The sequence below is a fragment of the Canis lupus genome, chromosome 7, assembly GCF_003254725.2.
Source record: "Canis lupus dingo isolate Sandy chromosome 7, ASM325472v2, whole genome shotgun sequence".
In the NCBI taxonomy this organism is placed as follows: domain Eukaryota; kingdom Metazoa; phylum Chordata; class Mammalia; order Carnivora; family Canidae; genus Canis; species Canis lupus.
The window spans coordinates 14,077,381-14,195,646 of record NC_064249.1 but is presented as its reverse complement, the minus strand read 5'-3'; the positions used below and the strand labels follow the sequence as shown (position 1 = coordinate 14,195,646).

Sequence of the window (118,266 nt, the reverse complement as noted above, 5' to 3'; positions counted from 1 at the left end):
ATCTGAACCAATTTTGAAACTGTTCCATTTCTCCACATCTGGAAAGGGTTTGTAGCTATTCTGCAGATGCCCAGCTGTTTAGAGAGGGAGGCTAAAGGAAGAGCAAGTCACGAACACTAGTTCTCCCACCTTCTTGGTATCTGTCTGTGTTTTCAACAAATGTATGAGTGCTTCCTCTGTGCCAGGCACTGTTCTAGGTCCCCCAAGCACACAGCAGAAAAAACAGATACAGTTGTCTGACACTGTGGAGCCTACACCCTAATAGGTGGAGAGGAGAAAGACAGACAACACAAAATATGTGAAATACGTCTTTTGAAAAGCGCAATGGAGAAAACTAAAACTGCAAAGGGACTGAGCAATGCGATTTAAACCAGCAATGCTTAAGAGAGGCCTCCCCAAGAAGGTGCCTTCAGAGCAAGTGCCTGCTGGAAACGCAGAAGCCAGGCACAGGGACAATGGTCCAGGCAGAGAGACCGTACAAAGACCTGGAGGGAAGGACAGGCCTGGCACATTCTAGGAGCACCAAGAAGGCCTGCGACTGGAGCTGAGGGAATGAGGGGGAAAGGAATAGGTAGGAATTGCTTCCATGCTTATTCATAGGAAAGAAAAGAAATAGATGGTGATATTTTTAGTTATAAGGATCTTTGGATGCTTCTCAAACCATGCAGTCATGTGGATGCTTCTACCACCAATAAGAACTGCTGGTCTTTCTCCTAACCACTCACCTAACTACAGGAACTTATTGTGCTGTGTGCTGAATGTTACTATTTGACTTTTTTAGCTACTTTTTTGAGGCTACCTTTTTTTGGAGGTTATAAATGTCTTATTTCATATAAATTTTATTCTTTTCTGAATGTCCAGTAGGCACAGTCCTAGCTACTAGGGTTACAGCAATGAATAAATCAAAGTCCCTTTGACTTAAAGTAGGACCTAAAGTCCCTACTTTACATTCTAAATTTTCTGAGCTAATCTCTATGAAGACAACTGGCAATAGATAAATATATAATATAAGATTAAGTGGTGACAAAGTGTGTAAAGAAAAGTAACACAGAGAAAGGAGACAGTGTGACGAGAGCTGATCTTTTAGAGGGACCAGGAAAGGCCTGGTTTTTGGCTAGGTGAGTGTCACTGGCATCATCTCCACACATAATATTTACAAGGCCTGTAATTTCACTTTCTTACCAAAATATGACCTCATAAAAGCCTGCATTACCCAGAGTTTATAAGAGGGAAATAGAAACGTGGTCTGTTGACAATACTGTCTGAGTACAGAGTAATGTCCTTTTCGCCAACCACGATCAGTCCAGTTCCTGATTTCAGAGCAGTTTGTCTCCACCAGCCAGCCTTGACTTCAAAGGCTGCTCTGGCCCTGAAGGCTGGCCTCCATCTGCCGGTCATCTGCTCGACGCCCCTCGTGCAGCTGCGGCGTGGCTCTGCTCCAGGGGCATCACGGTCCTGTCCCCATGGTTTGCCATGGGCCACTTACCCATCTGCTGCATCCCCAAGTACAAGTGACGCTTGCTCCTTGGTGGGGCTTCCAAAATGCTACCTCAGCCGTGATGGGAAGTTGGTTGACAGATGTTAAGTCAGTAACTCAGAGCAGAAAAGAGAGGGGGAAAATCCATGGTACCCTTTCATGGTAACTTAGACCTTACCTTTATATGTGATAGGTATGTAGCCCAGATAATCAAATTTCTAGGATAATTATGCAGGTTGAATCATTCAAAAAAAAACCTATTTAAGACTATTTTTTATTTCACACAAACTCAATTTTAGCTTTTGATTCTCTCTTCTTGCTCCAACAATTACAAAATTAGATTTTTCTCTCCCTTTTCATGGACAGATTATCAGCATCAACTCACTTACTGAACTGAAATATGCAATTTAGAATTTAGTTCTCTGTCCAGGCCAGTCCAACTGCCTCTGAAAGGACATTTGCTTCCCTGTCCCAGCAGCCTCTGATAGACATTGCTGGAAAGACTGAATGACACAACCAAACAGCCTTTAGACCAGAGGCAGTAGTTACTTTACATTCTAAATTATGTTCCCTTTAACTTGTAGATAAGCTGGTTGGGCCATTTTTACAAAAGACTGTGAAAATCACCAGATCATATAATAATTGATCAACTATTTACAGATATTCATCCATGGGACAATTTATATTTACTGGGTATCTGTGATGTACAGGAATTGTGAGGCAATGTCAGAAACGGTAAAATAAATCAGATACCAATTCTGTCCTCCAGGAAATTATAGTATTATTGGAGAACTAAAGCATATAACATAAGTAAATACAATGCATAAATAAATACATGGCAGCAAGCATCAAGTGCTATGAAGGAAGTACCAATGGAGTGTTGGAGCTCAGCAGAGAGAGACCCTGTACTCATTTGAGGGAATCCAGAAGTGCTCCAAGAAGAAGGTGGGAAACTTCCCAAGAAGCTGGGCCTTCAAAGAGCCATGAAGGGCAGCAGCATCTGAAACATAACCACCAGAACCACAATTTATTTATTGAGTACATGCTGTGTGTGTGATAGATACCATGCTAAAAGTCCTTGATAAACAGGAGTTTCATTTATTCCTCACTGCAACCCTTTGAGGTAGGTCTTATAATTCCCATCTCACAGACAGAAAGTAGGTGTAGAGAGGTAAGAAAAATTGCCTAAGATCATCCCTAGAATCCATACGTGGAGAAGCTAGAAATCACACTCCATCTCTTGCAGGTGAAGTCTCTCCACGTTAGATTACCCAACTGCCCTAAGGTAGGGGCACTTCCCCAGCCCAGATTCTGTTCCAGTCTTCTCCACTCCTGGTCATCCCTGCTCTCTCTCGCCCCCTTGTGTCACAGCGATTCATTGTCCCTGATTTCCCAGTCCCTGGCGGCCAGACCTCCACATCTTCCTACAAGTGGCTATGCGTCCTGATTGGATAACCAGGTCAACAAAATCCTAACTATTATTCGTTGGTTCTCCCAAGTGGCCCAATACCTTAATACAATAAAAATGATTATGATAACTACTCCTTGGAATTTCAAACATGATGTGAATGAGGAGGAGAAGTAGATGGTGTTATTTTGGAGAACTAAACAGTGATATTTTTAGTTATAAGGATCTTTGGACACGTCTCAAACCAGGCAGTCATGTGGATGCTTCTACCACCAACAAGAATTGTTAGTCTTTCTCCTAACCATGCACCTAACTACAATAACTTATTGTGCTGCATGTGCTGAATGTGACTATTTGAATTTTTAGCTACTTTTTTGAGGCTACCTTTTTTGGAGGTTACCAGTGTCTTATTTCATATAAATTTTGTTCTTTTCTGAATGTCCAATAGGCACAGTTCTAGCTGCTAGGGATACAGCAATGAATACATCAAAGTCCCTTTCTCTAATTTCTATGAAGATAACTGGCAATAGATAAATATATAATACAAGACTAAGAGGTAAGAAAGTGTGTAAAGAAAAGTAACTCAGAGAAAGGAGACAGTGTGAAGAGAGCGGATCTTTTAGAGGGACCAGGAAAGGCCTCTCTGAGCAGGTGTCATTTGAGAAGAAATTTGAATATAGGGAGGAAGGGAGCCATGGGAGAGGAAACTTTCAGAGACAGAACAGCAAGCCCAATCCCTCCAAGAGGGAGCAAACCCCATGTGTTTGAGGGATAGCAAGGAAGGGCCATGTAGAGCTTTAGAGAATGAATGAATGGGCTCTGGTAGGTTTTTTCCTTGGAAGTCTCTGTATACAGTGATGACCATATGTCTAATATTTCTCAGAAGGATTCTCATTTATGAATTTTATTCTTTTTAAATGATTCATTGAAGCTGTAACAAAATGTGATTTGATATGCATACTCTTGAAAGGTTTTCCAGAATAAATATAAATTTGGACATCAGAAAAAATGTCCTTTGTTATCTGTCTCAATTTGGGTTTTACAAAACTACTGTGTAAAGAGCCATGTGCTTCACCTTTAACTTCGGCCTCCTCCCTCCAGTTCTTGGTAACCCCCTGGGGTAAGAGGATTGAGGTCAATAGGCTTTAAGAAAAAATAGGCAGATATTCCAACTAGTCAGAAGAAAAATCTACAAATGAGTTGAATTTCTCAGATTTAGATAGATTCAATGTCAACCAAGAAGAAGAGGGCCTTAAGGGAGTGGAACATTGTCTTAGAGAAATTTCGGTTGCACGTACCTTGGCAACAGCTCCATGGAAACAGACCGAAGTCTAATAAAGTCTGTAGCAAAGGCCCACATTTTCTCATGTTAACTCTTTGAACTCTAGGCCATTTCTAAGCAGATAATCTCCAAGTCTGCCTTTTAACACTGGTCTGGTTGGCAAGTTAAGGGGCACATCCATCATCAGTCCTTGTCTGGGAGGTATTCAACCATTTGTGAAACAGACTGGTATAGTAAATTGATACATCCACAGAATTTTGAGTAATACCAAGAGACTGACCTTGGTTATTTCAAGATAAAACACATGAACCACACATGGCTACGCAAAAGAGATCTCATGTACACCCCACTCACACCAGGTCACAATTTCACATAGGCTGAAGTGAAAAGAGGATGAGTTGTAAAGTGTGAAACATCTGGGTTTTTTTTTTTTTCATACAAATTCTACAACTACAGTAAACCACAGTTGCAAATTTATAGTCATTATTGCTGCCCAAATTCTATATGGCTCATCTTAGTTGGATGACTTCAATTTCTTAGGGACACTACCTTTGAACATAAAGTTGCTCAGGAAGCATTTATTTTTATTTTTTAAAGATTTTATTTATTTATTTTTTCATGAGAGACACACACAGAGAGAGGCAGAGAGACACAGGCAAAGAGAGAAGCAGGCTCCTCACAGGGAGCCTGATGCGGGTCTCTATCTCAGGACTCCGGGATCACGACCTAAGCCAAAGGCAGACGCTCAACCACTGAGCCACCCAGGCACCCCCAAGAATCATTTACGAAGTGCCTATTGGTCACTAGGTAGTGCCTGAAAAAAAAAAGAAGAGAAAAATGAGGAGGTCTCCCTGCCTTTAAGGGAAGAGTTTTGCAAAAAGAACACTATATAACTGTAGAGAGGCACTGTGGAACCACAGAGGTAGGAAGAGTCTCCTACCCGTTGACCATAGACAGGCTATGGAGTCAATGAAAGCAACCCACTGGAAATGACATTAGGGTTATCTTGACATTTCCTGACCCCAAACACTCTGGTGTCTCCTCCCTGTATTTCCCCCATCAGGAAGGCCCTACTCCGGGCTGGCATTAGGCACAAATATCAAGCAGACCAAGTCTTTTTCATAACCCTGCCTCCCTTCTTTGTCAGTAACTCTCCATGCTCATTCTTGAGCCTTCACTCCAGGTGAGTCACGTGAAAAGGCCTGAAGGAAAGGACTCTTTGCCTATGTATGGGCAAGGTCAAGGGAATAAATGAGGGATGATGGGGTACACTGAAGCTAGCAATCACAGAAAGCCATTACTCCCTGCAGAGTTACAGAGATAAGAGCAGCAAATAGTGTTATGGAGGCTCAGTGGGAGCTAGAACCACGAAGAAGGGATGATGCAGGGAAAAGTATACAGCAGAGGGACACAGCTACTAGCAGAGGCATTAGAGAATGAGGGCAAGGAGAAAGAAGGAAATACTGCAACCTCTCTTTCTTCCCTTCTCTCTGATCTCTCTCCCCTCCATGCCTCCCATTGGGTGAACCTAAACAGATATCAGCCTGCAAGAGCAACTAGGTGATGTGATCTACAGCAGTCAGCTTTCCAGGGCACAAGACAGGACCAAGAAGGACTAGAGTCTAAGGAGTCAAAAAGAGAATAAATAACAAGCACAAAGCTACCTCTCTTGCCCTGTATAGCTGACTGGTTTTATTTCAAACTCAACCAGTGATCAACATGCCAAATATCCACATCCAAAGGTGCTGTGACATTGTGATAAAGCCTGGAACTCTGAGCTCAAGACCTGTGTCTACTTTGGACTCTGTTCATTACATGAGCTGAGTCAACCTCCTTACTCCTCATCTTGAAGTGGCGATATTTTCTTAGCCTACCACAAAGGGTTAGTGAGACTCTCACATGCAAGATAATGTGTAGGGTAAATATTATGGTCGTATTACTGGAGAGTTCTTTGGCAACCAAATGTGATATATAAGCTTTGAGCTTCTAGTAATATCACCCATTTCCTCCATCTTCCCTTCCTCTTCCTGTCATTTGTCTCCTCTCCTTACCCCTAGTGTTTCCCATTTCTGACTGTGGTGGGATTTTCTGGATAAATTTCTATAGAAATTTATCCAGAAATGTCTGTCTTGTTCATTGTCGTATCTGCAAAAGTGTTTTGCATATAATACCTCATCAACCAACATTTGTGGAATTAATGCACAGATGATTTGAAAGACCTCTTGACTGTTGAGTTCTGAGTCACCACCTATGGTGGTCACCCAGACTGACTTCTAGACATTGCCTGCAAAACCACTCAGGAGTACCAGCTCCTTGCTGAGTGAGCAGTTGCTTAAGACAGAGAAGCCTGGTGCTTCCAGCCCATGGGCCTTCTTATGTATTTAGGGCAACAGAAGGCATTTGCTTTCCTAGGGACATGGATCCCCTGAAAAAAATTTAAAAATCCTCCTACTCAGTTGATACCTCTTTACACCCAGTAAACAAGTCCAGAACCATGGTTTTCTCTTTCTGGTATCTTCTGTGACAGATAGGGCTTATGGTGAGAACTAAGAAACAGAAATTAACCCAGACAATGGATCTGCTTCACAATTCAGTGACTCTGAAACTCTGACCACATCCCCATCTCCCTGAGATTCACTAAGCTAGTAAAGAGAAACAAAAGGAAAGGAAAGGAGATGAGCAAAAAAGACAGGTAGCAATGTTCAGAAAGAAAGTGAGGAAGTTACCAGGAGGATCTTTCCAGAATGGCTTCTACCCCTCAGAAAGTGAGTGACATCAAAAGTCTATACACATGAGCCAGAAACAGTCTAGCTGGCCATCACTCCTGCAAGTCCTGGATTTAATAAACATACTTTCCCCCTCCTTGGTTTCATCATTTCACCACAGGTGTTAGGAAGACAAGCTGTCCCCTCCCAGGCTACCTCAGCTTTTGGGTTCAGAGCAAAGAGAAGTTGTGATACTCACAGGCTGTGCTTCACTGTTAATATAATGATGAGAGGTAATGAGAGAACCATCAGCCCCTCTGAAGTCCTTCTCTTTCGGAATCTTGGAATTGAAACACTGCCAGGTCCCCGTGGATTTTTCTAGAACCTTTACTCCATCAGCTCTTGCTCTTCAGTGACTTAACAACTGAGCAACACCCAAGGCCCTCTCCTAATAAAAATAGGGATAAATACTTTGTGTCATCAGTGGCTAGATAGAAAAGAGAGACAAAATGGCTGTGCTGAGCGCCTTCCAAGGTGACTTCTAACCCTTCTCACACACTGCTGGCTCCTTTTAGTGTGCCTGTCTTGACTCTATTCCCAAGTTTTAAATATTTATGGAGCACAGCTATGTGCAAGGCACAGAAAGACTAACAATACCTGGTCCCTTAAGGAACTCAAAAGAAAAGAAGTCTTTGGATCTTCCCTGGAGCTTAGATTTTACCCAGGGTCAACAGAGAAGATTCACACAAAACTTCTAGGAATTGGAACTCCCTGCTCTGCCTTCTTACAATCTTAGACCCCTTTTGTCTGATACAGTATGCTGGGTTATTTTTAGCTTAGGTCTATTTCCCTTGCTACTCTAGCACCCAGTACAATGAGCTCAAAAAATGCTTGTTGAATAAAGGAGGGCAAGAAAAAGTCCTAGAAAAAGATTCTGAGGGGCAGCCACTTAGCTTGCTTGATTAGCAATGCCCAGGATCAATCATGGCTATATCATCATCAGGAGAGCCTGGTACATTGGGAAACAGCAGCTTCAGCTTGTCCAGGGAGCTGGGGGACAGGCCCAGATGGGAAAGAGGAAGTAGAGGAGAATGAGGGAGATAGATGAGTGGAGGCAGGCTGGCTTGCACTGGGGCTCAGGGACCTGGGTCTGCATCCCAGCTGCTTGACTTTGGGCAGAATCCCAAATTGCACCAAGGCTCAGTATCTTCAACTTTAAAAGCAAATCCTGGCATATATTGCACAAGGTTGTTGAAGTATCAGAGAAGTTCTGTTTACTATGCATTTGGTAGGCAGCAGAACTATAAACATCAGTTTCCTTTTGTTGTAGGTTAAATAATGTCCCCACCCCATCACCCTAAAGATGGCCATATCCTAATCTCCAGAACCTGTGAAAATGTTACCTTACATGAGATTTAGCAGGTATGATTAAATCAAGAATCTTGAGATAGAAGATTATCCTAGATTATCCGGTGGCCCCACTGTAATGACAAGGGTAATGAAAAGGTCCTTGTAAAAGGAAGGCAAAGGGGTCAGATTCAGAGAAGATGTGACAACGGAAGCAAAGTTGAAGGGATGCCATTGTTGAAAGGGAACCTAAACCAAGAAACACAGACAGCCTCTAGAACTGGAAAGAGAAGGAACAGATTCTCCTCGAAGGCCCCAAGAAGGAATGCAACCCTCTCAACACTTCGATTTTAGCTCATGAGACCCACTTTCAAACTTCTGACCTCCAAAACTGTAAAAGAATACCTTTCTGCTGTTTTAGGTCACTAAGTTTATGGTCCTTTGTTATAGCAGCAACAGGAAACTATTTGTCTTTTATTTCCCTAAAGAAAAAAGGAGCCAAATAAAAAAAACCTAATATCTGGCAACCTTTCAGCCCCTCCTAGCACTTTCTCATCTCAGATCTTTATGTTTCTTCCCTTCCTTCTTCCTTCTCTCCTTTGTTCTTCCCTCCATTCTTCATCTAACAATGCATTTTAAAAACTGGAGCAGCTTTAGTAGTCCTTAAACTCTTAAATAAATAGATCTGATGACAATCAAGATCCTGAAGGACAAATGAAGCCTGACCCACCCACTAAGCTGGGAATCACTGGGGTAGGGACGAGTCCTGTGAATTCTCCTTGGGAAGAACAAGCCTTCCCTCTGAGTATTTGTCTATCCTTAAATCTCAGGCTGCACTTTTCAGTGTCCTGTGCTTATCTTGTTCACTATGGATCCCTTTAATTGTGTCTTGGCTTTGCGCGCACGTGTGTGTGTGTGTGTGTGTGTCATGGTTTTTTAATACCTACGTATCATAAGGCCCATCTGAAGACTGATCCAATGGGACAGGTCATCCTCAAAAACCAAAAGATAAATTATTAAGTTAGCAGCAGGGGCTTGCTTGTTAAACAATGCTGTTTTCCATATAATGTAGTTTATCACAATTAATAGTTTCCTCTCAGCTATTTTAAAAAATTCAATAGGCGTGCATGTGCTCAAGCATATGAGTGCTTGTGTGTGTGTGTGTGTGTGTGTGTGCGCGCGCACAGGGGTATGTGTGTGAAGTCTGATCTGAGCCATTTTCTGTGCTTAGGTGAAATCAATTTGCTAATTTTTGAGCAAGACTAGCCCTTGTACAAATGGGCAGTAGAATCCTGTAGCAAAGAACACGGGTTTAGGAGTCAGACAAATTTGTTTTCAAATGGGGCTCTGCTACTTGTACCAAAGAGACTTCAGGCAAATTATCAACCTCTCTAAGCCTCAGATTTCTCATGTGGAAAATGAGGATAATAACAGAATCCTCCTAATAGAGTTGTTGTGAGGATTCAATGAGATCCTCAGTGGTGGAACCAAGAGATGACCCGTTACCTGTTGGGACTTTCAGGCACTATTATCACACAAACAATCACTGTCCACGCTCTTGAGCCATCCCTGATAAACTTGTAGTTTAAGAAAAGACAGTGGATCTATCTTGTAACCTCAGTTCAAGTCTCCTAGCCCCGCCAAATAAGTTCTAAAACCTTCCCTATGCAGAAATTCTGCAGCCACTTCTGAAGATTATGCATGGATATCACTTAGCACAATGTCTGGTACGTAGTAAGTAAATGTTAGCAATCATTGTTCCTATGTTTGTGATTCTCTCATTTACTAGGAGAGAATCCCTGTGCGCTGACAATTTCATAGAAAATGGTAAAAGTCAACCTGCCCTCCTACAATGGGTCACATTCACTGTTTGTCAAGGGGGTCATTGAATCCAATAACGTATTTTAACTTCTAATACTTACCAATATCCATTCATTCATGCATGCCTAAGTTGCCTTATTCTAGAAAGGATTTAAGACTGCTAACTTCTGATGTAGTTTTTGCATATGTGGTCACTTGGGTTTCTCACTTCTCTTTTTTTATTTTTTATTTTTTTACTTTTTGTATTTCTGATTATCTGAGTAAAAATTGCCAAGCTTTTAATACATTTCCTTTTTTGTACATATAAAAATTTTCTATGTATAAAAATGTTTGTATATATGTATAAATGTGTATATAAAATGAGCAAAGTGTATATATGTATAAATGTGTACAAAAAATGAACAGTGTATGTAAAAATGTATATCATATATATAATTTCATGTCTTGCTATATTCCATACCTAACATTACACACTTTTAAACATTTCTAATAACCACCAAATGTATATTCCAAAAATTCTTAATCATTTGGGTGTTTGAGTGACTCAGTCAATTAAGTGTCAGACTCTTGATTTCAGCTCAGATCTTGATCTCAGGGTCATGAATTCAAGCCCCACATTGGGCTCCACACTGGGCACGGAGCCTACTTAAAAAACAAAATTCTTCATCACTTTTTAGTGTTGGGATGTATAAGTTACCTAGAATTCCTCCTTATTTATTTTCAACCAGTGTGTAGAGGGTAAGAGTAGGAGATGTTGGTAACATCTAACAAGAAGAAAGAAAACATAATCACTGTGTGGCTATTTCCTGTGGTTGGGGTTGGGTAACACAGCCAGCCATAGCTGGATCAATGGAAACCAGCATAAGTGAAAGTTTCCTGGAGCATTCTAGAACATACATATGCATATCAGGGTTTTTAAAAGATTGGGAAAATGATGAAGAGTGTAATACCTGATGTGTATGTAACATTTTTCTCCCTTACTCTGTGCTGTTTCAAAAAGGAATTTAGGATTAACTCTACAACAAAAAACAACCCAATTAAAAACTGAGCAAAAGGGATGTCTGGGTGGCTCAGTGGTTGAGCGTCTGCCTTCTGCTCAGGGTGTGATCCTGGGGTCCCAGGATTGAGTCCCACATCGGGCTCCCCACAGGAAGCCTACTTCTCCCTCTGCCTATGTCTCTGCCTCTCTCTCTTTTTTATGAATAAATAAAATCTTTTTAAAAATAAAAATAAACTGGCAAAGAATTTGAGGGGCACTTGGCTGGCTCAGTCAGTAGAACATGTGACTCTTGATCTTGGGGTTGTGAGTTCGAGCCTCACATTGGGTGTAGAAATTACTTAAAAATAAAATCTTAAAAAAAAAGAATTTGGACATTTCCCAAAGAAGATACACAAATGGCCAATAAGCACACAAAAAGATGCTCAACATCACTAATTATTAGAGAAATGTAAATCAAAACCACAAGATATTGCTTCACACCCGTTAGGATGGATGCTATTAAAAACAAACAAACAAAATAACAAGTGTTGGAAAGGATGTTGAGAAATTGAAACCCTCCCGCACTGTTAGTGGGATTGTAAAATGGTGCAGCCATTGTGGAAAACAGCCTGGTGGTTTCTCAGAAAATTAAAAATAGAATTAACATATGATCCAGCAATTCCACTTCTGGTTATATACCCAAAAGAATTGAAAGCAGGGTCTTGAAATAATATTTGTACCTATGTTCATGCTTCATTATTCACGATAGCCAAAAGGTGGAAGGAACCCAGGTAACCATGGATGGATGAATGGATAAACAAAATATGGTATGTACACACAACTGAATATTATCCAGCCTTAGAAAGGAAGGAAATTCCAATACATGCTACAACATGAATGAACCTTGGGGACCTCATGCTAAGTAAAATAAGCCAATCACAAAAAGACAAACACTGTATGCTTTCAGTTATGGGATTTCTACAGCTGTCAAATTCACAGGCGCAGAAAGTAGAATGGTGGTTGGCAGGGGTTGGGGGAGGGAAGAATAGAGAGTTGTAATTGGAAGAGAGTTTTGTTTTTGCCAAGATGAAAAGAGTTCTGGAAATGGATTGAGCAACAATGTGAACGTACTTACCACTACTGAACTGTATACTTAAAAATGGTTAAGATGGTAAATTATGTGTATTTTACCACAAAGGAAACATTTTTAATTACTTTTAAAAAAAGGGTTTAGGGTGCTTATAGTATTGCGCAGTTTCCAAAATGTTTTCACGTACAACATCCCAGTGGATCCTTAAAACAACCTAGTGAGGGAGCAGGTTGGGTATTTTCATTCCCATTTTAGAGTGGAAGAGATTCCCTTGTAGGAGTGTCATGGAGCCCCCACAGGTTTTAGGGGAAAGGGATGGCTCTGGTCTACCCTACCCCGGAATCCTTAATGATAGGATGTGATGTCATACTTTCTGATCCTCATCCTCATCTGATCCGTGGCCTAGTGGCCTGTGCCTGGGCCCCAGCAGGCTCGCTCCATCACTCACTCTCCTAACTGCAGACTCACTCAGGGACAGGAGGTTCTGCTGGATGCCCCAGGACTGTACAGAGATGGAGCGATAGCCTCTTTTCACAAAGGGACAGAATCTAAGTGTTATAGTTTGATGAGTTCTAACAAAGACATATAACTGTATAAGCCACACTGCTATCAGGATATAGAACATTTCCATCACCTCAGAACATTTCCTTTCCCAGTCAATACTCCCACCGCAAGGCAACTGTTTTGATTTTTTATTCCATGAGAATTTTTACTTTTTTTTTTTTTTTTTTTTTGTCAGGGGGATGGGAGGAGGTGGCTTTTTGCAGAGTGTTCTTCCTGAGTGATTGTTTATACCAGGACCTGGGGCCTGTTAAACTTAAAAAGAGAGAGAGAGAGAGAGAGAAGAAAAGAAAAAAAAGAAGTAGCTTCTTTTGTTCCTCCTTCATTTTAATTATAGCTTCCCTCTCCATGGTGCCTGTCTTTTGCACCAGTCTGAGAGTCCCTTGAAGGCAAGCACGAAACCTATTCATCTCTGTGTCCTCAGGGCCTGGCACATAGTAAGAGCACAATACGTGCCAGGCACTCTTCTAAGCATTTTTCACACATCAATTTATTTAATCCTTGCGATGCTCTATGAGAAAGGTGTTATGATGCAGTCAGTCCATTTCACAGATGAGGACACTGAGAGACTTAACAGCTTGCCCAAGAAACCATAGCCAGAAGCAGCAGAATTGGGATTTGAGCTCAGGCAATCTCGCTCCAAGTAGGGCTCTTAATCGGTATTCTCATCTGCCCCTCAGTTACATGTGTTTGTTGAATGAATGAACAGTGATCCTTTTTCGCCTTCCCACCTCAATATCTCTGTAGCCCAATTAAATGGTTCACTCCCCAAAACTTCTTTTTCCCACATCTGGCCTCACTGCTTCTTCCGGGTCTCGGAGAAGCATGGAGACTTTCACCTCTTTCCTCCCTAGCCTCATTTACTACCTACCTGCTTACTCGTACTCACTAATCTTTGTCTTACACTTTTCCTTAAGCTCTTCTTTCTGGCTTACCTCTTCATTCAGGACATGGAACCCAAAACCACCCCTCAGATGATGGTGAAGGCCCTGATAAGACCTCCCACCAGCCCAGACTGCCTAGACCTTTTGAACTAAACCGTTACTCGTGCCTGCACACATAGACCATAGAGTGACCTCTGAGATGACCTACAACTACCATTACTTCATTATAATACTACAATATCTGCCCAAGGAGGAGCCTAACATACAACACATATAGGCATGTTTCCTTAAGGCACTTGAGCAACCTTACGCCCACCTCTACAAGGCTTCCCCATCTAAATATTCATCCTAACCCTAAACAAAAGGAACCCATTCTACCTCTCGGGAAGTCATTCCCTGTGATCTCCTTATTTGCTGCAAATAATTTTTCAATGTGTGGCTACTCAATATGGTGCAGTTTCTGACTCACCAAGGCACAAACTCACGTTGGTTTGGTTGCACCTTTACAATTGCTGCCCCACTCTTTGGGAGACTAGGGGCTTACATGCATTATTATTTAACCTTCATGATAATCCACAAGCTAAATATTATTATTCTGTTTTCTGGATGAGAAACCAAATAACAAAATCCAGGTTCAAACAGGGTTTGTCTGGCTCTGAGGACTCTTCCATCTCCAAAAGGACTGGTGACCTTGAGAAAGTCACTTAACCTCCAAGAGTCTCAGATTTCTCATTCCTAAAATGAGGATAATAATGGTAATTACCTCATTATGAGAGCAACCGAGATAACAGCACAGTCCCTGACACACAGAAAGTGCTCAGTGATAATTAGCAATTAAAGTTCACAAAGCCTATAGTGTTCATGGATAGCATGAGAACTGGCTAATTGTAAGGACTGAAATGCTATCTGGAAGGGCTCTTGAACCACCGCTGGGAAGAAATTGCCATACCTGGCCTCCTGTTAGTCTCTCAAAGGAGGGCTCTCCAGGGAAGTGCTGTACACTGTATGAAAAAAATCACCTTACTGCTCACTTGGAGAATGCTCATTAGAAAATACATGCATTCTGGTGGAGAGTGCACAGTATCCGTAGCTCTGCCCTGCCTAGAGTGTGTGACCACAGGAAGTCTTGAAACCTCTGAACTTTGGTCATTTACAAATTGGAAATAATGCCTTCTCCCCAGGAATATTGAAATAACGCACATCCAGCCCATTAGGGCATTGAGGAACACATAGTAAGACCTACATAAAGGAGTTGTGCAACATAATCAAGAGTCAGATAAGGTATATGAGCGAGCTTTATGGCAAGGGCGAGATGGAATTAATTATAAATCAGTGAGAGTGACAAAACATGAGAGACAACTCTGGGAAACGAACAAGGGGTAGTGGAAGGCGAGGTGGGGGGGTTGGGGTGATGAGTGACGAGGGGGGCACTTGGCGGGATGAGCACTGGGTGTTATGCTATATGCTGGCAAATTGAACTCCAATAAAAAAAATAAAGTTATACCATAAAAAAATTATAAATCACATGCCATCAAAATAAAGTGTTAAAAGTGCAGGAAAGGTAAAAGGATAGTACGAATCAGGTCCTAGCGCAGAGCTTGAAACCCTAATTGGCCCCCCCAGTAGGGAGCAGGCAGCAGGGCGGGGCGGGGGCGGGGCCATACCGCGGGACCACGCCCACCCGCCTCAAGCCCCGCCTCCAGGGCTGCGTGACGCGCCGCCCAAGCCCCGCCGACGGGGGGCGGGGCTGGCCCTGGTCACGTGAGCGCGGGTGCGGAAGTGGTGCAGCGGGCGGCGTCTGTGGTTGGCCGCGGCCGCGGGTGCCGGGGGCGGGGTCAAGCCGGCCAGACGCGCCGGGAGGAGCCGGGGGAGGAGGCCGGCGCGGGGCCCGGCGTCAGGTTCGGGGATCCGGTGTGCCGGCCGAGCGAGCGCTGGAGCCGCGGCGGTCCGGTGCGCCCCGGCCTGCGCGCGCAGCTGCTCTGGGTTCCCCGGGCCGAGGCGCCGGCGGCTGCGGCAGGCCGGTGGGGTGGGCGGAGGGAGGCTCGGCGGGCGCGGGCGCCCTGTGCGCGGAGCAGGCGCGAGGCAGCCGGGGGCCGGGACGCCATGTCCATGGAGGACCCCTTCTTTGTGGTGAAAGGGTGAGTGTCCCCGAGGGCTCCGCTGGAGGAAGAGGTGGCGGTGCTGCCCGCCTGCACCTCCCCGCGCGTCGCGCTGGAGGGGGAGGGGAGACAAGTGGCGGCTATAGGGACGGCTTAGCTTGCAGGGCCATGACCAAGCGTCCAGAGACGTGCCCTCCCCGTCCTACCTGGACTGTGAAACCCGCCGTGCGCCCCGAGCCAAGCCGCTGGGGCAAGGGGACGCCTTTAGGGCTGTGCGCGGAGATGCAACTTGTTTGGGGTTCGAGGGGATCAGCAGCTCTGCAGGCGGCGGGGGAGACAGTCGTCCCAGCCCTCGCTGGGGTTCTAGTGGAGCACGGGGCCCTACTTCGAAGGAGGGAAAACAGCATCTGGGCAGGAAAAGGGAAATGGCCCTCCTGAGCTTTGTAGTTGGCGTTGCTGGGGGGTGAACTCCCATTGTCCATTGAGTTTGGAGCGCCGGCCCCAGAGCGGTGAGACCACAACACGCCCAGAGGCGTCTGAGCACGTTTGCAGGCTGGGTTGCGGGGGAGCAGGGCTCCGGCAGACAACTCAGTTCAGTGGGGGCGTTTGTACTGAGTAATAGGAGGGGAGGGAAGCAGTCGTTCGAACTCGGCGATGATGTTGGAAGGAAAACAACATGAAATCAGCCAAACTAAACTTTCCTCAGCTTTCTATTAGCAACTGGGATTTTCCCACAGTGCTAAAGGAAGTGAGGGCTTTCTTTTTTAACTCCCTGATTTCATCCAGGCTCTTTGACAGGTTTCCCCCATTTCTTATCCAGCCTTTCAGAACAGGACTGCCTTAACTTATTTTTCCTCCCCCCCCCCTCCCCCGCCCCCTATGAGCTGTCCTGACTCCATCTTTGATTGCTCGGTTGTTTGGAGATACAAACTTTCTTTGCATTCTGTTATCTTTGGAGCCATTAGGCAAATGCAAAAAAGATGGATTCGCATGCTGTTGTAACTTGTCAGCTTTATGTTTTAAATGTCAGTCATGGAAAAAATCCGAGAACTACGAAGATCCCAGGTACTAATAACCACGAAGTGTCCCTTTGCTTGCAACTAGTTGCTGCTACCTTCCTATTTCTGTAGTGGTAAAAGCTGACCAGTTGTGTTTTTTTGAGGCTTTTTCTCAGAAAATTTACATGGTTCTGTAGGTGAAGTCCTTTGTTATCCATGATACAATAAAAAAAAAGCTTCATGACATTTCCCTAAAAGGTTTTTCTCTTCATCCTAAGGTAGATGGGGAAATGCAGAGTCATAGATTGATCAGTAATATGTGGCTCTCTACCTCGAAAATGTGTTGTTAGATTAGTTTAAGGGGTTAGTTTTTGAATGTTAAAGCCGTGTGTCTTTCCCTTGAATGAAAGTTCTTAATGCTTAGGTTGCAAAGATTACCTCTGGCAGTGGAAGCCAGGGATAATCAGAAATTTTTCGTTTGTTTGATTTTTAGTGAAATCTCTGAAAATGCTAAGCTCTGCCATCTTGGTCTTTTTTTCCTGGTGGTATCCAGTTGAGTCTCTCAGTGCTCGCTCACTGATCAGATATCACTGCTGTATTAGAACATTGGCCCGGATTCTTGGTTGACTTTTGTATCCTTTTGGCTCATGTCCTTAAGGTGTCTGAAGGAAGGGATTCACAATACCTTCTGCTGTAAAAGGTAAAGTTAGCCACATGGGTGTGTCCAGACTGTGATAGAATATCTGGGGGACTGTGTACCTCTGTTTATTAAAAGTATTGAAAATGCATCGCAGAATGTGGAAAGATTAAATGCTTAAATTGTGGCCCTTTGCCCAGAAGCTGATGGTTCTGAGAAGCAACTTACCCCCCAAATTAAGTAGAAATGACAGGTGATAAATTAAGCACTGAAGCGAATCTTACAGGTTAAGTGCCCCGGAAGTTCTGAGAAAAGCAACTCATTAGAAATGGTTAGGATTGGAAAAGCTTTTAGAAGGAGTAATAGGTCTTGAATTAGGTTTTGAAGATAGGTAGAATTGAGATAACTCAGGCCTGTGTCTCATCTGGACTCTTATTAAAAAGAGTCTCTTAATTGGTCTGCCTACTTCTAGTCATCTGCCCTTGATTATATTGGGTTAGTGCTGTCTAAAATATAATATGGGCCATATATGTCATTTTATATTCCCTAGTAGCCAGGTTAAAAAGTAAAAAGAGAGGCACTTGGATGGCCTAGTCGGTGGAGCATGCTACTCGATCTCGGAGGCATGAGTTCAAGCCCCACATTGGGCATAGCGCTCACTTAAAAAAAGTAAAAAGAAACTGGTGAAATTAATTTTAATGTCATCTTTAATGTAGTCAAAATATCTCAGCATGTGGTTAATATAAAGATTATAACGGGATATTTTACTCTTTTGTACTAAGTTTTCTAATTTGGAGTGTATTTTACACATATAGCCCATCTCAATTTGGACACTGAATTTTTCATCAGAAATATTTGTTCTATATTTAGAGTTCGTTAAATTTATAGAGTTGAAAATGTAGATTCACATACCCAAACATTCCAAACGTACTTGAAAATTTTCCAGTTACTGAAATGCTTATCAGTTTTTAAGTTGAAATTAATTGAAATTTAAAAGGTAGTTCCTTGGTCACACCAGTGCACTGCAGGCGTTCAGTCATCACATGTGAGGCCCACATTGGGCAGCAGAGGTATAGCTCTTGGGCAGGGGCTCCCTACTTAACATTAGTTAGTGGCTGGCTGTTGCATACAGAATAAAGTCCAAGCACTTCTTGACCACCACGATCCAGCCTTCCAGACCTCCACCCACTCTGCCTACCCACAGCTCAGAGTTCCAGCAAGGTCAGACTGAGTGATTGTGACCACAGTACTGGGTGCTCTTACTCCACATACACTCACTTTGCCTGGTTCACCCACTAAGTTTTGAAGATTCAGTGTAAGCATCTGCCCAGCCTCCAGGAAGTGCTTCCCCTTGGCACTTGTAACACGTTTTTGCACCTCTTCCTCTGGCTGTCTTTCATTATTATATTAGACTCTGAGCTCTGAGGGTTGGGACTGTTTATTTTTCCTGTATTTCCAGCCCAACACCTTGAATATGCAGCATAAATGTTAAATAAATACTCGTGGTGGTGGTGGTGGTGCTGGTGGTTAAGGAGTAGTGATTCATGGGTGGGCACATTGCCAGCAAATGCCCTGAGATGAGCATTGTGTATTAGAAATTATCAAGGAGAGCATCCCAGGTGGTGTAGGAAGTTTATTTAGGGGAAGTAATAATAATAGCTAACATTTAAAGGACGCAACTCTGATGCAGGCATTTTGTGCTAAGTAAGCAGTTTATAAAAATTTTCACTTGATGGGAACAGCTCTGCAATGTGGATACTAGCCACATTTTAGAGATGAGGAACTGAGGGAGCACAGAGGGGTTAAGTTATTGGCCTGGGGTCACACAGCTAATAAGTGGTAGACCCAGGATTCCAATTTGAACTGCCTGATTCTACTCACACGGTTAATACTTCATAGTACAGGTAGAAGAGGGTATAAGGTAGAAGCCATTGGAGATTTTTAAATCTGGGAAAAGGCATGAAATTGGGAGTTTTAGGAATATTGATTTGGTAGTACTGTTGGATGCATCAGTATGAGGGAAAGATTTAAAGGGGGACCAGTTAGCTGTTTTCGTCTGGATCTGCAATTCTTAATGCCTCAATGTTTGAGACTAGTTTTGTGAGGTTTTGACACTATCGATGTCCTGTTCAGAGCAGAGGAGAACACCACCACATGGGACAGCTAAGCTCTTAGGGCACATGTGGCCCTCACCTGGTGTAGACATTCACAGTGGTATTTACACCAGAACTCAGGTCCCTGAAACTCCAGGTGCTACTGAATCACCTCTGGCCTGCCCTTAACTTGTAGCCTCTCTGGTAGATCCTCTCCATGTGTTCTCACTGGGTGAGCTTGATTATTCCCATTGTGTCCGGTACTCCCTGTCTATCTCTGCACATCCAGGTCGCTCTGGCCCTGCTCTCTCACCTCCCTACGAATGCTGGACCAGACCTTCCTTCTCTCAGCTGTCCACTCCTGACTCCGCATTCTCATTCAGTCCCGTGTCCACTTACTTGGTCATCCTATCCTATCAGTGCCATCCCTCGGATATTTCTGGAATCTTCTCTCCCTCTCTAGTTATGGTTCTGCTATCCTAGTTCATGTCCTTGTTCTCTCCCACCTTGATTCCTATAAGCAACTTCTTCAGCAGGCCTTGCATTGCTACCAGATGTGTCCACAGAGACATGATCAGGTCATTTCTCTATTCAGCATCCTTTATTCTAAATACTTACTGAGTGTCTGGTTTTGTTTGCTGGGAGCTAAGGGTACAGCAGTGAACAGACAACATCCCATCCTTATGGAGCTTACATTCTAGGGACAGGAAACAAATACATGCATGATATGTCAGGTGGTGATCAGTTCTGTAAGAATAAAGGTGGGTAATAAGAAATGAAAAGTGGGTTCTGGATGTAATTTTTCTTTTTATCTGACTTTTTATCAGGAGGCAGTGGAGTTTGGTGAAACAACTGATTTTTGGTAATCGGGCTGACCCAACATTGGCATCTCACTTTTCAATTACTTGGTGTAACTTTTGTCAGTTCTCCTGTTTGAACCTATTTGTACAAAATGGCTTAGCAATATACAAAATTGACTTAACGATACCGTTTTATTGGTCATAAGGATTAAATGACTTAATGCGTGTAAATTGCCTAGCAGTTGGGGCATATATTAAAATAAACATTTTCCTTTGAATGTCTTTTGTTTGTTTACATCCAGATAAACTGCCCTTTCTGAGAGGAAAGACCATTTTTGAGTAACATTTAAACATTTAAAATAATGTCAAACTAATATATGCTTATTTTAGAAACTCTAGGAAACAAAAATAAAAAAAGAATAAAAATGTGTTGAAATGCAACCATCCAGAAATAATTTGTTAAAATTTTGATGTATTTTTGTTTTCTTTCTTTCTTTCTTTCTTTCTTTCTTTCTTTCTTTCTTTCTTTCTTTCTTTCTTTTCTAGATTTTATTTATTTGTTATTGAGAGACACACAGAGAGAGAGACAGAGACATAGAGGGAGAAGCAGGCTCCATGCAGGAAGCTTGATGTGGGACTCGATCCCGGAACTCCGGGATCACACCCTGAGCCAAAGGTGGATGCTCAACCACTTGGCCACCCAGGCGTCCCTAATCTTTTTCTTTCTATTAATAGTTTTAGGTTATACTTTTCATTAGTTTTTGATCTCTTACTATATATCAGGCACTGTGCTAAGAACCTAATTATCTTTTTTTTTTTTAAGATTTTATTTATTTATTCATGAAAAGCACACAGAGAGAGAGAGGCCGAGACACAGGCAGAGGGAGAAGCAGGCTCCATGCAGGGAGCCTGATGTGGGACTCGATTCTGGGTCTCCAGGATCACACCCCAGGCTGAAGGTGGCACTAAACCTCTGAGCCACTGGGGCTGCCCCCTAATTATCTTTTTAATCCTTATGAAGTAAGTACTAGTACTACTATCATTTTCCAAATGAAGAAAAAGAAACCGTAAAAACAACAACAACAAAACTTCAGGCTTATAAGCTTATAAGTGGAAAAGCCAGGATTTATATTTGTGTGTATTATTATTGAATAATTATTTTAGAAATTTGGTATAATCTTTTTATCTGTTTTTTTTCCATTGAGGCATTTTATTTGCATGTATGTATTACATCCCTAGATAAAGCTATCCCAGGATTTTCCTTCCTGTGTGTTTTTGTCTTGCTTCTTGATGGTCCATGATATCCGCTGAGGTTGTCAGTACAATGAAACCAAACTGGTAGGATGGGAACAAATTATTCTGCCATTTTTCTAGATCTTTGAGTTGTACATCACATCTAGGGCTGATCACACCTGTTTAACCTGCCTATGAGGTTCACAATAATTTTCCCAGCTCTGTGATCGTCAGTGATTTCAAATTTGCCAATGTAACCATGCTTCATCATCACAGTTAGGAACCAGACAATGACTTTGGAGCATGGCCTAATAAGAACCTGGCGTTTGCCTCTCTTTTCAGCATCGTTAATGCTCTTCAGAGCATCTGCTATGACATTCATGTGCACATTATGGCAGCACAGAAAAATGGCGGAAAGAGGATGGGAGGGCCATCTGTATTTTTCTATATCCTTAAAATGTCTTCAGTGGAGTGGGCTTTTAATGACCTCATTGTATTTTGTCATATAATTGTAATATAAATTACAGCCTAGGACGACAGTTATGATGTTTCTAATTTTTCACAATTACAAGTATAGTGGCAAGGAGAATGAATGCCTGACAGGTCTTTATTGCTGCTTCTGTTTATTTCCATAGCCTGCATCCCTGTAGCAGAATTCCTAATATGGAGCATAAGCACATTTTCAAAGCTTCTGAGGCGTATTACCAGATTGCCCTCCAGAATACACTGCTATCTCCACTCTCTCCCCCACCCCATCCATTTCCCCTGATCTCTTAATAATACTGGGCTCATTTTAAGTAATCTTTACTAATATGTGAGGTGAAAAAAATACCATATTTGAATTCTGTTATTTCCATCTTTGTCTTTAGTAGGGACTCATGCAGTGCTTGTTTGATGAGTGAATCCATTTTGAGTTTTGGGTTCTGTATTTTTCCCTCTCTTGTTGGCAGCCTTTTAGAATTTGCAACTTCTAATCGAACCGGCCAAGAAAACCACAAAATGAAGCATTGGGATATTAGGGTCTGTTGGTACCCAGTGAGCCTCTCCTGTAGGTAAAAGGCATGAATGTTGTGGCTTTTTAATATTTTGTTGTTTTGGAGGCTTTGTATGCCTGAATAAGGATAATTTCCAGGTTCTTGGCTGTGGATCAATGTTGAAATAATGGCATAAGTAAGCAGATGAGCAATATGGTATATATTATGTTGTATTCTCTAACCAATACTTGTCCATATGTGCAGCCTTTTTAACTCTAGATTATGAGTTCCTTGAAGGCAGGCAGCGTGCATTGTATTCACAATGTTGAGAAAACTGTTTATTGGTATAATCAGTGAAAAAGAAGTCTCTTGTTTGCAAGGTAATTTTAGTCTAATAAAATTGAATGTAAGTCAAATCTCACATTCTACTTTTTAAAATCAGAATCAGATGTTTCACGATAAGAACTTTGCAAACATGTGTTACAAATTTATGGCATGTCTAATACTGTATTTGGCTGACATTGTAGTCTCGTGGGACAAGACTATGCAGATACACAGAGTGTAGGTGAAAGACAATATGCATCGTGTGTAAGATTTTAGAGTTGAGATGTTGGAGACTGAAGTAGGGAAAGACCCCTGTGGGAATGTTGGTCAAGGACATTTTAGTGAAGCAAGTATAGGGGCTCATTCTAGCCCTTAGAAGAAATGTCTGCTGTTCATTTGCAGATATGTAGGGACTCTTGGATGGGGAAGCAGCAAGCAGAAGTCTAGAGCCAGGAACCAGAAAAGGGAGGACAGGCAGGAGACCTGCCAACTGACACAGATTTTGTTTTCGTGAGAAATCAGGTTGAATATTAAAGTCGGCCAGTTTGCAGGGGTGAGGGGGCGAGAGAACTTACCCGGTTGAGTTTAAATGTACTCTGTTTCCTATTGTAAGTTCTTAATCAGGAGGCAGTTTTAACTAGCAGTTACTGTTTACTCACCTGTGGGCAAGCAACTGTTAAGGGCTCAAACCGTGATCTTCTAATTCCACAAAGGAGGTAGATTTGTCTGGAGGCTTAGCAAAGATGGGATTGGATAGGTCTTGGTACTGGAAGGCACTTCATAGTCAGGGTCAGAAGCATTTGAGGCAAACAGCCAAGATGTCTGAGCCCCAGTTCTCCTGCTTGTTCAATGAGTGCAGAACTAGATGTTTTGAAAGTTCCTTCCATATCTAAAGTCCAGTGATTGGGCTTAGGTGAGAAGTTTAAGAGGAAGAGTGTCTAGACAAGTTTCAAATCTTGGAAAATAGAGGCACTATTGACTGACAACAGGAAGCTAGAGAAGGAAGCATTTTTTTTTTTTCTATTTTATCTTTTTTGTTTGAATACTTGCTTTTTTTGTGTGTTATGGTTTGATTTAGTTTTTTTGGTTTTGTTTTTTGTTTTTTCTGTAGGCAGGATAGGATCAGTTTGGTTTTAGGCAAATGGAATGTCTTCTAGGCAACTGAAAATATAGGAGTTAATCCTGTGTGAGTGGCTAGGGTTGATAAAGCAGTTGGGAAATCTTCAGCTGAAAGGGATCTTTTGAACCTGAGTATTGATATGCACCTAGTAGCTATAAAAAGTGCTGAGAAACAGGAGGACCAAGCAGAGGAAGAAGAAAGAGAAAACTGGTAGAAACCAGAAGAACACAATGACACAAAAACAAAGGAAGTGAGAATTTCAAGCAAACAGATACAAAGGCTGTAGTGGCAAGTACATTGAAAGTGAGCATGAGTTCAAGCTCATCGTGACTTTGACCTACCATGCCATCGGTAGTAGAAGTCCTATCCCAGGGGAGTTGTGGAAGCAGCCGCAAATTGAGGTCAAAATTGTATGCAACTGTAGATAACTAAGTAGAGACAGTTTTTACCCCACAAGAGTAATTGCAAAAGGTGTCACAGTGCAGTTGAGTTTGGAAATGACAGTGAGGTCAAGTGAAAGTGTGTGTGTTTCCCCTTAAATACAAAAGATGTGAGTATGGAAATCAAGAAGTCAAGAGCTCCTCCCTTACCTAGCATGAGAGATTGGTAGTGGAGTGAGGTTGGTAGGATATGGGGCCAGTGCAGCGGGAGGGGTGGTGGCGGGGGATATGGTTGCAGAGGCTCACACAGCCTGGGTTTTCCAGGATTCATTCCTAGAATGGAAACCATCTGCCTTTCCTAGCCTCTTAGTATATTGATGAAATAGGAACCTCTCTGTAAAGAGTCATGCAGAATGAGCACTGCCCCAGATACTGATATTGTGGCAGATTGTATTTTTCCAAAGGTGACCACCCCAGTATATATCCTGCCCCATTTGCTTTTCTTAAGTTGTGAAACTGGCATTCTTCTATCAAGCTGCAATCCTAGTCCCTTTCCCTGGAACCCGGGTAGACCTTTGTAACTGCCTCACCTGACAGAATGAAGCGGAAATACCACTGCTTGACCCAAAGCTCAAATCCTAGAAGAGAGGCAGTACAGCGTCGACCTGCATCTTTCTGACTCAGGACACAAGGCTGGGTGTCCAGAGCGAACATGTAAGAAGTCCAGCTATCCCAAAGTGACTGTGCTAGGGAGAGCACGTCAAGAGACATAGACACAGAAGATACTACCAAGGAGCCTATGTTCTTGCAGCCACACTGTGCAGCAGGGACCAGGCATCTCTTCTATATTTGGCATGATTTCCTGACCCACAGAATCCGTGAGCATAATAAATGTTTGTTTTACACCACTGCATTTTGGGGTGCTCGTTATACAACCACGGTAACTGGAACAGATGCCAATTCAGTCTTATCAGCAAGATCAAAGAAGAAAGAAATCAGAAGGCTGATGGGGGTTGCAGCTACAGTTATCTGGCAACTTGTTGGCATAACCAAATGCAGATTCTGTGAAACCAAATCTCCCTAATGGCTGAGATACTCCTTTCTCCAACTTTATTGAGAAACTTGGTGAGATCTAGATAAGAAAACTGATTTTTGTGGATATCTAGATGTAATGCCCTCAGCCCTTGAGGTTGGTTGGGATGTTGGGCCCTTCTCCATGGTGGAACAGACTAGAATGTTGTCTGCAAGAGACTTGGCTAGCAATGACAGGGTTAGTGTTTGGCTTGCTTCCGAAACAAACTAGGTTAGTCCTGACAGTGTCAACTTTTTATTTATAATGAGTGGAAGAATCTGATGCTTTAATGACTTCATTTTTGCCCAAATGATACATTCTTCAAAGATGTGGACTATGTTTTCACTTTTGACAGTTGGTTTTGACAGTTCCCTGGGCATTGAGGCAGGCTACAGTGAAGGACCTTCATTCTGGTGTTCATGGAGTTTAATCCGTGAGGATATAACAGCTCCCTTGATTTTGATCAACCATTTGGTGGACAGCAAGGCAGAAGAGCTTCAGCTCTAGCATTTTCTAACACTATGACACTAGTTGCCCATGAACTGTGTAAGACAGAACTGACTTTGGAAACATCTGCAACAGATGGGCAGCAGAAAATCTGTTTGACTATTGTGGGGACCTTTTCTGGGTTAGGAGCTAAACCCATACTTCCTAGGAAAGTAATTAGCAAGTTTTTGGTGGAATGGGGCCAGACAGGATTCAGAGCTGTTGGTGAGCTGCTCATTATTAACCATGGAGTTTGCTAAGCTAAAGAGCTCCAAAAATTCAAGGTATACCTGGCCCATCATGGAAAGTTCTGGGTGTAAGACTTAAGTCATCCCCTTCACATAGTTGAAAGAAAAATCTCAAATAGGTAAACCAGACTTCACCGAGAAAGAAAGCCGTGTTTTGTGATTTTGACCTTTCTGCAGACTATAGACAAAAGTGGATCTCTGTTGCCTAAGGAGTCAGCAGCTGTAGCCATCTGGTCCGGGTGCTGTGCTCCTCACGGGGTGCTGTGCTCACATGGGCCATGTGTGTGGGGAGTGCCTAACTAGCCACTTTTTTTTTTTTTTTTTTTTTTTAACTAGCCACTTTTTAAAGTAGCTACTCCTTTGCCCTTCCTGAGAAAGCAGTCTGAAGAAAACTCAGTGGGCTCTTCTTCCCTTTGTTAAAACCCTCACAAGAGGCGTCTGGGTGGCTCAGTGGCTGTGCATCTGCCTTTGGCTCAGGTCGTGATCCCAGGGTCCTGGGATCGAGTTCCGAATCAGGCTCCCTGTCTCCCTCTACCTATGTTTCTGCCTCTCTCTTGTGTGTCTCTCATAAATAAATAAATAACATCCTCACAAATCTGAAACATGATACTGTTATATACTCCTCTTCTTTTTTATTTTTTTAAGATTTTATTTATTCAGAGAGACAGAGAGAGAGGCAGAGACACAGGCAGATGGAGAAGCAGGCATCATACAGAGAGCCTGACATGGGACCCGATCCAGGGTCTCCAGGATCACTCCCTGGGCTGCAGGTGGCACTAAACCGCTGCACCACCTGGGCTGCCCCATACTCCTCTTTTTATTGTTGCTTTCCTCTGTCCTGTTAATTGATCTATCTGGAATGCCTAATGATTGCAGATACTTAGTTTCAGATATTTACAAATGCTTCCTAATTGAGGAAGTTGTATCACTAGAGTTTCACACATTATTAGTTGTGTCTTGTGGCTCTTGAAAGTGATCAGAAATCCCAGGTTCTCACAGTGAGATACCACCTCACACCAGTGAGAATGGTGAAAATGAACAAGACAGGAAACAACAAATGTTGGAAAGGATGTGGAGAAAGGGGAACCCTCTTGCACTGTTGGTGGCAATGTGAACTGGTGCAGCCACTCTGGAAAACTGTGTGGAGGTTCCTCAAAGAGCTAATAATAGAACTGCCCTACGACCCAGCAATTGCACTGCTGAGGATTTACCCCGACGATACAGATGCAGTGAAATGCTGGGACACCTGCACCCCGATGTTTATAGCAGCAATGTCCACAGTAGCCAAACTGTGGAAGGAGCCTCGGTGTCCATCAAAAGATGAATGGATAAAGAAGTTGTGGTCTATATATGCAATGGAATATTACTCAGCCATTAGGAATGATGAATACCCACCATTTGCTTCGACCTGGATAGAACTGGAGGGTATTTAATGCTGAGTGAAGTAAGTCAGTCGGAGAAAGACACACATTATATGGTCTCATTCATTTGGGGAATATAAAAAATAGTGAAAGGGAATAAAGGGGAAATGAGAGAAAATGAGTGGGGAAATATCAGTGAGGGTGACAGATCATGGGAGACTCCTCTAACTCTGGGAAACGAACAAGGGGTGGTGGAAAGGGAGGTGGTTGGGGGGATGGGGTGACTGGACAGGCACTGAGGGGGCCACTTGGTGGGATGAGCACTGGGTGGCATGCTATATGTTGGCATGTCAAACTCCAATAAAAATATACAAAAAAAAATCCCAGGTTCTCGAGAAAATTCTGGTTACCATTAATATTTGGCTTAAAAAAGGATTTGTGACACATGGTGTTTTCTACTCTCCTTTCATGCCTTCTTTTCCAGGCTAGCCCTAAGCTGTAGTGCAGTTGGGAAATGTTTTAACTTTGAGGGACCCCACGAGCTACTTGCTAAAATAGGATTCCTTGACACACTGCAGGTTTGGGCTTTTCTAGATTTGAACCATTGCTGATAGTTCCCACCTTTGTAATTCCTTGAAACATTTGTCTTAGAAATGGAAAATAATAAAGAATGAGTAATTTTTTTTAAAAAAGAAAGTTGCAAAATAATGACTGCTTTGCCTTTCTTATATCTGGGCCACTAACTGAAAACTAAAGATGAAACCTCTTTAGTGGTTTGGGAGATTGGGAGTGGACTAAGCCAGGTCAGTGGCCAAGGCTGTGGGATGTTGAATATTATTCTGGGATTGCTTTGTGGCGTTTTTCTGATTCCTGCCATTTCTTTGATGTCTTCTTCATAACATGCTTGATTTCACTCTGTGCTGTTAGAACTGGACCCATCCATGTGCCACCCTCCCCCTCACATCTGATTATCAGTGTCTTAGGAGTTGTGGTTATGAACTATGAAAGTGTGGTCCTTGGATCTCAAGGGGTTCTCGACCCTTTCACAGAGGAGCCCTTAGCTTAAAACACTTTTCATAATAACTCAGATGTTTACTTTTTCACCGTGCTGACATTTATACCAATGATGCAGAAAGCTGTGGCAGGTAAAACTACCGGTGCCTTAGTCTAGGTCAGGGTAGTGGCACCAAACTGTACTGGTAGTCACTGTGCTCCTCCTTCGCAGTGAAAAAGGGAAAAAAAGTCATATTTCCTTAAAACTGTTCTTCATGGGATGCCTGGGTGGCTCAGCAGTTAAAGCATTTGCCTTTGGTGCAGGGTGTGATCCTGGAGTCCTGGGATCGAGTCCCATATCAGGCTCCCTCCATGGAGCCTGCTTCTCTCTCTGCCTGTGTCTCTGCCTCTCTTTCTCTCTGTGTCTCTCATGAATAAATAAAGTCTTTAAAAAACAAAAACTGGGGCAGCCCAGGTGGCTCAGCGGTTTAGCACCGTCTTCGGCCCAGGTGGTGGTCCTGGAGACCCAGGATTGAGTCCCATGTCAGGCACCCTGCATGAAGCCTGCTTCTCCCTTTGCCTGTGTCTCTACCTCTCTCTGTGTGTCTCTCATGAATAAATAAATGAAATAAAAAAAAAAAAACCCCACAAAAACTGTTCTTCATGAAACAGTAAAAATTATTAATCATATCATATCTTGATTCTCAAAGATACTTTCAGTTTTATTAAGTTATAATTTACCTGCAATAAGATTGACCCTAATTTTTAGCGTACAGTTCTTCAAAATTCGACAAATGGATACAGTCGTGCGTAACCACCACCTCCATGAATAACATATAGGACAGATCCATCCCCCCTAAAAGTTTCTCTATGTCCCTCTGTAACCAAACTAACATGAATTTGCTCCTTGGTGAGTCACAGATAAAAACTATACCAGGTGATGTCATGAGCACTAGGTGTTATATACAACTGATGAATCACTGAACTCTACCTCTGAAACTGATGATACACTATATTATATGTTAATGAATTGAATTTAAATAAAATAAAATGAAAAAAAAATATGACACCAGGCAAGTTGTCGCACAGAGGAAACTATTTGCAGCAAATAAGGGGATCACGGGGAATAACTTCCAAAGCTGTGACACCTGGAGCAAGCATGGGTGGGTTCCTTTTATTTAGGATTAGGATGAATGTTTAAAAAGGGAGCCTTGTCATCCTATGTAGAGGTGGGTGGAAGGCCAAGCATGTGCCTTAAGGAAACGTGCCCCTGCGTACACTGTATGTTGTGTAAATGAGGCTTGTGCTCCCCCTTGGGTAGAGATTTTAAGTTACAGTGAAGTAAGGGTAGTTGCCGGTTAGTCTAGAGGTCCCTCCATGGTCCATCTGTGTGGGCTTGAGTGAGGGGTTATGCTTAAACTGGTCTGGGTGGTCTGGGCTGTGGGGAGGGTCTTGTCAGGTGAGTCACTATTTCTTGAGGGGTGGTAGTTTTCAGTTTTTGGTGATTATGACTAAAGCTACTCTAAGAATTTGCAGGTGGTTGTGTGAACATAAGTTTTTATGTCACCTAGAAGTGAGATTGTTGGGTCATATGGTAAGCATATGTTTAAGAAAGAGCTACATTATTTTCCAAAGTGGCTGTACCATTTTGCATTGCCACTGGAAATGCATGGGAGTTCCACTTAGTCCGCCATCTGGACAGTACTTTGGCATCGTCAGTTGTTTGTTTTAAGCCATTTTAAGTTTGTGGTAGTATCTCATTGTGGATTTAATTTGCATTTTTTCTGATAACTAATGGTAATGAACATCTTGTGTGCTTAGCTGTCACCTGTATGTCATCTTTGGTGAAGCGACTGTTCACATCTTTTGCCCGTTTCCTCCCCCCCCCATTTCTTAATTGGATTTGTTTTCTTGTTAAGTTTTGAGAGTTTTAAAAAAATTATATTCTAGATAAAAGACACTGATCAGTTATTTAATTCATAAATATTTTCTCCCAGCCTTAATACACATTTTACTATTCTGCATGACAAGATGAGAGTATGCCAAAGCATTTTTGCTATATTGTGAAATAAGATGGCTGTCTCCGAGAAAAGCAATTTGTGATTGAGTTGCTAGCTGAAATAGCTCTTTTTTTTTCTCCACAGATTCTCATTTTTTTTTAAATTTTTTAATTTATTTATGATAGTCACACAGGGAGAGAGAGGCAGAGACATAGGCAGAGGGAGAAGCAGGCTCCATGCACCGGGAGCCTGACGTGGGATTCAATCCTGGGTCTCCAGGATCGCGCCCTGGGCCAAAGGCAGGCGCCAAACCGCTGCGCCACCCAGGGATCCCAGATTCTCATTTTTACTTGAAAGAATGCCTGGCAAACTGGTTATTGAGACTTACATATGTTCTCAAATTTCAACATTATCTAAAAAGTAGTTGAGATATTTTCTCAAAAATGAATAAAGTGATCCTGTCACTTAATGGAAAACAATTGACAATTGTTTCCAATTTTGGCTGGTGATAAAATTAGAACTTTTTTAAAAAATAGAATTTTGGAAAGCTTCTAAGAACTGCTATCATCTTATAGGTTCTCAATAGTTAAGGTTTTTTTTTTGGGGGGGGGGGCAGAAGTTTATTAAGTAGAGATACAGAGAAAGCTCTCAGAAGTGAGAGGGGTCCCAACAGGGTTGCCCAATAGTTAAGTTTTTCTGATGAGCTTGGTGGAGATATTATATGATTTTGGATATTGTGTAGTGAAAACGGCATTTGCGAGACCTGTGTGATACTGAGTTAACTAATACTTTCCAGATGACCAGACCAGTACATGTGATAAAGTCAAACATGGGTAGGTAAAAGACCCATTCAAAATACCAGGTAGGGCAATGGATTATAATGCATGAAGGGTTCAAAAAGTCTCTGATACAGTTTCATGTTCCACATTGCAACTAAGGTGGCGCAGCGGTTTGGCACCTGCCTTTGGCCCAGGGCGCGATCCTGGAGACCCGGGATCGAATCCCACATCAGGCTCCCGGTGCATGGAGCCTGCTTCTCCCTCTGCCTGTGTCTCTGGCTCTCTCTCTCTCTCTCTGTGACTATCATAAATAAATTTAAAAAAATTAAAAAAAAAAAAAAAAGAAACTGCCACTTTGTTGAGTTTTGGTATAGCGCCAAAAAGGAATATCCACAATTATCTAAAAAGGCTATTAAAACACTCCTCTGTTTTCCATCTGTCTATATGAGGCTGGATTTCCCTCATATATTTCAACAAAACAGGTCAACAGACTGAACATAGAAGGAGATATGAGAATCCGCTGTCTTCTGTTAAACCAGATATTAAAGAGATCTGCAAACGTGAAAAACTATATTTTTTTTGTTTTAGAAATTTGTGTTTTTTGCAAAAACATTAACACGTAGCAGCCTCATTATATTTGATTACTTGATCAATACTTTTTTTTAAATGCCTGTTTGAGTTTCTAATATGGTAAATGGCGATAGATAAGTAGCCCACATCAATCTAAGTTCTTTGGGGTCTTCATTAATTTTGAAGGGTCCAAAGGAGCCCTGAGATCAAACAAAGGTATGGATTGCTACTTAAGAGAATTTAATTCCAGCATCATGGCTGTGTTCTGGTGGTGGAGCATGTGGTATGCCCTGGCCTGAGGCTTCTTTGGTTTAAGGCTTCTAGTTCTCAAAAAGGAATTTATATTTACCTTACAGAATTGCTTATTCTTAAATTTTTCAAGATGAGATATCATTATAGATACCTCTAACTCTCTTCCACTCTTACAAATAAACCAAGTACCTCGTACTATGGGAAGATATGTACCTCTTTCTCCACCAAATCAACCAGAAACCTTACTAGAAAGTAAAAACACTTCATGCTTCCCCTTTTTCTGTTAAATAGTTTCTCATTAGCACTGAAAGTATAAGGCTGAGATGGGAGGAACAATGAGAGGACTCTGCTAACCCACAAACCAGGTGTTGAAGAGACCTCCTGGAGAGATGTCACTGTTGGCCACATAGCTCAATGAGATATTAAGCCTGGCCCAAAAGCTGTATTCTCTATTTAACACTCAAATTTTAGCTCTCATGAGTATTCTTAAACTGAAATATTCTTGGAGGGCACCTTTCTTCATCTTGTTACTGCTTTATCTTTTGGTACTTAAACTGTCAGAGGGAATAGGATGCATGCAGTTTCTGTCTTAAAGCTATAGGCAGCAAACACCTCAAGTGAACACCCAGAACTGGTTTAGAAATCATTGAAGGATCAAAGCAGATCTCTTAGTTTAGGTGCATGAAGATTATCTTTGTACACAAGAGACCATACGGTTACAAAATGATTCCTTTTTGGCTTTTATATGCAGTAGTATTCAATTATAACATTTAAATTGTGGCTATAGACCCATTGTTAGAAGGCCAGATTTTTTTTTTTCTTTTCTGTGTCTATCTTTATTTGCATTTTCAAAAAGTTACAGTGTCATTCTCACTACGCCAATATAGAATGCTACCTCAAGAGTGGTTGGTCTTTTTTTTTTTTTTTTAATCTCACTTTTATTTATTTCTTTTTCCGAGTTTTAATTTAAATTTCAGTTAATCTACAGTATAATACTAGTTTTAGGTATAGAATTGAATGATTCAACACTTCTATACATCACTGGGTGCTCATCAGGACAAGTGTCCTTCATCCCATCACCTGTTCAACCCAAATCTCTCCTCCCCCATCTCCCCACTGGTAACCATCAGTGTGTTCTCTACAGTTAAGAGTCTGCTTCTTGGTTTTCCTCTCTTCCCCATCAACCCATGTTCCTTTTTTTTGTTTCTTAAATTCCACATATGAATGAAATCATATAGTATTTGTCTTTTTCTAACTTTGCTTAGCGTAACACTCTCTAGCTCCATTCAAGTCAAATGACAGATTTCATTCTTTTTATGGTTGAGTAATATTCCTCTGTATGTGTATCTGTGTATCTTCTTTATCCATTCATCAGTTGATGGACACTTGGGCTTTTTCCATAATTTGGATATTGTTGATAATGCTGCTATAAAACATCAGGGTGCATGTAACCCTTCAAATTAGTATTTTTGTATCCTTTGGGTAAATACCTAGTAGTGTAATTGCTGGATTTTAGGGTAGTTGTATTTTTAACTTTTTTGAGGAACCTCCATACTGTTTCCAGATTGGCTGCACCAGTTTGCATTCCTGCCAACAGAGGATGAGGGTTCCCCTTTCTCCACATCCTCACCAACATCTATTGTTTCCTGTGTTGTTAATTTTAGCCATTTTGGCTGGTGTGAGGTGATATCTCCTTGTAATTTTGAGGTGTTTTCTTGATGATGAGTGATGTTGAGCATCTTTTCATGTGTCTGTTGGCCATCTGTATGTCTTCTCTGGAAAATGTCTATTCATGTCTTCTGCCCATTTCTTAACGGGATTATTTGTTTTTTGGGTATTGAGTTTGTTAAGTTCTTTATAGATTTTGGATACTAACCCTTTATCAGATATGTCACTTGCAAATATCTCCTCCCATTCTGAAGGTTGCTTTTTAGTTTTGTTAATTGTTTCCTTAGCTTTGCAGAAGCTTTTTATTTTGATAAAGTCCCAGTAGTTTGTTTTTGCTTCTCCTGCCTCAGGAGACATACCTAGTAAGAAGTTGCTATGGCCAATATCAAAGAGGTTGCTGCCTGTGTTCTCTAGGATTATGATGATTTTCTCTCTCACATTTAGGTCTTTTACTCATCTTGAATTTGTTTTTGTGTATAGTGTAAGAAAGTGGCCCAGTTTCATTCTTCTGCATGTTGCTGTCCAGTTTTCCCAACACCATTTGTGGAAGAGACTGTCTTTTTTCCCATTGGATATTCTTTCCTGCTTTGTCAGAGATTAGTTGACCATATACTTGTGGGTCCATTCTGGGTTTTCTATTCTGTTCCATTGATCTCTGTGTCTATTTTTGTGCCAGTATCATATTTTTTCTGTTGATAGCTACAGCTTTGTAATATAGCTTGAAGTCCAGAATTGTGAGGCCTCTGGCTTTGTTTTTCTTTTTTCTTTTAAAGATTTTACTTATTTATTCATGAGGGTCACAGAGAGAGGCAGAGACTTAGGCAGAGGGAGAAGCAGGCTCCCTATAGGGAGCCCTATGTGTGTGTGTGGTGGGGGGGTTGGGGGGGGGGGGGAATTGATCCCAGGACCCCGGCCTGGATCACTTGAGACAAAGGCAGATACTCAAGGACTGAGCAACACCCAGGTGCCCCTGTTTTGCTTTTTCAAGATTGCTTTGGCTATGTGGGCTCTTTTGTGGTTCCATATACATTTTAGGATTGTTTGTTCTATCTGAAAAATACTGTTGGTAGTTTGTTAGGGATACCACTTAATGTGTAGGTTGCTTTGGGTAGTATAGACATTTTGGCAATATTTGTTCTCCCAAGCCTTGAGAATGGAAATGGAGAAAATTTTTAAAGCCTTGTGGCTATATCTAATTTGAAAGCATTCTCAATCATACCATTTAATGGCCTAGTTTAATTTTTCTAAGCCAGAAACACACTCATTTGCTATATGTATGTTGTATACCTATATATGTTTAAAGCTATAATATTAGAAAATCTTCTAGTGAGATTTTGGATTTAAAAATGTCTCAGATTAAAGACAAGCTGCTGAATGGGAAAAAATATTTACAAATGACATATCTGATAAAGGGTTAGTGTCCAAAATATATAAAAGATTGATACAGCTCAACACCCCCCAAAAACCAATTAAAAATGAGCAGAAGACATGAGCAGGCGTTTCTCCAAAGAAGACATATGGATGGCCAAGGGACACATGAAAAGATGTTCAACATCACTCATCATCAGGGAAATGCAAATCAAAACTACAATGAGATATTACCTCACACCTGTCAGAATGGCTAAAACCAAAAACGCAAGAAACAAGTGTTAGCGAGGATGCAAAGAAATATGAACCCTCATGCACTGCTGGTGGGAGTGCAAATTGGTGTAGCCACTGTGGAAAACAGTATAGCAGTTCCTCAAAAATAGGACTACCCAACCACCCAGGAATTGCACTACTAGATATTTACTAAAAAAATACAAATACAGTAATTTAAAGGGTTACATGTACCCTTATGTTTATTGTAGCATTATTTACAATAACCAAGATACAGAAGCAGCCCAAGTATCCATTGATAGATGAATGGGTAAAGAAGATGTGGTGTGTATATACACATACACACACACACACACAATGAAACATGATGTAGCCAAAAAAGAAATGAAATCTTGCCATTTGGAGAACAACATGGATAGAGCTAGAGGATATAATGCTAAGTGAAATAAGTCAGTGAGAGAAAGACAAATACCATACGATTTCACTCATATGTGGAATTTACGAAACAAATGGGCAGCAGAGAAAAAGACAAATCAAGAAACAGACTCATTGACTATGGAGAACAAACTGATGGTCACCAGAGGGGAGGTAGATGGGGGGATGGGTGAAAAAGGTGATGGGGATTAGGAGTATACTTACCATGATGAGCACGGAGTAATGTATGAAATTTTTGAATCACTGTATTGTATACCTGAAACTCACCTAATACTGTATGTTAACTATACTGGAATTAAAAAAAAATTAAGTCTCAGATTAAAATACTTCCCTTCTGATAAAGAAGATGTGCTTTATGTATACAATGGAATATTACTCAGCCATTAGAAATGACAAATACCCACCATTTGCTTCGATGTGGATGGAACTGGAGGGTATTATGCTGAGTGAAATAAGTCAATCAGAGAAGGACAAACATTATATGGTCTCATTTATTTGAATATAAATAATAGTGAAAGGGAATAGAGGGGAAGGGAGAAGAAATGGGTAGGAAATATCAGAAAGGGAGACAGAATATGGAAGACTCCTAACTCTGGGAAACGAACTAGGAGTGGTGGAAGGGGAGGAGGGCGGGAGGTGGGGGTGACTGGGTGGCGGGCACTGAGGGGGGCACTTGACAGGATGAGCACTGGGTGTTATTCTGTATGTTGGCAAATTGAACACCAATAAAAAATAAATTTATTATTAAAAAATAATAATAAAATAAAATACTTCCCTTCTGAAAGACTAGCTACGTAAGTAACCCTTCTTCTACCCTTTTCACCCACACCACCCCTCGCTCCCCAAGAAAAGGAAAGCTGTGTTAGGATTTGTTCATATGAATATAAATTACTATCACACCAAATGGCAGCATATGTTAATGTTAATGTGGCACTTCAGTTAATTTGTAGGATTGCTTCTTATGTGACTTTTTAAGTATAGTCTGTTGAGAGAAAAATTAAATTTTGTCCTTCCGAAATAAATTTGAAATAGCTACTTAAATAATGACTATTTTATTCCAAGATCAGTTTAGAATATAATACAGTTATTTTTAAAGGGTTGAACTTTGATATTTGTCCGGGAGGAGCTTTCTCTAAAGCTCAGAAAACACTTTTGGGAATGGTAGTTGCTGAATATGGTATATGATCATAAGTGTTAACTTACGTCAGGCAGTAGTTAACTTGTTCATGGAACATGTTGTCTGTGATTTCTGTCCTTTCCCTTCACCTTGATTACAGAGAGGTACAGAAAGCAGTCAACACTGCCCAGGGATTATTTCAGAGATGGACAGAGCTCCTCCAAGATCCCTCTACAGCAACGAGGGAAGAAATCGACTGGACCACCAATGAGCTGAGAAACAATCTCCGGAGTATAGAATGGGATTTGGAGGACCTTGATGAGACCATCAATATCCTTTTCTATGGTGCCTATGCCTTTGGGGTAAACAGAACAAGTTTACAAGTGAACAAGTTTTTCTCAAGATGTCTCAAGTACATCAATTAGATATTTCCTTTTATAATTGATTGATGTTGCTCTTATTTGTATCATGCCACACTTGGAATAATTGCCTAGTAAACGAAGGCATAGGGGCCACATTCATCTATGGTGTGTGATAAATCCGGCACTGTAAGACATTATATAGTGCAGTGGTTATAAGCTCGGACCCTGAAGTCAGACTGTGTGTTCAAGTCCTGGCGACACCAGTTACTGACTGTATGACTCTGGGCACGTTGCTCTCTGCTTCAGTTTCCTCCTTGGTAGAAAGTTAGGGTAATCGTAGTACCTGTCTCATAGGGTTGTTGCAAGGTTAGCAGGTAAGTGTGGTGCCTGCTACACAGTGAGCTTCTGTGAGTGTCAGCAGTCATTATTACATAGACGTGAATACAGACCAGTGTCCTACCTTGTTAATTAGGAACCAAAAGAAAATCCTTTTGTGGACTTTTTTCCTGTTCAAGAAGTGATGTTACAATGCCACTGTCCATCAGAGAGGCATTTTGTATCATGAAACTGCACTTAGTAAAAGTAGATCTGTTACGTTAAGTCATGCTGTTGGTGTTCACTATGTCCACTGACCTAACTGATGAACCAGAGAACCATAGCATTTTTCTTCAGGTGGAAAAATTCCAGTTAATCACAAATTTTGAAGATCTGCCAGTTGCATATTCTCAATTCTCTCTTGTTCTCTCTATAAGTGCAATCTAGGAAACCAGCTTTTCAGGTTCATATAGAGTTGATGTGTGGAGGGCATAATCTTTATATTTCTGTTAATCATAGTGATCCTAGATGCTTTTTAAATTATTTAAAAAGTAGGTTGTTAAAAATTAGTGGAGCAAAATGAGAGGGTAGAATCAGAAGCACAGGTACAGGGAGATACTTGAGATGGAGGGAAGAGAAGAAAATTGGGGACACAGAAAATTGTGAGAGAAAAGGGGCAGCAGTGTTAGCAGATCCATGCACACCTTGGAGATAGTGCGAGTTTGGCTACAGACCATAGCAGTAAAGTTGAGTATCGTGGTAAAGCAATTCAAGTGAATTTTTTGGGTTTCCTGGTGCATATTAAAAGTTGTGTCAACACTATACTGTAGTTTGTTAAGTGCAATAGTATTTCATCCAAAAAGTGTGTTTATATATATATATATATATATATCTTAATTTAAAAATACTTTATTACTGGGGCACTTGGCTGGCTTAGTCAGTAGGTAGAGCATGTGACTCTTGATCTTGGTGTTATAAGCTCAAGCCCCACGTTGGGTGTAGAGATTACTTAAAATCTTTAAAAAAAAATACTTCATTGCTAAAAAATTCCTAGTCATCATCTAAGCTTTCAGTGAGTCACAATCAATCAGATCACCATAACAACTACAATAATGAAAAAGCTTGAAATACTGAGAGAATTACCAAAATGTCACACAGGGGCATGAAGTGAGCGAATGCTATTGGAAAAATGACACCGATAGACTTGTTCGACACAAGGTTGCCAGAAGCCTTCGATTTGTAAAAAACAAAACAAAACAAACCAGTGTCTGCTAAGCGCAGTAAAACGAAGTACAATAAAATGAGATATGCCTGTGTATTCATCATTCATTCAGCAAATAATCATTGCGTGTACCACAGGCTAGATATTTTGTTAGATACTGAGATTGGATTTTTTTTTTTTAAGATTTTATTTATTCATGTGACACAGAGAGAGCCAGAGACCTAGGCAGACGGAGATGCAGGCTCCCCATGGGAGTCCGATGCAAGACTCGATCCCAGGTCCCCAGGATCACCATCTAAGCCGAAAGCAGACAGTCAACCACTGAGCCACCCAGGTGTCCCTGAGATTGGATTAAGGCAAAACAGTATACCAGCCCTCACAGACCAGATGGTGGGGAGTGGCGAGGAGCTCAAAGGACAGGGGAACAGACATTGATCAAATAACGCTATATATTTAGCAGACTATAAGAGAAAAGACCAGAGAGCCATGCGAGTATCTGACAGGGGGCGGCAGGACCAGACTGGGAGTGAGGAGATTAGGAGAATGTTGAAAGAAAAATTGAATTTTGTCCTTCTCAGATAAACTTGATATAGCTACTTAAATAATGACTTCAGTTTGTACATTTGGGGATTAAGAGTACCCTTATCATAATGAGCACTGAATAATGTGTGAGATTGTTGAATCATTGTGTTGTACGCCAGAAGAAGCCTCAGCCTCTGGATTAATAAGCAGGGTTAGCTTCTTGACATGAGTAGAGTGGTTTGGAATAGCAGATGAAAAAGGCATGCGAAGCTGTCCTGGGAAAGGTAGTCTATAGTCAGAAAAGAGTAGCTACCAAATGCTGGCAGGTGTCTGGGAGAGTGTAATTCAGCTGTAGTCAGCCAGCCATGGATTCCTAGTGAACTCAGCAGAGGCTGTGTTTCCTAACCCAGTGGGTCTTCTCCATTTGGAGGCACAGAGATCCTCATAGTGGTGGGAGGAGAAGGTTTGAGAATGATGTGTGGCAAGTTGACTATGTCTTAAGAAAACATTTAAGCTGGATACTGTTGCTTGCCTCTGAGAGATTTTGTGGTTTAACATGATGTTGTTGTTAGGCTTCTAATGATAAAATTGCTTTCCCTTGACTTTTTGACCCACGCATAGTTGAAGCAAACCCTAGAAAATTCAACCTCGATGCGACTGAATTGAGTATAAGAAAAACCTTCATCACAAGTACTCGGCAGGTTGTCAGGGTAAGAAATATGATCTAATGTGTTATTTGTGCAAGACATAGCTACTCTTCTCAGAACTTTTTCTTAATTGTAAACTAGTAGGTTTAACTCTGAAACTGCTTTTTAGTATGAATGAAATGCCAATATCCCTCACAGTTTCTCTGATTCAAATAAAGAAACTTGTTTTTAGTATTGTCAGGCTTATTTCTTAGAGCAAAAATGAGAGTAGATGACTGGCTTTGGGGAGGTTACTTTCCTTGGCTGTCCTTCCTCCAAACCAGTGATCTCTTTGCCTTGTTACTTCTTGGTATACTGTATTTTTGGACAAAAGGAAGAATTACTATTGTAGAAACCATTTGGTTTCTTGATTGATTGGTAATCACTTTACATTGTGAAGAGTGACTCTTACCGGGTTTGGATAGCGGCCTCTTCCACCATCTGAATTGTTTCTGGAACTTTTGCAACCCATGTTACTGACATTTCCATATACAACTGCTTGACAGCCTTTCGGGAGCTGTCCAGAGCAAGCATCCATCAGAATGTAAAATCCAACTGAACAAGTCTTTAGTTGCAAATTATAGAGCTAATAACCTATTGTTTAAAAAAATAAAAAAACCTAAGAGAAAATATAATTTAAGTCAAATCTCGTCTCCTTGAGATATGTTTGTATTTTGAAACTATATGGCTAAGCCATTTGATTAGCATAACTAGATGTAAGAGAACCAGCTGTCTTTAACATATGTACTAGAAAGCAGCTTCCTTGAATAAAGAAACTTGGGATCATACCAGCGCTAACATATGGCTTTTTAGGAGTCATCTTAGGCAGGAACCTTAGTATGTGTTTGCCAAAGACTTTATGTCATGTGATTTCCTTTTGAAATTATTTCAAATGGTAGGTTATCACTGAACTTTAACTAATTCTTGTTTCTTCTTTTATTCATTAGTTGCCTTTCTATATACATATATCTAAATTATTGTTAAATAAGCCCACACTTTAATGGGCCAGTAACCTTTTTGGACCTAGGTACATCATCTCTATACACTGAGCATTTGGGTTAGACACTCCTAATTGCTTGCCAGTTCAGAATGCTATTCTGATAAGAAAGCCCCTTATTCTAATAAGATATATTCCCAATTATTTTATAAATATAGTTTGCTTTTTAAATTTTTTGTAATAGATTTTCTGAAAGATACTTTTTTTTTTTTTAAGATTTATTTATTTATTCATGAGAGAGAGAGAAAGAGGCAGAGACATAGGCAGAGGGAGAAGCAGGCTCCCTACAGGGGGCCCGATGTGGGACTCTATCCTGGATCCTGGGATCACACCCTCAGCCAAAGGCAGATGCTCAACCACTGGGCCACCCAGGCATCCCACGAAACACACTAATGTAGAGGCTGGTATTTAAGTGGCACCTTGCAGTGAAGCATATATTCCTGAATTCAGTCATTGTATTTGTTCCTTTTGCAAGATAGTACTTTGCAAATTGAAATTCAGAGGTAAATGTATTATAAGTTAAGTTGGTATAATTAGAAGTAGAAACCAAAGTTCATTTTCTAATACTTGAAAAGGTTTTTTCAAGTACATTCTTTGAAAGAAATATTTTAAATCCAGTCCATCTTTCATAGTGTTGTAGTCCTTTTAGAGTTGAAGTCTTCTAAATCATAGTTAACTATATATATATATATTTTTCATACTTAACTGTATAATCCAACTGAGCATTATACAGTTTTTAATCATTCTTGTTTTAATTATGACCCCTTTGGGGGAAGCTGTTCTTGTTTGCTGGTTATAGGTTAACAGTACCTAACTGAGCTTTTGCTGATCTTGTTTTAATAAATTCTAATTGAAACTCTGTAAAAAGAGAAGGAGGTAGTAATGATGCTAACTTGATTTTCTTTTTAAAGCACCATGTGTTGATTGAATATTATTGCAGTTAGCTAAGCAGCCTTCATATACAGAGATCTCTGGGTTCTAGTTGGAGGAGCTAGAGTGGGATCAGAAAGTGAGCAGATTGGGGAAAGGAGACTTAAGACCAAGCTCCGATTTTGGGATTTGTGTATCACAAGATTATGGAGTTTACATAACCATTAACCATTGTTAACCATTATCAGGAGGTTTTCATTTAGTTGCTCCAAAAAGAATACATTTTGATCCACAATTGATGCCAGTTGTGCTTTCTCCTTCTTAGGCAGGAGAGTCAGCGATACATTGTACATTTGTGTGTATGTGGTTGTTTTCTCTGAAGAATTACGTCTTGTTTTTCTTTTCAATGAACATTCATTGGTTTTGCTTTTATTTTTTTTTAAAGATTTATTTATTTATTTATTCATGATAGACATAGAGAGAGAGAGAGAGAGAGGCAGAGACACAGGAGGAGGGAAAAGCAGGCTCCATGCCAGGAGCCCGACATGGGACTCGATCCCGGGACTCCAGGATCAGGCCCTGGGCCAAAGACAGGCGTTAAACCGCTGAGCCACCCAGGGATCCTTGGTTTTGCTTTTAGAAGCCTCCCTTGTTTCAAGAGTCTTGTTTATGTATGTTTCCCCAAATGTCTTTTAAGGTTGTACCATTTGTCCTAGGTTTGTCCTAAGTTTTGCTCGCAGTTTTTACTGAAGAAAGGAAAATATACTTTTTTTTGTGTGTTAATATAGCCTTTGATATTTTTTTTAATTTTTATTTATTTATGATAGTCACACACACAGAGAGAGAGAGGGGTGGGGGGCAGAGACATAGGCAGAGGGAGAAGCAGACTCCATGCACCGGGAGCCCAACGTGGGATTCGATCCCGGGTCTCCAGGATCGTGCCCTGGGCCAAAGGCAGGTGCCAAACCGCTGCGCCACCCAGGGATCCCAGCCTTTGATATTTTTGAAGTAATCATTTTTACATTTTGGAGTTACCTACTCATCAGTGATTTACATTTGCAGTTTTTCTGTTGTGAAAATATGTACCAGAAGTGATCTCATTTTAACCTAGTAGAGGAAGGTTTTGCAGTGTATGACAAGAGGGACACAGGGAATGAACTGCTAGGGAACCTAAGTTCTAGGCTCATCTGTGACCTTAATAAATTTCATCATGGCAAGTCACTTAGCCTCTCTAGGCTTGACATATTATCAACTAAATGTTCCTCACAGACATTCTCTAACTTTAACTTTTTAAAGGCAAGGAGAACTATACACCCCCCTGGGGAGGAAAAAAAACTTGTTCCAACCCAAGAATTGTTTATGTTTCATCATAAGACAGATATGATTAACTAAAAAGGGTGAGGTGTGTGCGGTCTGAGCACAGAGGACATTGGCACATGAGACTTCTGAGTGGGAAGTACTGGGATATATAGTTGTCCCATTCAGTGATTTCAGAGGACACTCTGAAATGAGAACAAGAGTGTAAATAACGGATATTTATTGTTCTTTTGGCAGATGAACCAAATTATATTGGTGCTAGGTGTTTCTTGTCTGCCGGTTCTAAACTTCACGTGTTAGAGAGAAAATAATTGATTATGGTTTTGGCCTGATGGATTATGATAGAATACCCTTATTAAACTGGTCAGTAACTTAGCTTAAAATTCCAAACCCTAATAAGAAGTAATCTGTTGTGTGGTATCTCACAGCTTTTAACCTATGTAGAAAAAATGCCATCCTGTGGAAGTGAAAGCTGGGCACCTTACCTGCTGCTGTGGCCACACACAGGATGAATACTGCACAGCAATTGGAGAAGTCACAGCCATCAGGGCTAACTGCCCCCTGCCCACACACACACACATATTTTATTAAGCAGAAACTTTAAAAACTGGAAGTTTTAAAATATATATTTCCTTAAAGTAATACATGTTCATTAAAGAAAATTAGAAGAAAGTCATAAGAGGAAAAAAAAGGAAAAGAAACCAAAGCTCAAAATAATAAACACAGAACTTTGTTATATTTTCTCATTTTCGTAACACATAATAGTTGTATTTTTAGAGTGATCATACTGTTAAGCAATCATAAGCATTTTTATTTTTTTAAATTAAAGGAAATCCATACCTGTTTTTAAAATGCAAATAATTTTGCCATATGAGAAAGGTGAAAATGCTCCCTCATTCTGTAATTCCCCACTCCCTAGAAATAATCACTGTTAACAGTTTTACATGTTTTCTCTAGCCATTGTATGACCCTGAAATAGACCCTTAAAAGAAATGGCATATTAGTCTGGGTTTAATCTGAGTTACTACTCTCTTGTTTGGACATAGTGCTTATTTCTATATTTCTTTCATATTATAAATAACCTTGCAGTGTACATCTTTGCTTTTTTTGGTGGGGCATATATTTTACTTTACATTAACACTTTTTTTTTTTTTTAAGATTTTATTTATCTATTCATGAGACAGACAGAGAGAGAGAGAGGCAGAGACACAGGCGGAGGGAGAAGCAGGCTCCATGCAGGAAGCCCGATGAGGGACTCAATCCTAGGACTCCAGGATCACACCCTGAGCTGAAGATGGCACTAAACCGCTGAGCCACCCAGGGATCCCAACATTTTTTTTTTAAGATTTTGTTTTTAAGTAATCTCCACATGCAACGTGGGACTCTAATTCACAACCCTACAATCAAGAGTTGCATGCTCTACCAACTGAGCCAGCCAGGCGCCCTCTTTATATTGTTTTCTTTTTCTTTTTTTTTTTTTTCTTAAAATAAATCCTAGTAGTGGACTTGATAGGTCAAGGCCATGAATATTTGATACAAATATCAAGGCTCTTGATACAAAACATCAAGTTTTTTCAGAGTCCAGTTTACCTTCCAGCCATTGTTCCAGAACAGTAGTGTTTTGTTGTTGTTTTTTACATTTTTATTGAGGTATAACAATAGAGGAAAGTGCACGCATCCCAAGTATACAGCTTTAAGAGTTTGTAAACTGATCATAGCCATGGAAACAGCACCCAGAAGCATTCCAGTACATTCCTAGTACCCCGTAGAAGGTTCCTTGTGCTCCTTTACATTCTATATTTCCCTGTTCACTGTCCTGACTTCTAACAGCAAAAACACATCCTACAGATGAAGTTCAAAGTTTAATTGAACTTCAGTTACTTTTTCCATACACGTGTTGATATTTTCATTATGCAAGTAATGTTCGTTGTCTTGAAAAAGACTATTATAAAATATATTAAATGCATTTTTAAAGCATATATTATCCAAATCTATGAACATTTCAGATATTTGCTCTGTATAGTTAATAATATATATAGGATTGTACTATTATTATTATTTGAATATCTGAATATCATCTTAAGCTCTAATTGATAATTAGGAGCCCACAGGCCAGGAAATAATTAGGTGACAGTCTCACTTTAAGGCTTCTAGAATCTAGACCAGAGCAACTGAAACTTCAGAATTCATAAGACTCACCTGGGCACTTGTTAGCTGTACCTTAGAGTCTGCCTGAGTAGGTCTGGGTGGGGTCCAGGGACCTGCATTTTTTTTTTTTTTTTTAAGATTTTATTTGAGAGAGCATGCAAGCACAAGTGGGGGGGTGGAGGTGAGGGAGAGAGTGAATCTCAAGCAGACTCCATGCTGAGCGTGGAGCCCAACTCAGGGATCAGCCTCATAGCCCTGAGATCATGACCTGTGCTGAAATCAAGAGTCAGACAGTTAACTAACTGAGCCACCCGGGTACCTGAGGGATCTGCATTTTTAACACCCATCTCAGGTGACTGACTCAAGTAAATCTCACACATTTAAGAAATATGGCTTCTGTCACTGAATTCCCTTTGTTTTAAATATACCAATATCTTGTCTTTATTTTTATGGTGAATATTTTCTTTTACTAAGTGTATTTTTCTCAGTTTCTATGGATGGGCTTTTATTTTTTGTCTCTTAAGGTTTGTCAACAGATGAAATAGGTGGAGAATCCTAGAATTTCTGGGTCAGCTGCACCCTAGATGGAGCACCCCTCAGATGTGCTACCTACCCTGTGTCATTACCAAGGGCTCATGTATCCTCTTGCTGAAGGCCCCCAACTGTGAGGAGCTTGCTCCTTCTGGATGCACCCTTTCTTATCTGGGGCAACACTGCTGCATCGTGACAAGTTTTAATAAAATGATCTCTTTACTTTTGCCCTGCCTAAGTAACACTTTTTTTCTACAGAAAAACCAAAATCTAGATCATGAACCAGAACACTCTATGGCCCTGCTTAAAATATTTTTAAGGCCTTCTTCCCATTGCTTTTGCACAGAGGCCTACAATCTATGTAAGAATGGTTTTATGTTTTTTAAAGGATAGTTAGAAAACCCACACACAACAAAGAGCATATGACAGGGTCTGAATGTTCACTGTCTACTCCTTTACAAACAAAGTTTGCCCACCTGCCTCAGGATAAAATCTCAGTGGCCTGAAGGTCCTGCATGTGGGACCAAGCTTCTCTTCTGTCCCCGACCCCGAACATGCAGTTGGCTCCTTCAGCCACCCTAACCTGCCTTCTCTAGAGCTAAGGGTACCTTTGTATTTTCTGTTCCTTTTGCCCAGAATTCTCAGCCTTTAGCTCTTCTGGTGGTTGGCTCATTCTTACCCTTTAGATCTCAATTCCAGTGTTACCTCCCATCCTTCTGAAGTGATGTCCATCACCCATTCAATTCCAGCCCTTTTTGTTCCCTTCCTTCCCAACACAGTGATTACCCTTAGATGTGTCTGTGGGATTGCTGTTTGCCTCTTCTCCACTGCAGTATCCACTCCACGTGGGCAGGAGCTTTGCCTGTATTACTCTCTGCTCCAGGTGGGCGCATATTAGGCTTGAGTAAGCATTTGCCAAACATAAAAATGGGTGCTTAGAAAGTTGAAGCAAGGTGATTATTATTCTGACATACCATGGTAGGAATTAGGAAAACTGTGGAATGTCTGATTTGCTGTTCGCATGTCATGGGTCTTGGAAGAAGCCTCTAGGAGCTGAATACCTCAACATTTGCATTTATATAATAGCCTACTTGCCAACAGAAAATTGTATCAAGTATTTTGGCAACTTTTTTTTTTTTTAAAGAAAATTTGTATTACAGTAATCATGTATTCATTTCAAATCATTTGAACGTCTACTGGGTTGTGTTTTCTTAAAAATATTTCAATTTTTTTTTTAAGATTTTATTTATTTATTCATGAGAATACACAGAGAGGAGAGAGAGAGAGAGAGAGGCAGAGACACAGGCAGAGGAAGAAGCAGGCTCCATGCAGGGAGCCCAACGTGAGACTCGATCCCGGGTCTCCAGGATCACACCCTGGGCTGAAGTCGGTGCTAAACCACTGAGCCACCCGGGCTACCCGGGTTGTGGTTTTAAATATAAGAAAAAAGGGTTGTATTTAATAAAGTATTTTGCTTTAGGTTGAGTAATGGGTCCGTCAGTTTTTCTTTCCATATAAACTTATTTTTGCTGCTGCTCTGGAAATTCACTCTTGTGTTAGAAATACTCTAGACTGGTGGTGCCTGGCTGGCTCAGTTAGTAGTACATGTGACTTTTGATCTTGGGGTGGTGAGTTTGAGCCCTGCATTGGGTATAGATTATGAAAGGAAGGTAGGAGAGTCTATACTGCACATGAATCCAATTCAGAAATCAAATAAATAAAATAGAATACTAGAAAGTATTCCCTGGTGCTTAATGGTAAATATACTTGATCCTACAGTGTGTGGTTTTTTTCACATGTGTTCTGTTTGCAGATGCTAGCCCTTGAGCACAGGCTTCTGTGTTTGTGCCCCAGGATTGCCATTTACTGACCGTGTGACCTTAAGAAAGGATCTTAGCCTTTTTAGATCTCAGTCTTCTTACCTATAAAATGCAAATAATACAGCTTCACAGGGTCATTATGAAAACTCAGTAATAATGTGTGTAACCATACCATGGTGTTCCCAGCCTGTGGTAGGTAACCAGGAAGTATCAGTTCTCTTCCTCTTTCTTCCTGTTTGAATTTAATGTCCATGTTACTCCTTTTTAAGGGAACGGGAGTCTTTTATTTGCTTTATTTTTGAGACTTACAAGCTAAAGAATGCTGTCTCTTTGTTTTAAAAAAAAATTCACAGTAATGTATGTATTTTGCTAGCATGTAAAATGTTAATCATGATTTTGTTTTCATGTGTTTTTTGGTCTTCTACTCATCTCATTAGGACATGAAGGATCAGATGTCAGCTTCATCTGTGCAGGCATTAGCTGAACGAAAAAACAGACAGGTGAGTAAACACCTGAACGCACAGTATCAATCAAAGAAAATCACATGGTTAGGTATTTGGAATTAAAAAATGCTGACGTCTGTGTATAGTGTGTTCAGGCAGAAGGCCTGTATGTGCTGAGCCTGGAGTGAGGCCGGCAGGTGTTGCAAAAGTCTGATCCCTTTGCCCCAGCCCTGTCCTCTGTCTCTCCCTTGCTCACGCCCTCTATTTCTCTGGTCAGGGCTCCCATAGCACCCTCTGCTTATCCCTGTAGCCCATATACACAGCCATTCACTCTGCACGTGTTGCACACATTCTGTGTGCCAGGCTCTGGTAAGTGCTATAATTGCTTCCTCTCTTCTTTTTTTCTCTGCTGGACCCCAAGCTCCTTGAAAGTGAGGAGCAGTCGTGTCGGGCTGTTTTTAAATCTCCAGCTGTTGTTACATTGCCCATAGAACTTAACTAGACATTTAATGGGTGAAATTTTATGTAAAGATATGAGAGGAACCTTACATGTGTGTTAGATCAAATATTTCATTGTTGTAAGTATTTTTTTGAGATGAGGTCCAGTTTTTATTAGTTGTTACAGATAAATTATGAAACCTGATTTCAGAAATGCAAGTACACATGATGACATATCAAAAATAAAAGCTGCAAGAGACTAGTCCTTGATTTTTAAGTATCTTTTTTTAAAAGATTTATTTATTTCACAGGGGAGGGGGGCACGTGTGTACACATGCTACTGGGGAGAGAAGTAGAGGGAGAGAATCTGAAGCAGACTCCCTGCTGAGCAGAGAACCTAACACAGGACTTGATTACAGGACCTGTGAGATCATGACCTGAGCTAAAACCAAGAGTCAAATATTCACTTGACTGAGCCACCCATGTGCCCCTTAAGTATCTTTTTAAAATTAGACAGTTTGGATAGAAATTCCTTTCTAACAGATAAAATCCTTTTAAAAATATATAATAGTCACCTAAAATTTAGATTTAACTTCAATTCTTTTCAGACTTTATAAAGTTACCGATAGTCCATTTAGTAGACTGTTAATTCAAGGAACAGCTTATCATTTTTAACTAGGAATTGGTAAATCCTTACTTTAGACCTGTGGGTGTTTGTTGACCCATTAAATTTGAAAACAAGTATTATAAGAGTTCAGAGAAAGGGAAGGGGTTCTCCAGATACCATTTCACCTAATTTTCCTGTTTCCTCTCCCTGCATTTTATTCTTCCAGTTATTGTTGTGGTTTCTTCTTCCTGTCTCCCTCCCTTCCTCTTGCCAGTGATGCTAGGAAAAGCCAGGCGCTAACCCGGCTCATCTGGCATGAACCCTTGAAAGAAGATAAGGGCATGGCCATGGCTGGTAGAGTTCCCTTTTGTCCTCACTGGAGCTTACAGAAGTTGAGTGACCGTACCCAGAGCAGTTGTGACAGTGAGATAAGGAACACTTGGCCTCCATTACTCTGAACTTGAATTGTTTTATTCTCTACTACTATTCTTTACTCTATTACATAGTAGTAGTAAAAGTGGAACTCGCTTAAATGTGTACTTAGACATTGCCTTTCCATGTATGGCTTGGAATTTTGTTTTTGGTGTTGAGTAAAATGTCACAGAGTCACAAATTTTCAGGGAACGGCAGGGCCAGTTTTCTCTAAGCACTCCAGCAGGCAGCCTGCCTCACTGCTTCATGCCAGGACCTCCTGCTCTGGCACCTGCGCACAGGCTGGTCTTCCGGTGCTCTGGGCCCTCTCCATCTTCGTTCCCATGAAAGTAGATTCCTGGAAGGCAGACTGATGAAATCGAATCTGCTTCACAATAAAGCATATAGCTAACTTAACGGCATGACATATGTCCACCTAAGTGTAGACCAGAAAAAAACAGACCCGATGGTGACCCCAGGAGCATACAAGGCTGGCGGAGACTCCAGTTCTCTGTCGGTAGCCTCATGATGTGCTATATATAAACTTTTTCTGACCTTGAAAAAACTGTCACTTGGCCTCAGTGTCCTCCATAGATTCTTAGAGTCTTTGCCTTAGAATGAGCAGGCTCTTTTAAACTTCACAGCCCTGAGATTAGGTTGAGTAGAGCCATGTACAAAAGGCCTTGGGTCTACGTTATACCAAAGACAGTCCCCATCCAGCCTCTTGACTGGACTGAGGAGGCCTTGGGCTGCTGGCAGCTCTCGTGACGTCCTGATCCTCTTCTCAGAACTCCCTCAGAACTTAGGCTCTGCGTCTTGAGCTTCCCTGAGCCCCATTCCTGAAGTGTGGCTGTTTGAAGTCAGTCACCTCCGAAATCAGGTGAGGAGGTCTGTGTCTGTTTGGAGGGGCTTTCAAAGGCCTTTTCAGACAGAGAACCAAGTAATCAGGCTTTAAACAGTTCTGGAGATAAAAAATACCCGGTAAAAAGATTGGCAGTTCCACAAGGAAAGGATCTGAGCCAGCACAGCATCTTTTGGTTCTTTGTGCAGGGCTAGTATGAGCAGTAACTTTGACCAACTAGTCAGACAGGCTCGTGGGGCTCCCAGTCAGAGCCCACTATGAGAATGAGCTCTCATATTTCTGGCCAGCTTCTTCATGGAGGGCAGACTTATCCCTTTTCCAGACTTATCCTGTTCTGGCTACAAACTTCCTTGAATTCATATTGGGAAACCTGACCCTAGCGAAGAGCTCTGACTTCAGCACCAGTGCTTGCCTGGGCTGTCAGGGTCAGGCGCTCATTTGTGACCATGCCTGCTTGTGAAATAACCACCCCCCCCCCCACGCCAGCTCCTGCTTGGGAAGCCTGTAGCCTTTTAGTTCAGCTGAAGGGCACTGGCATCTATTCATGGGTAAAATTGAACAGACATTGGTGGTTCTTGTGCCTTCTGTGCATGAGGGGCTGTGATTTAGCTTGTCATTCCAGGCAGCTCTCTCTGCCTCCTTCCGAAGAAACCCAAAACTTTCTTGGCTCATACTTGAATAAAAAGGACTCTAGATCCTGTGGAATGAGATTAGAACCTATGGATCTCTGATGAACTTCCAATGGTGGTAGGAAGAGCTGGCCTGAAGAGACCAAGTGCTTTTAGATTGTAAAGCAGTATACAGATGGGCGTTTGTTGACTTAGAGTTGACCTTTATTTGTATTTTCATGGGACAAAGCCCATTTCTGAGTCCCATCGGGAGAGCTTAGAGGCAGCGGGTGCCCTTCCTGGCATTCCTGAAATTGTGCCACGCAGGCACCAACCTACACCACTGGACAAAAGGCTGACCCGGTGGAAAAATGCATTGTGAGCAACATGTGAACTCTTTCTGTCACGGTGGTGGAGCTTTTCAGATAGTAATGGCTTGTTTCCCCTGACCCGGCTGCCCCCCACCCTGTTCTGCTCTCACAGGCACTGCTAGGGGACAGCGGTGGCCAGAACTGGAGCACGGGGACAACAGACAAATACGGGCGCCTCGATCGTGAGCTCCAGCTAGCTAACTCCCATTTCATTGAGGAGCAGCAGGCACAGCAACAGGTACCTGAGAAGCTGCTGGCTGAGGGTGGGGGTCAGGGCACCTCCCTCTGTTCTTCTGCCAGCCAGGGACTAGAGCCTGTCCTGTGGCTGCCTGTGTCTCCATGTGCAACGATTGTGTATACGAAGGGCTTTTAAGACCTCCTTCAGAGCACGACCTTTTCAAGAGAACCAAGCTTGATTAGCTCTCTTAGGAAAAGCAAACCAGACATCCAAAACTGACAGACAAGGCCATTGATTTAAAAAAAAAAAAAAACACACACACACACAAACCCCAGCAACCTCTTCCCCCACCTCCACTCAGTTTTTTGTTCATTTCAACAAAACACTTTCAGAAAGATCGAGTCCTTGTTTTTTTGTTGAAAATTATTGTTGGTTCTATTATATGTAAAAATGATTGCTTTGGTGGAGGTTACAGGGTAGAAGGAAAATGAGATTGATTATGTTTACATCGTTACTTTAGATATGTTATATTTTAAAAAGGAGGCTAATAATAATGTTTCTAAGGATTTGAAGATTATCTATCCATTGAACCTATTGCTTCTTAAATACTATGTTTTACGTATACATGTAGGTTTGTATGTTCTTTTTCCATTGGCCTACCGGTTTAACTACTTGTCTACTTAAATTGCTATTAATCAAGCAAACTTTTTTTTTAATGTAAAAAATGAAGAGGCTACAACACAATTAGAAGTAATTATTTATCACTCGGTAGTTGTCCTTGAGGCAGCCTACTGCCACAGGGCCTCCTCTAGTTTGTCCTTGAGGAGGAAGGAAAGGACTCCTGTATGCAGTTTTCCCACATTCACAGATTTGCTGGCCTCTCTCTTATAGTCAGGCCATGGCAGTCTGTTGTGGATTGAGACCTTGACCCTGGCGGTGGGCTTCCTCTTCCTCAACATCCCATGTCTCAGTGGCCACAGCACAGGTGCTTTTGACCCTGCTCTGTTCCCTCATTGGACTTGAGTCAACCAGAGTAAATCGCTCTTGGTGGTTTCCAGGCCTGCTGACTGTTCACAAGTTGGATCAGCAGAAAGTATCAGTAGCTTGACAACCCAGCCTTTTGAGCAGCGTGTTCTCAGAGGCGATGGTCTGGTCCTTCGATTTCTGGGCTTTGCTTCTGAATGAGAATTGTCCCAAGTTGGCAAGGAAGCTAGCAGCTGCTAGAGTACTGGGCTTGGAACCAGGTAAGATGGATTTTAATTGCTTATTTCCCATTTCTCTGGCACCAGTTGATCGTGGAACAGCAGGATGAGCAGTTGGAGCTGGTCTCTGGCAGCATTGGGGTGCTGAAGAACATGTCCCAGCGCATCGGAGGGGAGCTGGAGGAACAGGCAGTGTGAGTATTGACACGCCCCTCTCGCTGCAGTGAAATTGAGGGGCAAAGCCATCTCACGGGACCCCTAAAAAGCCTGACAGTTACATGGCTAGTAAAACCAAAAGCTGTTTCACTTCTATAGCTGCATCTTTATTCTGTCTTACAGACTAGTCTCTCTGCAAAGAAGCAAATTTATCAGATAAAATTTTCAACAGGGTTTGGGCAAAAAGTTACTATCATGATTATTTTACCCCCTGCAAAAACAGATACAGATTCCTCTAAGCGGATTCTCAGAGTGTTGTGATGAATGGGACTATGAGACAGATATGGCTGTGTAACCTCCCTGGAGAGGATAGGACATGAGCTGACTTCACTCTATCATCCCATGACTCTCCCACTCCATCGAACAGAACTTCTGGCTCTGCATCTTAAATTTTAACTTAATGGAAAAAAGTTTATAAATGTAGCTTCAATTAATAAAAAAAAATCTTCTCTCTCAAAAAGTAAAAACAAAGCAAATGAAAACATAACTGGGTTTATTTGGTTTTCCTTCAGCGCAGTCTCCTTTTGTGCTCAGAAGTAGACACACCAAAAGCATCATTCTTAAATGCTTTCACTTCATAAATTTCTTTCTGAAAAAATAAGAGCATCCTGTAGGGTATTTCAGAACCTCTCCTATCTCAGTGTTGAATTCAGCCTTCTACATTCATTCTTCATAAATTCAGACTGGGTGTTTGTTCTGTTAGGAGGTGCTGGGTATCCATAGAGGACCAAACAGAACAGTCCCTGCCATCAGAGAGTTTACCATATACCGCTTTGAACAGACATTCTACAAATGGTGCAAGTCATTAAGAGATGACAGAGAAATAAGGAGGAAGAGCATGGTGCCTTGAGAGCCCTCACCCAGCTCAGGCTGCATACCTGACTTAGCCCAGGTCGTCCCTGAGAAGTTGTGTTGAACTGGAATCTGAAGGATGTGTGGAAAGTGGCCCAGGAGAGGGGTGCAAGCAAGGAGAGGGTCAACCAGGAGTTAGAGTGAGAGAGAGTGCATGGGACAGAATGGTCTGGTGTGTATAGAACATGTGGGTAGAAAGGAGAGGGTCGCAGAAGTCAAGATAGGGAGACTGAGAACAGAGCAGGGAGGTCTTAGAAGCCCGTTAAGGGGTTAGGATTTTCCCACCTGAGGGGGATAAGAAACATGAAGATTATGTTGGGAGTAATGCCACGGACGGGTTTATGTTCTGGGCAGACCCATCTAGCTGCGGCTTAGGTAACGAACAGTAGTGTAGCAAGACTGGAGGCAGGGGCACCTGGGGGGACACTGGAAGAGTAGTAGTCTAGGCATGCGTGTTCATTTTCTGTCTAAAATGCATTCTTCCATACTCTGGTTTCTCTTCAGATTGTATAAATCTTTCACCATTTAAAATGCATTCTTCTCCTAAAATTCCATTTGCAGAGGGAAAAGGACTAATTGCCTGAACTCCTTGGGGTTCGGTAGATGACAGAGAAGCCTGGCCGACTTCAGTTAAAGATGGTGACTTGACCACACCGAACACACCTGTCTCACCTCTTCCCTAGAGCCCACTAGAGCATGAGCAGAGGGATTTTTTTTAAACTGGTTTAAACCTGTGGTGATATAGAACATGAAATAAAGAACAATAACCATAACATTTTAGGTCTTAGAAAGTAGGGAAATCAATGGCTACTGATTCAACAGTCCATAGAAAGCCAAATCCTCCACCAGCTGTGGGGGGGAACACTCACCGTGATAGTGTGAGCCCCACGGAGCGCACTCATCACATTGTGACACACTCATACTGGAAGCAAGGGGGAAGAGAAGTGGGATGGTTACAGAGATGGGGAAGAAGTGGGGCAGAGCTAAGCCCTACCTTCTGCATGTAGCACCTGTAGGACAGGATTCTGGTGTAAGCATGTTACTTTGACGCAGGGAGAAAGCACCCAAGGAATAGTGGGAGGGGTTGGCAGCAGGTGTCTGAGGGGACAAGAAACAGTTGGGTTTTTTTTCTTATAAAAAACCTTAACACGCTATTTAGCTCTTTAAACTGTGTATAACTTTGGTAAAAATAATAATAATAATTATTATTATTATTATAATTAAATTAAAATACCTGGGCGTTGGACTTTGACCTATGTTCTCCACTACTGGTAGCCCCTGGCAACTGTGACCATTGAATACATAAAATGTGGTCATCCGGAACTGAGTGAGATGTGCCCTGAGTCTAAATGCAGATTTTGAAGACTTCTATGAAAAGAAATGTAAAGTAGTTTGTGAGTGATTTTTCTTATATTAATTACATTTTGGAATGATAATATTTGGGATATATTAGGCCAAATAAAACAGATTATTAAAATTCATTTCAAAAAAATAATAAAATAAAATAAAATTCATTTCATCTTTTTGTTTTATTTTTTATTTTATTTTTTAATTTTTTTTTTCATCTTTTTGTTTTAAATGTGGCTACTAACAAGTGTTAAATAGCATATTGGACTCACAGTTTCTTTTGGACAGTGCTGACTTAGATCTGGGCTAGAAACCTAATTTCATGGGTGTCCTTGGGCTAGGGGTTGGGTGACTGGCCTTTCTGTCCTCAGTAGGAAAAGTCATGCCCAGCATACAAAGGTGGCTCTTGTTTTTCAGTATTTGGCCCAGCCCGGGTAGGTCTGCAGCTGCAGGGCCAAGACGCTACCAGGATCTTAGAGGAGCTAATAATGTGTTAATTTGAAATTTCAGGTAAGGGACAAAGATTTAGTTGTCAACATGGAGTTTATTTAATAATTGACTTAATGAGGAGTTGGTTACCTGAGTCCTACAGGGCTGTCAGGTGCCTCAGGTGGGCACAGACCAAGCACAGTAGTTTTTAGCTTCCATTGATGTTGTCAGAGTAAGGAAGCCTTTTCAATAAGACCTCTGGAAAAAAAAAAAGAAGGACCTCTGGTACTAATTGGTATGTTACGTTCCATACTCAGGATAATCATATGTTAACCCCAAGTTGAAAAGTCTGGAACGTTTTGTATTTTATGAAATAAACACCGTTGGAATAAGGATTTTGGTGTTTTCTTTCCCTGCTGCAACTTCAACAGCAAGTTCCTGGAGCCGCTTTTCTTAGTGGGCAAACACTGACTTCTCTGTGGGTATAGATGAGGAGTGCACGCTGTCAGGAAGGTCAGTCCCAGGGCCTCCCAGCTTTATGACAAAGCACAGAATGCACTAAAGGAGACATTACGTGATTAAAGTGTATTTAGCTCATATCACCATAAAGTGCTTTGTGTTATGACCTGGTGCTCACAAGACCCTGACAGGGAAGCTACCCCATTTTACAGATGTGGAAACAGTGCCAAAGAGTTGTGAGGCACCTTGTCAAGGTAGCAAGGGAAGCAAGTGGCAAAGCTTGGTTGTCTGACTTCACACAGCCTCTTTCTAGTGTACTGCATTGCCACTGAGTTTGTATTATTATATAGTCAGGTCCACGCTTCCTGGTCTACAATTCCAAAATCCAGAAAGCTCTAAAAAATCTTCTAAAAAAAGTTTTCAGCAAGCTCATACTACAAAAAACCTGACCTGAATTCTTATTTTTTCAGTTTTCTCTGCAGAAATGTGAACATGTTTGATGATGAGGTCTGCCCCAGACCCTGCTTGAGGATATTGGCTCATATACAGCTCATGTAACTTACTGCTTTTTAAGTTCCACAAATTTTGAAATCAAAAACATCTAGGGCTAAGGATTTTGGATAATAGATTTGGAGCTCGAATCCCAAAGTTACCTGTTTTAGGTTTGCTAAACCTGAGGTGTAGTTCCCGTTTTAATTCCACAGCCAGTGCATCGCCAGGACTTTGTGCTTACCGGCTACCATTCTGTGTCTGCTTCTCTTTCTAGTATGTTGGATGATTTTTCTCATGAGTTGGAGAGCACTCAGTCTCGGCTGGACAACGTGATGAAGAAACTTGCAAAAGTATCTCACATGACCAGTGGTATGTATGGCATTTAAACCTTAAGAATTCCCACTTAATTCTAGAAACACGGTCTGTAGGATTCTCATAGGTGTGACCCCTCAGATCTTTCCCATGACACATTTCTGGTCCTGCTTTCTGGTCAGAGAAGGACACTAGTGTGCATGGGCCTCATCTGCCACTGTGGCCTTCACCTGAGATGTGGGCTTTGTGTTCTCCCATCCCATGAGGCTGGTGGTGGTGAGTAGCTTTTCTCCTGGCGGATCAACTCTCTTTGCAATTACAAAATCCTCTTATTTTTTCTATTTCCTTGCAAGAACAGGGAACTTTTTATAAAACAGTAATTAAGAAGCCAGTTACTGTTTCTCCCGGACTGGCTTTCTTTTATTGAGAAACTCCCACCATTTCTTTCTTTTTCTTTTTCTTTTTTCTTTTTTTTAAAGATTTATTTATTTATTTATTCATGAGAGGCACAGAGAGAGAGAGAGAGAGAGAGGCAGAGACACAGGCAGAGGGAGAAGCAGGCTCCACGAGAGAGAGAGAGAGGCAGAGACACAGGCAGAGGGAGAAGCAGGCTCCACGCAGGGAGCCCGATGTGGGACTCGATCCCGGGTCTCCAGGATCAGGCCCTGGGCTGAAGGCGGCACTAAACTGCTGAGCCACCGGGGCTGCCCCACTCCTACCATTTCAAAATAAGATGGCCTTGCAGATCTAATTTAAATGGTTTTCCTTTAAATCCGTAGTGGAATACTCCAGCGGATTTGCCCTGAGATGGGGATGAAGAAGTAACAGTTTTCAAATCAGTCACTATATAGGAAGATATGTTCCAATGACTCGTTTTTGTTTTGTTTTGTTTTGTTTTTATTGCAACAACCCACTTCCCCTAGTACATTAGAAATAATATATTTTAAATCAAAGAAAATCCAGTATCTCCTTTTTTCTTTAGTTGGTGGGGGTGCTTGGTGAAGGGAGAAAGGAACTAAACTTGAGGTGATGTAGGTGTTCTTGAACCAGAGCACCCAGCACCCCACTGGAACCTCCCGTTTCTTGACGCCTCGTTCTTTGGGTTTCCTCTCATCAAGTCTGTGTTGCAGGGTCTAATAGTTCAACCTTTTGAGCTGAGACTTCAATACAAATGTATATTTGCTTTCCAACAAGTCAATTCATAGTCAAGTTCTAGAACAGTTGTCTGGGGCTCAGCTTCTTATCTGTAAGGGAAAAAAAAGTAGGCTGATGCCTGCCTCTCAAGATCATTGCGAAGATTAAATGAAATAATAGTAATTAGTGTACAGATGTTTAACAGTGTCTCCCATATATTACTACTTAGTAAATGTTTGGTTTTTTAAAAAAATACAAAGCAGAATATGGCCCTCCAGGGCAAAGGACCTGTTATATCCAAAATAGAGGGAGGCTCGGAGCCAGACTTTTAGTTCCTTCTTTCTCTCCAGGGACAGATAACTTGATGCTGTAGCAAGTCATTGCCTAAAAGCAGGCACCAGCTTAGTTCATCTTTCACACGCTTCAGAGAAAGGTTTACAAAACCTTCTTCCTTCTTCCTCTCTCTACTCTTCCACCTTCAGCCCTCTACTTTGAAAAAGAAAGATTAATGAAGTATTATATAACCAGTTTAAACACGAGGCCTCTCACCAGTGTATGTATTACTCACAAAGTCAAGTAGCTACTTCAGCACCAGTTTTGTTTGGGGAAGAGCAAAGAACAAAGATGCACTGTGTCTTTGTTTCTCAGCATTCCGGGTATGAATAATTTAGAAAAGTACTTGCATTGTGATAAGCCGTTCAGTGTGTATAAATAGCACTGAGCCTTGCTTATGCTTTATTCTCCTTTAGCCTAAAAGAAAAGTTTAGGGAGCAGAGTAGGGACTTCAGTTACATTTGTTTAAGAAGAAGAGCCAGGAAACCAAGCATTCAGCCTGGAAGACCCTTCAGTTTGGACAGCTTGCTTGTGGTTTTCATTTTAATCTTTGCTCACTCGCAAAAGAAAGATTGTGTGAGGGTTCCCGCTCCGTGGTGCTGGCTTCAATTTGGCAACAAGGCAATTGGTATTTGTCTCTGTTCTCCTCCATCACTTTTGGGCAAGTTCACCACCTTTTAATCTGTGCCTAAAGTATATTAAGTACACACGGCAGTTGGATTAGGCGTTAAGTGAGCACACATGCTGAATGATCTTGAAGAGCCAGGATCTGGTTCCTTCCTCCCTTCACCAACCACCCCCACCAACTAAAGAAAAAAGGAGGTACTGGATTTTCTTTGATTTAGAGCCAGAACACTTGCCCTCCCCGTGGCTGGCTGCTCCACAGCAGAGGTCAGCCAAGATGCCACACCTGCCTTTGTGAGTGACCCAAGTAAAGTTTATTCTTTTGAGTGGATACAGGGGTTTTCTTCCCTCACTTTCCAAAATTCTGTTATCTTTTCTCTCTAGGGCAGAAAAATATACTGGAAGGGGAAAGAAACCTGCCATTAGAATTCTCTTTGTTCCTGTCTGACTTTTTGAGGCAGGTCTTGAACATGCAAAACTGGTTAGGCTTTTCCCTTGAGAGCACAGAAGCCTTTGGGTAGTACTGACACCTTCTGGGGAGAAGTCAGCTGGGGTACCAGCTCCCAGAGGTTACGTGGTTCATGCTCTATCACAGCAGCTTAGCACTTCGGAGGAAAGTGGCTTTAAAAGAGTGTTCCTGGGTTGTGCTGGCCTGTGTGACCCAACTTCTTGATGAAAAACCCCCATTTAATGGAGTTGTGGAAGAAGTGACTGGAGGTGGGAGGGGATTGGGTAGAGGCTGATGGAAAGCCAAAAAGTGGACAATTGGTTCAATATTGGGTTTAAGAATGCAGGACAGGGGGAGGGGCAGGGATCTATATGAGGTTGGGGGGTGCTCAGGAAGCAATTACCTTGACTGTTTTGTCTTGGAGGAATATCGACTAATCATTTTATTTCCTTTAAAGATTTTATTATTTCTTTATTTGACAGAACGTGCGCACTCACCAAGCAGGGGAGGGGCAGGGAGAGGGAGAAGCAGGCTCCCTGCTTAGCAGGGAGCCTGATAGGGGCTTGATCCCAGGACCCTGAGATCATGACCTGAGCTGAAGGCAGACACTTAACCAACTAAGCCACCCAGGTGCCCCTTGACTAATCATTTTAATGAGAGTGTTTTTAATTTATCGTAAACATTTTTAAATATATGAAAAAATGCTCGATACTCAAGTTTTCTTGGCCAGTGAAGTGACAGTTAAACAGATTAAAAATATTATCTGGGGTGCTTGGGTGGCTCAGTCGCTTAAGCATCTGCGTTCAGCTCAGGTCATGATCTCAGGGTCCTGGGATCGAGCCCCGCATCTTCTCCCTCTCCCACTCCCTTTGCTTGTGCTCTCTCTCTGTCAAATAAATGAATAAAATCTAATATATATATATATATATATAATCTGAGTAGGTTGATTCTGCCTCCCATGCCCATTGGACGAGTCCTTGTTCAGGTACGAAACCAACAGACTTGGGATCTTTGCCCTTATCACACTTAACTGAGTTTCTAGCATGTCTGAAGTAGAATAAAGTGATCATGACTAAGAAGGTACTTGCTTTCCTTATTATCAGTTGGTGGCAATCTATTGGCCAGTTCTAAGATTTTGCTATCCATGACATTTAAATAATTTGTGTGCTTGGTTTGTGGACTTAGCATTGCTTTGTAGAAAGATTTGCAATCTATTGTCCTAGATTCAGACCTTTAGATAATGTGATTCTCAATAGCTATGGTGTGCTGGAATCTGTGGGCTTTCAAATAAACTTTTGATGAATCCGTATACCTTTATATTTCTGTTTAAATGGAGTGGTCACCTCTAGCATTTCAACTGTGTTTTCATAAGCCAGCCGAATTCTCAGTCTGACTCTTTGTTTTGTGTTTTATATATATATATATATATATATATATATATATGTATATATATATATATATATATTTTGTTTTATATATATATATTTTTTAAGTTTGATTTGCCAACATATACTATAACACCCAGTGCTCATCCCATCAAGTGCCCCCCTCAGTGCCCGTCACCCCGTCACCCCAACCTCCTGCCCACCTCCCCTTCCATTTCCCCTTGTTCATTTCCCAGAGTTAGGAGTCTCTCCTGTTTTGTTACCCTCTCTGATTTTTCCCACTCAGTTTCCCTCCTTTCCCCTATAATCCCTTTCACTATTTCTTATATTCCCCGAATGAGTGAAACCATATGATGTTTGTCCTTCTCCGATTGACTTACTTCACTCAGCATAATACCCTCCAGTTCCATCCAGGTCGAAGCAAATGGTGGGTATTCGTCGTTTCTGATGGCTGAGTAATATTCCATTGTATACATAGACCACATCCTCTTTATCCATTCATCTTTCAATGGACATTGAGGCTCCTTCCACAGTTCGGCTATTGTGGACATTGCTGCTATAAACATCGGGGAGCAGGTGTCCCGGCGTCTCACTGCATCTGTATCTTCGGGGTAAATCCCCAGCAGTGCAATTGCTGCGTCGTAGGGCAGGTCTATTTTTAACTCTTTGAGGAGCCTCCACACAGTTTTCCAGAGTGGCTGCACCAGTTCACATTCCCACCAACAGTGCAAGAGGGTTCCCCTTTCTCCACATCCTCTCCAACATTTGTTGTTTCCTGTCTTGTTAATTTTCCCCATTCTCACTGGTGTGAGGTGGTATCTCATTGTGGTTTTGATTTGTATTCCCGAGGGCAAGTGATGCAGAGCATTTTCTCATGTGCTTGTTACGCCAGCCAAATTCTATCAGTCTGACCCTTTGTGGAACACGCAGAGCACATCTACAGAAAGACTGCTTGTTCTTTCTACACCTGCACGAGTAAAGGAGGCATCCTGGCAATGGCAGCATCCTGGACCCCACACCCCGCAGGGCCCAGAGTGGATGAGGGTATTTGTGTTTATTTTCACCAAGTCCTGCCAGACAGCTGCTGTGCAGAGTGAGGGCACTGCCATCAGGGCTGTAGGTGGAGCTGGGACTCCTCTGGGGCCTGCCTGGGCCTTTTTGGCCTTCAGAGCCTCGTTGCTCTCGGACATTCACGTGGACTCTGACCACTTTCCTTCCGGTACTTGTTCTGAAGTGTCAGTAGGGCAGAAGGTTTCAGATAAGACATTTCCACTTTCATTTACAGGTAAGCCATGCAGGTTATTGGTTAAGTCCTTTTCTTTCCTGTCCAGGTGTGGGTGTCATGTTGATCATGCTCATGATCCTCAGAGCTTGCGTTTTCTGCTCTTTGTTTCCCAAAGTGACCACCAGGTGCTTTTATCCTCTTTCCATTCTCCCATAGTGCTCGTTGAGGAAAGAACATGATTATTGTTGAATGAAATGATTTGACTTCGGTATGAGGTTAAAGCCGATGGGCTTTGATCTGCGATGCCAATGGCAACATCTTTCCAGGGACATGGTACCCATCAGCAGCAGCACGCTGAGAGCCACAGATTTTTTTTTTAAGATTTTATTTATTTATTCATGAGAGAGAGAGAGGCAGAGACACAGGCAGAGGGAGAAGCAGACTCCATGCAGGGAGCCCGATGTGGGACTCAATCCTGGGTCTCCAGGATCACAACTTGGGCTGAAGGCAGCACTAAACCGCTGAGCCACTCAGGCTGCCCGAGCCACAGATTTTAATTAAAGATTTGAGACACAAAGCACGAACTTATTAGAGGCGTGATTTCAGGGGGCTGGCAGAGCTGTGGATGCACAAGCAGTGCAGGCCGAGGTACCTGGTACCTGGGGCAGGTTCCAGCTCCCCTGTGACCTGCCATTTGCGCGGTCTGTCCCTTTCTACTTCCAGGTGTTGTATGTGACGCAGCCTTGAGGAGCATAGGTCCCGGGCTCTAATCCTCGTATCCTGCCTTCCAGATCGGCGCCAGTGGTGCGCCATAGCCGTCCTCTTCGTGGTCCTGCTGGTCGTGCTGCTCTTCTTCTTAGTGCTGTGACGGCAGTGCCGCGCCTGCGCACGGACCCCCGGGGAGGTGGGAAGCAACACCCCGGCCGCGCCGCCGGCTCCCACACTCCTCTCTGGAAAACACAGCCTGTGCTGACCTCCCTCCCCGTGACCCCACCACCGAGGCAGCTGCTCTGACCCGGCGCCGGCAGGGCCCCTGGGAGAAGGAAGCAGACGACTGTGCACTCCTGGCGCCGCCTGTCCCCTTCTGAGGATGAGGACGGCTCACCACTGCTTTGCCTCCCGGGCCTTGTGCCCCCTGGACAGTCTTGAGGAACCCGGCAAGGTTTGCAGACTCAACTAGTGCTTGCTATTGCTCATTCCATCCATCTTTGGCAGCTCTTTTCTCCTGCCCAGACCACCCTCCCCCTGCACCCTGGCTCAGACCCCGGCCCGGAGAGCACTGTGGGGCATGTGGGCTCCTGGGGAGGCCTCATTTCCTGTCGTGGCAGCGGCCTTGCCCCCCCACCCCCACCCCCAGCTGCTTGCTAATGGGGACAGAAGGCCCAGAAGCAGTTTGTGATAGAAAATGCAGTGATCCATTTTTCAGGGATAAGTGCTGGGATAAAATTGCTTTTCCAGGCTCATTATTTTGTGGTAGAAGTAGCTAATGGTAAATAATGCAAAGCACTAGGCTTTGGGGGTGCTAACAGCTGTTGGCTTGAACTGAAGGGAGGAGAGGGCAGAAGGACCCAGGGTTTGCACAGCTGAGGGAAGGGTGGCCGAGGTTGCGGGAGGTCGGAGCCCTGCCAAATTCATGTCGCTGTCCTGGTGCAACTTGTATTTTTAGGACACCCCTCACCTGTATGGCTGCCGCGCAGCTCAGCCGAACACTCGGATGGTCTGGATCCTGGGCCAGCCTCGTGGCCGGTTGGTTAGGTCATTCCTGTGGTACTCTGCTTTGGGCTGGGGGTGGGGGTGGGGGGGTGGTTAGTACACTGGCAGTACAGCGACACTCAGAAACCATAATGACCAAAAAGGCTAGTTCTGGACTGGACTCCTCTTACCCTGTGAATAATGACAAGAATGGGTAGGTGAACTTGGGTGTTTTTTTTTTTTTTGCCTCCTAAGAGGACAACTCAGTTTTTTATCCATTCAAATCACTGAGCCAATCCAAATTTAAAGAACGGATGCTTTAATTGAGTTTTAGTAGCTGAAACTGCTGAGATGCTAAACTTCAAGCTTCCAATGACTTTTTAAACGCCTCCAACGTCCCCGCATTGGTAGGATATTTTTATAACCTCCCTGATGCTGTCACCGATGTTGAAGCGGCAGCCGACCCGGAGCCTGGTGGCAGGGGCCCCGCACTCTCCCCACCACCTTCTTCTGCACTTGGAAAGCACAGCAACGTCTGGATAGAGCTCTAGCTTTGACTTCCTGTTTCCTCCTCTGTTGGGGCCTATTCCTCAGCACACTCATTCTTTTTTTCTTTTTTCTTTTTTTCTTGTTTTGTCTGTGTTTCTTGGGGTTTTTTGTTGTTGTTTATTTGCTTTGGGCTTCCACCCCCTCCCTTTTTTCGTGATTTGCAATGATGTACTTGCCCAGCTGACTTTTGAATTGCACTTTTTAATAAATATTTGTAACAATTTTTTAAAGAAGGGTATTTTCTCATGGTTAGGATCATGGTAGGTAAGGAAATCTGCCTCTTGACGAAAGCTAAAAGCAGATTTATACAACTCAAAGGGTGGTTGACATCCACGTTTACACTCAATTCTATTTGATATATAAATAAGTTATTTTTTTTTCAAATTAGCAAAAAAAAGATTACTACAAAGGGCTTCAGATGTAGGGTACTAGATTATTTTACAAGTTTTGAGACTCATTCAAATAGTCTTCTCTAAACTTAGAACAGGGATGGTCCTTAGATTTGCATAACAATGTACAGGTCTTTGTTAAACTTAAATGGGGACCTTGTCTCAGTACTGTAATCCACACTCCACATGAGAAGAGGCAGCCGGCGTCCTAATGACCTGTATGATTTTGCTGTTTAAAAGCCATGCTCTTTTCCTGTTACCAGGTTTAGTGTGTCCTGCACAACTGTCATGTGTGTCAGTGGGGCTTGTTGGGAGCATGCCTGGTCATTAATGAGGAAGATGCTTCCCTGATGTCGGGGGGCCAAGTGTTGTGACCCAGAGACTTAATTATTAAATGTCTGGATATATTTAGAATCGGCATGATGACCTCACTTAATTTCAAGTGTTTGCTAAACAGTGGCTATTGTAGACCAGACTCCTGCTGAAGCTGAATAGGGAATTATTTAGGAGGAGAAAGTTTACTTTAAAATCCAAGCACTGCCTGCGTTCTCCCCCCAGGCACCACTGTCCCCCTGCCTCAGAGGAACTGCTCTATGACAGGCAGCCTCTTCTGTATTGGTCAGAGCCGGGCTCTGCCCCAAGCAGAGCTTCTGGCACAGCCAGCTTGATCCTGGGGCTGACCCTGTTGTGTCCGAACTGGGCATCACTACAGACGAGTGTTCATTTGAAAGTCTCTGCTCAAACTGCAAACCATGGCAGTGAGAGGGAACAAGCCAGAGGCTTAGGTTGATTTTTGAGAACAAATGGTTTCCTCGTCAGTGATCCTAACACTGCTGGGCTTTAGCGGGCACCTGAGTGGTCCCCGTGCTCCCCCCTGTAGAGTGGGGAGAGAAGTAGACCCTGTGACACCCTGCACTGCTTGGAGGCACATCCTGTATAAAGCTTTTCCCTCCAGCCTCTGCACCTCGACACATAGTCATCATTTCTAAGGAACTGGCATAAATGATGTGCTCCATAAGTGATGGATAAATGAGAGCTCCACTTACGTTTGTTGGTTTATTGGAAGAACGGTTTTCTAATCAGCTGATTGGGGGGGGGGGGTGGCGGCTGGGGAGCAAACCATTGAGAGAGTTTGCCAGAGTGGGGATCCAGCTGGAAAACTGAAATACCTTTAGTTTTTAGTCCTCATTTTTCATCTTGCCTTTGTGTGGACGAAGAACTCCCGGCGCTCTGTGTGTGCCCGCTGCTGGATGGCAATTGGAAGTCACAGCGTGTGTGTTACACGAGGATCTTCACGCCAGAGCCGAAGGGGGAGAAACTTGGTAGCTTGCCCATTATTCTCTGCTTTTAGCCAGAGTTAAACAGACTGATGGGTCTGGTAGCCAACAACTTGGCAACTTCCACTCCTTCTCACCTCGTGAGATTCAGGGCTGTGAAGAGAAATCTAGTCTAACTCCAACAGAAATCTGTCTCTGTTAAGTATTTTACCTTCTGTAAGTGAAGGTGGCAGAGCCAAGATCTTTCTCTTGGTAATTTCCCTGGCTATAGAGTGAGACCATTACCTTTCTAGAGAATTCTGAGCATTTGAAGATCTAGGAACTGAATTATATATAAGAGTTGCTTTTCAGCTCAGTGAACTCGGACTGCTTGGCTTCACCTTGTACTAGTAGCAGGATGAACTTGGAAGCAAAACCAAAGTGGGACAGCCTGAAAAGTGGAAGTCCTGAAACACAGCACGCACCACGTCCCTCTTTGTCTTCCTCTTGCTGGCATTTCTTTCCCTCCCAGGTTTTGTAAGAGTAACGTTTTTGTGAAAAGCCTATTCTTTCTCCATCAAGAGCAGAGAGAGGTGAAACCAAAGGGCTTGCAGACACCCAGCCCCTCCATCACGCAGCACCACCCTGCCCGAAGTCCATTCATGAAGATGGCACCCCGCTGAAGGGACCTGGGTGGCCAAGGTTGCGTTTGGGGGGTGACACCTCAGGCTTCTCCCAGGGCCTCTGCTTCTGAGTGGAGGGCAGCTGCAGCATCAGGCTGGCCTGTCCAGCTGTCCTTTACCCAGACCCCAGCCTTCACAAACTTACTTGCACTTAAAGTGAAGAGGACTTCTTCCTGCCAGGCCCCCGTCGGTGTATTGTATGGAAACGTGGACACTGGCCTCTCTGTGTTTCCTTGCTGTGATACTCACTGGGAAGCTGCTGTCTGGTGTCAAGTCCAGAAAATCAGGGAAATTCTGAGTAGAACAGCCATTCCAACTCAGCTTGGCCCTCTTGTTTTAGAGATGAGCCCAGCACAGCTCCCCCAGTAGACACGGGAGGCATTTGCTGTGCCGCACTCTGGACCTGGCCCCAGGGAGCGCGTACGCTGTCTGCAACAAGTGACCTTGGCCACATAACAAGGTAGGCTGGTTGTGACCTGTCATGCACACCCCTCACCCCAGCCATTTGGTGGGTTGTTTTTTGTTTTTTGTTTTGTTCTGCTTTGCTTTTGGACAAGCACTGAAGCTCTAAAAGTTCCAGTGGTGCCTTGGCCATGTTGCTGCCATCTATCTACATGCGGCAACTCTTCGTTATGTTATAGTCTCTTTACTAATCCAGGTGCGTGGGGAGGTGGGAAAAAAAGAAGACTTGGTTGCTCTGTGACATGAGCTAATGCTTTGGTGCTGTTTTCCTTCCCATGTGACCTTTGTCCAGAAATGCCCTTTCCCCAAGGCTGTGTAGACGGGAACTGTGCTGAGATGGTGATGGGCCCAGTTATCTGCCCGGCATTTTGATGGACCTGGCCTGCCCAACTGCAGCCAGTCCCATGTGAGAAAGTGTATTTTATCCTTTTTTTTTAGGTTATGAGTTCTTGAACCCAGAAGCCACTTGATTATCCCCAGGGGTGTTAGAAATATGACCATCAGCCCATTGTTCGCTGACCAAAGCTCTCAAGCCTTGTGTAGCCCTGGTAGTAGCCCGGTGCTCCACAGGAGGCAGGCTTTCTGTCAGCCCTGGGGTGAGACCACATTCACGATCATTCTTTCTGTTCTGCAGAAAGTGGGTTTTAGCTGAGACGCTGCTACTGAACAGGAATTGCAACCCTGTAGGTAAAGTGTGCTCTGGGGGAGGCAGAAGTTCTAGTCCTTAGGAAAAGAAAGTATCTGTCCAGGGTGGGGAGGGGCCAGCCAGGTGTCCCCCACTAAAATAGGTTAGTGGAACGTGCTTGCGGGAGAATGCCCCGGATGAGGAAAGGGCCAAAGACAGCAAGCTGTAAATGATTGTGGATTCGCTTTTTGTAAGTGGAAATATACTTTCACTGGCTCATTTGTAATCAGAAATTAGTGTAATGAAAAAATCAAATGTGTAATGATAGGTGGCAGTGCTCAGTGGGACTTAAACCATTGTGTTTTTCTTCAAAGGATAAATAACCTACAGTGTTTTATTTCTAAATATCTAGAAGGTACAAACTAAGGAAGTGAGATCAAAGATGAGAATTGCAAATGCCTGGGTGATTTCCAGGTGGTAGCCCAGGTGCCAGTTTTCACCCTTCGCCACAGGTAGATGCATTCTTGCTCTTTCTACAGGCTGGGTCTCCAAGTGTGATGTGGGACCAGCCAAGGTGGTATTGCCCGGGAGCTTGCTAGAAATGCAGGTTGTCAGGCCCCACACCTGCTGGATCACAAACTCTGGGGAGTGCACAAGCCTTCCAAGGGGGTTCTGACGCCCACTCTAGTTTCAGAATCACTGCTATTGCGTCGTGGAATTTAGGCTACAGTAAACCATCCCTGCATATTAAAACCTCTTCCACAGCTTTGAGTGTAATCCTGACATTAAACAAACTGATGACACTATACACTTGAAAACTTTTTAAAAATACTTGTGTAAGAAAAATCTCAACTAGCCGTCTTTCAAAGTGGTATTTTTACACCCTGAAGTCTATCAGTAATGTTTCTTACTTCTGCTCTTGAAATCATGTTACAGCTGTACAAAGAACACTGTTCAGTATTAAAAGAGAAATGGAGAGACCATGACCTTTGTCTTGGGTTCTTTTATTTATTTATTTTTTTTGTCGTTTTTAAGTTCTGTTTTTTTGTTTGTTTTTATTTCCCCTCATGCCTACACACAGCTCCCTCTTCCTGCCCCCACTAATAAGCACAGACATATGGATACGTCTGGGGTGGGGAAAGTATGTGGCTATTGGAGGATCTGAATTATAGAATTGTGCTTTTTTTTTTTTTTTTAAGATTTTATTTATTCATGAGACACAGAGAGAGGCAGAGACATAGGCAGAGGGAGAAGCAGGCTCTACGCAGGGAGCCCGATGTGGGATCGATGTGGGACTCGATCCCGGGACTCCAGGATTACGCCCTGAGGCGAAGCCAGGTGCTAAACCGCTGAGCCACCCAGGGATCCCCAATAAAATTGTACTTTCTTTGGCTGGGCAAGTTGCAGGAATTACTAAACCCCAAAATAACCACACTGTGTATTCAGAATGCGGCACAGTTTCAGATGGAACAAAGGAGTGTGTAGGGAGCAGAAAAACAACACAAAAAAACCTGAGTCTTATTTCCCCCTTCACCAAAGTATTGGCCAACATGAATATTGGTCACCCCAGTTGGTAGTTGAAAGAAACTGCCTTCAGTTCTATATGGGACAAGGTGACCAGGCTACATAAGCTCCTTAAGGACACGGATCTTCATCATTCCATTTGGCATCATCATCCTCACTTCTGTTAACACCTTCTGTGTGTCTGGCACTGTTCTAGGGACTTCGTCAGTATTAATGCAGATGATCCTTAAAATGGCTGTAGGAAGTAGTGAAGTATCCTCCTCGAATACTACCTCAGTATATGTGCATGAGAAAACTAGGACACAACTAATTTCTCAAGGTCGCACAGCTGATGAGGGGCAGAGCCACTTACTATATCCCCAGCACCTGGCACAGAAATTGGGTCATGGTGGGGCATCTTGGGTCACCACCATCCTCGGTTGCTCAGCGGTTTAGCGCCGCCTTCAGCCCAGGGCCTGATCCTGGAAAACTGGGATCGAGTCCCACGCCGGGCTCCCTGCATGGAGCCTGCTTCTCCCTCTGTCTGTGTCTCTGCCTCTCTCTCTCTCTCTCTCTCTCTCTCGTGAATAAATAAATAAAATATTAAAAAAGAAAAGAAAAGAAATTGGGACATCAGTGCTTTCTGAGTCCCCAGTTCGACTTCCCTCAAATGTAACAGCTAGGAGTGTTAACACAAACCAACAATAGGCAGCCTTGCCAGAAGAAAGTGCTTATTTTGAGAGTTATAGTTAATATTGAGGAGGAAGGGATTTAGGAGGAGGAAATGATTATGTGTGCCCCCTGATAAAAGCAAATCAGCCCCCATCCCCTGCCTAAGGAAATGACTGTGTGGTGTGGACAAGGGGAAAAAGCAGGAATCTACAAGGCTGAGGGCTCTGGACCGACCAGCACCTTGACTCCACTCCTACTCTGCTGTGCAGCAAAAGAGTGATTTGCTGTCTTTCAAAAGGTCCCCCTGCTGGCTACAAATCTCACATAAACTCACTAAAAATACGAGATAAGACCTGAGGCAGGAATGAAACTCGTGGGAAGGGAAGGCCTGTCTCTACTGCCGTACTGTTGCACTGTCCAAGAGCACACACTTCAAATCTATAAACCTTGATCCTTGCATCTCTGGGTGTCCCTTGTCTGGAAACAGGGACCCTTCTAACCAGATGACCCAGCTGGAACATGAGTGGCACCTCCATTTGGTGCAGATGCCGGCAGAGCCTGAGCACAGACATCCGCACCAACTTGATCTCTCAGCAGGTGATGTGCTCCAGGAGCTTGGATGTGAGAAATCCAAATCCAACCTTTCTGACTTCTGCAGTGATACTCCCTTTGCTCACCACACCATCAGACGCTTTCACAAAAGTTCACATTAAGGTTGTCACTCTTATAAGGGGTCGTCAACTCTTACAAGAACAAATTTCTCAAATGTTATATCTAATTAGCAGCTAAAACTTCAGCCAACATGTGATGAGAATCTGATGGGCTGGCGTGTCTTTGACCCAGGCATCAGGGACATGATGAGGAGTGAAATTTCTGTCTTCGCTTAATTCCCACAACCCCGTGAGGGAAATCCCAGGGAGGCCCACTTCCTACCTGAAAACAGGCGTGGAGTAGTCAGAGTTCAATGAGGAAGTGGAGCGTCAGGATGAGAACCCAGGTCTGACTGGACGTTAGGAGGCCAGCCTCCCTTCACAGAAAAAGCAGCGCCGTTCAGATTTGAGTAGTGGCCAGCACTTCGCTCCGCTTTCTAACCAGAGAAGCGGTAAAAGCTGAGGAGAGGACGAGGAATCAAAAGAGCTGCGGTGTGAGTTAGCGGCGGTTTACAGCGCTGAGCTGGAAGTGCTGAGGATAAACCAGGTCACCAGGAGCCTTGGACTTGACCGCATCTCATGCCCGCCGTAGAGTTCAAGAAATCCACTAGTCGAGGACCTCGAGCAGGTTAGCCTCGCTGATAAAATGTTCTGGAGCTTTCCTTTGGCTGGAAATGTGCAAAAAAGTAAGGAAGCCAAACTCACTATATGAACTCAGAAGAACCTGGAGACGCAGCCTGAGGAGCCCAGGGTGAGAATCAAAGTTGTGGCATCTGCTGCGATCGCCCGCAAGCGCCAGCATTCCTTGCTCCTGAGGTAACACCGGGCTGGGGAGCCCACGGCTGGCTCTTCTGGAAAGCCTTTCTGCTCCCCAGGTGGAGTGGGGCCTCCTGCCTGGGGCTTCCATTGTAGCCCTTGGCACACTGGTTTGTCTCTCCTCACAGCTGTAGCTGTCTCCACCCTGGGGACACGGGCAACCCGAGGGCAGGGCGGGCCTCTCCCCACTACCTGGCTCCCGGCCAGGCCCCTAAGGACAGCCCCACACTGCGAGTCGGGGCCTGAGCCCAGATTGCAGAAGGACAAGACAAAGGCAGGCCCAGCGGGCAGCCAGGCCTCCGCGGGAGAGCCCCGGATGTCCTCCAGGCCTGGCAGGGCAGCTGTTGAAGCCTGGCTCCGTGGGCAGAGATTCCGAGCCAATGCCAGCAGCCCCTTCCTAGGGCGCAGCTCGCCCACCTGGCCGGCCCACAGCCTGTGAAAGCTGGGCAGAGCTGCTTGCCAAGGAAGGCTGTTGCCATTTCTAAGCAGGTGCTCTGGCTCTATGGGAAGGAGGGAAACTTCAGAGAGGATGGCAGGGAAGGAGAGGGAGGGAGGGGAGGACGGGACCCGGTGGCAGCAGGGCCTTCTGAATAGCTCCAGAACCAGCCTGGGGATTTGGGGTGGGAACTGGGTTGAGCAGATGGACCAGGGAAATCCAGTTGTTGCCAGGTGAGTTTGGTGGAGGACAAGCAAGAAATTCTATTTGCAAAGAGCCGCGATAAAGACCGCTTGTACCCGATTATATGGGAGCTAAGGGATGGGGGCCAACGTCAGCATGCAGGTGTCCCGGAATGCTGCCCAGGACAGGCACCCCTAACGTTTTTGAAGGCAGCCAAGGTGGACAAGGGGAAGGGTGTTCCAGCAAAGGCACAGGGTAAGCAGCGCGAGGTGGGTGAGTGCGTGGGTAGGGGCGTGGCCGGACCGTGAACGAACAGCCTGAGCTCCTGCCCATAAATACTCACCCGGAATCCCACAGCACCGGGCCGGTTCGGAGCACTAGGAAGTGCGGTCACAGCATTCCCCCTGACTCTGGGACACGGGCCTCTCGGCGACAAGGATGTGGGATCAGGGGTGCCTCTTCCCCCAGGCGTGGGGCAGCGCAGTCCGGGAAGGTCCCCGCAGCCTCCTGAGCAGTGAGCCACCCGAGAGGTCCCCGCGAGTGGGGAGGCCGCCTCCCCGGGCCTCGGGCCTCGGCCCCCAGGGCGTGTGTTTCCCTGCGCTCTGGAGCAGGGTCCAGGGTCGTGAGGACCCTCTAAATTACAACTCAGGACAGCCCTGCCACCCCCACCCCCACCCCTGGAAGAGGCGATTGTCAAACAAGATCTACACTTGCTTGTGCCAATGAATCTCTGATGGTTTTTAAATGTTGGTCTCCACCCACAAAGTAGATTTTGCGACCCATGAGTGGGTTACGCCTGCATTTAGGAAACACTGTTCTGGTAAGTGAGCCATCCCTTCCCTCCCACCCCCCACCCCCCCCCCCAGAGGGGAGCTGGGAGCACCAAAGCCAATTCCATGAAGAAAAACTGAAGCCAACGCCCCACACCCCGCCCTGAAGGTCAGCAGCGGGGTGGGCCCAGCCAGGAGCCCAGGGCCCCCTGCGCCCCGCCATCTGTGAGTGCGGGAGGGGTGCTGGAGGGCCCTCCGGATGAGGTGAGCCCCACAGGGCCCCAGGAGGGAGGACGCACTGTGGCTGGGATCACAGAGGACCGGGTGCAAATCCAACCTCCGCTAGCCACTTGTGCTGTGCCCTTGGTTAAGTAATTTTTAGCCTGAATCTCGGGCCCTAGTTTGTAACCTGGAGAGAGTATTGCCTCCCTCGCAGAGTTGCTGGAAGGATTCAGAATTGAATCTTTGATGTCCCCATCCGAGCTGCGGAGCATCCGAGGTGCAGACAGCGCAGGCTGGGGGAGGGCACAGCCACCGTTCGCCCTGAGTCAACCTGGATTCCCAAGCTCCGAGTGGTGACTGCGGTTTCCTTGCCTGACACTCGGGACACAGCGCACACGGGGTCCCTATTCCCGCACTACCTCCGTCCCCCAACACGTGCTGTCCCCAGTCACCTGGCTTCTGTCCCATCCACCGTCACCAGGCAGACCTCCGGGCTGTCCTCTCCCTGTCCCCCCAGCCGAGCGCCCCTGGAGGGCAAAGTGGGGGCCAGTCGGCGCCCAGTAGGTGTCCCGAGTGTGTTGGGGAATCTACCAGAGGCTGGGGTGTGGGGGGGTTACACACACCCCCAGCCTCTGGCGGATTCCAGCTCCAGCCATCCCGGGACTCTAACTGGCCTGGAAGGACACGGGGGACGGGACGAGGGTGGGGGTGCGCGACAAAGGCCAGGCAGCGGGCGTGGAGGGAGACAGCCGAGGGCGACAGAGATGCCTGTGCTGCCAGGACGAGCAAGTTCCCCCCTGGAGCTGCGCAGTCGCCTCCTGGTCGCCCCCCACCTCCCCACCCCCGTCACCCTGTCTGAGGCCCGGGCTCCAGCCACTTTCTGTTCTGCCGAGGCCCAAAGTCTGGCCCCTCTGCGGAGAGCTCCGGCCCACAATACCCATCCTCTGCGTGGGCGGGGGTGCAGGTCATGGGTCAGACACAGGAAAAAGCCACACCTTTGACGTGCTGCTTATCTTCTATGCACCAACGTCCTTTCCCGCATCCTTCCTGTAGGTTCCTGCTGGTGTCACAAACCCTGTGTGGGTGCCCCGGTGGGTAAGCCTCCCTCCCCCAGCCCTCGGGTGATCCACCCCAGGCTGCACCAGGCACCAGCCTCTCCTGCTGCCCACACCTGCAGTAACGTCTGTGTCTTCCCTACCCTGTGGCCGCTGGAGCCGGGCCTTATCACCTCCCTGAGCTCCTGTCGCAGGGCCTGGCTCCAGGTTAACACACTAGGTTCTAAGTGGGAACGTTCTGATGGTTTTGTGGGTGACACAGTGCTAACCTGATTAGCAGCTCCCCAGGCAGAGCAGATTGGGATGGTCAGACAGGTGTCCGGAGGAATGAACGTCCCCCGACCCACACAAGTCATGACCCCCGGCACCACTTCACTCAACAAGCCCAGGGCTACTTCGCACACAGGCCAGAGTGTCTACTCCCCTCTGTCAAGCTTTTCTCGGGGGTGTGGAAGGGGTGGCAGCAGTAGGAGGAGCGGGCCCTGAGTCAGAGAGACCAGGTCTGAATGCCCTGTCATTGTCGCCCCACTTGGTTCTCCATCTGTGTGAAGATGAGACACAGAGCATACCTGGTGGGTCTATTTTTAAGAACTGAACAAGATGTGTGGGAGCCCGACCCTGCCCCTGGGGAGGTAATAGAAGCAGATGCTCAGTATTCCTTAGAGACCTTTCCCAGGCCCCGGCTGGAGCCCTTCTTCCCTTTCTTCCCAGCTGGAGCTGGAAAAGCATGTTGTCCATGATCACCACGCAGAGAAAACAGAGGCGCCCTTACCCCTAGAAGCGTTAGTTCTACAGGAAGCTTTGCCAAAGTTTCATGACCTCAAGGCCAGGACCTGGGGTACAGGAGCCGCCAGTGTTTCCCCATGAGTGTCGTTTTTGACATGGGGCCATTCCCAAGTTTGGGAGGCCCAGGTTGCTCTCTGAGATGTCCCAGCACCCTCTTTCCCCCTGCAGGCCCAAACACTTGTTCCTCCTCTTCCGCAACCCCTACCCCCTCCGCGCCCCGCACCACCTTCCCCTCAGGCCACACAGGCCAATCATTTTAGCGAAGGCTGTATGTTTACCAAGTTCTAGAACAGCCCTGAAGCTGCCCTCTGCACCCCCAACCCCATCACCTATGCATAGCCCCTAGCTCCAACCTGTCTTCTGTTCAGAAATGCATCTTGCCCAAGGCTCCTCTCCCAGCCAAAGGACTCTGGAGGCTTCTGCATCTACCCTGGCTGTCACCCCAACCCCAGGGTGACCGCCCCAGCCTTTTTTCTGCCAGCCCAAGACAGCTAACTGCTGTCCTTGTGTCCTCCCTCCCTGTTCCCTCACCCCAGCCCCCTGCTCTTGGCCATTCAAGATCAAGTGAGCATCCAGCCCAGAATTCAACGAGCAAGAAAAGCTTCATCTTTGCTTTTTAATAATTTAAGACTGACATACAGCCATTCATTCCCAGAGAGTCCCAACCCCTAGCGCAGGGAACCACCCAGGTGGGACAGCCCATCCCCCTGCCTGTACCCTGTCATTGCTCTCCCTGTTGGCCACCCTCCGCAGCTGCCACCAGGGACTCTGGGCGGAGAGCTTGTGGCTGGGGACAGCCTGGCACCCGCTGCAGCCTGTGCGCACACTGCACAGGAGAAGGAAGACGGGCCCTCACCGCCAGCGCCAGCCTCCCCTGGGCAGTCCCACTGGTCCCAGCTGCACTTCCCTGAAATTGGTCTTGGTTTCAGTGTTTTCTCCCTTCAACCTTATATATCACAAAAATTTCCCGGAGTCTTAATATCCTGGCTACCAGATAACGTCTCCCAGATGATCTCCCACCAGGGCACATATGCCAGTTTCCAGAAGGAGAGCAAAGGTGTCGAATGGGACATGGAAGAAATTAGATTTAAAGGCAGGCTCAAGGCCAATATGGCCAAGCACCTTCTTTGGTTCTGGAGTGTGGAGGCTCTGATAGAGAGTGGGGTGAGGAGTCAAGCAGGGGCTAACCCAGGTACCCCTGAAACTCTCTCCTCCCCCTGCCCACAAAGGTACAAAAAGATGTTGACACCGCTTCTGGCACAGAAGGAGATCCCTGTTTTCTTTCCTCAGTTCGGCATAAATTAACATCCTTGAACAAAACACAGCGACAGGCTCCTGCCCTCACCGAGGCCCTGCCGCAGCCTAAGGGGTTACGCGCCACTGTGACCTCTCTGGGTCCAAGATGCAGCTTTGTGCAGTGCGTTTCCAGCCGGCCCTCCTGGGGCAGTTCAGGGCTTCTGAGAGGGTGGCAGTGAGGGCACAAGCACCTGTGTGTCACCGAGGGACAGGCCTCTGCCTCAGCACACGGATTGACAAACTCTCTGCGTGGGCCAGGAGCTCCCTAACGTGAGCCAAGCCCAGTCCTGCGACCTTGGCCCCATTGACCTCGAGGATCTCGTCCCCGACCCCCAGCAGCCCCGAGTACAGCTTGGCCGCGCTCGCATCAGCCATCTCCTGCACGTAGAACCCTGCAAAGGAAAACGGAACGAGTGAACACATGAAATCCAGAGTGCGGCCCTGTGGAATGCTGACCGGGTGGGCGCGGTGCAGGGGGTCGGGAGCAGGTGCTCATACGGGCACTGCTCCCATGTGCACAGGTGCACACACACACACACACCCTCATTATTCTACCTCACAACCACAACCGGCTTTCGACACAGATACAGCGTGCCCTGCCCTCATGGGATAATTTCATTTCTCTGTCTCCTCTTTTAAAAAGAGGCACAAATGGTGCTTTACTAAAATAATGCTTTATGCAAATAATGCTTTAAGCTGTTATCATTCGTGTACACCCCAGTGTGAATGAGGCCATCTTTTTCTGAGATGAGCTTTGGCTGTGGAATAGGAAGGAAACAGATGTTTGAAATGAAGAAAAAGACCTACTACACGCCTGCCACGGTGCTAGGTGGGATTCACAGATGTGGTCCAGCTGCTGCCTTCAAGTAGCTCGAGTGGTGGGAAGTAAGTTCAAGTAATGAACGTGGCTGAGGTCAAATCGAAACTTGGTTTGCCCTGGCCTCCATCTTCCTCAGATGTGGTTCCTCACTGGGATTTGGAGGCATCTGGGCAAAAGCCCATGATGCATAAATTCTACACCCTATTTAAAGGCCATGGCGGCTCACTTGTCCCTTATTCCCACACATCTCCCCCGCACTGTCTGGCCAGCATGACCATCCCCTTGGGTCTCTCGGGTGCAGAGTGACCTGGGGAGAGCCTACTTCTCCCCCTCTCCCTGCGCCTGATTTGGGGAACCCACATCAGTGCAGCAGGCTCTGTGGGGCCTTGGGGCTGGCTAGCCTGCGTTCCTCGGGACTCTCCTGGCTTCAAAGTACAGAAGACTCTTATGGAGGTGCCCCTCTCACCTCAACTTTCTCTGAGAACCAGACCCCCCTTCAGCTAAGAGAGTGAAGGCTCTTTCAGGGAAAGCTGGGCTCCACGCTGCCCCCCAGGCTGAGCCAACACAGGTGATCTGAAAGCTCAAGCCCAGGGTGTGGACTGTGTGCAGTGACACCAAGAATTGCATGGGCCCGCTCAGTGCCACCTTCAATGCTCTCATGGCTCCCCAGGCTCCCCAGCCCTGGCCGGGCTGGCCGCACACTGCTCTCTCCTTCTGCTTCCTAGAATCAGCTTCCTCAGAAAGGGCCTGAGATGTCCATAGAACACAAGGGGTGAAAATTGGGGCAGGAAAAATGCAGACCACTTAGTCTGGTCTTTGAGCTGAAAAGATCATTTCCTGTGACTAGCATGAGGCAGTACATATGAAATGTTCAACAAATGTTGACTAGTGTATGATTAATGGTAAAAATATTTCTAGAACGTAAAAGGAAGAAGGAAGGAAGGAGAAGAAAGAAAAAGAAAGACAGAAGAAAGGAAAGAAAGAAAAGAAAGAAAGAAGGAAAGAAGAGAAAGAAAGAAAGAGAAGAGAAGAAGAGAAGAGAAGAGAAAAAGAAAAGAAAAGAGCAGGCCTGAGAGGGCCTCTCCTCTGGTGCCTCAGTCACTGGCCTGAAGGTATTTAACACACTTGGACTAGTGGGAAGTCCTCCCTCTGCTCCCCCAGCCCCGCAGGACCTTCGTTCAGCCCAGCTCCCGGCAAACCTTCCAGAGCAAACCTCTGAAATGTGGGTTTGAAAGCACTAAAATCTCCTTCCAGGCACCTGAAGGTTGGTAGCTCTGAGTCCAGCAAAACCAACCCCCTGACACATTCCCCCTCCTGGGTGTGACTTGTAGAACTCTCTCTCTCTCTCTCTCTCTCTCTCTCTCTCTCTCAGGGCCTGCCTGTTGGCCAAGCCGAGTGTTTGCCGCCAGGCTGCTCCCTCCTGGCCCAGTGGGCCTTGGGCCCAGCCCCTGCCCGGTGTCGGCCCCCCCAGTCCAGGTGCCCTCCCAGTTGCCGGCCCATCCACGTGTCAGACGCGTGGAGAGAGGGCAGGTAAGGAGGGCAGGGGACGTGCCTACAGAAAGGGCTGCTGTACAGCAGGACGTGCATGTGGGGAGCGACGGGAAACCCCAAACGCATGTAGCCAGAGCTGGACCAGACAGTGACGTCGTGCCAGCCGTTCTGGGGAGACCCGGGGTAGGCTGCACAAGGGAGAGTCATGACAAAAGTATGACGGAGAGACGGCTGTTGTAGGTATTTATTCTGCTGGAAATGGCCTCTGTTAAGCACGTATGCTCTGTGTGGTAGTCACAAGCAGAAGGCGAAGCCTGTTCTCATGCTTGTCTAGAATCAGATGTGACCGCCAGCCAGGGAACACCAGCGTCCTGACGCTTTAGCGAGGAGTGCGGCCCAGCCCCAGCTCACGGCCCCTCTGAGGCCCAGCAGAGGCGGCCCTTGGCTGTCGGAGGACGGTCTGCGGCCAGGAGGCACCAGCGCCAGTCATGCTCCGCGTACCTGGGGGTGGCCGCGTGATACCCAACGGCCAAGTGCAGCAGCAGGAGCAGGGCGCCACCTGGGCAGGACAGGGAAGAGCTCGTACCTCAGGTGAGGGGTGCCCTGGGCTGCGGGCCGGGCCAGAGCCCAAGGAGCCCTTGGTCATTAGAGACGTCAGCTCCGGGACCGTCTGCCAGGGGGCCTGGCGGGACTGCGGGGAGGATGAAGGGCGCAGCACAAGGCCCGGGGTGTGTGACCTCACGTGGACAGACGGTGCAGATCGCGGTGCGGTCCCTGCCGGGTCCTGCTCCCCAGATACAAATTCTCTTTGCACCTCACCGAATGCTCTTATGACTCGTGCAGGCAGGTGGCTATGTATAGCTCACAGATGAGGGAACTGAGGCTCAGAGAGGGTAAGTGACCTGCTCGGGTCACACCAGCAGAGGCTCTGGAGTCCAAGGGCCGCGGCATCTAAGTCTCTGCCGCCCCCACCTGAGGGAAGGGGAAGCTAAAGGTAAAGGTGCAGGAGCTGACAGCCCGCCAGTGCTTTCTGACCGTCAGGCTAGATCCACACATGCCGTCTCCCGTGAGACAGACAGGTACCTCCTGAGGTCCACAGCGGGGAGACCCTCGTCCTCTTCCCCTCACGCTCACGTCAAATCCATCAGCAAACTGAGTCAAACCGCCCTCGAGTCAAGCTGAAGGCAACCACTTCTCACATCTCCGCTGCCTCCCCGGCCCGAGCCGCCACCGCCAAGTCATTCCACTGAAATAGCTTTAAAATGGGTCTCCCGGTCCACCCTCAGCCCACCAGCACCTGTCCGCAGCCCGGTAGTCGGTCAGCGACACGGTTACGAGGGCAAACCGGAGCACGCCAGTCCCTGCTTCGCAGCCCTGGGGCTCCCGGCTCCCCGGGGGAGAGCCAAAGCCTCCGAGCTCGGCGCCTGTCCCCCCTCGCTGCTCCGTGCAGATCCGCACTGCCACCCCGACAGCCACGCTCGTTGCCACCCTCCGGCCTCGCGCGGGCCCTTCCCTCGGCCGGGACTGCTCTTTCTCCAGACACCAACCGGCCGCTCTGCTCCGAAAAGCCGCCCCGGCCCGCCCCGCTGTCTGGATTTGTGCCTTGGTCCATTCTGCTGTCTGGCCCAGATAACGGACAACATAGACAAATGCATACCTTTTCGTAGACACAGTCTATCTCCCTCACTGAAATGGGGACTCCTGAGGACAGGATTTTTTTTCTGTTCCGTTTACAGGGAACCCAATATACCCAGGATCTAAAACGCCTAGTAGGGGGCAGCCCTGGTGGCGCAGCGGTTTAGCGCCGCCTTCAGCCCAGGGCGTGATCCTGGACACCCGGGATCGAGTCCCACGTCGGGCCCCCTGCATGGAGCCTGCTTCTCTCTCCGTGTGTCTCTCATGAATAAACAAATAAAACCTTTTTAAAAAATAAGTAAAAATAAAACACCTAGTAGGTGCTCAACACACACTTGTGGAAACGAGTGGTGGAACAGATGTAAGGACTCGCTGCGGCCTGCCAGTCCGGCAGCAGGCAGATTTTTTTCCAGGTTAGATGACTTTGACCTGGGAGATGAGAGCACAGGACTAAACCCTCCTCGGCAGGGCGCAGCCAGCGCGGGATCCCTGGGAACGTCACCGTCTGGAGCCAGCGCTGAGGGAGGGACCTGGACGCACCGACAGGCAGGCACATTCCACATGCCCAGATACACTCAGCAGCTGGAGGAAGGGAGCCGTGAAACACACCAGCCACATCAAAGGGATCCTCGAGAACCACCAAGCACGATCTCCCCTGGGCGCGCCACAAAGAAGGTGGCCTTCGAGATTCCAATTCTAGGATGTCCCCAGTGGCAGAGGGGCCCTAGAGCGAGGCTTGCCATCCTACCCACCCCAGCAGCCCCACACCTGCCTCTTCCAAAAGAGCCCCCGAAGGGAGAATTCTAGTCCTTTCGCTAAGAGGCCGTCTGAGTCTGGAGCTCCACTTCTCAGCCACAGACTGGAAATGACCAGAGCCAAAAGCGGTTTGCTAAGGTCCCAGGGATATGCAGCCCGGAAAGGGGAGGCGGCATACCTGAGTCGCGGCGCCCGTTCCCGGAGGCCACACAGAAGCCAAAAGTGCCCTCCGGGGAGCGCTGTAGCTGCAGCTGGGTTGTGCCATCTGGGAACACCTCCACCACGCGGCCCACCGTGCGCACCTGGCTGGGGGCGCTCACGTCCTCCACACTGAGGGCACGCCCGGATGAGGCCTTGGCTGGTCTGCCAGGGGACAGGAGACGGAATGAGTGCAGAGGGCTGGGCACGCGGGCCCGACTACTCCCTGCCTTAAGGATGACGGATGCCTCTTGCCTGGCCTCAACCAGCAAAAACAATGTGCTAAGAGGAAGACTGGAGGGATGTCACAGCTGTCTGAGGCTCCGCAAAGCCTGCTGCAGAACCAGAAGCCCCCACTACCCCCCTGCCTGTAAACACAATTCTAAATCTTTGTGGGTGCAGAGACCTCTCTGAAAAATCTAACAAAAGATATAATGTTATATAAAATTTCCAGGAGGGTCTCATCAGAGGGTGGGAGTTCTCTAGGCAGGGTCACAGGCCAAGTGTCTCTTTGGGGGCCCTGTCTCTGGATCTCTAATCAGACCTTTGGCTTTGGCTGGCTAAGGAAGCTCTCTGAACATTGTGATTTTAGGATGTCATTAGACAGTAGAGGGATGGAGGCATCAAACCTTCCAACTCTGCCCATTCCACCAATCTTCTCAGAGCTCAGGTGCCCAGGACAAGACACTGAAGTGTGGGCCACCAGATTCCAGTGGCAGCTGAGGCAGGATGGAGTGAAGCTTACAGCCCCACCATCCACACTCTGAGTTTACCCCCGCATACCACTTGCCCACTCTCACCTGCCAGCTGCACTGTGCTCCCCCGGCTCCCCCACCATGTAGAGGCTGGACCGGTCCCCCTTTCCACTCAGCAGAGAATGGAGGTTCTGAAAGGAGGCAGCTTTCCGATGTTGATGAGAGGGTGACACCTGGTGGTAAAGGTCCAATATTGCAGGTGAGAAAAGTCACAGGTCCAGGGCTTGGCAGGGGCCTGACCCTAACCATGAGCCTGAGGGCTTTTTAAGAAAGTAAGGATACAAGCTTTTTTCACTACTTTAAAGTCCCCATCAGGAATCACCATAATTTACTCAAGTAGATGGGTCTATACAGGGGATCTGAAGGTTCAATTTTTTTTTTTGGCTGAGATAACTTAGTGCTAGAAGAGTAGTACTGGAATACTTTCACTGATGAAGAAAATCACGGGACACCTGGGTGGCTCAGCAGGTTTAGCGCCACCTTTGGCCCAGGGTGTGATCCTGGAGACCTAGGATCGAGTCCCATGTTGGGCTCCCTGCATGGAACCTGCTTCTCTCTCTCTCTGCCTCTCTCTGTGTCTCTCATGAGTAAATAAATAAAATCTTAAAAAAAAGAAAAGAAAATCTCATTTTCTCATTAAGAAAAAAGTGAAAGCAAATTAATTACAAAGTAATAGATACGACTCCAGAGCTAAAATACTAAATATTTTGTGATTCTTAGTATCCCTTTTATGATTGTTGACATTAAAAAAATTTTTATCTAAGGACTTGCAGGAAAAATGGTGGAGTACAAAGACCCTAAGCTCACTTTGTCCCATGGATACAATTAGATAACACACACATCATGAAAAACCCCATAAACAACCCAAAGACTGGCAGAACAGACTCTCCACAGCTAAATGTGGAAGAGTCCACATTGAAGATGGTAGGACAGGATGGAGATTCACTCAGGAGCTAAATGAACCTTTGGGACCATCCAAGGGAGGAAGGAAGGGACGCTTGGTGTAGAGAGAGGGGAGGACCAGACCCCTTACACCAGGCATACCAGGCATGAGGAACCTGCACAGGGAAGATGAATGCTCATAACATTTGGCTTTGAAAACCAGAGAGGCCTAATTTCAGGAGTTCTTAAAATCAGTGGAGCTTAACAGTGGAGCTTTAAAAATCACTGGGCTTGGCTCTGGGAGACCTGGGTAGATGTTAGGAAACTGACTCCTACCCTTAAAGAGACAGCACAACAAACAGCCCCACTGAGATACAGTGTAGAGAAGCAGCAGTTTCAAAATGTTTACTAATCTCAGAGCCTGTGCTGGAAGGGCAGGGATCTTTGGGAGACTTCTAGGAACAAAAGAGCTGGCAGGTACCATTTCCCTTCCCTGCCCTGCAGCCTAGACACAGGAACAGCTGGGGGAACCAGCACAGCACCAACACTCTCCACCTAACTTGCTAACAGCACGGCCCACCCCCTTGTTCTCCTGTGAACATGCCCTCTCCAATACACCTTTGGCCAGAGTCCTTCCAGAGTGGTGCCACAAGTCCAGCAGGGTTCAAAGCAGCCCCAGCAGTGACTCCTGCCCTGGGGAGAGGGGGAAATAACTAACTCAGACACCAGTCTGAGACTGTGGCCCCAGCAGTGGGCCAGGAGCAGACATCTAGTTTGACTGTAAGCCCCACCAATAAAAAGCTTCTCAGAGGACAACACAGAGCAAGCATCCTGTAGTTCAGTACTACTGTATTTTTGGCAAATGCCATTCTGACTCAACTCAAGCCTAAGGCAGTCCAAGAGCAGCCCACTTACACCACAGGAACCAAACACTGCCCACAACAAGTAAAGAGAACCATTGCAGATGACTGGACTGAAGGCAAAAGAAGTTCAGCCACAACAGTAGGGTGCATGCCACACATATAAGAGACAGCTCTGATGTGCCAGGTTCTGGTGAACAGGGACACTGCACTGCAGGGCACTACAGGACCTCTTCTTCGTAAGGCCACTACTTTCAAGAGCAGAAGAAATAGCTGACTTTCCTAACACATAGAAACAGACACAAAGAGCTAGACAAAATGAGAAGACAAATACATCCCAAATGAAACAGTAGGACAAAATCACAGCAAGAGAGCTAAATGAAAGAGATAAGTAATATGCCTGCTAAAGAATTTAAAGTAATGGTAAGGGGCACTTGGGTGGCTTGGTCGGTTAACTGTCTGACTCTTGATTTTGGCTCAAGTCTTGATCTCTGGGTTGTGAGATGGAGTCCTGTATCAGTCCTGTATCACTGGGTGTAGAAACTGCTTGAGATTCTCTCTCTCCCTCTCCTTCTCCCTCTGCCCCTCCAGCTCCTTCCTCTCTCTCCTTCTCTAATAATAATAATAATAATAATAATAATAATAATAATATTAAATTGAAAAAAGTAATGGTCATAAAGATATTCATTGAACTTGAGAAAAGAGTAAAGGACCTCAATGAGACTCTTACCAAAGAGATAGGAAACATAAAAAAGAAATAATCAGAGATAAAGAACTCAATAACTGAAATTAAAAATATACTAGGGGCAGCCTGGATGGCTCAGCAGTTTAGCGCCGCCTTCAGTCCAGGACCTGATCCTGGAGACCCGGGATCTAGTCCCACGTCGGGCTCCCTGTGTCGGGCTCCCTGCTTCTCCCTCTGCCTGTGTCTCTGCCTCTCTCTCTCTCTCTCTCTCTCTCTCTCTCCCCTCTTTGTGTGTGTGTGCCTCTCATGAATAAATAAATAAAATCTTTTTAAAAAATAATAAAAATAAAAATATACTAGGTGAAATAAATAGTACACTAAAGAAAGCAGAACGGATCAGTGACTTGGAGGATAGAAAGCAATCAAGATAAACAGCAGAGAGAAAAATAATAGAAGAAGTGAAAATAGACTTAGGGAACTCAATGACACCATCAAGCAAAATAACATTCTCATTGTAGGGATCCCAGAAGGAAAGAGAGAGAAAAGGAAGTGGAAAACTTTCTGAATCTGGGGAAGAAAACAGAAATCCAGAGCCAGGAGGCAGAGAGTCCCCAACAAAATCAGCCTAAGGAAGTCCACACCAGGACACACAGTAACTTAAAAAGTAAAAAGTAGTGATAAAGAGATTTTAAAGCAGCAAAAGAAAACAGTTACATATAAGGGAAACCCCATAAGGCTATCAGGTGATTTTTCAGCAGAAACTTTACAGGCCAGAAAGAAGGGGCATGATATATTTAAAGCAGTGAAAGAGAAAAAAAACCTCTATCCAGCAAAGCTGTCATTCAGAATAGAAGGAGAGATAAAGAGTTTCCCAGACAAGTTAAAGAACTTCATAACCACTAAGCCTGCCCTACAAGAAATGTTGAAGGAACTTTTTGAGTGGAAAGGAAAGACCATAAGTAGGAGTAAGAAAAACAGGAAGCACAAAAGCAGTAAAATTAAGTATATCTATAAAGAAATCAGTCAAGGGATTCATAAAATAAAAAGATGTAAAGTGTGTCATCATATACTTAAAATATGGAATGGGGGATCCCTGGGTGGTGCAGCAGTTTGGCGCCTGCCTTTGGCCCAGGGTGCGATCCTGGAGACCCGGGATCAAGTCCCACATCGGGCTCCCGGTGCATGGAGCCTGCTTCTCCCTCTGCCTATGTCTCTGCCTCTCTCTCTCTCTCTCTCTGTGTGACTATCATAAATAAATTTTTAAAATGTGGAATGGTGGGAGAGGAGTAAAGAGTGGGTTCAAAGTGAAGCAATCATCAACTTAATAAAGACCGCTATATATAGAAGATGTTATACACAAACCTAACAGTAACCACAAATCCAGAACCAGTAATTGATATGCAAAAAATAAAGAGAAAGAAATCCAAGTATATCACTAAAAGAAACCAGCAAACCTTGAGAGAAAAGAGCGAGAGAAGAAAGGAATAGAAAAGAACTACAAAAACAACCATAAAATAAAATAGCAATAAGTACATGTGTAGCAATAATTACTTTGAATGTAAATGGAGTAAATGCTTCAATCAAAAGACACAGGCTGATGGAATGGATTGAAAACCTAGAGCTGCTGCCTACAGGGAGACTCAATTCAGACCTAGAGACACATGCAGATTGAAAGTGAGAGGATGGAGAAATATTTATTTTATCAAAAAATAATGTGAAAAAATGTGCAAAAAAATGTGAAAAGAAAGCCAAGGTAGCAATACTTATATTGAACAAAATATACTTTAAAACAAAGATGGTACCAAGAGACAAATAAGGACAATACATAATCATTAAAGGGACAATCCAATAAGAAGATATAACAATCATAAATATCTATGTACCCAACATGGAAGCACCCAAATTCTCAAAGCAGTTGATAACAAACATAAAGGAAGAAATCAACAGAAATAATCAACAGTAATAACAGTAGGGGATTTTAACACCCCATTTACATCAGTGAACAGGTCATCCAAACAGAAAATCAACCAAGACACGGTGGTTTTGAATGACACTTTGGACCAGACGGATCTAACAGATGCATTCAGAACATTCCATCCTATAACAGCAGAATATAATCCTTTTCGAGTGCACATGAAACATTATCCAGAAGAGATCACGTACTAGACCACAAAACAAGTCCCAACAATTCAAAAAGACTGAAGTCATACCATGTATCTTTTCTGACTACAATGCTGTGAAACTAGAAATCAATTACAAGAAAAAATCTGGAAAGGACACAAATACATGGAGGTTAAATCAAAGAGGAGGGGTGCCTGGGTGGCTCAGTTAGTTAAATGGCTGACTCTTGATTTTGGCTCAGGTCATGATCTCATGGTCCTAGGATTGAGTCCCATGTCGGGCTCTCTACTCAGCATGGGCTCTGCTTGAGATTCTCTCTCTCCCTCTCCCTCTACCCCTCCCTACCACTCTCTCTCTCTCTCAAATAAATCTTTAAAAAAAATAAAGAAAGAAAGAAGGAAACAAAAAATACATGGAGACAAATGAAAATGAAAACATAGTGGTCCAAAATCTTTGGGATTACAACAAAAGCTGTTCAAAGAGGGAAGTTTATAGCAATACAAGCCTACCTCAAGAAGCAAGAGAAATCTCAAGCTAACCTTGCATCTAAAGGAGCTAGAAAAGAGAATAACAAACAAAACCCAAAACCAGTAGAAGGAAGGAAATAATAAATATTAGAGCAGAAATAAATGACTAAACAGAAACTAAAAAACCAGGCGCCTCGGTGGCTCAGTCAGTTAAGCATCTGCCTTCAGCTCAGATCATGTCCCAGGGTCCTGGGATCGAACCCAGGATCAGGCTTCCTGCTCAGCAGGGAGCCTGCTTCACCCTCCCTCTCTCTACTTGCCGCTCCCCCTACTTGTGCACACACTCTCTCTCTGTCAAATAAGTAAATAAAATCTTTTTAAAAAAGAAAAGAAGTAAGATACATGATCAAGAGGTTTAGAGCGGCCCTAAGCTTGTGTCAGAGTTCAGGAAGGCTTTCTGGGAGAAGTCATGCTTCACTCAGACCTGAAAGGCCAAAGGGTCTTCTGCACGGAGGAGAGAGAGGACAGCATTCCAGATGCAGGGTCAAATGTCAAAAAGCCACAGCCACCAGGGCACGGGGGAGCCACCAGTGTGGTCGGCTGTGGGAACAGGAGGGCAAAATGAAAACGAAACCAGGGCAGCACCTGCCCACACTCGGCGGCCGGGGGGTCTAAGGCATAGGAGACGGTCTAAAGGAGATAAACACCCCTCAGATGTGTCACATTCTGGGTGAGACGGATTCTTGTCTTATCTTCTTTTTTCACTTCTTGAGCAATTCTTTCTGCTGCGCAGTCCTCCCTGCACGTGCTCCCACCCCTTGTCGGCCAGCTTTCTTTCTCTCTTTGCCCGCTTGGCTTACGTTGCTGATGACCTCTCTGCCACACTCACGGCGTCATCATCTCCCTTGAAGGGTTTACAGGGATGGAAGGTCTGAAGGTGATACATCGCATGCCAGGGCTCAGACGCAGAGGGGCCAAACCTAACTTCCTGGGAAAAGTGGATTCTCGGAGCACAGCGCCACTTGAGGCTTTGCTCCCCAGCTTATGATCACTTGGCTTCTGTTTCTTTGCCTTCCGTCCATTCATCCAGCAAATATTTTTAAAAATATTTTCTTTCTTTTTTTAAAGATTTTATTTATTTATTCATGAGAGACACAGAAAGAGAGAGAGGCAGAGACACAGGCAGAGGGAGAAGCAGGCTCCATGCAGGGAGCCTGACATGGAACTAGATCCTGGGTCTCCAGGATCAGGCCCTGGGTTGAAGGCGGTGCTAAACCGCTGAGCCACCCGGGCTGCCCTCATCCAGCACGTACTAGGTACTGTTCCTGGTACAAGACAACCAATGGCATTTTCATTCGGCCCACATTCCCTTCCCTACTTCAGCCTGAAAAGTGAAAGCCTCTATTGCCCCAAACCACAGTCACCTGCTTTGTTCTGCCCAGGGGCAGAGCAGGGGGCGGGGAACAGAAGAACAAATAGAATACCTGGAAAAACCTGGAACAGAGCAGGCTTTTCAGAAACCTAGCTGAGAGTAAGCACACCGTAGCTGGCTTGCTGTTGGTTGATCAGCTGGCACCCGGGGAGAACTTGAGCTAGCTACCCTGCACTCCCTCCCTCGCTCACTCGTTCACTCTCTCTGTCTTAAATATGTATTATATAGTAGCCACTGTGCTCAGTACAGGTATCCCTCACTTTTTGACAGTTTGCTTTTATGAAAGACCTACATGAGTGCCTGTTTTCACGAACTGAAAGAAATTTGGAGGATTTTCATTTTTGTGGGGGGGAAAAAAGGTGAAAAGCAAAAATAGTATTCAGTGTTTGTTTTGGCATTCTAGAGCAGTGAGGGTGGTCCCATCGAGCCCCCGAGACCCCCAGGATGACACTCAGCATTTTAGCACTAAGCCACCCCAGCTTTTTTTTTTTTAAGATTTTATTTATTTATTCATAGACACAGAGAGAGGGGCAGAGACACAGACAGAGGGAGAAGCAGGCTCCATGTAGGAAGCCCGATGTGGGACTCGATCCGGGTCTCCAGGATCACACCCCAGGCTGCAGGCGGCGCCAAACCACTGCGCCACCGGGGCTGCCCCAGCCACGCCAGCTTTAAATGGCACCTGTGAGCAACTGTGCTCTATCTCAATTTATTTGTGCATCCGTCAGCAAGAAGTGTCCTAGGGTATCAGAAAAGCCTGAGAGAGATTATATTTTGGGTGTGGGAGTGTTCAGAATTTTTCCATATTAATTAATGGTCACTGCTTCGTTGATTTATGCCATTGTGGCTTACAGAAGTTTTTGTAGGGACTCTAATTTTGGACAGCAGGTGAAACCTGTACTGGGAATATAAAGATCAGTGTTCCCGCAAAGAATTCACACTCCAGTGAGGGGAGACAGACAAAAATCAATTAAAATACTATGTGGCAAGTTCCCCAAAGGAGGGAAGCACAGGATAAGATGGGGAACACAGAGCAGAGGGCCAACTAGCTCAGCCCAAGAAAGGACTGGAATTGGCTTCTTGGAGGAGGCAATCCCTGAAGCACTGATGGATGAGCAGATGGTAGCAGGGAGAGAAGGTGGGAGAAACATCTCAGGTGAAGGTTCAAAGTCAGCATGTGGCCTGATTACAGAACAGCAAGGTCAAGGACAGCGGAGAGGGTGTTAGAAGGAGAGTGATGAGAGATGAAGGCAGATCCCAGAAGCCCTTTGGCCGTGTCAGGTGGTCTGAACTTTACCCTGCAGGCGATCAGGGGCCCAAGGCAGATGTTCTGTAAGGGGGTAGCATAACCAGATCTGCACATCAGGACCATTGTGGAAGGAGGCGGAGAAAGACATGGCAGGGATGCCAGTCAGGGGGCCGCTGTGTTAGTCTGCGTGTGAAGTTATCTGTGCTAGACTAAGAGAGGCACTGTGACCGTGGAGAAGGTTCCAGAATGACCAGACAGTAGACTGTAGGCCTTGGCAAAGGTGGCAGAGTCGAGGGGGAGAGAGAGGGAGGAGGAGGAGCTTAGGGCGAGCTCATGCTGGGGCAGCCGGCTGGAAGGACAGACCGTGGGGTGCTGCCTTGGTGCCCAGGGGGAGCCAGGTCTCATGGATCAACCGCAGGGAGCCCTGCAGCTTCCCTTTCTCCACCTGGGCGCCTTGGGCAGCATCCTCCTCACTTCACATCTCCTGTCACCTTCCATCCCAGTGGCGGCTACACCACCACTGGGGCCCTCACCCCTTGGCCCTCTGACTCACCAGGCGGAGGGACTGTAACGACGGCGCTTTCTTCACTCTGGGGGAGCAGGGGTGTGATGCCGGGCCAGGCGCAGGGGACTGCAGCTGCTCCACACTGTAGCTGCGGGCCTTGCCCAGCTTGGGCCTAGTGCCCTGGCCCAGGGCAGAGAAGAGCTTCTTCAGCCCCAGGGTGGAGGCCAGGCTGCTGCTGCTTTTCTTGCTCCTGTCAGAAGGGGCAGCGCTGGGAGGGCCAGGTCCGGCACTGACACCTGGTAATACTCTGAAATGCAAGGGTGGACATGAAGCGGGCAGGGGTCGGCTAGGGGACAGAGGCCAGAACAGAGTGCCCCTCAGGCTCCTGGGGGCCCCAGGAGAGCCAGCACCCATGGCTCGTGGAGGACATGACAGCTGGCTGCCGAGAGGCTGAGAGGACATCTGCAGGATGCTCTGCTCGGGCAGCTCCTAGGGAGGAGGGCAAAGGCAAGACCCTGGGCATCACACTCAACTATGGGCCCACCCACCCATTCGTTCCATTCATTCATGCAGTATTGCCTCAGAGCCTCTGTGCCTTCTAGAAACAACAGGGGGTATGTGGTAAACAAGACAGACCAAGTCCTTACTCTCAGCTAGTAAACGAAGGAGAAAAACCAACAGCACAGTGGCAGGTCTTTCTGAGAAGATGGTGTCTAGGCTGGGGGCTAAATGATAAGGAGGAGCCGTCCTGCCGAGGCCAGAAGTGAGAATCCCTGCGGGAGGCAGCATAGAAGACAGGAAGCTCCAGGACAAGAAGAGGTCCCATGGTTCCAGAGCACGATGAGGCCAGGCCACCAGCACCGGGAGGAGGGGAGCAAGAGGGGGAAGAGGTGCCAGAGGAGGTCAGGCAGGCGGGCCGGATTACACAGAGCACATAAGCCAAGGTAAGGGGCTCAGATTCTATTCCAGGTGAGAGAAAAAAACCCTGGGGGTTTTCAGCAAGAGAAATGACATAATTTAATGGCAGTTTAAAAAAGATATCTTTGACTGCTGTGCTGAGAAGGAAGTGTAGGAACGAGAGTGAAGGCAGAGAGCAGATGGGGGTGTTGGAGTTGTCCGAAGTCATGGAGCTCAGACCAGGAGAAAGGCAAGAAAGGGGGATGCAGGAGCCGGAGGGGACATGCCAGCAGATCAGGCCAGAAGGAGGAGAGTGGCCGAGGTCATGCCATCGTGGGTACAGCATTGTGTGGATGGTGTGTTTGCCAGGAAGGGGACCTGAGGAAGCAGGTGCATCAAGGCCTCTGAGACACCCTAGTGGAGAAGCCAGGGGAAACCAGATGGAGGGATCTGGTGTTTTGGGGAACACACAGCGCCAGAGATGGAGATTTGGCTCTTGGTGTCACTGGGAATGGTGTGTAGTGCAGAAAAGAATGTCCTGGCCAGAGCACTGGCTCACCCAGGCTTTGGGGACCCAGGGCAAGGACTCCGACCCTCAGTGCTAAAGGAGAGAATGAATGGAAAGGTGAATGCCAGGCTGTTTCCTCAGTATCTGCTTGTTTCCAAGCCCTGAAACAGAAACAAGCCCTCGCAGACAGCCCCATCCTGGGAGCACCCTGAGGGTGGGGACTGTCTGGTCAGCTGCACCCAGCAGAGTACCTGGAGCTTGAGGCTTGGTGAATGAATCAGCACGTACATCAGGCTGGGAAAGGAGTATTAAGGTGCCATGCCTGGAATAAGTCTAGGAATCCTCTAAGGATTTGGGAGTCATGGGGTTAGTTATGCCAGTGGGGTCTCTTTCTCCACCCAGCACCCCTAGCCTCCCACCTTCTGCAGTCAGGGCTCTTGCTCCTGTCACTCACCGGGATGACACTTGCCCTCCAGAACTCAACTCTGTCCTCGGCAGGTCTCCCTCTGGTTCCTGGCTGGACTCTGGCTCCTCTGAGGTCAAGGAGAGGGTGATGCTCATGGAGCTGACAGTGCCAACAGCTGCCGAGCCGAGAAAGCCCTGGACTCCTCCTGCAACAACCACAGCCCTCCCGTGTCACTACGCCATCCCGAAATTAAAAAGAAACAATGTGAGATAATTTGCGCAACTCTGACAGCCTTCCCAGCTGATGTTGTGAACCCCTGAAAGCCCCTTAGGCCCTCGACCCGTGGATGGAGGATGACAGTGACCGCCCCCACCCCATACCGTTCCGCACCTCAAAAGCAGCAGCTTGGCAGGCCTCGGGACAGGTCATGGTCAGGGGTGGGGACAAGCCCAACAAGAGCAGCAGGAGCCCCAGAAGAGCAATGGAGGCAGTGGTGAGACACCCACAAAGCAGGGTGGGCATGAGGGGTCTTGTTTACTGCTGTACCCATCACCCCAGCACAGCAACTGGTACACAGCAGACGATCAATAAATGTCTACAATGAAGGAGCTGCTGGCGATAAGTCACGTCCCTCCTATAGCAAGAGACATAGCTGGGAACGGGGAAATTTTGCATTCCTGGGATGGAAACCACAATCTTGTTGGTTGAAATACCTAACAGCTTTCACGACAGGACCATTTCTGGAGCATTTGTGACGTGCTAGGCAATGAATTAAACCCTCTACAGAGATCATTCCGTGGGTTCTAGGAGATAGGTTCTCCTATGACCCCGGGTTACAGAGGAAGAGCCCGGAGCACAAAAGGCCTACGTGGTGTGCCCGGGACCTCCTGGCTGATGAGAGGAGGAGACTGAGAAGGTGAAGGCCAAGTGGCCCAGGAAGGCCACCGGCTGGCGGAATAGAAGCTCCCCAGGAAGTGGCTGGCGGCGGCCAGCAGCCGGCCTAGAGCCCACCCCACAGCAGAAAGCACACCTTAGAACGGGGCAGGTGGCCCAGGGCGCGACCTGCTTTCTTAAGGCTCCTGTCAGCAGGGGAGGGAGAGGAAAGGTGTCTGTGTCCCCGTGTGCACCAGAGGGGGTGGCCAACACACCAGGGCGTAGGGTGCTTGGCACCCACGTCTTCAGTAAGGTCAGCACAACCTATCAGCTCTCTGCTGTCCTCCGCTGTGTTTCCAAGCCATCCCGACCCCAGGCCTGTCACAGTGCTGGACACGCCAGGGTAGGCTACGGGGGCAGACCTGTTGTCTCTGCCTCAGAGTGAATGGCCGAGTTACTCACCTCAGATCACAGCATTAAGGATCAGAGCTTAGGGCCGCTGATGCCCAGGCTGTGCCCACAATACAAGGATCTCTTTCTGGGGCAGAGTTGACTCCCTCTACACCCTTTTGCAGCCCTTCCTGCTGAAGCCAACAAGCCTGCCCAGGAGGGCTGAGGGCCTCGGAGGGCTCTGCCCCCTGGTCCCTGGGTCCTCCAGACAGCACGTCTACTGCCCATAGAAGGTGTCAAGGGCAGGACTCTTGCTGAATAAATTCACTTATGCATCCCCACCCCCACCTCCAGTGCCTGGTATGGGGCCTGGCACTTAACAGGTGCTCAGTGTTGAACGAAAGAAAGAGGGAATGAATGAAACGAAGATGTTGAAGGAAAGGGCCTCAATCCTGTGATGATCAGGCATTTACTGCTTTAAGCAAATAGTGAATCTGGAGCTGTTGTATCATTCCTGCTCTGTTGGTAGTAAACTTCCCTTAAAGCCCAGGCCTCCAGCAGCCGCAGACCCTGACACCTCAGGGTCCCCCGCAGTCGGAGGGCCTCACGGCCTCTCTGCCTTCTCCTCCCCAGCAGGAGTTGGCTAATCTGCGACCAGGCTGATGTGGAGTCGTCTTCCGCCAAGCCCACAGACCCCGCAGCTTCCAGAACACCTGCCACTGCTCTGAAGGGCTCCAAGAGGCTGTCGGGAGTGCGCATATAGCTATGTCACGGATTCAGATAAAAAGCAAGGGCGGGCTCAGAGCGCCTGGCCCGGGGTCTCTGCTTACCGGTGGTGCTGCGGCTCTCCTGGCTACAGGGGCCCTCCTCCGCCTTGCCCTCGGGGACAGCTCCTCCCCAGGACTCTTGCGGCCCTGGGGGCACGCTGTTGTTGCAGTTGTTGGTGGACAGGGCCAGCAGGGGCTGCCTGACTGCGGGGCCGTGGGGCTGGGTCTGTGCAGGGGAGCGCTCACAGGTCCTGGGAATCACACTTCTTGAAAGAGGCAGAGGGGTGTCCGCAGGCTCTCCGGGTTCACTCAGCCTGCGGGGCCCAGCCAGGGCTGCCTTCCTGTGAGACACCGGGGAGGTGACTTTCCTTGAAGATGGAGGGGTTGGCACCCAGGCTTCGGGGGAGAAGGAAGAGGTTGGCTGCTGGGCCTGGCGCAGGGCAGGGGCCTCTGCGTGGCTCTGTTGCAGGGAGGAAGCAGAGATGGTCTCCAGAGACTCTGGGCTTTCTGCAGCTGGGGTTTGTCTGCCCGGTGACCCCGGTCCCCGCTTCATGGAAGGGGCGGGCGGATAGGCTGTCCTGCCCGGAGCCCAGGAATCCACCGGGTGGACCCAGTGATTTCCCAGCGCTGGCCCAGGCTGCCACTGGGACCCCAGGGAAGGCCTTTTAGATTCCGGGACAGGAGGCTTAGCGAAGGCGTCTTCCCTGGGAGACAGAGTCCCCTCGGGCACCTGTCCCCTGCCTTCTCTGACCCTGACCTCGGCTGCACCCTCCGCGTGATCAACCCCGGGCAGGTGGTGCGGGGCCGCAGCGCCCCAGGGCAGCTCCGGGCCGGCCTTCCGCAACCAGCTGGGGCCTCCCCGAGGCCTGGAGCCCCGCAGGCGCGGGCTGCTGCCTCGGCCCTGGCCGCGGGCCCGGCTGGGGCGCGAGGGCCCGGCCTCCTCGCCGTCGGTCCTGCAGCCGTCCGACGTGTCGGTGCTGTCGGGCGCAGAATCGGCCTCCTCGCGGCGCGGCGCGGCTCCGGCTCCGGCTCCGGCGTGCGCTTCCCGGATCCCTGCCGGGTGGCACCCGGGCTCGGCGGGCGGAGCCTCGAGGGGGCGCTGGAGCCCCGAGAGCTCAGGGGCTGCGCGGGCACCGCCTGCGCCGCCTGCGCCGCCTGCACCGCCTCCCGGAGCGCCCTGGGGTCGGGGCTCGCCTGCGCGGGGGCGTCCGTGCGGCTGCCGCAGGCCCGGCACGTCCTGGGCGGCGGCGCGGGGACCGCCCCGCGCTCCAGGCGGCCCAGCAGCCGGCCGAGCGCCCCTGCGCCGTCGGAGCGCGCCAGGCCCCCGCGCCCGTAGCGGCCCAGGTCGGGCTCGGAGCGCGGCGGGCCCCGGGAGGCCGCCGGCCGCTGCCGCTGCTGCAGCCGCTCCAGGTAGCGGGACTCGGCGTCGCGGGCCGACTCGTCCTCGAAGCGCACGCGGGACGGGGAGGCGCCGCGCCTGGGCCACCGCCCGCTGCTGGACTCCCCGCTGGAGGAGTCACTCGTGTGCCCGTTCTGGGGGCTGCCTCTGCAGGCCTGGGGCGTCCGCGGGTCCGGGGCGGGGCTGCTCCGGTCGTCTCTGACGGGAGGACGGGAGGAGACAGGTCAGAGAGGGAAGAGGCGGCCCGGCCCGGGGGCACCGCTGCCCTCGGCGCTCCAGCGTCACCCACACCCGGGGCCTGGGGAGGCAGGGAGCAAACCGGGGCACTTCCAAGCCCATCTTGATCCCGAGACTGGGCACCAAACCAAATCAATAGGATCTTCTTTACTTTTGGCTTTCCTCCTGTTGCCTGGCTCAGCCTGAGTCAAGATGAAACATTATGTTGAACACAGGATGTACGGAAGGATGACAGCGAAGTCCTCATAGTGGGGGGGGGGGGGGGGGTGCGCGCACGTAGGCACACGTGCACTAGGGCACACATTTAAGAGGAAGTGAGCCTGGCATTCTTGGGCATCTGGTAAGGGATGACTTGTCCCAATGCTGGATTTGCTATAAAAGTTTAATGGGAAGAGTGAATTATGTCTCTACAGAGACTGTGTGGGGCCTCAAGTCAGGATTTCTAAGCTTTCTTGCTCCCGAAACTGCCCACTCAGGGTTCCTAATCATCTTGCTCAGACACAATTTCGACAGACCGACACCAGTGCTTCTCCTTGGACTCCCCATCTTGTCTGTTCCAGCACCCACCTTCTCCCGCCCTCCTCAGCCGCTCACACACACTCTGAAATGCTGTGAGGACAAGCACTGTGCTAAGAAGAGTCATCACATTGTGTCACCAACCTTTGCTCTGGGAGACACTGTGTGGTGGTCAAGTGCTGCTCAGCTCAAGAAAACACCCACACAAATCTCACACCAGGGCCCCTGGAGCCAGGTGGCCTGAATTTCCAGGCATTTCCTAATCAAAGGCTACCTAAGTAAGGTCTGTTCGTCCCTTCCTTTTCCCTGCAGTGGCTTCCCCATCAATCTCCTGCTCCATGTTTGGGATTCACACTGGACCGCAGCCTCTTATCCTGCCTCCTGTCTGTCTGTTGGTCCTCTTGGAGCACAGCTCTGTCACACCATCCCCCAAGGGGGGGCACAGGATCCGCGTCACAGTCTTTGTGCTGAAAATACAGGCGCTTGGCCTTCCTCACTGTTTTCGTCCCCAGCTCCCCCCACCCCTTTACAGGGCCACGAGGCTGCCTACCTCATCAACCTCATGCAGCCCTCTTGCATCATTTCCTGGAGCCTTTTTTCTTAACTTGCCTGCATTTGAATCCTATCTGTGAAATGTTACCTGGTGTATAGACATACCATGTTAATCTTATGTGCCAACTTGAGGGATGTCTGGGTGGCTCAGTCAGTTAAGCGTCTGCCTTCGGCTCAGATCATGATTCCAGGACCCTGGCATTGAGCCCTACATTGGGCTCCATGCTCACTAGGGAGCCTGCTACTCCCTTGTGTTATCTCTCTCTCTCTCTCTCTCTCTCTCTCAAATAAATAAAATCTTAAAAAAATAAAATGTCTATGAAAAAAAGAATTTAAAAAATATGTGTCAACTTGATTGGTACCACGGTGCCCAGATACTTGGGTCAAACATTATTCCGGATGTTTTAGTGAAGACATTTTTTGGATAAGATTAGCATTTAGATGTTTGAACTTTGTATAAAGCTGACACCCTCCACGATACGGTTGACTTCATCCAATCAGTTGAGGGTCTTAAGAACACAAATACTGATCTTCCCTGAGCAAGAAGAAATTCTGCTAGTAGACTGCCTTTAGATTCGAGTTGCTACTCTTCCCTGAATCTGAAGCCTGCCAGCCTACTCTGCAGATTTTGGACTTATCATGTCTCCATGATCACATGACTCAATTCCTTAAAATAAATCTCTCTCTCTCTCTCTCTCTCTCTCTATATATATATATATATATACACACACACACACACACACACACACACACCCTGTTGGTTCTTCCTCTGAAGAAACCTGACTAATGCACCATGATAATATCTCCCTCCTCTGAACACCTGTACCACTCATTTGTCACCACAGACCCACAAGGTGCTAGTGCTGGAAGGCACTGCCATGACCACATGGTCCCTCCTCATTCCTATAAAGGAGAGGCCAGGGCAGCCCAGGTGGCTCAGCAGTTTAGTGCCACCTTCAGCCCAGGGCATGATCCTGGAGACCTGGGATGGAGTCCCACGTCGGGCTCCCTGCATGGATCCCGCTTCTCCCTCTGCCTGTGTCTTGGCCTCTCTCTTTCTCTGTGTGTCTCTCGTGAATAAATAAATAAAATCTTAAAAAAAAAAAAAAAAAAAGGAGAGGCCACAAAAGACCAGTTTCCAGACTGAGTGGCACCTAAGCAACTGGAAAGGCAAGCTGTGGATATTTTTTCTCCCTCAGATGGAGCCACAAAAATAGAACTAGACACTGACCATGCTGGTGGTCTAGTCCTACCTAGAGACAGGAGCCTGGATTTCAGAGACCCGCCACTTCTTTCCCATTGCCCAGAAGTGTGCCCATATACACGGTTATCTATACTGGTATACTTCATGTGCTATGGTACTGTTCCTAGTCCTCAAAGTGTCTACAAAGCCTTCCCTGACCTTACCTCCCTCCTCTCCACACCCTCATCTCCCCAAGCAGAGAAGGACACCCTTCTCCAATAGCACTCTGTACATAGCACAATTTGCTCAAGCTGCCTGGACACACCAACAACTTATTATTTTTTAAATATTTTATTTATTTATTCATGACAGACACAGAGAGAGAGAGGAAGAGACAGAGGCAGAGGGAGAAGCAGGCTCCATGTGGGAAGCCTGATGGGGGTGGGACTCGATCCCAGGACCCCAGGATAACAACCTGAGCTGAAGGCAGACGCTCAACCACTGAGCCACCCAGATGCCCCAGCCAACAACTTATAATGAAATGTATGTTGGTGATTAGTGGATTTACTAATCCTTCCTCTAATTGGATGCTTTGGTGATTCTGGAAGAAGAATGGCAATGCTTTCAAAAAGGCTGCCTTAATGTGAGTTCCTCCCTCACCAAGTTTACAGTTACCCCAGCAGAAGGACAAATATGGTATATAATTAAAAAGAAGGGAGTTCAGATAACATCAGGAAGAAACCATACATGCTTAACAACTACTATTAAAGCATGCCGGCTGGTGGGGAGAATGGCCACTGAACTGGCTGCCATCTAGGCCTCTACATGGACAGAGCATTTACCGGACTGGACACACTGTCCTTCCCCACTGTACTTTCTGTATGAATAAATGGCCTTGCCTGTATGGCTCAGGTGAACATGACTGTGCCCCGGGGGATGTCACTGGCCATTCCTTTTCTTTCTTTTTTTTTTTAAAGATTTTATTTACTTATTCATGAGAGACACAGACAGAGAGAGAGGCAGAGACACAGGCAGAGGGAGAAGCAGGCTCCATGCAGGGAGCCCGACATAGGACTTGATCCCGGTTCTCCAGGATCAGGCCCTGGGCCAAAGGTGGCGCCAAACCGCCGAGCCACGGGGGCTGCTCTAGTCACTGGCCATTCCTAACCATCCCCTCCCTCGGTGCCTTGACGGTAAAGCCACTGACTAGCCTCCCAATCTTAGTGGATTGGAATGGTCTGGATTGCCGAGGGTGTGGAATATGATGCATAAAGGTTACCCTTTGGAATCAAAAGGTGCTCTGAGAGGTCAGAGTTAAATTGTTCAAGACTGATTCTCTGCAAAACTCTATAGGAATCAGCTATGTCTAAAAATTAAGGCACTCCTTCCCTCACCCATGCTGTCAGACAGACTACAAGCTCAAACGTCAGACTGCAGGACTCTGATCGCACAGGGAGGGGCTGGTGGTCACCTAACTGGATGCTGAGCCTGCAGAATAAAGCTACAGTCAAGGCCCTGCCATGCCATACTAAGGAGGGGTGAACACTTCCTAAATCTTGCAGCTTCAAGTGCCACAGTGCAGGCACTGGGGAGCTCCTTGGAGGCTGAACCGAGGTGTTGGCTAAATGTTTACCCTGCCCTAGGATGCAACCCCTGGCTCCAGTATTTTCTCTCAATTAACATTGCTTCAGGAGGAATTTTTCTTTTTTTTTTTTTTTTTAAGAACTACTGCTAAGCAAGTGGAACTGCCTACTTTGAGACCTGAGCAGAGCCTGTACTTAAAAGCACTGCTTTGAGGAATACCGCAGGGTTGTCTGTCATCCTGTTTTCTGGAACTCACATTCAGATGGGGCCAATTTATCCATTAGGCACAACAGCCACAGAGTCTATGGGCCATGATACTTGGCAGGAACCCATGAAAATGTTTTAATTTCTTTTCAAGTCAGAAGAAAACAAATTTTTAAGTCTAAGAAAACATTCCAATACACACTACCCTTAAACCAGCATGATCATAAACTATACTTTTTAACTTTTTTTTTTTTTATGGAGGAAGGCAGAGAAGGCAAGAGTGCCTGGGACCCCCAAAAGTCATAATGTGGGTCTGCATTAAGAGAGGGGTATGCAGCAGGGAGATGCAGAGTTCTTGGCTAGGATCGCCCTCTGCTGAGGACGGTTTGGGGTCTCTCTGCTTGTCACCTTGCATTTCTATAGCATTTCGATGGCCAGGGAAGTCCCTGTGATCCGTGTGCGGATGACAGTTTTCTGCTGGTCCTGTGAAGCCCTGGAGACTCAAGCTCTTACCCTTGAGGACCCTACCTGCACCTGTATCTCTCCCGCTGCTCACAATCTGAGGAAGGGGCTGTGGGACACTCACTCTGGTGGGGTCGCTGTGCATGCAGGGGTTCCTGGGTCAGCTCTCCAGAGCATTCTAGCCAAGGACAGGAAGGCTCTGGTCAGAGACACAGCATCACCTCCCCTCCCCCAGAAACAAGAGGCAGCACAGCCAGCAGAAGCCCCACCCCTGCAGCACACCCCCACCCCACCGCAGGGAAAGGCCCCCTGGGAGATTCAGTACACTGGCCGACACAAGCAACCCCTGTGCGGGCCCCAGAGGGCACTGCCCTGCAAGGCTGACAGGATGCAGGCTGTACTTTGTGGGGAGGAAAAAGAAAGCCTCAGCTTTAAAGGCCGTACATTCCTAAGGTAATAAGGGAATGTGCCGTCAGCCACATCGGTGACCTTAACTTTTACATACACGAGGGTGAATTGAGTCATCCTGGAATTTATGCCAAAAGTAGAAATAACATCTTTGTTCTAAAAGGAGAAATGAAGGAGAGTTTGGTCACATAAGTTACCCTCAACTCTGCTGCAGAAACCAGAGGCCTCTGCCAACAGTGCTGGGAACGGGGCATACGGGTATGCTGAGGGTTCTGGAGACAGGTGCACAGTGAATAAGACACTTTGGCCTCAAACGAGTACCCTACCGGCCACGCTCCCCCAGCTGCCTCCTGCACCACCCCTCTTGGAGAGGATTCTGTAGGGCCCAACAGCTGGAGTTCGAAGGCCTCCATGGGAAGGCCCCTTTCTGGAAGCCCACTTCTAACAGTGCCGTCCTTACCACACAATCAGTGCAACCTGCACGAGCTCCATAGTCTTAACGTAGCCACCACCTGACACAGGACAACAGCACCCGTGGTGCTCCCCTCCCACACCCTGCCTCTTGCTGACATGCTCTGCCCTCCTGGTATTTAGGAACACCAGCTGAGGCATGCCTGTCCCCAAAATGGCAAGAGCCTGTGTTTCCAGGAGCCGCTCCATTTCTACACTGATTTGCTTCCAGAAAATGCAGTTACTGCTACCTCTTCAACTCCTGGAAAAGCCTGTCTGTTCAGGCCTGCCCCAGCCACCTCCAGCCAGACCGACGATAAAGGAGGCCTTCTGGAGACGGTCTGACCTACCCCCACCCTCCCATCCATCTTTCACCGAGCTGCTCTTGGGAAGGAGTGATGCCTCTGGGCTGAAGGCGGGGGAGGGCGCAGGGGCACTCCTGCATCTGACTCAGGCCTGGGGCCTGTGTGGCATCTCCATGTGAACTCAGCAGGGCTCTCCAGGGCGATCTGACAAGCATAACCTTTAGAAGCATCTGCAGCAAGCCATCTGGCCTTGATTTTTCAGCTACACCCTCTGAGGATTCACCAGGGCTGCCAAGTCGAAGTAATTCTTTTCTGGACACAGCAGCTGCTAAAGTGGGTCACCTTGCATTTCTATAGCATTTCGATGGCCAGGGGACAGCCTGACAAAAGGGAACGTGCTTTAAGGTTAGTGACTGGGGTTGTTATGAGCTGCTCGTGTAATCTGGGGAACAGGAGGTGTCCAAGAGGACCTTTACACAGTCACATCTGTTCTGCAAATAGTCTTCTTGACTATTCTGCGGCTACTTGACCCAGCCTAAGGATCTATAGAAAGTGGAACAGAGAGAGGGCTCTGTGAAAGTCTAAGGGCTGAGCTCCATATACATGCAGAGAAGAATAGTTTGGATGCTTCAGAGAAGCCATGCCCATTCCTAACTAGTGCCCTCCAAGCGGAGGGAGACAAGGCACGGTTGTAGAAATAAAAGGGTAGCCTGTTTGGCACTTCTTGCCAGGATTTAGGATCTCCTGAGCCCCTCTCTGAGGGGCCACGATGACACTGAACACAGGGGCAGGCCTCAGCCCTCTATTCATGCTGGAGTCATCTCAATGGTGCCATGACTGTCCACGGCCTTCAACGAGCGGGCTCAGTGTTCCCCATCAAAGAGCATATGGTCCGGTTCCACAGAGAACCCTCGCTCCCTCTAGTACCACTCGGTGATGGAAACCAGCACACCCAGCATTCCCATCATGGTGGCAAAAGCACAGCCTTTGTCAACGGCACAGATGTCCTGCTTCGGGGCTGACTCAACATGGCATGGGCTGGCAGCTCCAAGTCAGGCCCACCCAGGGGCACTGGCTCTGGTGTGTGAAGTCCAAGTGTAAGTGGTTCCTTGAGGGGCATGGCATATGGAATGGCACAATGATGGGGACGGGGTGTCACTCCAGGAGCAGCCACCTATGTGAAGTGCTGGTCTGAATGCCCTTGAACTTGTTCTCTTCATGTCCAGTGGGTTCACCCTCACCCCTGGCCCCAGCATCATGAAAGCAGGATAATGCCCCAACCTGTCTTTCTGACTCCTCTCCATCTCTACAGACCTCATATCCAACTGCCTGATAAGCATTTCTAGTGCATGTTCCATTGAGCAACACCCTCCAAAGCCTGACCTGGACCTCGACTTCACCCCTTAGCTAATGCCCCCCCAAAACCGCCAGATACCCCGTCAGATCCTGGGTTTTCATCCTGGATGCCTCCCCTTCTCACACTTCCACATCCAGTTAACTAAAGGATTACTGGAAAGAGAGAATGCTCACATGGTGCTCAGTATGCGCCAGCAGAGTTCTAAACACCGGACGTGTATTACTTCACAAAACCCTCTCACCAGCCCTGTAAGACTGGTACTACGATAATTCCCATTCTGCAGATGATGAAACTGAGGCACAGAGACTTCCCGAAGGCATACAGCCGGTAAGTGGCAGAGCCTGAATTCAAACCCAGTGGTCTGGTTCCAGGGTCTCTGCTGCCTCAGTAAACCTGCCTGCTTCTGACTCTCGGCAATCTCTTGTCTCCACCTCCTCCTCCCTGTCACACCTCACCAGGATTACAGGGCCGCCCCCAGATCAAATACATCCCTGCAGCCAAAACAGCTTTACTGAGGGGCAAATGTGATCATGCTCTCCACCAGCTAAAAATCCTTCAGTGGCTCCTAGCTATTACTGGAGACGTCGAACTGTTCCGCAGGCCTGGAAGCCTCCATGACGGGCCTCCACTGAGCTCCCTGGCCTTCAAGCCACTCTTCTCTCCCCCATGAACTCGGTGTTTCTGCTCAGGGTTTCTGCTCTGGGCTGCTCACCACCCCGGCCTCCATCCTCTGCCCTACGAAGATAGGTATCTCCTTCAAGCCCCCCCTCAGAGGCCCTCTGGAGCCTCTGCTGTCCTTTCCGAATGGTGGTAGGGGTTTCCTGCCCTGCATGCACATCTCTCCTCTCCTACCCCACAGTCCACAGAATTGTCCTGATCTGTTTGCCTGTCTTCCTCCCTGGAGATTGTGACATCTGTCCCCCAGGGAGCTCGGATCATGTGTCATTCACCTGTGACTACTCGATGTCTGACACTTGACAGTTAAGGTGTGTTGACCGACTAAATGAATTAATTCAAGGGCCTCACATGGGAGCCATAGCCAGAGGGAGGAGCGAGCGGCGACATTTGGGCTCCTTCCTACCTCTCCTCCCTGCCACGGCCCTCCTCGGCCAGTCTGGCCAGGGCCCCACTCACCGGCTGCCCCGGGCGACAGTGGGCACGATATCATGGCTGGCACGGAGGGGCCGGGTCCTGGCCTTCATGCGGGCACGCTGCAGCAGATGCTTGGCTTCCTCATGCCTGTGGCTCAGCACAGACTCCGGCTTGGGACCAAAGGTCCTGCAGGGTTGCACACAGGCCAGAGCGGGCGGGGGAGGGATTAGAAGAAAATAACACGGATTAGAAGGGCTTTCACAGCACTGAGCCCCGCTATGCCGGGAAAAGCCTGCATGTGCAGCCTTCCTCGTCCAGCTCCCACACAGAGGCAGCAGCCTGAGGGCCACGGCCTAGGGCAATGGCCCTGAGGGTCTCTGGACAGGGCCGGGGAGCTAGCCCACCTTGGACATCTGCTCTGGGTCTGGAGGCAGAGAGCCCAGGAGGATCTAAGAAGGGTAGGGGAATCTCCAGATTATTCTATTGTCCCTTCCCTGGGCAGGCAGCGGGAGTTATCTGGGAGAACGGGGGAAGGGCCTGGCGTGGTTGGACTGGGCCTGTGCCCAGCCAGATGGTCTTTACACACATCACCTCCCTCTCTCCTTCTGCCTCTCTTTGCACCCACACGCACCCACGCAAGCCCCCACCGCAGACATGAGGAGTCAGGCCGCAGCCCGTTGCATTCTGCTCCTTTGGGGGAATGACATTTCTATAAATCCTGGTGCTTGCTTGCCTCAGTCCCAATCCAAACCCGTCAGGCATCGGCTCAGGGCGGAGAGAAATGAAGCTGGACCCACACCAAGCCAGCAAATGGCTCGATTTTCGTAATAATAAGGGTCCTCTACCAGCCCAGCACCCCCGCCCCCAGATGTGCGGCCTCCCCGGCCCATCCAGAGCTGCAGCCCTTTCTCAGAGCTGTCCCGCAGGCTGTGACAGCCAGCAGCACCAGGGTAGAGCAGTAACCGCAGCCCACAGCCTCCCACTGCCAACCTTCTCTCTCCACAGAGCTCTCTCTCCCCAGCCAGGCGGGCACAGGGCAGGTGTGCTCTCCGCTTGACAGATGAGGGTGTTCCGCCGCAGACAGGAACATTTGGCACGTTGCTCAAGGTCGAACATCCATGGAGAGCAAAGCAGATGATCGCCAGCCCCACCGCCTCTGGTATCCTTCCCACACCCTGGGTCTCCTCCTTCCTCCCATCCCTGGATCCCAGGGCAGGCTGAGAATGTTTGTGGCTGGAGTTAGACACACTTTGATGTGACTTCAGCGTCCCCCGTGGCTCACTGTCCTCACTGTCATATATGCGGGGCTGTCCTCACCAGGGAGGCTCCACAAAAAAGAGAACTCAGGCAGGTAGAGGCTCACCCAGGCCTAGATCCCAGACTGCAGCCCCCCAAATCCCTCATCTTACCCACTGCACAGGTGACCCGGAGAAAGGGGCCTGAGGGGGAAGGAAGCAAGCAGTTTCCTAGGTGACAGATGTGAGTGGGAAATGGCATAACTCGGGAGCCTCCTTGGGACATCCTTGGACAAGCTCTGAGCAGCCGATGGTTCTTTCTTTTTTCTTTTCTATTCTTTTCTTGCTTGCTTTCGTCTTTCTTTCTTTGTTGCTCATTATTTGCACCTAACCTTGCTTTGGGGCCCAAGGGAAAAAAAAAAAAACAAACCCAAACTGCTACAATAAAGGCACCATCTGTGCATCTGAACCCCGGCAGGGCCCAGGCAGAGTTTTGGAAATCAGGAGGGTTTGCTGGAGTGACGTGAAAGTGAATCTCCAGGCCTGCGGCCCCGTGAAGCCTCCTTTGGCAGGAGAGGCCTCGCTTTGCACAGCTTCCCAAGCAGGCAGCTCCTCCAACGCGCTGCTGAGAGCAGCTGCGCTCCCTGGGGCGCCTGCTCCGACAGCAGAGATAATGAGGTTACCAGCCCGAGAGACGCCCCTGCAGCCGCCGGCCTCTGGCTGCGGGCCCGCGCGCTCGGAGCCTTCCGGTGACAGCTGTGGTTCCCCGGCTGTCGGAGGGCATTTGTCACAAGACCTGGTGGGCAGGCAGGAGGGCCCCCAGGCAGCTGGCCAGATGCTGCCAGGACTGGCCTTGCCCTCAGGTTTTTAACTGTCTCTCCAGCTTTGCTGTTTCTTTTCTACTCCCTCTACTTGGAGCTGTTAATTCTTTATTTTTCTTCCTTCCTTCCTTCCTTCCTTCCTTCCTTCCTTCTCTTCTTCTTCTTTCTTCTTCTTTCTTTCTTCTTTCTTTCTTTCTTTCTTTCTTTCTTTCTTTCTTCTTTCTTTCTTTCATCCTTTCTTTTTTCCTTCTTCTTCTTTTTTTTTTTTTTTTTTTTTGTCATCAGCTGCCCTGCTTTGGTTCCTGGCAGACAAAGCTGCTTTCTCCAATGATTAGAAAAGTAAGGCTTTTTAGGCTCCTGAAGGCATCCATGTAGTAACATGTTGAGTAGGGAGGGGAGTGGCAGCCACTTTCACAGATGGCAGTCAAGGTGAGCAGGGCAGGAACTCCTGGCCACGACCAGCCCGACCAGCCAGCCGGGTGGAGAGGAACAGGGGTGGGGGGTGGGGGGTGCAAGCAGCTGCAGTGCAGGGGATGCTGAGCCTCTCCCAGCCTAACTGCCCGCCCCCGATCCATCGCTGCACCATGCTGGTCTGCCCGAGGGGTGCCAGCCCTGCCAGGCAGACAGGTTCAGACTCTACCATCTGAGGGAGGCTTTCCAGTCTAATCTGGCCCTGGCCTCTGCCAAGGGCACACACAGCCCTCGAGCCAACCCCTCCCCATCATGGACCATACCCCACAATCTCAGCTCCCACATTTGTAGAAGTTTCTTGGAAGGGCGGGGGCAGTCAGTGCATGGCTGGGCTTAGGCAATTCCATCTCAGAAGAGACAGCTTTGCTACCCTCTTGAAAGCTGGCATGTCTGGGACTCATTAGCTCAGCAGGCAGGGCATGGGGATAAAAGGCCTGAGTGCTCATCCTCCCTGGGCCTTAGTCTCCCCGTTGGTAAACAGTGGGAGCTGGGGTGGGGGTGGGGGACTCGCACCGTGACCTCATGAGTTCAGGTCTTGGCCAGGTGGTCTGGTGTACCACAGGGTTGGGTGAGGGGATTTTGACGTCCTCTCCCTGGGGAGTTCACACCACAGATATTTGGCCACCAAGAAGCAGCAATACCTACAAGGAACTAATTGCTGGGGACAGTGGGAGTGTCACATGGGGATTGTGGCCCTTCCCTCTGTCCCTCCAAGCACCAATGTCCCAAGCTGATTTCAAGGACAAAGGTAGCATGAGCCCCCATCTGGCCTGTCCATCCAAGCCAGTTTCCTGGTGAGGAAACAGGCTTAGCTCCCACCTCAGCTCCCCTCATGGCCAGACAGGTGGAGATCTCAAGTCAGGACAGCCACCACTCCTCTTCTAGCCAAGGGTGGAGATCAATAGGACAGAATGGCTTCTTTCTGCAGCCATCACAATCCTGGATTAAAATAATAAGCTCCAGCAAGTCTGGGTCTAACCCTTTCATCCCAGGAACCTCAATCAGGGAAATCATTTGGAATATAAAGAGATCTGATAGTTCCCAGATTCCAGGATGCAGTGCGGAGAGGGGGAACATATAGCATACAGAACATATACATCTGGGCATCTTTTATGCCCAGAATTTGTTCCATCTTTATATACAATGAAGCTTCTAGATGACCGAGGACTGAGCTCTCCCACTGTTACACTGTGTGTAGTTTCCCAAGTGAGGAAAAGAGAAATGATGGGCCTGACATGGATCCCTGACTGCATGCAGCACGAGGGTGGGATGCTATCCAGAGTGCTCTATCACAGCCGTCTTCCTCCTGGGGCTGCAGGACACTGACAGGCTGGAGCCAGGGTGCTGGTGACAAGAGTAGTTCTGGGGCAGCCTAACTGGGTCCTAATGCTGGGCTGCCCCTTACAAGCAGATCACCCTGGCAGGTTACTTTGGGAATAAGCCTCAGTTTCCTCATTTGCTAACTAAGGGCTCAGTCGATAAATGAGTTCAGCTCCTCAAAAGAGCTTATCACAGAGCCGGGCACTGGGGAAGATTCGATCAGTGCTAGCATCACTAGTACTCTCGCTCTTATTGTTAGTGCTGTTATTTTAAGTTACTCTCCCTCTCATGAACAAAGGATGGAATCCCTAACCGTGAACTGAAATTCCTGCCGAAGAGATCACCTTGTCGTCTGCAAGGGGAAGGTATGTTTGGAAGGGAAATCATCTTAAAGCTCAAGAACAGTTGGTGGTTTTGCCCTAGACAGCTCATGACAGAGCTTCACAGAAAGGGCAGTGTCCATAGAATGGGAGCCAGAGGGGACTGGTTGCAGAGGAAAGCTGTTGCCCGGAGAAGGAACACATACTTCCTAACAGAGAAGGAAGAGGGCATCCTTAAGAATGGCTGCTGTCGGATACACCTATCGCACTTAACACTTTGAAGAGGATCTGCTTGGAGGCAAGCAGAGCTTCCTGAAGACGCCAACTTCTTACTTAGGGGGAGCAGAGTGGTTGGCTCTGTTCTTGCCTTCTTGAAGGCTAACAAATGCCCTACGGGGCTGCCCCTCTGGTGAGGAGGGGAGGCAGGTGCTCAAGACATCCCCAAATAGGAGGGAGAGTGGCCAACTCAACTCTAGAGGCCAGGAAGGAGGGCTTCCTCTTCTTGAACTTCAGCCTAAACCCCCACAGATGGTCTATGGGAAACGAGCTTTCTACAGCCTCTGTATGTGAGTGTGGTCATGACAGCTCCAAGTGGCACTAGGTGTGCATCAGGGCTTCAAGCGTTAGCATCCTTCCTTCTCCACCCAAGACTTAGGATACTAGATAATCGAGAGCACGGTATTTGAACACTAGTGAGTGGCTTAATTTTTTTTTTTTAACTCCTGGTAGGCTTGGGAGTGCCAAGGGGGCTTTCTTCCAGTTTCCCTCTATGTCTGTATATCTGAGTTGAGGGGCAGGATGGCGGTGGCTGGGGATATGCAGGACAGGCTGCGGCTCTGCTATCCTTCACTACTCCCTTGCCTCAGGAGGTCCTCAGTTACCCCTGCAGCCCTGAGAATTCTGGGGATGCACAGGAGTAGCTCTTCTCCCATGCTCACCCCCATGACTCATCATGCTCCCGGATCCTAGGGACCGAGAAGATCCAGAACCTGACCACTAAGCCAGAGTGACCTCCAAATCCTCTCACCAGCTCTGTAGCTGGCCACAGGGCCCATGGTCCGCACTGTCCAAAGATGTGGTCATCCTACAGAGGCAGTGGGTACAGTAGGAGGAAGACAGTGAATGTCTCTCTGTATCCTACTGCCCAAGCCAAGTCTCAATTCCAAAGGTCTCCATAAATGGAGAGCCAGCCTTCCCACCCTATATCCTGATAGTATCCATGCATTCCGCTTCAGCCTTGTGGAAAGCATCCCTGCAGGTCCCACCCATCTGGAGTGTCCTCTCCTGTTTCCATCCAGATCCTATCAGGCCCACCTACACTCCTGCGTGTGTGCCTCTGCCAAAGATTTTCTGAGCGCCTGTTCTGTGCAGCTGCCTGGCAGGCAACCGGGCCCTGGAGATAAGATCGGCAGTTTTCGCCCCCAAGGAGCTCCAGGAGGAGACCCACCAGCAGGATCTATGGCCAGAGCTGGTGCAGGCAAAGATGGCAGTGAGCGCAAAAATGGACAATTCCCTCTGAAATCCTACACAGTGGTCGGGTCACAGGGTGCTCTCCAAAAATGCTAGTGAATATGTTAAGTTTTAAAAAGCCAGAGATTTTCTCCCAGCCGTGGGCCTGACCACTTGAACCACAGGCCAGGCCTCTGAAATTCTTGGGGGCTCCCTGCCTGCCTCCCTTTAAACTGAAGTCTATAAACTGCTTTGGGGCAGGGAGTTTTGACCTCTAGCAATCCCAACGGGCACCTGAAAACTGGGACCCACCAGGGTGTGAGCTGCTGCAGGCTGGCACTCGGCCTTCTCTTCTCATGAAGCGGTGTGAGTACGGGACACTGGGCTTTCCTTGAGCCTCAGCGTCTGAAATGGGCATGATTCCGCCGCAGGGATGGGGACACAGTCCACAACCTAGGGGATCCTCGGAGTTTCCCTCGTTATTAGAGCACACACAAAACACAAGCCCAGAGACTCTCCATTTTCCCCAGAGCAGAGCAATAATTAAAGCCCTGCAGACCCGCTTGAGGGTCTGGGGCACTGATCACACACGGAAGGTGTTGGGATCCCTGGGTGGCGCAGCGGTTTGGCGCGGGCCTTTGGCCCAGGGCGCGATCCTGGAGACCCAGGATCGAATCCCATGTTGGGCTCCCGGTGCATGGAGCCTGCTTCTCCCTCTGCCTGTGTCTCTGCCTCTCTGTCTCTCTCTCTCTCTCTGTGACTATCATAAATAGATAAAAATTTTAAAAAAGGAAAAAAAAAAAAAAAAAAAAAGGAAGGTGCTGATTTGAGCCAGAGAGGGCCTCAAGGGGGCGCCCTGGCACCTGCAGTTGCCCAACGCCCGGTGCTTTTTGCTCCTGACTCCCTTCCGTGCAGGGCCGGGGCTGAGGATTGCGTTGATTGCTGCTGCACCTCCAGCTTCGCATATGTCTTGCACAAGCCGGGGTAGCTTGGGATCCTAGGGCAATCTGAGAGGCCAACCTGGTCCTGGCCATTTTATGGGGATGGGATGCCCACGGGCTGCTAAGAATGGAAGAGGGCAGAGTCCCCCTGAGCAGAGCACCCGCTTCACTCTCTTCCCCACTCCTGTCTCTGACAGCCTGTGAACAGGTGGCTGACTGCACCGGTCCCTGTTCGCCCTCTCTGAAGTGCTCATCTCCCACCTCATCCTCTCCCCGAATCAGAACCGGACTTCCCAAGTCTTCTCAACAGTGGCTTGAGAGAGAAACAAGATCAGGCCGTGGAGCCTGTCACCTCCCCTTCTCTGCCTATCCCCAAGAACACCCGGCAGGCACTGGGGCAGGCACCCGAGGAGTGGCCTATGGGGTGCAAAGAGGACAGCTGTGGCAGTGTGGCATAAGCAGCTCTGCCTGCAAATCCTGGTTCCCATACGTAATAGTTGTAAGACCCTGGGCAAGTCACTTTACCTCTCCCCAGAGGGGTCTCTTTGTCAGGGAAACAATCACTACAGTTAGTTATTAGGATAAAGTGAGAATGTGGGCAGAGCACTTAGCACAGGTCCCGGCACACAAGAGAGGCCGCAAGAGGTTGGTGCTGGCATGGTCTTCTGGAGGGAAGGACTGGCGATGGGCATGGTCCAGCTCTCCAGGACTCCACCTTCTCTTGCCCCTCAGTAGAGGGGACAGCCCTGGGGTCAGTGTCGGAGGTCTCCTCCGCATTTGGCCCTTAGCATTTAGGGTCTCAGGGCCCTCTTTTGTTCCTGCAGCACCTCAGGTATCCCACCCACATGGCCGACTCTCTCAGTGCCTGCCCCCCACCCGAGGCTGGCCCGCACCCCCATCACACAGTGACAACTGTCTTGGGCTCTGCGGTAACCATCATTTCATGAGCTTCTTGTCTTATCACCATGCAAAGTAGTAACAACTGTAGACAATTATAACCAAATATGTGTTAGATGAACGTGGTCAAATAGATATTTGATCGCAATACGGAAAGGCACTGTTGCTAAACCTGAGCGTGAAGCCGGACCTTTTCTGCCTCAGACCCTCAGAGGAGATCTGAGGCCTCAGGGCCAGAGCATGTCCTGACCCCCTGAAGGGCAGCCCCCATGATGCCCGGCCACAGCTTCAGAACACTCCACTGCCAGGGCCCTAGGCCCCTCTGCACGGACACTAAATCCCCAGGACAGCAGACCCATTGGCACTCCTGGATGACAGCTGAGAGAAGCATGCCTTATTTCAGAGGTCTCTTGGGAAGCTCAGCCATACAGAAAAGGCATCAATAAAGCAATCCCCCTTAGGGGACAGGCGGAACCTGCAGTGTCTTAGGGATTACTTTAATATCTGCCCAGGAGACTCAGGAGTAGAACCAAACGAGGAGGGCAGCGCTGGTGGCTCAGCGGTTTAGCGCTGCCTTCGGCCCAGGGCCTGATCCTAGAGACTCAGGATCGAGTCCCACATCGGGCTCCCTGCATGGAGCCTGCGTCTCCCTCTGCCTGTGTCTCTGCCTCTCTCTCTCTCTCTCTCTCTCTCTCTCTGTGTGTGTGTGTGTCTCTCATGAATACATAAATAAAATCTTTAAAAAAAAAAAGTACCAAATGAGGAGCTCTGTCCAAGGTCGGGGTCGGGGGTCCCAAGACATGGCTGCTGTTTCTTTCATCCTTGAACTAGATACATTCCCTGGCCCTTCGGCCTGGATGTCTGTTAAGTAGGGGCCTGAGCATAGGCTGCCGAAAGAGGTCAATGGGGCATTCTGCATGACCTTCCAAACAAACCAGAGGACAAAGTTTTTCCCCATGCCAACTCTATGCCCAGATATATGCTGGGCACACTCCTAAAGCTCACTAAGACAACTTCTTTCTCCACACAGACACACACACACACACACACACACAACTTGCCCATCATACATATACACATATGTGCACACACCTGCACATCCTACACCTGCACACATATACCCTCCCTGAACCCTAAAATGTTGCAAGTGGCCTGGCAATTTAAACAATAGCCCAGAAATCCCCATCCTGAGGATTCTACACAAATGCCACCTCTGCACAAGACTAGGGGGAAAGTCCCTTCCTTCGCCATGGTTGAGGTTGTCCTCCATTAAGACAGATATTTTTTATTACTTATTATCCAGTAAGCAAGTCAGGAGTTTTGGTTTCTCCTTTCAACAGTGACCTCTGGACAAAACCCCCCAGTGGCCACATCTTCCAGGTGGGCCTCTCTCTGGACCGGGGAGGAAAGGTGTGAGCAGTGGCAGGCAGCACCAGCTGCAGGAAGTGGAGGCCCCAGTTGCCTCCTCTATGGGCTTCCTGGGAAGGAGGAGGGGACAAGCGGAGGACAGGGTGTCGCTGAGGACCACAGTCCTTTCTGCAGTCACACTCCTCCACGCCGTGGCCAGGCTACGGGGGGACCTGGCAGAGGGGAGTTAATGATGATTCCCAGTCATAAATAATGAGGGACCGAAGGAGCCAGACAGTCCCCTCTCCACCAGGCCCTAGGCTAAGACCCCTGCAAAGGCCAAGCAGACGCTGGATGACCTGAATCTGGGCAGCCTTCGATTTGTGAAAGCAGGACCCAGGGGCCCCCATCCACGTTTTCTGGAGGGCAGGTCAAACAAAGTGAAATTTATTTAGGGAATGGCCTGGTGATGAAGAAGCAACAAGGCTGACCTCTACCCTCCACAGAAACCAGAAGATCCTCACCAAGTGACGTCACTGCACAGCTGGCAATACGGAGCCAGGGGCTCGGCCAAGACTGAGGCCAACCTCTGAGTGGGCTCGAGGGGTGGCAGGTCTGGCCCACGATGGCCCCACTGCCCCACAGAGCACACATCCTGCCAGGTCAGGACACCACTCACTCCGGAAAGTGGTCCCACTGCCCTGACCACCCCGCTGTGCCAGCTGCCCAGAGACATTGGTGGAGGGGCTGCAGCAAAATCTGTGGGACGTCACAGGTGAAGCTGGGAGAGATGAACCCCTTTACAGGAGCCAGCACACCACTCAGATGGGAAAGGAACTGGGCAGTAAAAGCTTTGCATTTGTGGACTTGCCCTCAGGATTTTCCCAACCATTCTCTCGTGTTAGCCTCACCACACTCCAGAGGGATACTATCTGGGCCGCTTTAAAGATGCAGAGACAGAGCCCTGGGCTGGGGAAAGGACTCCCAGGGACTCCGAGCTGGTCATTGGCAGTGTTTCAGGCACCGTGCCCTGTACCCACGGGTCTTCCTCAAGCAGCATCTGGGCACCAGTGGGCACTGGTGGAGACTGACCCCTTCCCTGGGGTTTCCGATACAAGGGTCCACGGTGGCCCACCGTCCTCCGGTCTGCTGGTGTGGAGGCAGGGGGCAGGCCTGCCTACCTCTTGCTTTCTCCTCTGTCCTGGTGCTGGGCAAACGAGGGGGCCACGGCAAGGAGGGCGGGAGAGGATGGGTGCCCCCCATCCTGGGGCACCTGTTCTCACCTGTTCTGCTCTGAGTCCTGCAGGGAGATGCCGGAGTCCCAGTCCACGTCCCCTGCTGGCCGCTCTAGGACACAGAACAGAAGCGGAGATGAGGGCGGAGCCAGAAACTGGGCTCTCAGCTGCCACTTAATAAACAGAGAAGAAAGTTTCTTCCAGAAGCAGTTTACTCCCCACATAAATTCAACCCTACTCTGTGTCTCAGCCTAAGAAGTGGAGACACAGCTTGTCATGGTGGCATCTGGTGGGCACTGCCATGGGCCAAGGGGACCGTGTGGGTCCTCTCAGGTGTGGGGTGAGGAACAGGACTTTTGGAGTGGGAGGAAGGAGGTGAAAGAAGGCTTTCTTGGGCCTGAATATTTACACATCCCTGCAGTGCTGCTGCCTGAGTGCAGCCCACCGGACGGAACGCCTGACCTCTCTGTGGGTAGGTTTTCCACCAGGAGCCAGTGAGGTCCGCTGGGAGCTGGGGGCAAGTCACTGGAGGAAGGTGCAAAAAGCCACCCTGGCAAGGGCTGGAAGCCACAGGGAAGAAATAAATCATGGTAGCCTCCTCCCCAAGCACAGAGGGCAGCCTCCAATTGGTCTGGGGGTCCTGGGGCTCTTTAGCAGACAGGCTCGCTTGGGAGGTGGTAACGAATCTACGTCAAAGTAAGAAGAGGACATCTTGAGAAATGAGGTGGCAGGCAGCTGCGCTCATCTCCATCTCCCACCCCACCCTCCATAGGTATCCTCCATCCCCTCGTCTCCTCCTGGACTCCCTCCTGCCTCCCGCCACCCAGATCTACAGAGTGAGCCTCACCTGGTGGTACACCTCTGTCCCAGGATGGAGTCCAGGCTGGGATTCCCACATTGGGGGGGGCCTGACCCCCAACATTTAGCATCTCCTGCAGCAGAAGGCGGTTCCTCTCCACCCGGTCAGACAGGGACAAGGGACTGCCACCAGTGCCCAGAGCCCCCAGGTCTCCAGCTCGCCAGAGGCCCCCTAGCAGGGCTGGCCTGGGAACAAAGTCCTCCTCGCAGGTCAGAGATAAGTTGTCCAGGTCTCCCCCCATGATAAGACCATCCTGAAGGGTGTATGACCTTCCTTTCCGCAGGTTGGGCATGACGGTGATTTTGTTACAAGGACCAGGTCCCCCAGGCTGGCCTGGAGTGACTCTGTGGACAGGGCTCTCTTGCAAAGAGCCAGGCCCGGGCAGCAGGCAATGCTCATTGTCAGGCAATGCCTGTACTGCTTCTGGAGGCCACGGGCTCCTCCCATTCCAGCACTCAGGCCCAGGAGAAGGCGGCCTGGGGGGTCTGGGCCCCCTGTTCCTGGCAGGTTCCTCCTTGTTGACTTCGCCGTCCAGCTGCCCACAGGTCAGACTCTGAGCAGGGAGGACCACCTCGGCCTCTGGCAGGGAAGACCCCTCCGACAGAGGCCCGGCTCCACCCACCTTGACTCGCCTACATTTGGGTTTCTTGGGTGGCTGCTCGTGAGAAGCGAGGCAGGGGCTCAGCCCCGGTTTGCCTGCCATCATTTGTTCCTTCAAGGCCCTCACTTTGGACTCCAGCACAGAGGGACCTTGGAGCTGTAGCCCCCATGCCCTGGGATGCTGGGGTGTCAATAGGCCGGGTGTTCTGTTTTCCAGAGAGCAGGACCAGGGTCTTGGGAGGTGTCCATTATCCAGCTGTGGCTCAGGACCACCTCTCTCCACAGCTGAGGTCATCTCCATGGAGCTAGCTGTTGCGCTCCCTATTTGGGTCCCTCTGGAGGAGAAAACAGAAAGAGCTCCTGAGACCCAGCATGGCTAGTAGCTCCAGCAACCTCCTGGGTCCCCAAAGTGCCTTGGCATGGAGCCCTGTCCACATGAGAACAACCTGGGAACAGAGCTTTAAAAAGTATAAAACAGGGGCACCCGGGTGGCTGAATCAGTTCAGCATCAGCTCAGGTCAGGATCTCAGGGTCCAGGGGCTGAGCCCCGAGTCAGGCTCCCTGTGAGCAGGGAGTGTGCTTCTCCCTCTCCTCTCTGCTCATGCTTTCTCTTGCTATCTCTCTGCCTCTCAAATAAGTAAATAAATCTTAAAAAATAAAAAAATAAAGGGGAGAGAAGCATAAATCATTGGATGGCACAAATAAGTTATTCATTGAGTTTTTTGCTTCCAAGTCTGAGCAGTGGTCTAGTTTTTCTAACCCCATTTTACAGATGGGGCACAATGAAGCTTCAAACAACAGCCAAGTGTGGACCAGAGTGAAAACAGGGGCCAGACCTCCCAACCCCCAGGCTCCATCTCTGCTGACAGGCCGTCTCAGTGGAGGATGTCAACATCGGCTAGGAGCCAACAAGCTCTTCCCTTCCTAACCGGAGCCAAGGCGGATCAGGGACCTCAGGAAGATACCACACAGGATGGGACCCTCTGCTTGAAGGCGCCCGGCTGTGTACAAGCCACAGCACGCGCGCGGGGCTGTGCTCCACGGGTGGCCGTGATCAGTCACGGACTCCCATCCACATCTGCTCTGGGCCAGGCAGGCCTGCGAGAGCTTTCAAACACCCTCACACACTCTGCCAGAAGGGGATTATCTTCCTCGTTTTTCACAGACAGAGAAACTGAGGCACCTAGCGATTCAGTCAACTAAAAGGAACTAAAAGGAAGTTGGATTAGGGATGCAAATCTCCTCCCAAGGCCGGGGATCTCTCCAAGCACTCAGTGATCAGGTGATCACTTATCCCCCACTCCCCTCATTCTGTAGAGGAGACTACCCCTCATCTGGAGAGTTTAAGGGACTTGCCAGAAATACACAGCTCCTCGGTGGCATCGTTGATGTCAATGTCTTCACCCAGAATGCAAGTGAGCAGGGGACAGTGGGGCCAGCAGGGAGCAGCGGCTCAGGGCACTAATATCTACCCCACCCTCTGAGAAAATGCTCCTTTAACATCATGCAGTTAGATGTGTCCCACGTGAAGTAAACACGCATTCACAGAAACCCATTTCTACATAAGTTACAAATTGGGAGTTAGTTTTTTCACTTCATCATTAACTAAAAGTTCACCATAAAGTTCTCCGAAATGGCAAGTCCCTCTGTAGTCCTTTGTTACAATTCGTTTCACTGCCCGTTTCAGGACTGTACTTGGTCCATGAAGCAAAACACAGACAGAATGCAAACGCCCCATCAGCCGAAGCTGTGAAGTGTGAGGAGTATCTTCAGGAGGGCGGGATCACTTCCTCCCACCAGTTGATCTAGAATTTACCAACTTTTTCTTTGCAGCCCAGCCACCGAATCCTCTCTTCTGAAAATTCAGTTCGGAAAGCAGGGGATTCGGGGCAATGCCAGCCCGACACAGACAGCCTTCTGGGGGGCAGCCCGTGGACCCGCATCCCCGCGCAGGCCGGCTCCCCGCGCCCTCCCAGCCTCCCCCTCCTCGTCCTCCCAGCCTCCCCCCTCGCACCCTCCCAGCCTCCCTCCGCGCCCTCCCAGCCTCCCCCCTCCCAGCCTCCCCCCCCGTCGTCCTCCCAGCCTGCCCCCTCCCAGCTTCCCCCTCCCCATCTCCCCCCCCGCCGCTCCCTCCCGCGTACTCACTGGGGGCCGCCGCCCGCGGGCTGCGCCGCCCCCTCCATCCCGCGGCGCGGCCCTGCTCGGGCCCTGCGCGCTGGGTCGGGGCCGCCTCCTGCCTGCGGGGCGGCGGGGGCAGCGGGCGCGGCCGGGGCTGCAGGGCGGCGGCATGGGCGGCGGGCTCCAGGCCCTGCCAGCGCCCGGGGAGGCCGGCAGCCGAGCGAGCGAGCGCGGGGGCAGAAGGCGGGGCGGCGGAAGGGGCTGGAGCAGCGGGGCCGGGCCCCACGGCGGCCCCGGGGCGGAGGACGAGCGGGCGCGGGGCGCGGGGCGCGGGGCGCGGCCGGGCAGGCTCCCGGGAGGCGTGCGCCTGCAGCCCGGGCTCGGGAGGGGGCCCGGTGGCTGCGGGTGGAAGCTGAGGAATGCCCTTTGTTTGGACAGCTTCTCCAGAGAACTCGGCCGCCCTCTCCTCCGAGGTCAAGGTCATCTGCTGTGCTTTCCCGAGGCGCGAGGGTCCCCGAGTGAGGCCGGGCCCGACCGGGGGGAGCGGCCCCTGCGCTGCCAGCCCCTGGGGCGGGGATCCGGTTCTCAGAGCCCCGGGGACCCCTGGAGAGACCCTGTCACTTTTTCCACATCTGGGAGGAAGTAGCGGCAAAGGGCTTTACCTCCCGCCGGGGCCTAAGGCCCTAAGCAACGTGCTTTCCTTCTCTTTCCACCCAGAGGGAGGTAACGGAATCTCACCTGTTTCCAAACATTTGTCGCAAAGGACAGGAAACAACAAGAGAGTTAGGAACCCAGGAGACTCCAGAAATCTCTCCAAAGGGAAAGTGCTCATTCATCTTTCCTTCAGCCGGACGAGCTTCTCGCTCAAGCGTGGGTGGCTCTCCTATTCGTACTTGGGTACTGCTGTCACCAATCTAGAGGACAGGCACAGCAAGGGTAAGGACCACGCAACGCGCAAAGTGCCTGCGTCCAGGTGGAAGGAAGGGATGGTTTGCAGGGGCAGCCTGGCTCATGAGTGAGGAGGACTCACCCTGCAGTAGGTGGAGGCCTCTGGGCAAGACACTGGCCCCCCAGGCCTGAGAGAAGCTGTTAGAGGAGCTGTGCTGGATTGGCCTTGTGCTAGTTTAGGAACCTGCCGGACTACCTAGGGCAAACCCTCTGTGTTACAGAACAGGCCCAGGTCATACACCTCTCGTGTCAGGTG

The 118,266-nt window shown here is 47.3% G+C and overlaps 2 protein-coding genes, 1 long non-coding RNA gene and 1 pseudogene across 8 annotated transcripts; 1 reads left to right on the top strand and 3 right to left on the bottom strand.

Annotated features, from left to right (window-relative positions):
• The first annotated feature begins 15,356 nt into the window (after positions 1-15,356).
• STX6 (syntaxin 6) lies at positions 15,357-68,600 on the top strand. Of its 5 annotated transcripts, XR_004817320.2 has the most exons (9): positions 15,357-15,692; positions 36,953-37,122; positions 39,829-39,923; positions 48,020-48,082; positions 51,435-51,560; positions 52,790-52,896; positions 56,772-56,866; positions 62,750-63,120; positions 63,625-68,600. XR_004817320.2 is itself a non-coding variant. In XM_025429966.3 (8 exons), the coding sequence occupies exons 1-8, from the start codon at positions 15,658-15,660 to the stop codon at positions 62,824-62,826; spliced, it is 768 nt and encodes a 255-aa protein (XP_025285751.1). In that variant the 5' UTR covers positions 15,357-15,657; the 3' UTR covers positions 62,827-68,600. The 5 variants fall into 5 exon arrangements, 4 of the variants coding, with proteins under 4 accessions (XP_025285751.1, XP_025285750.1, XP_025285752.1 ...); XM_025429966.3 differs by having other exon boundaries at positions 62,750-68,600; XM_025429965.3 differs by lacking the exons at positions 62,750-63,120; positions 63,625-68,600 and adding an exon at positions 59,285-60,657 and having other exon boundaries at positions 15,419-15,692.
• LOC112648447 (40S ribosomal protein S15a-like) lies at positions 21,427-21,796 on the bottom strand (annotated as a pseudogene).
• On the bottom strand, positions 57,606-72,688 carry LOC125755400 (uncharacterized). Of its 2 annotated transcripts, XR_007411861.1 has the most exons (3): positions 72,218-72,688; positions 70,723-71,107; positions 57,606-58,053 (listed from the first exon to the last, which is right to left on the bottom strand). It is a non-coding gene; the product is annotated as an uncharacterized LOC125755400 (long non-coding RNA). The 2 variants fall into 2 exon arrangements; XR_007411860.1 differs by lacking the exon at positions 57,606-58,053 and having other exon boundaries at positions 68,795-71,107.
• A 3,713-nt stretch (positions 72,689-76,401) lies between these two features.
• KIAA1614 (KIAA1614 ortholog) lies at positions 76,402-117,142 on the bottom strand. Its single transcript, XM_049111960.1, has 11 exons — positions 117,090-117,142; positions 114,333-115,279; positions 113,534-113,597; positions 103,492-103,635; positions 94,958-95,297; positions 93,764-94,916; positions 91,719-91,875; positions 89,908-90,166; positions 81,704-81,831; positions 80,884-81,068; positions 76,402-80,531 (listed from the first exon to the last, which is right to left on the bottom strand). The coding sequence occupies exons 1-11, from the start codon at positions 117,125-117,127 to the stop codon at positions 80,263-80,265; spliced, it is 3,684 nt and encodes a 1,227-aa protein (XP_048967917.1). The 5' UTR covers positions 117,128-117,142; the 3' UTR covers positions 76,402-80,262.
• Between the last annotated feature and the right edge of the window lie 1,124 nt (positions 117,143-118,266).

Bases quoted from the DNA above. Each gene is read 5' to 3' on its own strand.
- STX6 (XM_025429965.3), top strand. From the start codon at position 15,658: ATGTCCATGGAGGACCCCTTCTTTGTGGTGAAAGG. The intron at 51,561-52,789 runs GTACCTGAGAAG...CTCTGGCACCAG, and splicing joins AGCAGCAGGCACAGCAACAG to TTGATCGTGGAACAGCAGGA. The intron at 52,897-56,771 runs GTGAGTATTGAC...TTCTCTTTCTAG, and splicing joins GAGCTGGAGGAACAGGCAGT to TATGTTGGATGATTTTTCTC.
- KIAA1614 (XM_049111960.1), bottom strand. From the start codon at position 117,127: ATGGAGGGGGCGGCGCAGCCCGCGGGCGGCGGCCCCCA. The intron at 115,280-117,089 runs GTGAGTACGCGG...TTTCTCCTCCAG, and splicing joins CCCGCGGGCGGCGGCCCCCA to AGGGACCCAAATAGGGAGCG. The intron at 80,532-80,883 runs GTATGCCGCCTC...CCCTTCCTCCAG, and splicing joins GAACGGGCGCCGCGACTCAG to CTGCTGAGTGTATCTGGGCA.